Source organism: Camellia sinensis, chromosome 5, assembly GCF_055761805.1.
Source record: "Camellia sinensis isolate YWXY chromosome 5, ASM5576180v1, whole genome shotgun sequence".
Taxonomy (NCBI): Eukaryota; Viridiplantae; Streptophyta; class Magnoliopsida; order Ericales; family Theaceae; genus Camellia; species Camellia sinensis.
Genome location: NC_138965.1, coordinates 191,980,213 through 192,115,111, shown reverse-complemented (window position 1 = coordinate 192,115,111; position 134,899 = coordinate 191,980,213). Strand labels below are relative to the sequence as shown.

Genomic DNA, 134,899 nt, shown 5'->3' with positions numbered 1-134,899 from the left:
GAAGGTGGATGGTCACAACCAAATCCATGGCTTCCCACCACAATGTTGCCGACCACCAAGCCGACCCTCCCAATCCAAACAACCAACCACAGTATTTCACCGAGCTCACCAACAGCATTAACCGCCTGGCCGAGCAAAACCAAGCCCTGATTAACGCTCTACTCCAAAGAAACCTCCCTATGCCTCCTCCACTACCTCCAGATATCCCACCCAACCAAGAACGAGCCCCAAGCCATACTATCCAATAGCCCAATCCACCTAACTTGGAAGGCTTGCGACCCCCTCCCCCAGATATAAACCTGCTACCTCGAGCCCCGCATCCATCGGTCCTTGTACCAACCCCTGAAGGAGAGGCCAGTAGCATCCAGCCTCCGCTGCCTTCCGGTGGTGACAACATACCTCTCTGGGATGCGGAACTCCGAGCCATGAAGCTCCAGCTCCAAGGAGTCATGCAGAACATACAGCATAAACCATCTACCATAGCCAACTCCCCTTTTGTTGCCTCTATCAGGGACAAACCTCTACCTCCTAAGTTTAAAATGCCTTCGATTAATTCTTTCGACGGTACAACGGACCCAGTCGATCACTTGGAGACCTACAGGACCCTCATGATCCTCCATGTATTCCCTGATGAAATCATGTGTCGGGCTTTCCCTGTAACACTTAAGGGGTCAGCCCGACTGTGGTTTAGTCAACTCCCGACGGACTCTATCTCTACCTTTCAGCACCTGAGTGACTCCTTCTTCAGCCATTTCATTGGTGCCCAGCGCCAACGGCGTCTGGCAACTCAACTCCTCAACATCCGTCAGACGGAGGGAGAGTCACTGCGCAGCTTCGTCACCCGCTTTAACACTGAGGCCTTACAGGTGGTAAAAAAATGATGACAAGGTCATCCTCACGACTTTTATGGCCAGTCTACGATCATCTGATTTCCTTTTTTCTCTCTCCAAAAACCCTCCGACCTCCATGGCAACCCTACTTTCTAAAACCTAGAAATATATAAACACCGAAGATTTCCTAGCCGCCGGACAAGATCCTATAGCCAAAAACCCGACCCCTAGAGAGAAGATGAAGGACTCAGAAACCAGAAACACCCAGCACACTCACCAAACACCTCAGTATACAGACCGACCCCCCCGAGCCGACCGGTCGGCGTCAATCTGATTGCCCGGCCGTGTAGACGTGCCCGGAGAGCTCCCGAGAAAATCTCGTTTTGTTCTCTAGCTACTACAGTTTGGACTCAATGTCACGATTCTGAATCTAATCTCGCAAAATGCAATGCAAAACCGATAAATTACCAAAGAGTCCAAATCCGGCAAATCGTTTTGGAAAACTGATTTTTAAGAAAGAAGTGCCAAACATGGACTGCTTTGCCAGATACAGAGTCACCACCTAAATATTTTATTTTGGAAAATTTAGGAAACCCTGACTCGTGCCTAAGGCCACGTGTCCGTCATCACCAAAGTTGCCTCGACTCGGGAACTTGGGTACGATTAGGGAAGGTCATGCAATGAGTACTCCTGCTCGCCCGATCGAAGATCGGCCTGTACTAAGCATGATATCTTGCTTTTGAAAACACATGTGTTCTTATTCCGGTTAATTAGCTAGAATTACTATGTGATGCGCACAATACACACGCACACACGCATCACATACACATGCACGCTTATTACACCAATTGGTTCTCTCGAGGGAGAGACCGAAAAAATAATACAAATCAACTAATTAACTAACTTACAAGCTAATTAATTATTACACAACTCTTAACTAATTAAACAAATTAATTAAGCTATGAAAACAGTAAAGTAGCATCGGGAAGAGGAACAAATGCATGCTTGGTCGGCTTCGCTCGGAAATCCGTTGCCATGCCTCATGTTGCCTCTGTTTGCACTGTTTTGCACTTCTGAAAACTGCACAAGTCTCTGTGATGCTCCAGAACCACTTCATGGTCATGCTGAGAGGCCATTGTCCAAATGGAAAGGCCATCGGCCAAGAGATGAAGGTCATCGGCCAAAAATAAGGCTCTCGGCCAGACATTGTTAGCTGATCGGCACTAAATATGGTCGATCGGCCATTTCTTCCTGTAAAATACTCCTTTTGCTGCAGCAGAGGACAAACAGAGTATGGCAATACATTTACAAGACAATGTTTGCAGCTACACCCCTTATCATGTTTGAGACTCAAAAGAGTAGTTCTCGACCTTCGGGCCACCAATCACGCATTTCGATGCATGGTGGCCAAATGAGCCAAGTGTGCAACCATCAATATAGAATGAATGCACAAAACAAATAAATGTCTCACACTCTATCATGTTGGATCAAGAATGCCGGCGACTAAGGATTAAGACACGTTTCGTCACTTCAAGTACGAAACGTCCCTCATTCCTCATGTTTGGTTTGACACCCCAAACCAAACATAATGCAAAGTATGCAACAATGGAAAAGCTATGTAATGCATCATAAGCATGCCAAATGCAATATGACTCAAACATGTACACAAGGCTAAGATAACAAGCATGCCAAATGTATTGCGACCTAAACGAGCATGTGATAAAATGCAAGCTAACAAGCATGCAAAATGCAACCATAATCCTACGAGCATGCATGGCATGCAAAGATGGACAAGCATACAAGCATGATGTAAAGTAGCAACTTTGAACAACATGGAAAATGGACTTAAACTAAAGACGGACAGACCTCAGCCATGCCCAAAATCAGTGGCCAAAATGCCAAGAAATGATGGAAATGAAGCATGAAAAAGGCATGGCAAACATGCATGCCAATTGGCCCAAGGACTAAAGCATAAAGATGTAACTCTTAAGCACACTTAGAGAGTGACAAGCATGGATATGTAATAGAACCAAAGCTCTGAAATCATAAGAGGAGTGATGCCAAATCAACCAAACAATGCAAGTATGGCATGCAAGGGAGCTCAAAGCTTGAGGCTAGCACAAGGAGTTTGTACCATGGCCATAACAAGCAAGCCTCAGAGGGCCAAGGTGACTTAAAATGGTCCCAAGGCAAACCAAAACAAGGTTAGAACGTGCATGGAATGAGGCCAAAACATGTTAGAAAGGTGAGCACAAAACATGGCGCATACAAGGCCAATAAGGATGATTGTACTACACCGATCGAAACCAAACATGGCATGACTTGACCAATGAAAAACAGAGATATGGCATGTCAAAATAGGCCCAAAAACCCACTTAGATGGCATCCCAAAGACCTAGTCATGAAGGCATGCACAATGACCCAACCTTAAGGCACAAAACATCAACCTCCCAATGCATGAAAAAGATGACAAATGCAAGTGTATTGCTACACTACATGGACTGAAATCACATATGGAATAATGCTAAATCATGAAAATGGTCCAAGTAATGCATGCTAATGACTTGGACACTTAAAGCTAACAAGCTAGAATGCATGGTAGCTATACAAAGCATTGCATATATGATCAAAACAACACCAAACAGAGCTTAAACATGGCAAAATGTGACTAAAAGTTCCTTCGAGTTGAGCCAACATATGCAAGCATGATGGTCCAAATGCATGGTGCATGTTAAGGCAAATGAGAGGATTACAAGACAAGTATATGATGCATGCAAGAGGCTATCAAACCAACTTAAAACAGTGGTGTATCATGGCCAAATAACACCAAATACTTGCTGAAATGAAGCCAAAACATGCTAAGCAAACACGCTACCATTATGAGCCAAATATACAAGCAAATGAGACACAAGGAGAGAGGGGTGTCCCTCTCCTATTCAAGACCTCAAAACTACCTTTCCACCACTGAAAATCCTCTGGATTTCAATGATAGAAAGGTCAGGCAAAGACAGGAACAAAAGCCAAAAGGGATGGCTCCAAACAAGGCCTAAGAGGGGGTAGACAGCCCCCAACCAAAAAGTGACCTTAAACAATCATCTAAAGTATACAAAATTAGAACTTTTTTCAGTTTATAGTTAATCTTAAAACAATATGCAACAAGGTCTAAAAGCTTAAGCAAGAATGGGGAATTAAAAGCAAGTTTGTTCACCCATGAAGAACACCTTCAAGAACAAAGATCCAGCAGGTTTTCTAGGCTTAAACCACCTCAAGAACTCTAACACCAACTCCCTAGCACCTTAGCAACCAAGGATGGTGTTCTACTAGGTGCTCTAGTGCAAAAGTATGAACAAAATACCCTTTAGAACACAAGCACACACACAAATATCAAGAGAGAGGGGGATATAGAGAGGGAGATATATATTTCTATCTCAATTTTTATAAACCCCTGAGAAGGGAGGAAGAGCTCCATTCTTATAGGAATTCAATTCCAAAGCTTCTCAAGCAAGCTAAAACAAGGTTCAAATCCCTCCATACACGTATGGAGGATGTGAATTGTGCATGCCAGCTGTGACAGCTGGCATAAAATATCTGCATAAAGCAGATGAATAGGGCTCGGCTCAAAAATAATGGCCGATTGACCAAACCAAGTGTCGATCGACCAAAGAGAGTCCCGATCGACCAACACTTTTGGTTGATGGCAAGCAAACAAGGCCGATGGCATCATGCCTTAGCTGATGGATTGAGGGGATGGCCAACAAGCCACCCTCTTCCCTCAGAAACAAAACCACAAGTCCTTGGTCCACAACCAAGCACAAAACAGACAAGTTGAGAGATCCTAAGGCAAGGGGTGCAGCCGAGACTTCCAGGAACTCAAAACGAACATGAACATGGATGATCATCGAGTGTTGAAATGATGACGTCCAAGTCTTGAGGACAGTCAAAAATGGGGTGTCTATAGGCCGGTTCGAACGATACACCCCCCTCAACTCCCCTATGGAGCAGGTCTTGAACCAGATTCAATGAGATTATCCCCTAAAATGGCCCCAACCGTCACGGTCTCCTTCTAATCGGAGAGACTAGTCCAAATACTACCGTTTTCACCAGGACCACGGCCATAATACCGAGGAGTGTGTCAACCTCAAAGACCAGGTTGAGGGCTTGATACGTTAGGGACGTCTCAGTCGCTTAACGGAAGCCCGCCCTCAGCAGAGGCAAATGACTGAACCCATCAGAAACAACCGCCGGCGCACCCCTCCCCGACAACCAGCACTACCTAACCAAGGTCATGATCACCCTCCACAACAACCCCGAGCACAAGGTAACCCCGCCCCCCTGTTAGAGAGATCAGAGTTATTACTGGCAGGCTTGCTTGTGGAGGACCATCCCGCTCGGCTCAGCGAGCAGAACTCAGAAAAATAAAAACAGGGCTCAGACAAAGAAGTTGCCACATTGGACCGACCCTCCAAACAGTCCACGCAGTGGACAGAGTCTATCATCTTTATGGACGCCGACTGCATAGGCATCCGTTACCCTCATGACGACCCTCTCGTCGTTTCTGCCCTTCTCTCCAATTACAAGGTCAGACGGGTTCTCATCGACAACGGCAGTTCTTCAGACATCATCTTCCTAAATGCCTTCCTCCAGCTCAAGATCGGGGAATAAAGTCTGTCCCCTCTCCAAACCCCATTGGTCAATTTTAATGGAGATCGAGTGACCTCCATCGGCTCCATCGATCTTCCCATCACAATCGGAGAATACCCACGGCAGACCACAAAGTTACTCGCATCCCTCATCGTCGACTGTCCCTTTGCTTACAACATCATCCTCGGTCGCACCGCCCTAAATGCTTTCCAAGCTGTCATATCCACTTTCCATCTTGCCGTCAAGTTTCCCACCGACCTAGGGGTCAGCACAGTAAGGGGAGAGTAGACCGTGGCCAGGGAATGTTATGTCGCTTCACTTAAAGAAGTCAAGCTAAAGGAGGCTATGATCATTGAAGGGCTCGATGTCAGGGACGAGGATGAGCTGGTCAGGGGGGAACCAGTAGAAGAGCTTATCGAGGTCCTCACCGATCCCATCAACCCGACAAAAACTGTCAAGATCGGCAGCAAACTGTCCCTTTAGGCAAAGGCCAACCTTACTGCCCTCCTGATTGAGCACAACGACGTATTTGCCTGGACCCACTCCGACATGCCGGGTATTGACCCCTCTTTCAAAACCCATCGTCTCAGCATTGAGCCCCACTTCCGACCCTTCTGCTAGAAGCAGCGCATCTTTCACCCGGAACGTAACACTCTTATCGCTTCCGAAGTAGATAAGCTCCTTGAAGCACAGTTTATCAAAAATGTGGACTACCCCAGATGGCTGTCAAATATGGTCCTAGTCCGTAAAAACAACGGTAAATGGCGACTTTGTGTCGACTACTCCGACCTTAACTGAGCTTGCCCCAGAGACAGTTATCCCATTCCTCGCATAGATCTGCTCGTTAACGCCATGGCCGGTCATCAAATGCTCAGCTTCATGGACGTCTTCTTTGGGTACAACCAAATTCTGATGCACCCGTCTGACCGGGAACACACCTCCATCATCACCGACCGGGGAACCTACCATTATTGTGTCATGCCATTTGGGTTGAAAAATGCCGGGGCCACTTACCAACGGTTGGTCAACGCCGTCTTTCATCACCAGATAAGCCAGAACATGGAAGCATACGTCAACGACATGCTAGTCAAGAGCAAGCTCTCCACTGATCATCTGGCCAATCTGTGAGAGACCTTCGGCACCCTATGAAAGTATCAAATGAAACTCAATCCGGAGAAATGTGCCTTCGGCGTAGGATTTGGGAAATTCTTAGGTTTTATGGTCAGTCAGCGAGGCATCGAAGCTAATCCCGAAAAGATCAAGGCCTTGATAGAAATGCAGTCGCCCAGAACGGTTAAGAAGGTTCAGAGGCTTACTGGTAGAGTCGCCGCCCTCAACCACTTCATTTCCCACGCAACGGACATGTGCCTCCCTTCTTCAAAGTTCTTCAGCAAACTTTTGAGTGGACGACAGAATCCGAAGAAGCCTTCCAGCAATTGAAGCAGTGCATGGCCAACCATCCGTACTTTCTCAGGCAGTCACGGGTGAACCCCTTTTTCTCTACTTAGCCGTGTCAAATACCGCCGTCAATTCAGCACTGATCAGGGAAGACAGCTCTGTCCAACGACCAGTCTACTATATCAGTTAGGCTCTCAGGGGAGCAGAACAGAACTATCCATTGCTTGAAAAAATGGCCTTAGCCTTGGTCATAGCCTTAAGACGACTCCGACTTTACTTCCAAGCCCACTCCATTGTCGTCCTCATTGACCAACCGTTGAAGAAGATAATGTAATAACCAGAGTTGTCCAGCCGACTTATACAATGGTCAGTCGAGCTCAGCCAATTTGACATCTCCTACCGACCTCGAACGGCGATCAAGGAGCAGGCTGTCTCCGACTTCATCCTGGAATTCACTAACCCCACTCCAATCACAGTTCCCCCGCCCCCGCAATCCCATACTGAGGCAGAAGACCCCCATTCTTGGACCCTCAACGTCAACGGAACATCCCGCAAAGAAGGCAGCGGGGCTGGTCTCATCCTTACCGCTCCCGAGGGCGGTTATTTCAAGTGTGCTCTCCGTTTCTTATTCAACGCAAGCAATAATGAGGCTGAATATAAGGCGCTCATCACAGGTCTTCGCCTCGCCAGAGACATTGGTGTCAACCATATCCAAGTGTTCAGCGATTCCTAGCTCATTGCTCGCCTCTTCAATAATTTTCACATCAAGCACATTCCTCGGACGAAAAATTTCAAGACAGATAAAATGGCTCAGTTAGCTTCTGCCGACCAGTCAGACCTCAGCTATGGTATCCATTTTGAATATCTGGCTCACCCTGCCATTTCCCCGAACCAGCAGCAAGTCCACTTCCTCTAAAACGAACCTATTCCATGGGCGGCCGACATTTTTCTATTTTTGACAAAGGGGGAACTGTCAGACGACAAGCACCAAGCAACCAAAGTCAGGACCCGGTCGTCTAACTACATCCTTATCAGCAGTCTTTTGTACAAACATGGCTTTTCACGCCCATACCTGAGATACCTCAATCCTGCTCAAGCGACCTACATAATGAAAGAAGTACATGAGGGGGTCTGTGGCAATCATTCGGGTGCCAGGCCACTAGCCTACAAGCACTGGTTACTTCTGGCCTACTCTCAACCAAGATGCCACTGAATTCATGCTTAAACGTGATAAGTGCCAATGCTTTGCCAACATCCCGCATGCTCTTCCTACAAAATTGATCACACTTTGCAGCCTTTACCCATTCGCCAAATGGGGGATCGACCTAGTTGGCTTATTGCCCACTGGCCAAGGCCAAACCAAATTCGCAATTGTCGCCATTGATTACTTCACTAAGTGGGTGGAGGCGGAACCCCTTGCCACAATTACCGAGCGGAACACCACCAGATTCATCTGGCAGTCGATCGTGTGCCGATTTGGTATCCCTCAAGCCATCGTCTCTGACAATGGCAAACAATTTGACAATGCCAAGTTCAGGAAATTCTGTGCCGAACTTCAAATCTAGACATGTTTCTCTTCCCCAGGTCATCCTCAAGCCAATAGCCAAGTTAAGGTTACCAACCGTTCTCCTCTGAAGATCATCAAAACTAAGTTGGAAGCTGCTAAGGGACTTTGGGCAGAGGAATCACCAAACATACTTTAGGCCTACCGCACTACCGCCCGAACCCTCACTGGGAAGACCCTCTTCCGCTTAACATACGGCGCTGAGGCGGTCATCTCAATGGAAATCGGTCTGCCCACCCCAAGGGTTCTGCACCCGAATCCGGAATTAACTGATAAGTTGCGTCGGGCAGACCTGGACCTGATTGAAGAACTCCGAGAGACCACTGCTATCAGACGGGCCTCATATCAACAAAAAATGAGAACACACTACAACCGCAAAGTCCGACCGAGGGAGTTCTCCGTTGGGGACCTTGTTTTGCGGGAAGCAACTCTTGCCACCAAAAATCTAGCTGAGGGCAAGTTAGCAGCCAAGTGGGAGGGACCTTACGTTGTTAAGGCCAGACCTCGTCTAGGTAATTACCGACTTGAGGACATGGAAGGCCGAGACCTCCCCCATCCATGGAATGTCGAGCACTTGAAACTTTATTTTTAATAAAAGCTGTATCTTTTGTATTGATCAATTGTTATATCTTCTTTTTGACAATCTACACACTTGAATGTTCTTGTTCTTCTGTTACATGATGTAAGTTTCTGATCAAATGGGCTACACTTTAAATGACAACAATTTTATATCTCAGTTATCTGTGTGGTATTTCAATAACGTCCTAATTGCAGCACTCAGCCAGACTGAGTTACTTAAAGCCTCAGCCAGACTGAGCATGAAGAGCTCAGCCAGACTGAGTTACTTAAAGCCCCAGCCTGACTAAGCATGAAAAGCCTCAGCCAAACTGAGCATGAAAAGCCTCAGCCAGACTGAGCATGAAGAGCTCAGCTAGACTGAGCTACTTAAAGCCTCAGCCAGACTGAGTATGAAGAGCTCAGCCAGACTGAGTTACTTAAAGCCCCAGCCAAACTGAGCATGAAAAGCCTCAGCCCGACTAAGCATGAAAGGCCTCAGCCAGACTGAGCATGAAGAGTTCCGCCAGACTGAGTTACTTAAAGCCTCAGCTAGACTGAGCATGAGGAGCTCCACCAGTCTGCGTTACTTGAAGACTCAGCCAGACCGAGTTAATCATGGCTCAACCCAAACGGCAACTTCATGGTTATGGCATAGTTACCATACTTAGTCAAATTCCAGGTCTATGTTTTTACGTCTCTTAACACTCTTTACATTTTTTAACTTTCATTTCCCAACCCAACCTTTCATTTATCAACACTCTTACAACATGATTTAAAACTTCACATTTTAGGACCTTTGCAGTTCAATGTTTTCCAAGTCAGACTGGCTCCCTACTAGGTCGTGATTCGAAACTTCACGTTTTTAACATTCTCACATTTTAAACTTCACTTTGCGTTGTGGTTTTCTTACATTTTAAACTTCACTATGATTTATACACAAGACTTGTTTGAGTGATCATTCTCATTATTTTCCGATCTACAAGAAATAACGGCAACAGTATGAAAGAATACAACACATAATTTTATTCATTCACAAACTTACATATAAGTCCACTACAGTAATTACAAAAAAAAAAACAACAACAACAACAACAACAACAACAACAAAATTTTTTACACATCTTATTTGCTTCCATCACTCATCTTCACTCGATGCAAGGTCTTCTTCATCAACACCTTCGTCTAGGGGGGTCTGGGCCACGTCGTCTTCATCTATTCTCACATTGTTGAAGTCCAAGTCTGGGAACAGCTCTTCTGCTTTACACTTGAAGGTCTTCCAGCCGCTGTCCCAAAACTCAGCCATCTCATACTTATAGAAGTCTGACCGCTAGAAGCTCTGGATTATTTCTCCTTCACTCCTGCTTCCAGCGGTCACTCCCAACGGGCCAGCCCCCCCAGACCCCTCTCTTGCCAAGTTGCTGGCGATCGCGACATCGATAGCCATCTGGAAGTCAGTGGACCCCTTGAACTGCTCTACTGTTGCGACACATAAGTCGAGGTACGCTGCCCTCTTGAAGGCTAACTTAGTCCTTTCTTCCTCCAAAGCCTTCTCCAACCCCGCTTTCTCCTCTATTGACTTGGCCCGCTCGTCTACCAACGTCCTTTCCAGCTCAGTGATCTTCAGATCCGCTTCTTCTTTTTCTTTGATCGACTGAACATGAAGATCTTCGTTGCAGGTCATGGCCTCATCCCCCCGTTCATTGGCAACGGTGCAAGCTTTTTGGGCCTCTTCCAGCTTCTTCTGCTCGCCAACTAGCTGGAACTCGAGCGACACCACCTTGCGGCGTTCCGTCTCCAAACCCAACTTGGTCACGAGCAGCTCAGTATGGGCATGGTCGGCAACATTGCTCTGCACCATCGCCAACACCTCCATTTTCTTCGCCTTCTGGGCCTCTTCCAGCCCCCTAACACACGCACTCCGCGCAGTCTTCCTCCACCCTACAGTCTCCCTCCTCAAACTTTCAAGTTGGGACTCCACCTCCTCCAACTTTGCCTTCAGTGGCCTCACTTTGCCTCTTGCAGCCGCCGCCTTGTTCAATAAGGCTTCTGCTAAGGCAGTTGCCTCCATCTGGGCAGAGCACAACCCCCTTAGCAGTTCGACCTCAGTAAAACTGGCCATCGAACGCACTATCGCATCCTCCACCACGCCCAAAAGCCGGTCGGTAGCAGTCCTGGCTAGGCCTCCTTCTCCCTCCAGTTGCCCAGAAACTGCTGGCGCGTGGTAGATAACAGTCTTCAACTTCACCCCCTCTTCCTCTCCTTGGGGAGCAGGCCCCCCCTTTAGCTATTGTTCTGCCCCCTCCTGAGGGTCGGTCGCCCCATCATCAACTTGTTTTTCAGGGACAGTCGCCCCACTCTCCATCTCCTTCGCCGCCTCCTCCGATCCCACTTTGGGGGTGTCATCGCCACCAACAGTCATCTTCTTCAAACCGAGCGCATCCTTAGCCTCCTCAGTGGCAACTCTCCTCTTCTTCAACTTCTTCAGTCCTGCCTCAACCTCTCGTCTGCCCCTCTCCTTCAGTGGGTCTATGGGTTGTGGCAATGGGGCGAACTCAGTCAGGTTTTTGTCCCCCGAAGGCTTAGGACGAGGTCGAATCCTCTCATTCGGCACCAACTTCGGAGCAGGCCCCAGTTGTGTCTCCTTATATTTGTTCGCTCGGGCAAACAATCTCCTTTCCTCCTCCTCCTCTACCTTCCGTTGCCTCTCTAACTCTTCCCTTGCCAGATCCTCCCCCAACGGTTGCGGTCCCAAGTTCAGGGCAAACAACGTTTTGGAAGGACCAGCTCGTCCCACCTTACTCCCTTCTCCTCCCTCCATTCCCTCACCTTCTTCACTCGATCTTCGGCCGCCCCGTCCAACTTGGGCTCGACCGATTTGGTGGGGACCTTCCACGTTGTGCGAACTCCTGCCCCACCGTTCGCCGTCACAAAGAACCATCTCGGCCTCCACCCCTTTACCGAAGATGGAAGACCCACCACCAGCCCTCACCCTGCTACTGCTTGCAGAGTCACCCAAGTCTCCTGTTGACCGGGGGCCTTGTAGCAGGAGAAAAACTCCTCTACTGTCATTGTCGTCCCTCCGGTCGCCTGCAGCCAGGCACTCGCTCAGGCCACTACTATCTTCCAAGCGTTCGGAATCAGCTACCCTGGTGTAGACACCCCATTTTTGACCGACCTTAAGACTAAGACGTCACCAATTGAGCGCTTGGTGATGTTGCATATCGTGCTCGTTCAGAGGTTTCAAAGTCTCGACTGCGAGCCTTGCCTCCGGACTTCCGGACTCTTTCATGCTTTGCCTCGGTTTACGAACCAAGCTCTGTTTTCTCTGTTTTCTCTTCCCGAAGGGAGGGAGAGGTCTCGTAGATCATCTCTCAGTGGTTGTAGGCTACGTTTCGTGGTCATAGGCCATTTTGCCCGTTTGGAGTCCGGTTTTCGGTTTTTCGATTTTTCGGAGCCGTTGGCCGTGTGTCTCGGTTCGGGACCGCTTAACCACCTCCGTTTGCTCCGGTTTTTGGTATGCATCTTATTTGATCCCTTTTGAGGGACACTGTGGCTCGAGAGACCAACTTCGTGGTCGAACACCACTTCCGGTGCCTAACAGCCAGTTTTCGAGGCCTCGGGCTGCGCGTTTCGGCCCCCGAACCTTCATTTTGCATCGGTTTGGGTTCATTTTTGGCAGGGACCTCTGTTTCACTGCTAAGGAGGTTGTAGAAGGGTGGGAGGCCAGTAATTGTTCTTTCAAAGGATCAGAGAATTCAGTTGCGGCTAAATCCTCAGAAGTGTACGTTCGGTGTTACAGCGGGAAAAATGCTGGGATTTCTGATTACACAAAGGGGTATCGAAGTCGACCCGTCCAAAATCAAGGCCATCCTAGAAATGCCACCACCAAGGACTGAAAAGGAGGTGCGAGGCTTTCTGGGTAAAGTGCAATCCATAAGACGGTTTATCTCAAAATTAACCTTGACTTGTGAACCACTTTTTGGTCTCCTGAAGAAAGGAAAGAAATTCTAATGGGATGGCCGATGCCAAGCTTCTTTTGAACAGATCAAGAAATATTTACAGAACCCGCCCGTGTTGTCGCCACCAGAGCCGGGAAAACCGTTGATATTGTACCTTTCAGGGACTGAGACTACAATGGGCTGTATGCTCGCGCAAGAATCCGAGGACAAGGTGGAGAGGGCCATCTACTATCTGAGCAAGAAGATGTTGGATTACGAGACCCGCTACACTCCGCTGGAGAAGGCTTGCTTAGCTTTGGTATGGGCTACCAGGAAGCTGCGGCACTACTTGTTAGCTCACTCTATAATGCTGGTTTCACGACTGGATCCCATCAAATACCTTTTCGAGAAACCGGCACTTACGGGTAGGCTAGCTCGTTGGTTGCTGTTGCTCTCCGAATTCGATTTGAAATATGTAACACGCAAGTCAGTCAAGGGGAGAGCAGTGGCAGAGTTCTTAGCCGATCATCCAGTGGAAGGAGGTGAAGCAATTGAATACTTATTCCCAGATGAAGCCATTTTGCACATCGACGATGAGTATGGGACGATGTACTTTGACGGAGCGTCAAATCAGTACGGGTATGGGATAAGAGTGTTGCTGATAGCACCCGACAATTCCCGTATCCCTCTAGCCTTCAAACTCCGGTTCAAAGTCTCGAACAACGAAGCAGAATATGAGGCATGCATTGCCGGTCTAGAAGCGGCCCTGGAACTAGGAGCAAGACGATTGGACGTCATCGGGGATTCAAACCTTGTTGTGTCTCAGGCAAAAGGAGACTGGAAGGTCAAAGAAGAAAAAATGATGATGTATCGCTAGACCTTGGACTTGTTAATTCCTCGGTTTGAAAAGCTAAACTTTGCTTATCTTCCAAGAGAGAACAACAGGTTCGCAAATTCTCTAGCAACTCTATCTTCCATGATAGACATCCCATTTGGAATCCGAATGCGTCCAGTCGTCATTGACCAGAAATTTGCGCCAGCCTACGAGTCGATCGCTGCTATAAATGAGGTTCAGGATGAAAACCCCTGGTATTATGACATTTGGAATTTCTTGGAAAAGGAAGCATACCCGCCAGGGGTAAATGCCAAGGATAAAAGGGCAATCAGAAGAATAGCCGTTCAGTTCGTCATCTGTGGGGGTAAGCTATATAAGAGAGGTCATTTGGGAATGCATAAGCTGTGTGTTGAAGCCGAGGAATCGAAGCGCCTGATGGAGGCCATCCGTGGAGGAGAATGCGGTGCGCATATGAACGGAGTAATGCTAGCACGGAAGATCCTCAGACAGGGTTACTATTGGTCCACCATGGAAGAGGATTATATCGGTTTTGTTCGGCGATGCCACTAGTGTCAGATCCATGCAAACCGCATGAATATCCCGCCGTCGAAGCTGTACAACATGACTTCGCCATGGCCATTTTCAGTTTGGGGAATCGATGTGATCGGGGCTGTCACTCCGAAGGGATCGAATGTGCATGAGTTCATCCTGGTTGCGATAGATTATTTCACGAAGTGGGTTGAGGCCCAATCGTATGCGGTGTTGAAGGCGTCGCACGTTGCAAAGTTTATTAGAAACAACATCATCAGTCGCTATGGGGTCCCAAACGAGGTCATTTCAGATAATGGTTCCCACTTTAAGAAGGAAGTGATTGACTTGTTGGAGAAATACAACGTGGCTTTCCATAAGTCATCCACATACCGGCCACAAACCAACGGAGCGGTCGAGGCCGCCAACAAGAATATCAAACACATACTGCAGAAGATGGTGGAAACCTACCGGGATTGGCCAGATAAGCTGCCATTTGTTTTGTGGGGCTACAGGACTTCAATTAGAACTTCTACCGGAGCAACTCCGTATTCATTGGTTTATGGGATGGAGGCCGTTCTACCTATCGAGATTGAAGTTCCGTCATTACGAGTATTGGCTGAGTGTCAAATAGCCAAAGCAGATTGGCAGCAGAGCAGGTTTGAGGAACTCATGCTCTTTGATGAGAGAAGACTGAAAGCACTGTACCATGTTCAAGGTTATTAGCGCAGAATTGCCCGGGCTTTCAACAAGAAAGTTAAGTCCAGGAATCTAAAGGAAGGAGATTTGGTGCTCAAGGACAACCGAGCTCCCATCCACGACCCAAGGGGCAAGTTCAGACCTGATTGGACTGGTCCCTATATCATCAAAGCTATCTGGTCAGGTGGAGCTGTGGTTCTGATGGACCTAGATGGCCTGGAATTTTTCCAACCGATCAACATGGACAAGTTGAAGAAATATTACCCCTGAGAGGCTCGCTAGGCCGAAAACCCGAAAGGGCGACCTAGGCAAAAGTTAGAGCATAAAAAAATTGGAAAATATAAAAACTGAGCTCGCAAGGTTGAAAACCCGCAAAGGGCGACCTTGGCAAAAGTTAGAGCGTAAAAGGAGAGTGAAAATACCCGAGTGAACCTAAGCCTGAACTACGTAAGGCTTGATTCCCATCTTTGGGATACGTAGGCAACTTCATCCTGAAGTTCAGCCATAAACTTTTCCCCGATCAACTTTGTCCATTTTGACCATCTCAGTCATCTTTATCCATCAACATTTATCGGAATCTCCGGTGCAGTGCTATTCAGACTAGGGGCAACTTTCCGTTGCCATGCAGTGCCGCAGTACTCTTCAGACTAGGGGCAACTTTCCAGTTGCAGGGATCCGGGGTTGTGCATCTCAGTGACAGATCTTAGGCATGTCCAGTTCTGATCCATATCAAAAATGGTTTTGAAAAGTTTTAATAAAAGTTGACTTTGTTCAAATTAATCTCTTTACAACTAAGACCATTTTTGGACCAAAGCGGAAAATTTTCAGTACCACAACCTTCAATTTCATTGATTTCAAAACAAAGTTCTCCTACTCTTGCATACAATCGAAGTTGCTTTTTATTACATTCATAAAGAAAACTTGAAAGTACTAATAAAGCAATAAATCCGGGGCATAGTCAAGTCAAGTATCCCTGCGCCCCCTCCCAGAGCTGGTCGAAACCTCTGATGCCAAGCTAGGCCCGACCTGTGCCTCCTCATTAAGCCAGTCCCAACACTCGTCAAACAAAGTGCAACTGAAAGTGGGAGCAGGGGCCAGGAGCTCTCTAGTCCTCCATGCTGTGGCATATCGGGCAAGCTGTGCACCTCGGGCCGGGAAAGCAGCCGGGTACTCAATCCCCTCTGGCGGGCAAATCTGATCATGACCGAACTGGCGTAGGAACCGAAACGGAAAGTAGAACACACAGTGGGTCAGGCCAATCAACTGGATCCCGATCAGCCGGGACATGCTATAGCTCATTGCCGAGAGATTGAGCCAAGGACAACGCCAAGCAATGCGACCTGCAGACAAATTGCACATCCAGTCAAACCACCACCTTTCATCAGGGGCATCGACTAGGCGCTGTCGAAAGAAATAGCCTCGAGCTGAGTAGACTGGGCAAGAGTCCACAACCTGCAATTTGTCCATCAACCATACCTAGGGAGGGATGAAAAATGAGAGAATAAAGAATAGAGAGATGTACGGTGAGGGAAAAGTGAGAAAATGATTTTTATGAGAAAAACCGAGCCTGAGGGCCGAGTGATGTGAGCAAATACATATGTAAGATTGGGTGGGAAACATTACCTGCAGCAGCAATGGACTCCCAGCAAATCTAGTCGTCTCCCGGCAATAGATAGCATCCAAGCCCATCAGTGTCTCGGCCAATGTCATGGCGATGCAGCTCTTTCCTTCTTTCAAGCCTTGAGCAACTTCAATCAGACGAATGCTAAATCCGCCAAAGCCCGGGGAAAGCAGAAAGTGAGACAGCAGGCACAAGCAAAGGGCGTGTTGCCGGAAACCTTGCCAATAATGGTTGCTACGATCACCAGCGTCAGAAAAGCGATGAATCAAACCGAGGATATCCAGTTCTCCATTACAGATCAGAGACCGAGCGTCATGCGTGGTGAGTCCACACATTCGCCCTAAAGCTTGGGCGTGGCCAAAGCGAAATTGGGGCAAGATCTCTTCATGACATTCAGATTCCATCAAAACTTAAAAATCTTCAAAAGTTGGACATACCTCTTGCCCGCCAAAGCTAAAGACATGCGTCACCGGGTTCCAAAACCTCGCCGCGGCATGGAGGAAAGGAAGGTGCAACGGAGTGCGACTCAGCGCGAACAGTGCATTCAAGTCGAAACCCCGGAAGTTCAACTTTTCCAAACCATCTAGAGAAGCGATCCAAGCTGTGAAATTTTCAACGAGAAATGCCTCCATTTTTGTGCAAAACTAAGATGAATTGAATGAACCACGGAGCTAAGGCTTTTAAAGAGGAAAAGACACTATTCGGGGGACAAGTGTCAAAAATTTGACGGTTGCTGAGCTGAGTGGCCGGTCGGCCACCTTTTCTGGCAGGCCAGCCATTTCTTTTTTCAAAACCTGGCCGGTGGCCTCCCCTTTGCAATAAATCTGGCCGGTCGGCCCCTAAAAATAGCCGGCCAGGCTCCAATGTGTGTCTTTAGCCCTGTTTTACCCTCCAAGAGAAAGTTTCAAGCATTTCCATGCAACGGGTGTGTCGAAGGCCTCTATTTCCCTTTGTTTTGGATGCGTTCCGTTGCCCAGATTGTCCGAAGTACACTTTGTTTTGTTAAGTTTTGTTTATCGAGTTGTTGTTTTGTTTATCGAGTTGTTGTTTTGTTTATCGAGTTGTCGTTTTTCTTATCGAGTTGTTTGTCGAGCTGTCGTGTTTCGTGTTTTTGAGTTGTTACTCTTTGTTTAAGCAATTTTTGTTTGAGTCTTGTTTATTGAGTTGTCAACACTATTGTGTTTTGCTTATCGAGTTGTAAACTTGCTAAGGTTTTGTTATATCTTAGAAAGTTAAGTTGTTGCGTCGGTTCACTACCTGACTGGGCAAAATGCACAATGCACATTTCCATTCAATCTCATTATGGTGCAAAATGATGCGATATGATGCTAAGAGTTTAAAATACAACACTTTTTTTCAAAGGCTGTTTCATTCCATCATGCCTCACTTGTTATAACATTTTACAGACTAAGGCACAAGTTTTACAAAGAATAAAACTGCCCAATAATGTACAAATGTGCTACAACTACTAGCAAAAAGATAAATAAAACAGGAAATAGCCGCATCTGTGCTCTCAAGAGCAGGAATAAGAGGCCCTCTTCGCCCTCTTCTGCGGAATAGACTCTCCGCCACCATCGTCATCATCATCATCTGAATCGGAGTCGTCATCCTCGGGATCCTCCTCAGCCTCGCCTCCACTCCCGGAACCAAGACCGGAGCCGTCCTCTCTGTCAGCAGATGTCTCCGACTGACGATCTGTAGCCTCCTCCTCCTCATCCTCACCAGGCTCCTCCTCTACAATGTGTGCTCTACGTCTACGAGACGACCCCCCTCCAGCTCCTCGAAAGGCTTGGATGGCCCAGCTCCTCGAAAAGGCCTGGATAGCCAAGCTCCTCGAAAAGGCCCAGATGGCCCAGCTCCTCGAAAAGGCCCGAATGGTCCACCTCCCCGAGAAGGCCCAGGTGGCCCGGCCTGCGGCTGAGCATATACCGGGGGTATCTGAGAATAAAGAGTTCAATTTAAATACATCAGTCCAAATATGTACATCAGATGCAGATACAAGAAAACTACATGAAGTGGGTACATGTAAACACAGTGTATAAGTGAGGTGTGTGTCAGATGTGCTCTACACAAGTAGCCTATCAATGCAGTAGAAATCAGCATATCATCAGAAGTATGATAAACGCCAGAAAACTAAAGGGTACCTGGAAGCCCATGGTGGACAACTGCGCCTCCCTCCACAGGACCATCCCCTCAAGTGAGGCTACCATCTCGAGCACCTGATCCATGTACTCAACAGGGGGCTGCAGATGCAAAGGCAAGGGTATCAGTGAAGGAATGAACGTCCAAGTATCTGAGTAATGAATCAAAGCCGTAAAACATACCGGTGGTGAGTCAGGGTCTCTGACATATCGATGGCCGGGCATCGGAGGCTCTATCGGGATCGAAATCGGAGAGGTAGTCCCATATTGCCACCCCATCAACTCGGTCGGCATGTCCGGCCATCCAGGATGAGGATAAGTCGGAGGAATCGGGGAAACCAATCCACCTCCACCTCTAGATGTACCAGCCCTGCTGGTGGAAGGGGCGTTTGCAGCCCGAGCCCGGGCCTGGCTCGAAGATGGCATGCCAGCAGGCCTCATCGTCGGAGTACGAACTCCCGTCAATGGAGGCATCAGGTATATGTGACGGTAAGTAGCGTAATCCCCCTCCTCAAGATGTAGCAAAGCATCAGTACCCAGCATAGCACTAACGACATCTCGGGAAGAGAGCCTATCAGCAATCCGCATATCGACTGGGGGTGCTGAGGGAGGGTCCTGAGAAGTGTACCCCCCAGACCTGACGCAAGAAGCGGTCCCCCAAAAACCAGGCCCTACCAACTGGCCCTTCGAACAGGATCCTGTACCGGGAGGCACCCCACCCTCCTGCAAACTGGAATCGGAGACCTTCACCTAAAGGCGCCCATGGCTGCAATGTAATCTACGGATAACAAACGCATAAACCAAGCGGAAATCGAAAATGTACAGGACAAATCAAAGATGAAAACAGAAAGAACTGAGAGTTTTGAAATACCTCCGTCGACCGCACCGTGTTGAAATACTACCGCAAATAAAGGAGAGACTCCCGAGGTCTTGGCCAGTGTTGGCCTTCAAATACAAGTGAGTACGGGGTCACGAGAGGTCCCTCTACCACCAACTCCGGGCCAATATCGGGAAATACACATAGACCCACAACTGTGGAAAACAAAGCAGAATACGAAGTGCTGAGGGCAAAGTGCACGATACAGAGTATAAAGTGCACCGTGTGTGCAATGTGCAAGTAATGAGGAGCAGAAATGTAAATTAAGAGGGCATAAAGTACCTCCCAGGCTCTCCAATAGCCGCCAAGTAAGTCCCCCAGTCCGCGGGAGGTCACGCTCATGTAGCAATAAAGGGTAGCCAAGCCGGCGCCACCCCAGTCATACCGTCTGACCTGTGACAGGTCCACCAAAGCACTCAATAGATAAAGCCCAACAGTGTTCCCCTTGTCGGCAAACAAAGTGGTCCCGAAGAGGAACATCAGAAAGCCGCGGGCATACTGTGCTGCCTCCTCAAGAGTCCCGGGCTCCATCTCCACCCGCCGGAAATGGGAAGAGAACCAGGTGTATCGGACTCTCCCCGAAGGTCTATCAACAGGCGGGCGAACCCCCAGCAAATATATCCAAGTAGCCTCCCACTGGCCCATGTCCTCGTCGTAAGGGATAGGCCAACCTCCCACGTCAAGGCCAGTCAGTACAACAAAGTCAAACGGGGTCATAGTCAAGTCCCCCGTGGCAGAAAAATGGAAGGAGTTGGTGGTGTCCCACCATCTCTCCACCAAGGCGGCCATCAACGTCCTCCTAGCAGGATAATGAGATAGCCCAGTACAGAAGGGCCCAAACCTCGCCAAGTCAACCAAGTCCCGAACAGCCTCCGGGAGCTCGGCGTACCAATCTCTCGCCGTGGTAGAGCCATATCCCCGCACAGTGCGAGAAGTCACCTGCATTCAGAGTGAATACATGTTTCAGCATAAAATAAATAAGCTGCGTGCAAATAAAATGAATAGGCTGCGTGCAAAGTAAAGTAAGTGAGCCGCGTGTTCAACTCTCAATCAATGTGTGCTGCGTGTTCACCTTCAATTTGGGCTGTGTGTTCAGAAAATCAGTGTTTGGGCTGCATGTTCAACTCTCAATCAGTGTGTGCTGCGTGTTCACCTTCAATTTAGGCTGTGTGTTCAGAAAATCAATATTTGGGCTGCGTGTTCAACTCTCAATCAGTGTGTGCTGCGTGTTCACCTTCAATTTGGGCTGTGTGTTCAAAAAATCAGTGTTTGGGCTGTGTGTTCAACTCTCAATCAGTGTGTGCTGCGTGTTCACCTTCAATTTGGGCTGTGTGTTCAGAAAATCAGTGTTTGGGCTGCGTGTTCAACTCTCAATCAGTGTGTGCTGCGTGTTCATCTTCAATTTGGGCTGTGTGTTCAGAAAATCAGTGTTTGGGCTGCGTGTTCAACTCTCAATCAGTGTGTGCTGCGTGTTCACCTTCAATTTGGGCTGTGTGTTCAGAAAATCAGTGTTTTGGGCTGCGTGTTCAACTCTCAATCAGTGTATGCTGCGTGTTCACCTTCAATTTGGGCAGTGTGTTTAGAAAATTAGTGTTTGGGCTGCGTGTTCAACTCTCAATCAGTGTGTGCTGCGTGTTGGGCTGTGTGTTCAGAAAATTAGTGTTTTGGGCTGCGTGTTCAACTCTCAATCAGTGTGTGCTGCGTGTTCACCTTCAATTTGGGCTGTGTGTTCAGAAAATCAGTGTTTTGGGCTGCGTGTTCAACTCTCAATCAGTGTGTGCTGCGTGTTCACTTTCAATTTGGGCTGTGTGTTCAGAAAATCAGTGTTTGGGCTGCGTGTTCAACTCTCAATCAGTGTGTGCTGCGTGTTCACCTTCAATTTGGGCTGTGTGTTCAGAAAATCAATGTTTTGGACTGCGTGTTCAACTCTCAATCAGTGTGTGCTGCGTTTTCACCTTCAATTCAGACTATGTATTCAGAAAATCAGTGTGTGGGCTGCTTGTTCAACCCTCAACCGATGTGTGCCGTGTGTTCACAATCAATTTATGGGCTGAGTGTTCAGGAATTCAAGTGATTGAACCGTGTGTTCAGAGTGCAAACAGAATGCATGAAAAATTCATAATATGTTGCAGAAAAGGTAAAAACGAAGTAAATACCTCTCGTGCCTCATACGAGAGGTGATACTCTGGCTCCCACAGAAGGAGATCCCCGGGTGCTCGCTCGTCGAAATCGGTGAAGTGATAGAAAACAGCCCACGGAAGAATATATGCCGGTGGGTCGTACCTCTCGGGTATGAAAGGTCGAACCCCCGGAGGCAGAGCCATGATATCGGGATCACCTCCGGCGTCTGGAGGACCTCCACCGTGGGGGAAATGACCAGCCATTTCAGAAAATCTACAAAAGGGGCAAAAATGAGCAAAGATGGGCCAAAATTGGAAAAAGTCAACAAAAGTCAACTCTCGGGAAATAAAAAAGTCAACAAAAGTCAACTCCCGAGAAAATCTTCCAAATATTGAGACAAACTCACCTCGAGTGGCGAAAATGAGAAAAGAAGCCCCGAAATCAAAATTTAATCGGTTCAAAGTGCTTAAAACTGAAAGATTTCGCGAAAACAACTTGCGTGGGACGTTGGAAAATGAGTATGGAGCACAGATCTGAGGGAGAAAATGGTTTGGGAAGCTAGGGGAGATGATTTCGGAGCTGCAATTGTGAGCACGAAGTGTTTGGATGAGTGTAGTTAAAGAAAGGAGGCTGAAAAGACAAAATTGCCCCGAATCTGGGCTAGGTGGCCGACCGGCCACCTTTTCTGGCAGGCCGGCCATTCCCTTTTCAAAAACTGGCCGGTGGCCTCCCTCTCCCAATAAAGATGGCCGGTGGTGTTCCCCACATGCCCCCCAAGGTCCCTGCAAATTTTTGGGAAGATTGGAGTCCCCGGGACCTAAAAAAGTACGAGAGAAGTGCACTTTTTGTCGCGAAATCGCTCCGCCGGAACCTCAGCTTCAACTTCCGATGTGTGTCTCATCATTACTCATCGAAAGTGAGATATATCCTTTTGAACATGTTGTACCCTCTCCGGGAGGTGAACCGGAGGCCGCGATCGAGTCTCCCTCGCCGAAACGTGCATTTCCTTGCTCGTTGTTTTGTGACAAACATACATCCTGGTTTACGCTTGTTCTGCATTATCATGCACATAACTTGCATTCTCATGCACATACTTGCATTGTTATGCACGTCTCTTTGATATCACCTAGCCTCCATGCTTAAACTCGCGTTGTCACGCGCGTTTCTTCCCGCATTGCGATGCACTTTTCCATCAACACCGCGATTGTCTGCGTTCGATATCACATTGAACATATGTTGTTAGATCTGTTGTGGTCGTTGAGTTTCTTTCTTTTGCAGGCACGATATTGTATGAACGGTTCATTTGAGGCTGGTGCGACCAGACGAATAGCGTAGGTATCGTATCTTCTCCGTGTGAGACGCGACGAGAATTGAATAAATTCTCTGCATTCCTAACTACATGAAATGTAGTTGTTGCTTTGCATTCTTGCTTAAAACTGTTGCATCTATTTGCGAATGCTTGCCTCATTACAGCTTGCTGCATTTGCATGATCATGAGCTACATTCGGCTTTGTGCATATCATTTTGCATTTTGCCCCTGCCTGCGGGCATGCCTGTGGGCACATCTTTGTTATTGTGTACGTTTGTCTAAGCCTTCGGCCTTGTCAAAAATGGGTCGTCTTTGGGCTTTGACATTCACTCCCGTCACTTATGACTTCCGAGTTCTGTTAAAGAGGGGCAACTGTAGACACCCCATTTTTTACCGACCTTCAGACTCAGACGTCACTGATTGAGCGCTTGGTGATGTTGCATATCATGCTCGTTCAGAGGTTTCAGAGTCTCGGCTGCGAGCCTTGCCTCCGGACTTCCGGACTCTTTCATGCTTTGCCTCGGTTTGCGAACCAAGCTCTGTTTTCTCTGTTTTCTCTTTTCGAAGGAAGGGAGAGGTCTCGTAGATCATCTCTCAGTGGCCGTAGGCTACGTTTCGTGGTCATAGGCCATTTTGCCCGTTTGGAGTCCGGTTTCTGGTTTTTCGGAGCCGTTGGCCGTGTGCCTCGGTTCGAGACCGCTTAACCACCTCCGTTTTCTCTGGTTTTTGGCATGCATCTTATTTGCTCCCTTTTGAGGGACACTGTGGCTCGAGAGACCAACTTCGTGGTCGAACACCACTTCCAGTGCCTAACAGTCAGTTTTTGGGGCCTCGGGCTGCGCGTTTCGACCCCCGAACCTTCATTTTGCATCGGTTTGGGTTCATTTTTGGCAGGGACCTCTGTTTCACTGCTAAGGAGGTCGTAGAAGGGTGGGAGGCCAGTAATTGTTCTGACAACCAGTTTTATTCCTCCGTCGCCCTTTTTTCTCACTTGAAAGCCAATGTTGACCACCCTAAGGCCACTTTTTCCAACCCTAAACCACATATTTGTGTTGTACACACCTTGGAGGCCACCAATATCACATGGCCAGCCAGTAATTGTGTTTGACCCTTTTGAACCCCTCCTAAAAGTGGCATTTTCTCTCTCCTGGTTCATTCTCTCCAATGTTTGACCATATGGTTGTGTTGTGCACACATGAGAGGCCCTCTTTTTGGCATGGCCGGCCATTAATCTTCATTGACCCTTTTGAACCTTAGCCGACCGGCCATGGGGAAGGCCAACCGGCCACCTAAACCCTAGGAAACCGGCCGGCCATGATCCTCTCTCCAAGTACACTACAAATATGTATTTTGTTTCCCTCCAGATTGTGTATCCGGGAGGGGCCAACTTTTGGGGGGAAACTTGAATTCCATTCCCCCCCCTTTTTTTCCCCCTCTTTTCCCCCCTCTTTTGCCTATATAACAGCACCTCCAGCTCCCCAGCAGGGTTACAAAAATTTGCTTTGAGGCTCCCACATTGTATCTCTCTCTCTCTACACTCCAACCCTCAAAATCTCTCAAACCCTACACCATTTCTACACCACCACCTAGCACCATACCACCACCATCCATTCCAGCCACTTGGAGTTGTTTTCCAGAGGCAAGGAGCACATTTTCTCAAGCCAAGAGGCTGTTGAAGTTTGGTCTACAAGGGTGAGCAATATTTTTCCTCTTTTTGAGCTTCTTTTGCATGCTTTCTAAGCCATACTTGCTTCCATTTTTGGGCTCCGACCCTAACTGAAAATAGAATTATTTTGAAGTCTTTTTCATGTTTGTTTTAGGGTCCTTCTATGTTTAAGGTCTCTAGCTACCACTTGCTTCTTTACCTCTCTTGTATGCCTCTTTCTTGCATAGTATTTTAGGCCTATTTGTAAATTTTTTTGAGTTTGGTTATAAACTGTAAAGTGGCTTATTTTGAGCCCTTCTTCGACATTGTTGAAGGGCTTTTCACTGTTTGAGGCTTGCTTTTGTCACTTGCCTCTTTATCCCTCTTTTGGCCTTATTTTTGCATGTTTTGTTAGCCCCTTGTGCTTGTATTTTTAGGCTCTTGTCCGAACTTTAAATAGCCTTATTTTGACCCCCTCTTCATGCTTGATCAAGGGACTTTTGCTGTTTGAGGCTCTCTTTTACACTTTGTGTTTAAACCTTCTTTTAAGCCTATTTCTTGCATAGTATTTTAAGCTTACTTGTGCACTGTTTTGGGTTTGGCCACTAACTGTAAAACACCGTTTTTTGGGCCCCTCTTCAACTTTGTTGAAGGGCCCTCCTCTTTTTGAGGCCAGCAACCATCACTTGCTTCTTTGTTTCCCTTTTGGCCCATTTCTTGCACAATAGTTTAGCCATACTTGTGTTTGTTTTCATGGCTTGTTGTAAACTGTAAAGTATCATGTTTTGAGCCCCTCTTCAACTCTATTGAAGGGATCTCAGCCATTTAGGGCGAGAGGCTGCTACTTGCTTCATTATCTCTCTTTTGGGACCATTTTTGCATGTTAACTTAGCCCTATTTGTGTTCACTTTTTGGCCTTGCTTAAAACTGGAAATATGCTTGTTTTGGGACTATCTTGATTCTTTCTTCACACTTCATGTTTGAATAATGCATGCTTTGCATAGCCATAGGTCATTCCATGTACCTAATTTTGTGTTTCGGGGCCATTCCATGCATCGGGTGCCATGTTTCCATGTTTCGGGGTCATTTTGCATCATATTTCGGTACTGAAACTTGCATGCTTGTATACCATATTCCATGCCTTGCCATGCTTTGATAGAGTGGCATTTGTGCCTTAGGATCGGTCCTCGATTTGCGTGCATGTGTGCACGCATTTTGAGTGTCTCATTTTTCATCTTATGGCCTCCTAATATGAGTGTGGCTGAGGTCCACTCATGTTGATGTAAGTCCATTGTGCATTGAGCATGCCATTTCATTTTTATAGCATTGCGTATGCTAGGTTGTATGTTAGAGCATTGCGTATGCCATGTTACATCGTGCATTGTGTATGCCATCTCATAGCATTGTGCATGCTAGGTTGTATATTAGTTGCATTCATGCATGTCATGCATATTGCATTGTGCTTGGGATAGGAGTTAGCCCGAGCACGGGAAACGAGGGACGTTTCGTACTTCGAGTGACGGAACGTGTCTAAATTCCCAGTCACCGACACTCCGGATTATCCATGATGGAGTTTAGGTTTTGTTGTGTTTATATGTGCATTCATTTCATATTGAGTTGTGCAATTCGACTCTTCGGCCATCATGTATCGAGATGCGTGATTGGTGGCACGAGGATCGAAGCATGCATACATTTGTGAAAATACATTGCCATGCCCCTTTTCTGCTCTCTGTTGCAGCAAATCAAGAATCAGCAGTCTTCTAGGGCTTGGCGCGCTTTCCAAAAAATTATTGCAAAACAGAGGCTAATTGGGTCATCACAGTGGATTTCCGTGCAAAGGCAACCTGGATATGCATTTTTCATCATCTGAAGAAGAGTCAAGGCAGTCCCTGGCTTGCATGCCGATTTAATGCTTTCCTAGTTAAATTTGTTATTTAATTTGGATTATGTACATATTTGGACTGTATTATTTATTTGGACTGTACTATTTATGTGGGACTGTATATTATTTTATTCGGACCCTCTACGCGAGGGCAATGTTGTAATAAGCGTGCGTGCGTGTGATGTATGTCTTCCAACCCCACGTCTTTCTCTCTTTTATTTATCCGCTTATGATGGTTAGATTAGGGCACGTTTCAATTAGCATACAGTATGATAACATATTTGCATTCATTCATCTGTTTTGCATGCACCGGGCTCGGCGCATCATATTAACTACATTGTATTTTCAATTCCAAGTTGAATACATGTTAGCTGTAGCATTTCATATGCCATGTCTAGAATAGCTGAGCCTGTTATAGTTGCATTTTTGCATGTGTTGCATTAGGCATTTCTGTATAATTAGGATCATGTATGGATTTCTAATTAGCTTCTGTTTTGGCTTGGAGTACTCGGTAAGTTTTATGCTTTAGCATCCTTGCATGCGTGTGAGTGACTGCCATGATAGCATACTTACCATGAGGTTAATTGCTTATGTGATATAACTGCTTGAATGCCTGTGGGTGAAGGTTGGGTTATTTGGATTGGAACAATTCATCAAATGTGTGTTTTAAAGCCCATTAGATAGTGGCAAAATCATGTTTTTTAAGCCCACCTGAGGGTGGCAAATCCACGTCTTAGCCTACTTGCGAGTAGCACCATCAAACCATTTTCAAACAAACAAACATGAAATGTTTTGTTCCAATTCAGGCGATCTAGTCTATACTTGTATGCTGTGCGCATCACATAGTAAATCTAGGCTAATAACCGGAATAAGAACGCATAATGTTTTCAAAAATAGATATCATGGTTAGTAGAGGCTGATCTTTGATCGGGCGAGCGGGGGTGCTCACGAAGTGACCTTCCCCAATCGTACCCAAGTTCCCGAGCCGAGGCAACTTTGGTGATGACAGACACGTGGCCTTAGGCAAACGAGTCAGAGTTTCCTAAATTTCTCCAAAATAAAATATTTAGGTGGCGACTCTGCATCTGGCAAAGCAGTCCATGTTTGGCACTTCTTTCAAAATCTGTTTTCTCAAAACAATTTGCCGGATTTGGACTCTTTGGTTCAGATTTAGAACCTTGACAATTTGAGAATCCGAACTGTAGTGAATCCCAAATGAACAGAACGGGACTAGTTCCTCCCGGGGCGTTCGGGGACGTCTACACCTGGCGCCGCCTCTAACTTGTTTAACACATCCACCACTACTTGGGGGAGAGGCAGCTGCAAACCCCCTCGCAACGCTTCCTAGTACAAGCTGAACTCACTCGGCCGCACATTCGACGCCCTTTCCTTGGATGTAGACAATCTTAACCCTATCTCCGAGGGAATTTGGTACTTCCTCCTTATTCCCTCCAACTCCTCCGCCGTAAATATGGATCTGTCCGGTTTAGTGTACCAGTGGTCCGGCTCCATTTGACTAATAGGTTTCGCAGTTGCAATCATCGTCCTTGGACGAGCCCGCACCGCCTCACCAACTACCCCTCCTTTCCTACGCTCCATACGATATTGTTCTGCCAAATCCACTGCATCTTCGTCGCCTAACGGATCAACCCTTGCAGTTGTTTCTTCCTCTTGGGCTATCTCTCTTGTGTGTCTGCGAATGGCTTCGGATGCGAGCACAAGAAAATTCACGAAGTGTTGCAAGGGCGTATCACTGGCAACAAACGAGTTTACTTCTGGAATGTGTTGGTTTTTTGCAAAGAGATAGGTAAAACGGATAATACCAAAAGCCCAAGGCTTGTTTATATTCCAAGGGTCACAATTAAATTTCGTCAGTTTGAAAATTTTCAAAAATCCACCAAAACTGTCTTTTCAACACCCTATATTAAATTATTGCTTTATTTCTTGCTCAACGCCTAACCTTCCCCATTACGGGATTCCGCCACGTGTACGACCACGATCCACTGCCCTCTTTCCCTACCCTGTTTTTTCCACTTCAAATCATCACGTGCCCTGCCACTCCTCGAGCCTCGCGTACCGCCACTTGCCCCTCAACTCGGCCACCCTTTGCGCTCGCCCTCCTCATGGTCGGACCCTCCACTCGGTCACCCTTCGCGGTCGGCCCTCCTCATGGTCGGACCCCTCACTTAGTCACCCTTCGCGGTCGCCCCTCCTTAGGGTCGGCCCCTCCGTTCGACCACCCATCGTCGTCGGCCCACCTATCGGTTGGCCTTCACACCCCCGGTCTTTCACAACTATCGTCTTCTTCATTATTCCCTTCGTTGGACTAAAACTGCACTTGAGAATGGGGGACTACTGACATGGGCAAGCCCATAAAGGGCATAGCCCACTACTTAGGGCCCAATGCATAATTCAAACACTAAAGCCCAGCGTTGTTGGAGCTCAACATGGCATCAAGAACCAATGAAACTTAGACAGGTTGCAAGTGAAGGACAAGCAACATAAGCAAACAAAAGATCCTGCAAAGTTATTGCACTGCACATCAGCCATTAATGAAGCCCTTTACAGCATTTATTGCGATAACCCCTCCCCGTCGAGACAGAACGGCCTCACCATGAACAAGGCAAGCTAGAGTATAGACTTTCGGCCAAGATGTCAGGTCGGAAGGGACAATGAAATGATTACCAGAGTATATAAGCAAATGTCGAAGACAAGAAGAAGGTTAAGCTTTCTATCTCTAATCTATCTCTATACTCCAACTCTCTTTCTAACTTGCTCGTCGGAGGGTTCGCTGGAGGACTCCCCGTTCCCCGTTGAACTCTTGTGCAGGTTCCTCTGTGGGCTTGGTCATTCGGATACTGGTTTGAGAAGCGTGGATTAGTCCGACCCGTTCTTTCTGGAACACGCTTATCATCAAACATAAAAAAAATTATTTGAAAAATTCAACAAATATCACTATTATCAAAATATTTGACTTTAAAATGATATAAATTTTGATGTAGATGTCGGTTTTTAATAAAATAAATATTTTTAGAATTTTTTCATCAAAATCTATCAAATAAGATCAATGTTGACTACGAAATTCTTTATTAAAAAAAATATATTACCTTTGAAATTAATGTAAACAGTAATATGTTATTCTATCTCACAATAACATGTTACTCTGACAATATTGTCAAAGAAAAAATAAAGAAGATATTTTAGGGCTGGGCATAAGGTTATTCGAACCACCGAACTGATCTGCATACAAATAGGCGGTTTTGTAAACACAATGCAGGCGGATGCGGTTTGAAATATGACATTATTGAAGGTTGCAGACGGGTTGCGGATTTTACCCGCACCCTCAAGAACTCGCCCACACTTAGACTTTTATTTTTATTTTTTTATGATGGAGTTTACAAGTTTCAAATTTTTTATTTTATTTAATAGGTTTGAATTGGATGAAGTTTGACAACAATTTATTATTATTTTATAATTGCATTTTGGATTAATGTAAAAGTTAATAAAGAATTACGTTTAGATAAGTTTAGGATTTTTAATGATTTTGCTTTAATTGTATTGTTGGATAGTGAATGATTTTGATGATTTAGTTTAGGATTTTGAATGATTTGCTTGTGTTAGGAATTGATTTTGTTATATTTTTAATTCTATAAGTTTTAATTAATTAATTATTAATGTTGAGCATTTTAAAAAATGAGAGAAAATAATTTAAAATAAATATTTATAAAACGGGGAAAAAATGCCCAAAAATAAATTTTTAAAGAAAAAAGTTCAATCCGCAATCCATCCGTACATCTGCAAACCCTATCCGTACAAACTGTAACTGGCACTACGGGTGGTTGCGGGTTCAATTTTTTCCAAACCGCACGTATGCGGGCGGGTCCAAACTGTAAAGCGAACCATCCAAAACCAAACCGCGAGCACCCCTGAGATATTTTACTTTGTTTTTACTTAATTATGTGTTTTCTTCTTAGGAGGGTTTATAAAAAAATTAAATTAAGCTATTATTTTCACAAAATAAGAGTCCAATGTAGGAATTTTGACTAAATTTTTCAAGAAATGTGATCTTAGATTTTTCATACTGATTTGCCTTTGGGGGCTTACAATTATCCTTTTTTCCCAGCAAGAAGGCATTGTAAAAATGAAAGCAGAAGCCAGTTTTCAAAGATTTTAGACAAAAAATTGCTACGAAGGTGATCACTTTCTTGTGCAATGAGAAGATAAAAATACTAATCTACTTTACTAACGCTATATTTGGATTACGAAATTTAATATAAACTTAAAAAGTAAAATGAAAAAAGTGAGTAAAATGTAGACAAAATGTAATTATATTATATTTATATTTCATCCACTTTTTCTTACCCAAATCTATCATCCAAATACAACCTACCGTAATTTCTCGCATATTTTTCCAAACAAACAGAACATTGAAGAAAAATGATGCTTTGCTTTACTGATTTACTCCTGCCAAAATTCTGCCTGTGCATGAAATATTAAGGTTTTGTTTGAATCTAAAATTTTGGAAGGAGAGAGAAGAAGCTTATACTTCATTTCTCATTTTTACTTTCTTTTACATTTCTTTTTACCAATCTCTCTATAAATAAAAAATTTAAGCTAAAAGAAATTTTTTTTTTCCCACCCCCTTCACAAAGATCAGAGAAGAACACAAAGATTCCATTTTCAAATAGCAATCCACTTGAATTGAATGAAAGACTATAAGACAATTGTACCTGATGAATATATGGGTTCAATCAATAGTTCATTTAACTATACCTCTTCATCAAGATTCAAACAGACAAGGTACACGACTAAGCCAACTACCGGGACAAATCTAAGATAATTCGCAATATTAACCTTGCTTTTCTGAACATTTTGTATGTTATCACCAATCAACCAAGGCTGGAAGATTGTGTAGAGACATATATCCCAAATGAAGGCATAAGCCAGCCTCTCGGATCCTATATAACTTACCAAGAAGTCCCATCTGTCCGCAATGCCCCCAAAATTACCATCTGGTCGGCCAAACAGTGCCCACAATGTAGATATCAAGCATATGGCACCACCAATCAATCCGACAACAGGTGCACCATTAGTCATCACAGAAGCTAGTTGAGAGGACTTTGTTGGAGTATTCTGGGCATCAGCCGAATCTAGCCGGATCGCCATGTAAGGTATCAAGAATGCTGGCATCATATAGAAATTGCACACAATGTGGTGAATTGAAAATTTTGACTAGGCATACAAAACATTATGTCAATGGGAAGAAAAAGAAAAGGGGAAGAGGATGCAATGATCAGATTACACTGATTCCTAGGGCATTAATATGATCACAAATTGAACAAAGGAAAACCCCCAACAAAGTAAAACATATGTATGTTTCACAGTAAAAACAGTATGCACCAAATTTCTACAAAAAAATTGTTAGGAGCATAGAAGATCAATTTAATGACTTGACCAAAAATGAAAAAAGTGGACAGAGAAGCTGCAAAATTTCTAGTACAATCTCAGTCATTTAGCAACCGAGTATTAACAGATCAAATGGTAAAAAAAAAGTTTTGCCAAATATTACTTGCCAGCTGGGTACTAAAAGAAGGGTAAATGCATTGAAAGATATTTGAAATTGTTGTATAGTAGCATCCCATACTTTTCAAGTATCTTTACATTGAAGAAATCCCACAAACACATTCGTCTGAGCGAAAATTTCTGATCCCTTGTACTAATCTAAACGGGCAAAAGTTTAGTCACGGAATCCAATTAAACTAATTCTTATCCTAAAAAACTCGTTCAGATCTACTGAAGAATGCAAGTTTCTCGTAAAGGGAACGATTGATTATAGCAATGATCACATTACCAATCAAGGACGAGAGTTTAGTGAACATACTGTTTGTAAGGAACATTTGGAAGCCCCATAAAATGTCTAGTGAACCCTTGTATCTGTCTCGTTTATAATCCGTGAATAGCAAGGGAGCAAACATGAAAGTCCACCCAATAACAAAGTTGAATAGTCCCTCAGCCATCTGTATAGAAGAAAAACTGTGTTATTTCAAAATTGTGATGTAGATCAATAGATAGGATGAATATGATGGATTATTTGCAAAGTTAGTTTGCATAGAGAATTACTGATCCTTACTGGGTGAAGTACTGGTGCATCAATGAGACGAATGCCAACTACTCTGCCAAAAAGTTGATTTGCATAAATGATCAATGGTATAATGTAATAAGATACACTAAAATTGATACACAGTTTGTTGTTTTCATCTGTGTGTGTTACAGTTACGACTGCTCTGTCTTCAGAATAATTGATTTTGGAAGCATTTTATCGCATACTAGTTAAAAAAAGTAAATAAATGAAAAAATAAAACATCAGACTGAATAAAAGCATTTTTCCAGTGAAGTGATTATTGAGGTACCAAATATCTATATTTCACAATGCAAAATGGATTCCAATGCTACAGGAAAGAAATGAGTCCAAAAACTGAATTCATATCATATTTTTCATTAGAACACAGCAGAAACTGCGGTAACCACATGCCTCATTACTTACTACCTTGGGCTTGCACATAAAGTTGCAGGTACAACCAAACTAGACGAGTATTTAATCATATTGGATTCATATCAAATCACTTAGTTTCATAATTGTATTTCTTTTAAGTGAACCCATTTGTCATAAAACATAGTCCCTGCAATGAATCAACAAAGGAAAAGCATATCATATTTGGAAAGAATTGAACTCACAAGCCCAGAAAAACAAAAATATGGTCAATGGTGAAGGCGATTTCCACAACCTTATTGATAATTGGAACTTTAGAATTTGTGTACGAATATCAATATGCATTGAATTGACTAATAACAAGTAATGCAATATGATATAGGAAAAGAGAGAGAGGAGATTTTTCAATCAACCATGAGATTGGAATTAGCATCAATAGTTGAAGAAGACGAAGAGTTGCTGCTGAAGGTGTCAAGCTTGACATGAAAAATGTAAACATATTCAAAAGAAGAGAGAACCATGAATATCAAGTCAATGATGCAACCGACAATAACTAAACATACCAGAGTTCATTAAAGGCAGAATAAAGAAGAAATTTAGAGAAAGGCCCACAAGAGAATTAATCGTGTCTGAACTGATCGCCCATACAGGATCCCCCTGAACCATGTACAAGAAAATTTTGTGATAAATTTACAAAAAAGTGCAACACTTTTTACCTCAAGTGCAACAATGCAGAACTGATAAGTGGCTCTATTATGTTAAGTAATGAAAACTAAAACAAAGTCATTTCATTTTCTTTTCCTCAGCATTCAGAGGGCACATAACAATGCCTTGGTCCTGAAATGTTAGGCCAGATATGATCTTCAAAATACTAAGTGCCATGAGAAGAGAAAAACGAATTCTTGCACTTAAATATTAGTATGTTAAGGATCTTTGTTCTCATGAGAATGTAAAGCACCCCCAAAGCAAATCAACCATATGGATCTTCAGACATTGACACAATTATTAATCTAATCAAATGAGTTCGAACTCAATTTGTGTTACTCTTGTCCGGCCAATATTAGTATGAGTTACAACTCATTTTGAGTACTAAAATTTTAGGTACATGATAGTATAGTACAAGTTGGGAGAGTAGATAATGTGTTAATTTTCATCCACAGGCGTCACCAGAAATTCCGGTTAAAAGGCACTAGAATGCAATCAAAAAAGCTATTGTGTAAATTCTATTAGTATATAAAACACAGAACTCGGAACATCTTGAAGCTTTGTCACTTTTTTCTTTTTTTCTTTTACTTATTGTTTATTTATTTATTTTCAAGAATACCCATAAAATTGTTAACTGCTCACATTTTTTCTTTTTCAAAATCACAATTCGATTAAATTAAAACTTCACATCCAGTAAGTAACTGCTAAAAGGTTTTCAAGATTTTCAAATTGAACTATCTTTCTCATTCATCACCCCATTAAAAAATTAAATATAAAATTACAAATGCATTGCATTTAGGACCTAGTAATAATAATAAAAAAATGATATAATAATTACCTAATGTTGTGTTTGGTTGATGGATTTGAGGAGGGATTTGGAAAAGGAAATGGAAAAGGTAGGTGAAATATGAATAAAACATGCCTAAATTTCACATAATTTCACACACTTTTTTCCTTTCCCTTTCTAAATCCCTCCCCAAATCCTCCAACCAAACACACCATAAGTGACATGATTAGTTAATAATTAGTAAAGATATAATAAAATATTTTATCTTTAATATCCTAATTAATCACTTCCATCATTAAATTAAAAATTGAGTCTAATTATTTGCGTTTAATAACAATGCTCTAATAAAAATAAACAACAATATAAACATCTGACATCCCATTTTCAAAACTGCACATTCTCATCTGGAAGTTGTTTTTTTTTTAAAACCAAACACAGAGCGCACATGTACAGATAATATATACATAAGAGTGTAAATATGAATTGTAAAGAAGAGAAATGGTTACATACTGGGGCATAAGGAAGCAAGAAGAGCCACAATATATAGATTCCCTCAGCAACCCACAGACTGAACTGCAGGACTCGCCGCAAATTGCCATCGCCATCCCCTTCCGGAAGAGGCTGAGCGGAGGCGATGGTGGGGGAGTTCCGCCGAGCTCCGCCGCAAACCAAACCAGTCCTCAAAACGATTCTCTCGAAAGGCCATGTTCTAGGGCTGAACGCGACAACTCGTCTTCTTCTTGGAGGTTTCGAATTGAAGTGTAGAGTTGCGAGGGGTGGGCGATTGTGAACTAGAAACGACGCCGTCGCCGTCGACATCAGTGATTTCGCCGCCGTGGACTGGTTTTTGCCTGTTTATTGAACTTTGAAGTTCGTGCCCATTTAGTGGTAGTGGTAATGCGCCACGTGGCGTGCGCGCATTCAGTCAGTTATTTGCTTGGGACGGGTGCTGTTTGGAAACTTAAAAAGTCAAAAATTTTAAAAATTATTTTAAAAAGTTAAAAAAATTATCAGTGTTTACTAAAAGTTAAAAAGTAAAATTGTATAATTTTCAATTCTAATTTTTCTTTACACGCTAATTTATATAATTTTTTAATACATATTTTTCTATAAAAATTCAAAAAGTTAACCTAAACAATCATATTTTTTTTCTCAACTTTTAATCCAAAAATTCAAAAAGTACACTTATTTAAAGCATTCCAAACAATCCCTAAATAATAGAGGTGAGCAGCGGATATACCGATTCGTCAAAACCGACCGAACCGAACCGGTCCGCCAAATTTTGGACGGATGCGTGATGATGAGCGGACGGTTGCAGACTGATTTTCTCCAATCCGCCAATCTGGCGGACGAATGGCGGATTTGAGATTTTTTTGGCCGCAACCGAACCGCCAAACCGCGATCACGCCTAGTAATTTATAAGACTTTGTGTTTTCAGTTTGTTTAAAAATTTTGTTTGCGTTTTTAATTAAAAAATAGTTTAAATATTCTGTTGAAAAAAAGTTTTCAACTTGAATATCTTTTTTGAATTGAAAAAAATAAACATATTATTTATCTATATTTTTTTGTTTTTAAATCTATCTCTAAAAATAATAAATAGAAACTATGATATATGTTAGTTGGTTTTTGTTTTAAAAAACAGATATAGATGTAACAATACAGAGACATACAATCTCTACTACTGCGCTGTTCATGGTTTTGGTGGTTTGAATTGTTTTTATATTTTAAAAATCATAGATTATAATACTTGGATAAGGCATGAAGTGATTGTGATATTCTAAAGTTTCAAACTTTCTTACTTTGGACGAGACATACAATGATTGTAATATTTTTTTAAGTCATTAACTGTAATACATTCTTCTTTTTTTCTTTTTTTTTTTTAGGAATTGCACAAGTTGAATTATGTTGAAAATTTTAAACCGCCAAGCCGATTTTCATCCATCCGTCAAACCGCCAATCTGCGCAATCCACATCCGCCGGGATTGGTGGATGGATGCGGATTGATTTTCTCCAATCCGTTAATCTAACGGACGAATGGCGAATTTGAGGTTCCGTGGCTGCAATCGACCCGCGGCCACCCCTATTAAATAACATCAGTGTAAGGTGACAAAATTGATATCCCTACTTATCCGTCCTGTTTTCGTAATTTTTTTGACTCAACCATGGTCAATTTGGCTTATAAACGACGTTTGATTGATGAAGTTTGATGAACTTCAATAATTTTGCTAATAAACGACATCGTACACGACGTCCACCACCACTACGGCATGACGAAAACCTTAGAGCATCTTTAATGAAGTTATTATTCAATCTGTCAAAGCTAAAATTTGATAAGAATGACGAAAATAGAGTTTTCAATGGCCTGTTATTCTACTTGTCAATGATAGCAGATACCACTTTTGTTCTCAAATTTGGAAGGTTGAATAGCATTTGCCAAACTTGTCAGATCAGTAAATATCAATAGATTTTTGACACCAAATGCAGTTAAAGAAACAGATTTGCAACAGTAGAAAACCCCAAAAATTCATAATCAAACCCAAATATTATAATCAAACCTAATTTACAATTTTTTTTGCCAAATTCACAAATTTCAAAATAAATGTGACAAACTCAAATTCGATTTCTCTTTATTTTAAAAAAAAAAATCATTTATCACCAAATCAATTGATCCAAATGGAGTGTAAAAATTAGATGGATATTATCACAATAAACCAAACCAAAATAGGCTTGAGTTATTTAAAGATCAAAATAAATATTAAAATAAAATCAATGGATGAACAAAAATTAGTTGGATGAACAAAAATTAAACCAAAAATCAAAATAAATAATTACAATAAATCGGAGAGTACAAACCTAAGTTTTTTGAAGATCTGGAGATGCTTGAGTTCTTTGAAGATCCGGTTTGAAGCCATCGCAAGACATGAGTTTGAAAAATCACGATCACCTCCACATTAATAACCAGAAAAAATAAACAAAAAATCAAAGCATATATATATATATATAGAGATCGTACCAGAGACAGAGAGGGAGATAGAAAATGGGCTGCGATTGTGTGGAGGTGAACACTTGGAACCAAGGACAGAGCGAGGGTGAGAAAGACAGGTCGGAGAGTACATAGATCCATGAAGAGATGGAAAAAGTGCGAAAGTGGGAGAAAGAGAGAAAGATCGGTTTGAGAAGCGGAAATATAGAGTAAAAGGGAGAGGGAAGACAGTGCGAGAGTGAGAGAGAAAGATCCGTTTGAGAGGCAAGACAGAGTGAAAGGGAGAGGGAAGATAGTGAGAGAGTGTGACGCCCCAAAATTTTTCTTTTGAAACGTCATAAGATTTAAATAACGATAACTTGCTAGATAAAGTTTTAACTACTAATTAGGAACTTTTAAGTTCTTACATAGTCAAAGTCCAACAACAAAATAAAACTACAAATTCACACCCAACGTCACAACATAGTTAAATCCTAATACAAGGGATAACAGGATTTTATTTCGATAAAATCTTGACTCTAAGTCAACCAAGGTTCGATATTGGCAGCAGCTCCAATTTCAGCCTCAGTCCCTTCTTCAACATAATCTGGCATGAAACGCCAGGGCAACAAAATATATGCCATGAGTTTTGCAACACAGTAAGAAAACGTAACCAACCTCCCATTCTTTTTAAGAGAAAAATAATAATATTCTAAACATGAGATAACAATATAATTATACACAGAATTTACAACCATTAGAATAATTTCAGTAATTTTTATAAATTAGGTGACACTCGAAATCTCACTAAAGAGATTTAACTTACCAACCACTAAGCATGGCAACGGTTAATTTGAAACCCTCCCTTGGTCAAATATTTAAGTGTTACCAACCGTAACTACCAGGGATGCCCATGTCCGGAGTTATATACCCAAGTAGTGGCATCCATGGTCTGCCTCAAGGAAACGGTCTGCCAGGGGTAAGTAACCTCCCTGTGTGCCACCTGTACATCCACCCTTATTCCAAAACCGAATACCGAAAAGGGTTCAAATAAGTCCCGTGCCATCTTAGAGTTTCGCAACACAATCTACGTGAGAATTCTCAAAACCAGGGCTCACCCTGAACAACCGGTGTTAACCGTCAATCCTTAATTCCGTACAGTCTTTAAACCAAGACTCACCCCGAACAACTGATATTAACCGTCAATTGTTAACTTTGTATATGTCGTTAATCATTTCAGTTAATTTTGATATTAATCACAAATAATTCCAAATTTTTAATCACAAGTAATGTTATACCAACTCATTAAAATTCTTAATTATAAAATATTGCATGTGTCACACAATACTAAATAAAAGTACAGAATTTAAATAAACAATTTATTTAAACCATGGTATGAAATAATAACTTAGATACAAGAATTAAACCCTAAATACACACATGCACAAATTTTTGATTTACAAAATTAGACTAGCAAAATATTAAAGTGGTGATTTTATTCTGTCCAGAAAAATTTTCAGAGTATATATCTTGCAAATAAAATTATAAATATATTACTTATACAACTCTAAAATTCATATCAATCTACAGGATACTCAATAAATATGTTATGGTTATTTTTCAGAAAGCATTTTCCAAAAATAACTTATAAATAATTCTAAACAATTTCCAAGGGTGTTTATGACACAGATTTGTCACATTTCCTTACATTAATTCCATGCTTAAATTTATAGATCAAACCCATAATCTAAAAATTTATCATGAAACTAGACTTCTCAAATTTCATCTTTTAGTTAGAAATTACCAGATTTGGCTTAGTATAGAATTTTAAATAAATTTTCAAATACATGGTAAAATCTGTCTCACAGTTTCAGATTTAGTTAGAAATTTGTATGAATTCGTAGAAAGCTCAAAAATTGTTTCCAAATTTTTTTGGATAAACTAGACATCATTATCAACAACTTTGTAGAAGAAATCATCTTGAAATTTTGAGCATAAAACTATCTAAAAATTCGGGTAACATGATGGCAGATTCAAAACAGATTATTCTCAACACAGTTTCAGATTCAGTTAAAAATTTGTATAAATTTTTAGAAAGCTCGAAAATTATTTCCAAAAATTTTTAGATAAATTAGACATCATTATAAACAATTTTGTAGAATAAATTATCTCGAAATTCTGAGTATAAAATTGTCTAAAAATTCGGGTAAACATATTGGCAGATTCAAAACAGATTATTCTTAACACAGTTTCAGATTTAGTTAAAAATTTGTATAAATTCGTAGAAAGCTCAAAAATTGTTTCCAAAAATTTTTGGATAAACTAGACGTCATTATCAATAATTTTGTAGAAGAAATCATCTCAAAATTTTGAGTGTAAAATTATCTAAAAATTCGGGTAAACATGCTGACAGATTCAAAATAGATTATTCTCAACACAGTTTTCCTACACATACGTATAAAATTTCTATTTATGAGTAGTCATTTTAATCACAAGGAAGTAATCTGAAAGTTTCACTAATAAAAAGAAATGAGAGGGTTGAGAAGGTTTTCTTACTTAGTTGTAGGGTGACAAAATGGTTGAGAATTTTGGCTTCCTTATTCTCCTACTCTTCTTCCTCTCATATCACTAAGCTTGGTTGCTTCAGGGATTTCTCTCTTCTTTTTTTTTTTCTTCTACCGAATGCTTGCATGCACAAAGAAGGCTTGCATGCATATATATATATAAAATGCTAGTTGAAGACATCTCTCTCTCCCTCTCATTCTCTCACTCTTTCTCTTCATTCTAAGTTTTCTTTCTCTCAATTCCAAGAGCATCATTAGCTCTTCTTCCCTAAATAAGCATGCAAATCAACATGTGGAAAGCCTCCACCAAAATTCTGCAAAGGTTTGATTCCTTTTTTTTTTTTTTTGTGGGTTTCTGAAAATTGACACACTAAGATTTTTAATTAAGGTATTTAGTAAGAATAATTATTATATTGAATCCTAATTAAAATAATTTATAAACAACAAATATTGAACACCCACAAAATTATTATTCTTAATAATGTCTTGTTAGTGATTGAATTGAGTCAATTTAAAACTAACTTTTACACTAATATATAATTCAGATAGACTGTAGACAAAATTAATTAATTAATTAATTTTCTTTAAAGAATAATTAAAAGATGGGGTTTCACAGAAAGCGAGAGTGAGAGATCGGTTTGAGGAGAGGGAAGATAGAGTGAGAGAGAGAGAGGGTTGGATGATTCTAGAGAATCATTTAAACCATTAAACATATAGACGGGGACGGTTGTGATCTCCCGCTCTGCCCTTTAAACAGCCGTTGTGCTCTGTTTATTTTTTTTTGTATTTTTTTTAATAATAATATTTTTTTTTGTGACAACAGCTATCTTCAAACGGCTATTTTTTTCAAACGGTAATATTTTGAATTTCTATAAATACAAACTCTCCATGTCAATTTTATTTCATAGCAAACATTTAGATTTCATTTTTCTTTTCTCCCTCTCTTTCTCTGAATTTGATTTCATAGCAAACCTCCAAAATTATTTTCTTTTTCGTTTTTTTATATAATCACTATAGAAAGTTCATCAAAAACAAAGAGAGGAAAGTCATTCACCATTAAAGAATATATGGCAATTTACAAAATCACATTTCGGAAGACCCAATTGTTGGCAATTCGTAATCATATGCTCACTTTTGGGAGATAATTTATGAAAATTATTGCTTGCTTCAGAATGATCAGTCAAGAACACAAGTGTCTATCCAATCTTGATGGGGTATAATCATGAAATGTTCCAACTAATTTCGGAGATGTTTAGCGCAGGTCGAAAATCTTCACCCAAGTGGGATATCTCAAGTTGATATAGTAAGTTTTCATCTTCAGTTATTATGTTTAGTTTCTTATAAAAATTAACTAATTAATTAATTTTCAATTTTATTGATACAAATACTTCAAGCAAAACTGTTATACCATCAAGATGAAAACAAAATTTTGCTTTTGAACATTATTGGCCAATATTGTAAAATAATATCAGGTGGCAAGATGTAACTCCTACGAACACGGTGAAGTTGAGGATACATACACCATTTTCCCCTGGTTCAGCCCCTGATTCCTCTATGGATAACTGCATTTCTCTTGAAGATGACACCAGTCCAAGTATTGGTAACAATCTAATTGTTGGCGAGGGTAGTGTCTCTGTAAGAGGTAAAAAGCTTATGGGTAGGGAAGCTGTAAAAGAATTATTTCAGAAAAATCAAGTCGCTAAAGTTGAAGTCCAAAAAATGAGCATACAATTGGAGACATTTAACCAACATCTTGTTGAAAAGAAAAAGAAAAAAGATGAAAGATAAGAAAAAAGAATTAAAGCACTATTGGAGATGAAAGAACTTTAGATGAAAAAATATGACTTTGAGATCAAAAGACAAAACACATGAGATGAAAAAGGAATGACATATAATAATGACTACGGACATTTTTCATTTGGACCCTCAGATGAAAGCGTATTACACAATGCGAAAAAATGAGATTTTTGCCAAGTGGTCCCCAAATGTCAGAAACACAAATTACTATCTCTCTACCTCCTGATGAATAATTACGGGATAATATATTTTAAATTTTGCAATGTCATTTATTTTTTAATGTAATTGTTGGTATTTATTTGCAATGTCATATTTTTATTTTGTAATGAAATTTCATATTTGTTTTTTTATTTTTGAGTATTTTCTACAAAAGAATGTAATATTATTTTTGCAATATATAATGCTAGGTGAATGATGGATGATTGTTGGTGGGTAATTGGTGTTTGTTTATTTTTTATGTGTAGTTAAAATTTTTTATTAAATATGTAGTAATATGTTTTTTGGTGGGGTGAATTACATTTAATTTTTTTTCCCAATTTTTTCATTTTTTTTTTCATTTTTTATATTTGTTTAGTCGGGAATAATATAAATATATAATTTTTTTACAAACAATTAAAAAAAAGGCCACAAAAGACAAAAAATAAACAAAAATAAAATCACAAAAAAAACCTAAATCTAAACAACTAGGAATGGCAACGGGTCGGGATCACACTCCCCATCCCTGATCCCTAATGGTGAAAATTTTCCCGTCTCCGGCCCTGATCCCCGACAAGGGACCTATTATCGTCCCCGCCCTCAACGGGGATTGGGTTTCTTCGACCCCAAAAATTCCCTACCCAAATCTATTTCAATAACGTCATGAACAACTTCTTTCAACATCAACATCATCATCATCAACAACAACAACATCATCAACAACATGTATACATACACACAGAGACACACACACACACACACATACACACACAGAGAGAGGACGATGGAGAAGATTGGCAGAGAAGGGCGAGGACGACGGAGGAGATCAATAGAGATGGAGATCGGCGAAGATCAGCAACACGACGGAGGAGATCAACACAGATTTGAGATCTTTGTGAGACTGCGACAGATGACTGAGGAGGACGACGAAGATGAGAGTAGGGGACGGAGGAGGTGGCGGTGCGAGTTGAACGGCGATTTCGACAGTAGCGCTGAGAAAGAGGATAGGAAAGGTGCAAGAGTGCGAGAAGGAGAGGAGCGAGAGTGAGAGAATAGAGGGAATAGAGAGAGTGAGAGAGACATAACAGAGGGGTATATTATATAGAGGGGTATATTATATGTAGTTAGTTTACTCGAATATATTATATATAGTTAGTTTACTTAGGGGGGGGTAACGGGGACGCGGTTGGGGTTGGGGATGGGCAAAGCAGGGGTTGGAAAATATATCACCATCCCTCGACTTGAAAATTATTGGAGATTTATTTTTAAATATCATCTCCGGCTCATGGAGAATATTTTTCGGAGAAAAACCACTCTAATCGGGGTCGGGGAGGCGAATCTCCGTCGGGCCGAGTTTAAATTGCCATCCTTATGAATAACACCTACAAACTTAAAGAAAAAGTTGATTAAGATTTATCAAAATAACAAATGATCACTAAAATACTATTGTTATAATTTGATAAAATGACCTTATCTATTGCTAAATTATAGATGTTAAAGATGGTCTTACAAAAGCAAGATGTAAATGAGATTTTGAAGCACATAACACAAACGAAAGTTTCAGAGATTTCCCGCGCGAGCTTCGTCTTCTCCATTTCTCAGATCCAAAATGGCGCCCAAATCTGACAGCGCTGAAGGTGAAATCAACCTCTCTCTCTCTCTCTCGGATTTGACTATGTTTGTGAAAATTCATAGATCGGTGAATCGAATTCATCTATTGAAACCGATTTTTATTATTATTTTATTTTTTTTCATAATTGCAGGGATTGTGCTCAACTTTGTGAATGAGGTAAAGCATTTTTTGAGTACTGATTAAGAGTGCGTGTGTGTAACCCAAGTTGATTGGTTTAATTTAAGTTTTGATGGATGAGATTATCTGGTTTTCGTGGGTTCACTACCTGTTTCTCTGCTTTGAAATGGTTATTCAATTATTCATTTAGGTTAGCAGGACTGAAATTGTTTTATTGTGGATATATTTATGGTCCCAGTTATGCTAACACAGTCCCATAGACTAGAATCGCAAGGCAATTATTGTACATATCAATATGCTTTTATGTGTACATTTTTTTTTTTGGGGGGGTACATTTTGATACACTTTTCTCATGCCTAACAAGATGAATGACAGCTAGTTGATTGCTGAATGATAAAGTTCGAAGCAAAATAGAATTTGAAATCTCAAGGCAGGTTTTGGGTTAATTCTATTCTATGGTGTTTGAAATCCAAGTTTTATTGTATAAATTAACTAGAAACAAAGAAAGAAAGAAATAGGTGGTTCACACCGTCATACTGTATAAAAATGCCAAACTAATTACTACCAATACACATCCTCAATAACTAATTTGCCCTTTTACTCTGATGGATGTAGAATCTCTTGACCTAAAGTTTAAACTCTTTCAAGAAATATTTCCCTGAAATTATTTTCTGCCACATCAAATAGAATGTGCTTCCGAATAATTTTGTCTGCACTTGTGCGTACCTGTGACTACTATGTGGCCACCTATCTTAATTGTTGTTTTGAGTTCCTTCCCTTGATATTTATATGTTTTTCCTTCATCCAGCAAAATAGACCATTAAATTCTCAAAATGTAGCTGATTTTCTTCAAAAGTTCAACCTCAAAAAGGCTTCAATACAAAAGGCGCTGGATAGTCTTGCTGATAGTGGGCGGATATCATTCAAGGAATATGGTAAGCAGAAAATATACCTCGCTCGACAAGATCAATTTGTCATTCCAAACAGTGAAGAGCTTACTAAGATGAAAGAAGAAAACACCAAGTTACAAGAGCAGCTCAATGAACAAAGAAGAGCAATTAGCGAGGTTGAGGGAGGTATTTTCTTTAAACCTCTTTTATATGTTTTGTAGAGCAATAATTTCGTTATTGATTGTTTAATTATTTTTTCGTTTGGGTGATGATCTTTATTCTTCTGCACATATACTTGCTTTTATGGACTTCATTGTGATGAAAAGTAAGACATGGGTCTTTTATTTGTGTGACAAAATATACTCTTCTTGCAGAAATGAAAGCTCTGCAGTCAAATTTAACTTTGGAACAGATACTTGCCAAAGAAGCCAATCTGAGAAAGGAGGTACATGAAATCAACATTACTGACATTTTCCCTTCAAAATGATATCAAAGATTTCTCTGTTGGGGAACTTGGTCCAACATTTTAGGACTTCTTATTCTCTATCAGGTTGAGGAAATGGAGGACAGATTAACTAAATTACGTGGAGGAGTCACTCTCGTAAGCCCAGAAGAGCGTAAGGCTGTGGAGGGAATGTATATGGATACAATAAGTCAGTGGAGAAGACGTAAAAGGATGTTCAGAGATGTTTGGGATGCTATAACTGAGAACTCTCCTAAGGATCTCAAAGAATTTAAGGTTCTCCGATGTCCATGTCTTATGCATATAGGCATATTTATACATGCCCTTGCAAAAGTTATTGCTTAATGGGTGTTTGCTGTTACAGGAGGAACTTGGTATCGAATACGATGAAGATGTTGGTGTGAGTTTGCAGTCATTTTGTGATCTGATGCAACATGGAAAGAAGCGAGCTAGAGGCCAGTGACTTTTCAGTTCTCTGCAAAGCATTGCATGGTAAATCACATAGAGGCAAATCTAATACATATATTTGTAGGTTCTGTATATTTTCAAGATTTGATCTGCATTCCCAAATACCATTAAATTTACTTTTTAGAGATGTTTCCTACCTTACATTTGTTTGTAGACAGTGCATTACAGATGTTTATGTAGTTGAAACTGGGTGTAGACATGGTTCAGAACAATCAAGCATACGGACCCATGAAAAGGGGTAAAAAGAAGAAAAAAAAACAGAAAAAGGAAGAAAATTAAATTGGGGATTTAGTTTGATTTCATATTGGGGTAAATCAAAGGGATTATTTACCTGGTGTAGTTCAGTATCCGAGGAGTGCAAGTGACTCCCTTGGTTCAGAATTATTTGATTCTTTTGTTCCTTTTTTAATAGGTCGGATTTGTTTTTTCCATATGCATTACATAAGATAATATTATCCTTTCAAATATGAAAAGGCTATAAATACTTTGAACCCTTGAACAAATACAAAAAAATTTATTGGAAAAACAAAAAAAAGAAAAGAAGCTCTCACAATTCAAAACCATTACACTAGTTTACATTCTCGCGAACAAACGTCAAAATATGAACAACAAAAAACAAAGTAAATGTGTGGAAAACCCTGTGCTATTACTGAAATCCTGACTACTTTATTACATAATAGTATGCTTCTCAGCGCCCTTGAGCTCGTCTGGTCCTCACAGAGATTGGCCTCTTCTCTGCTTTCGGATATCCAGGACCTGACTCTGCTTTTAGCCCAGCTTGAGATCTTAAAGGGAACTTCTTTTGAGATCGAGAGATCACTGCACTATCCTTGGATAGGTCTTCTTCATCTTCAACTGTGCAAGACTTTCCAGAATCAAAACTTTCATTCATAAGCAAACTAGGCTTCATATGAAAAGCCGAGTCTTGGGTCCTTGACAACTGTACTCCGCCTTGTTCATTCCTTGTCTCGTCACCACTCTCATCAGAAATTGTGTCCTCTGTTGGCCTTGATCCCTTAAAATCTGCTACATTTTTACTCTCTTCAGATTCTTCAGCCTTTTTTTCACAGTGAATTTCATCTTCAGATTCAGAATGGTAGTTTTGGATAGGATGCACCTTCTCAAATCCAAGTCCAACATTCTGATCCTCAGTTCTTCTCAAGTTGTTTTCATCAGTAGTTTGAAGTGTACATTTTATCGCATCATGCTTATCACTTATCTTTCTCTGTTCAGGATGAGGACTGTTCTGATCATCAGGGTCATGGGATTCAGGTCTAGAGAGTTCCACTGCTGCCCTTGCTGCTGCTGCAGCATAAGCTGCTGATTTAAAAGCTGCTTCCGCTGCATCAGCTACATCCTTGTATTTTCTTGTTGTTTTCATTGAATCGGACAAACCCTCCATGTTTTCTATCTCATCAGGAATATTATGCTGGTTCTGCTTCTCTTCAATTTCCAATTTCTCCTGCAATTATCACATAATGATCAACATGTCACGATTGATGTCTATATCTATATTTTAAACAAACAAATGGAACTGGATTGTTGCAATTCTTGATGTTAATATATATGTATATATTCTTGATGTTATATATATATAAACTCGGATTATACATATTACCCATTGCTACCCCAAAAAATCGGTTAATAAATGACCAACTCCACTATACAGATGATAGGACGGGCTAAGGCAGTAATGTCGACGGAGATTAGGATGAGCTTTGATTAATAAAATAAGAATTAGTAGAGATTCACGTAGGTGAGCAAAACAAACATATTTGCACTTGTTTTTGGGTCTATTTTGACCTGGTTTGGAACTGTTTGGATCCTTATATACATACATATATATATATTGAGTTATGCAGGATTTTAGGGTTTATAGTTTTGAGAGCTTTTGTGACGTAGGATTGTGTTGAGGGAGCCAGCTCTTTACATTCGTAGTGAAACTCTTCTTTGGCTGTGAATGGAGGCTTATTCCGAATCATGTAAATTATTGTTGTTTGTTGTTTTGTTTATTATTTTTTTTCAATTTTTTGTTCTGCCATAACATATAAATTGAATACCTCTGTGGCCTCCGAAGAAGTTTCCTCAATCTGCAAAATGATGTTGTTCTCAGAAGCAATTTCCTTGAGCACCTTCATTCTGTTCTCCAAGCTTGGCTGTCTAGTTGACAGCTTTTGTACCATCTATACACGCAAATTACAAAGACATGAAATTTGACATTACTTTCAAATTTTCATAATCAAAATGAATCCAGTAATTGAAATGGCGGATTGTTGAAATACCTTTAGATTCACTCCACAGTTGTTGCGCAACTCAATGGCACAACCTGCAAACTCCTTCCCAAATTGGGATGTGAGGACTGCGCGCATCTCCTGAAGCTCTGGAACTCCCCACATCTCGTAGATGCAAAGAGCAAGCTCGACACTGCCTCTTTCAGCTCTTCGGGACATACTCTGCATAATAAAAAGCCTGTTTTTCATCCCTGAAAACTATAGAAAAACAAATGGAAGTAACTGAAGCTATTTTAACAAATCAAAGACAGTAGGAACTCACTTCTCTCGTTCAATAAGGTTGATCCTCTCCACCAACAAATGAAAATAGCCTTCAATCATAACAAAAACATCCAACATGTTTTGCTCCTTGATAACTTGCTCAACCTGTCAATAAACCACCAATTCAAATGCAGTCTGAGTACCCAAAAAAAGAATAAAAAACATAAGTCGATGGATCATAGCTTTTCATTGACAATCCACCACTCTATCATCACCACCTCCAGATCTACCACCAACACCATTAATAATACTAGTAGTAGCACAAAACTAAGGTAAAGTAAATATAATAAAATGTAAAATGGAGAGTAAGATTGGATGTTACCCGGAGAAGAGCACGGTCATGGTGGGCGAGGTTGAGGAGCTCAACAACGTCGGAACGGGCAAGGGAGCAGCGAGAGCGGCGCTGGTTTTTGAGGACAGAGAGGCGAGAAACAGCGACGTTGACAAGGGCCTTGAACTTGGAGGATTTGAAGTGTCTTCCGAATAGAGCATCAAGCTTCTTTCCCATGATGACGATGATGATGCCTGTGGTTTCTTGGTTTTGTAAAATATTGGATAGACAAAGGCTGATGAAGAAGATGTATAAGAGAGAGAGAGAGAGAGAGAGAGAACAAACGAGCCTTTGCTCGTTTGCCCTTTATGTGATGACGATGATGATGAGTGTGTGCGCGCGCGCGCTTATATATGATGAGTAATAAATAAATAATAATTAGTATGTGAATACGTAATACGTGTGAAGGGAGAGGAGGTTTTTCTTATGAACGAAGTGTGAAGAAGAAGCAAAGAGGAGAGAGGAGAGAAGAGAGAAGAGAGAAGAGAGAGGGACGTTGAATGGGACCGGCGGTTCAAAACGCGGTTCGTGTATGTATAGATATCAATTTGGCGGAGGTGAAGAAGAAGGAGGAGGCGGCCCCAGCGGCCTGTTTTGGTATTACCCAAAACTCACTCGCTTTAAGCCCCGCGTGTCTGATATACGCCCACACCCACCTGTTAGCCCTTGTTAATTAATTGGAAATAGATTTTTGTTTTTATTTTCTTAAAACAAAAAATAATAATAATAACTTGTATGTCGTGCCGTACACTTTATCAAATATGTTTTGCAGCGAGAACTGTTGTGCGTTTTATTGGACTCATTTTAAGGCTTAATCGATAATTTAAATCGTTTATATTTTAAAAATTATTAAGTAGAATATATTTGTAAAAAATTACGTCAATTAAATATCGTTATTTCTTTTATCAAATCACATTTGCATTAGATTTTATACTTCAAATTATATTTATTTTATTTTTTTTAAAAATACAAATATGATTTGATGAAAGGATTAACGATATTCGATTGACGTGATTTTTTACTGGTATATTCTACTCGATAACTTCTAAAATATAAACGATTTAGGGGTGATTTGAGATGTTCTAAATAAATGTACTTTTTGACTTTTCATAAAAAGATGTATAAAAAAGTAGAGAGGAGATGTTGATTGATGTGATTCAAAAAAGATAAAAAGATGGACTAAAATAAGTTATACCAAACAAAACTTTAGATTATCGAATTAAATCCTAAAATGAGTCCAATAAAATATGCAACAATTACTATTGCGCACCCTGCACAACAGCAATTCCAAACCCAATTTTATGTGTTGTTGGATGTGGTAGCTAGTGCTGGACGGAATAGCGCTACATATAAGAGGGTGGTGTGTCAGTCTCATCAATTTTTTAAAGTTAATTTATATTTAATATTAAATTTTATTAAAAATAAGGAAGTAGAAAATTTGCACCCATAGTTTCAACAATGAGGCCAATGGTTCAATGAAAAAAAAATCGAACACACTAGTTTAAAAAAAGAAAGGCAATGGAGTCTCTCACTCTTCTGAATCGTCATTGTAATTACATAACGCAAGTAATTTTATATTGCGAATTTGTGATATATTTTATCTATGCACATTACACTGATTTGGTTACAATTTTTTGGATTTTCACTGTATTTGAATTTGCGCACAACATTGCTTCAATTAAATTTTTTGTGATTGCAACACATGTCCATTAGATTTTTGTTTGCTTAATTGAAAGAGTAATTTGTGTAATTAAATTGGGCCAAGCTAGATGGAAGTAGCTTTGAGGTATGAGCCGAGTGTCGGGTGTTGGAAAAATGGTTTAATATAAACATATTTTTGAGCCCAAATTAGAGTGGGCCCCCAAACGTTGTTTGGGGTGGGTCTGAAGAGGTGAAGACAGAACGTCAAAACCATTTATGAGTGAATGGGAAGTTGACGTTGTTTTTCCGAGTCTAACAGTAATTTTTTAGATAAAATTCATTTGAATTTTTTCAATAAAAATTATTGTGAGAATTTAATTTAATTCTAAACTCAAATTTTGGATTCCTAAGTGGTTTCTTAAAGTTTGTAATTATGAAAATTTAATTTAATTCTAAATTCAAATTTTAATTATCTAAAATTTGTACCTTCTCCTTTATTAATTAAACTATTCAAATAGTTTAAAACAGTTAGTAAACACTGTTCTCTAATTGGGTTGGTTAATAAAACTATTTAAATAGTCTATAATTATATATTTCCAATTGTTTGAAATCTGTTCCATCCAACGGAACTTTGTTCAAATTTTTTGAAATCAAGCAACGGACAGGATTGTTTGAATTTTTGGTCTTGCAACAGTCAAACAATGCTTTTTCAGATTGTACCTGTTTGGGGCTAATGTCTTTGCCTATATATATTGCCTGATTCCAGCAGTCTTAGATCGGTAATTTTAGAGTCTGAAATTTCTCTCTTTGCTGTCTAGATTTCTTTAGTGCATTAATCTTCATTTATAATTTAGGAATAAATTTCAGAGAGTTAGAACATAGGTTTGGTTCACCGAACAAATTGTTTGGAGTACTACTACAATTTGTGAAGATCATTGTATCCTGGGAGATAGACGCCACTCAACCGTAAGTACCGTAGCGGGGCGAATCTGTCTTAAGGACAGAGTGTCACACACTCGACTTGGTCTTAATTTTATTTCGGTTCGATAAATAAATCTGGTATGTTATTTATCTGTTTTGTTTGAATTTATTTCAAGTTATTTTATTTACACAGAAGATTGTTCCAACAGAACTGTGCCTTAGGAAAAGCTTGGGTCGAACAGTGGATGGAACCGATTAAAAAAGTTTGACCGGACTACCATAAGGCCCAAATTCTTAGACCTAGCTACCTCCTAATAGCGGTCAACGCCTTGACCGAGCTGTAAGGAAGGCAGTCAAATGGACTGTGTAGAGGCTTGACCGAGTTAGGGAAAAGTTGAGCAATGTTAGCATGGTAGCGCGCCGTGCAAGCTATGCACGACACAACTGCATGTTGCACGGCTAATCCAGTGGAGGATAGAGCAAAAGTAGTCCGATTGCACGGCAAAAGTCAAGTAAAGAGTTGTGTTATCTCACTTGGTTTGCAGTGAAAAGGGTGTTAAATGATAACTATTATCTTAGAAGGATTCTAGAAAGGAGAATTTGAGTCCTACTTGGATTGTGTCATGCAGAATATACAAAAGATCAAACCAAACCCTAATCTTAGGTTTGACAATTCTTACTCCCGAATTCACAAAGCTTTGGCATCCATAGTCTATTTGCTGACTTAGACATCAAAAGGGTTTTCGGCACGCATTCGCTGGCCTGCTCACGCTTGTGATTTTAGGTGTTACGATGACGTTTAGAGGAGCGTAAGCTTTATCAACAAAACTATATGAGTGAAGATTATTTCGTACTCATGTACAAATAAATTTCACTATTTTGTTTTGTAAGTATTCATATATTATTTTACTTATTAGTTCAATTAAGAACATATTTGATGGTATCAATAATGAGATATCCGATTTGGATCGGAATCCAGATCTTGCTTCTCCTGTTATGAACATTCTTAGTTATTAATTATTAAGTAACAATTCTAAAGTATGGAGCCTTGTTAATATATATATATATATATATATTCATGTTTTTCCTTTAAAATCGTATTAATATATTAAGATTTTTTCATTTATGATTTGAAAATAAGTTTTTAAGATTTTGCATGACCCAATCAACAATGTTTTGGAGCCGTGGCTGGAGGGTGGATGATTGTTGTGGTCTACAATGCGGTGGCTGTCGGAGTTGGTGGCCAGATTGTCTCTAAAAGTAACATGCAGTGATTGTTTGATCGTCGAAGCATGTTGAAAAGATGATTAAAATTTGTAAGAGAGTTGTTGACAGTAACTGGTAATGGTGGTGGATGGTGGTCGAAGGGTGAGAGAAAAAGGAGACAAAAGGCTTCTTTCAAGTTTTTTGAAAATTTCAGTCATTTCTATTTCTTTGAAATCAAAAACTGTATATTAAACAAAATTTGATTCTAATTTTCAAAAAGAAAAATTTAAAATAAGAAGACAAAAATTACCAAATGAGCTTTAATCTTTTGTTCAATTTTTTTTTTTTTTTTCCTTCTTGATATCGGCAATTTCTCAATATACTCCCGGACTGCAAATTATTCAGTATAAATCACCCTCTGAATATGAATTTGGCACTAATCAAATCGCTTTGATTAGTGACAGTTGGTTCAGTTGTTTAATTAGGGTAAGGACCTGCCACCAGTCTCACCCAACTTTAGGTTAGTTTGAAGAAATTTGTGTAAATTAATGCACACTTCATCCACTTTGATCAATGATGATTAAAACCATAATGTTGTAAAGCATAAGATGATAAAACAAAGAGAACAATAATTTACCCCCATCATTTATCTCAAGTTTGTAGAGAAATTAGATTGGTCTAGTTTAGTTTTGTGAGCTCATCACGAGATTTATTTTGATGATTTGACTCGTTTATTTTTTAAGTCGATATGTAAAAATTATACATTAAAAAATCATATTAATTTGATAATTGTAATAATATGATTTTATAAAAAAGAAAAAGATTGAGACATTTAAAAGAGTTCTCCTAATTTATCTACGAAGACATGATAGGTTTGGGTCAATTTTTAATTGTCACAAATTCAACCACGTAAAGTTTAATTCTCTTTTGTTTGTGAGTGAATTATAAGTTGTGGTTGTGGCTCTCTAATGTTTCTCGACATGGTCATCAAATCAGTCACCGGGAAAAATTAAAGACAATTTTGAACATTAATTCCACCAAGAAAGTTTAACATTCTTTTTCATTAAAAGGTCCTTTTCATAGCTGTAAACTTGGAAGATTCTTTTCATGTTGGGTATACCTACCTATTCATCTTTTCCTTACCCAGTGAATTACTTGGATTATAGAATTAAAGTTGAAAAAAGGCAATTTAGCTGTAGAACTTGAGAAATACTTGTTGGTTTAGATCAACAAGACAACAAGCATAAAATAAAATTAACATTAAAATAATATATATTAATGGAGTTTTCAAAATTTAATCACTACAAGAATTAACACTTTTAGCAACAAAAAAATTGGTCGCTAAAAGTCAATTTTTGGTCGGTAAAAGTTATTCGCGACCAATTTTTTTGGTCACTACTTTGGTCGCCAATTGAGGGTCGGCAAAAGTAATTCGCGACCAAAATTGTGGTTGGTCGGCAAAAGTTGAATTTCGCGACTAAATTTTTGGTCGCTTAATATTTAATTACCGCGACTAATTTATTTCGTCGCCAAAACACTTTGGTCGCGAAAAGTGATATTTTCCCGACCAAAAAGTTTGGTCCCCAATTATCACATTCAACGACCAAAAAGTTTGGTCGCCAATGGTGACATTCCGCGACCAAAAATTTTGGTCGCCAATCGTGACATTCCGCGACCAAAAAAGGTTTTGGTCGCCATTTGTTAATTTTCGCGACCAAAACTTTTGGTCGACAAAAGTGAGTTTCCACGACCAAGAGCTGTTTTGGTCGGCAATAGATGTATTTTTTGCGACCAAAACTCTTGGTCGGCAATTGTTATTTTTTGCAAAAAAAAAATAATTTATTTGGCGCGACTACTAAATTGGTCGCCAAAGCAAGAAAACAATACACCTGTAATTCCTAATAATTCATTCAATCCATAATAAACCTATAATTTTAAAGCATCATTCAAATTAACTGAATCATTAACATTCGACACAATACATAATTCATTAACATTCGCCACAATACAACTATTCTAAATTTTCATTCACAAGTCACATCCATCTAGCATAACAAATTGAAACAATACATAATTCAAATTTACAGCATCATGAAAATTGCTTAATCCACTAAGTTGCCTTGATAGCCAATCAAAAAGATCCTTGCGCCCTTCCGTGCCAAGCTTCGCATCCATCAAAGCAGTAGTGATGTAAGGCACCTGATAAAGAAACAGAATTGGAAAATTTATCAGAGACGCATGATAAATATATAAAATTAATTAATGCATAAACGAAATAGAGAAATTGGAACCCAACCATTTTGTCATAGAGAAATTGAATATCATATTTATATATTAAGATGGATCAGCCATTAAGAGAGAAAACAACAGCAAATTTTTGGATTGGCCGTACCAACTGAATTATTCAAGTTGCGCTACCCAACAATAGAAGGGATCAGCATAAACTGAGGACATATTTGATTAACTGGCATACTGCAAATAATAAATAAATAAATAAATTCAATGCCCAAAAATAAAAAGCAACTCCAATGAAACTACTAGGTTCATTTGCTTCAATTTGAATTTGATCAATATAATGTCCACAAATTACTTTCTAAAAAAAAAGACACAACGACAACAACAACAACAACAATAGCAAGAGATCAAACAGGGTTGAGCAATTAGAGAATTAACAATTGAATAAGCCAAGAGGGGTTTTCAATAACAATCGAACAATAATAGGCTCCATTTGTTTCCAATTAAATAAAATAAAATAAAAATATTGAAAAAGCATCTAAAATCCAGCTTAAAAAAAAAAATAGAGACTATTTGAGTTTTTAAACCTGAAAACCCAAAAAGAACCAAACCCCCTGTTTTAGAAGTGCATTGTTTAAGCACATTATTTTAAGCTAAATAAGCCGCAATTTTTTTTTTTTTTTTTAACAAACAGAGCGTATCTAAGTCTAACCCAAATGAATAACAAATTGTCCTGAAAAACCAAACTAAATCGAGCTATTGTGATTAATAGTAATCATTGACATAAAACACTATCTAACCCAGATGGGACAATGAAGGATCAATTCAAACATCAAAGGCGAAGAAAGTGCAGGACCAAAACCTCTTGCACTGTAAAACTAAGATAATGACTCTTAATATAAAGTTATCCTAGGAGAGCAATCTAAGAGGTAGTGAAAAGCTTTAGTTGAAGCCTTACCAGGAGACCAGACAACATGAATCAGACTTCATTGGCAACTTCAATTAAATTCCAAGTGCTAAAGACCTGTAGGGAAAAGCTGGTTAGAAGGATCACTGCCATTTGAGTACGAACAAGTCACCCAATTGCATGCGCTAAGAAAATGGTAAATCAGTGATGATCATCCTTGTGCCAACTGTCTCTGCATGTGGGTCAGCAAGTTGGGACAGAAACATACAATTGTGTAAAATCTATTTTTCAACATGTCATTTGGGAATATTCACACCCCTCAACAAAATCATAAAAGCTCTCGAGTATGACTTGGTATGATATTTCATCTAGCCCCACCATTTCCCAGATCAACCCTACTCAAATCAATGGAAATTCAAGGCCAAAAATATGAGAAACATAAGAAAGCAAAAATAAATTGGATAAGAATAGTTCCTTTGTTAACTATTGCTTCTAATTTACAAAGGCAAAAGAAAAAAAATAATAACAAAAAGAAAAGAACTAATCCATGCTGCTATAACCAGCGTCCACAAAATAAAGTTCAAGCTAATGCGGAAGCCTAGAGTCATGGACATGTGTAGAAGCTACATTATGAAACTGTGTTGATGCCACATTATGAAACATGGTTGGCACTACATTATGCAAATGTGCTGGCACAAGATCATGTAACATACTATGAACGTATTCCTTACTATATGCATTGGATGAGTTTCAGTCTCGGCTCCAAGAACTGCAAAAGGAAAAGATAATTTATTTCATATTGTTCGATTAACATCAATTTGACTAACTTTCATACCCACTGAGTCAATGAATTTTGGTTGATTATTTGATCTGGTGGCAGAGTAAGAGGTTGCACAAGGTCCTTGAATTTGTATCAAATACCTGCTGTTTAAATATTGACTTGTTTTTTGTTGTCAAGGCTGAGGTGGCAGTTGAAAGGCTTGATCAACCAAAAGCTAGCAGGATGAAGGAAATTGCTTTAAAGAGGCAAACTGAGGTTGAGGAGATTTTTGGATAAGGTTGAGAAATGGATAAGGTTGAGGAGACTCTCAGCAGGAAAGAAATATTGGATAAGGTTGAGAAATGGATGTTTTGAGGACATAAGATAGTCCATGGAAATCATATAAAAAAAGAAAGTAAAGCATAGTACTCGAATTGAAAACAATAACTACATGAATACATTGCAATTGAAACAAAAGCTTGTTGACTGGTGAAGGGCAAAAAAGAAGCTAGCACAACACATGTTGAATGGAAGAGAAAAGACTTCCTAGGAGAATCTTCATTTTAATATACATTCACAATGGATAGTGGAAAAGTATTCAAATGGGCCATACATCTATATATACCAATTTGATAGTGTAAAGAAGTTCCATTTCTTTTATGAGATGCCATAGATATTGAGCCAACTTTGAATAGCATGTAAAATGTGTGACAGGATGACAACATGCACACTATCTAATGCCTTTGATTCTCAATGGCATACATGCAAAATATGTGTGGTAGCAATGTAGGAGAGATGTGTTATCTAGTGTACATTTTGTTTTTTAAGTAATAAAAGCTTTCAAATAAATATAAATAAATGAAAGGTGCAGTCTAATTAAACCCCAAAAATTGCTTGAAGCATATGTGATTCATTTAAAAGGTGCTCTCTCTCAACAAAAACAGAAAGAAAAAAAAAATAGGAAAAAAAAAATAAAATTCAAAGAAGACAATGTGCAGTGTAGTTAACCTTGGATCCCAGATTTGAATGCCCTCAGGTAAGGGGTCCAATATTTAATATAATAGCTAGTGATAGTACTTCTCCTACAACATCAGGCCTACCTTGAGCGTCCTTCCCATCCAATCGAATAGTCTAAATGACCTTCCAAATGTTTTCTCTTTTTTTTTGAAGTCTTTAGTCAAGTTGCACACGCACATCACATAAATGAAAAGTTGTGGCCATTGTGATTTCACAGGCATCATCAAACACACGCCTCTCTCTCTCTCTCTCTCTCTCTCTCTCTCTCTCTATCTATATATATATATATATATATATCTTTGTGTGAGAGTGGAAATTTTTGGGTAAAGTAGACCAACAAGGTTCCACTTGATGTTTGCAAAGTCAAGTCAATTAACTGTTTTAATAAATCCTAGGCCATTCAAGAGTAGGCCTAATTTCCCATTGAAGTGCAATACATCCATAAGGATTATTTAAGCCACTGGAATAACGAAACATTTTCGGCTCATTTTTCAATGTTCATTACTAAAATGCAACATATTGCTAAATAGAATTTGAGTATCATCTAAACTTTCACAGACACTTTTAAATTAGATTCATAGACTCGACTCGACTCGACTCAATGAGGCATCAGACTTGACATAAGATTTAAGCAAATAAGAATGAAGAAGGCATACCAAGTTGTTTCAGAATGTCAGTGAACGTAGCCTGCAAAACATAGGAAAAAAAGAAGAAAACGCTGGTTATCCCTGGTGCAATCTGGAATGAAAAAAAAAAAAAATCTAACTAACTAATTTTCTAACCATAACAACAAACAGGAACAAGAAATAAACATGAAAATAGTTGCTATTCTTCATAAAGAAAATGCTCGTTTCAATTTGCTCTTTTATGCCTTCATGCTAAAAACAAGAAGTATAGCAAAAAGCTCAGCATGAGTTTAATTACAAGCAAATTCTAGTAGTGCAACTTGTCCCTCAGTAATTGCATAAGAACATTGGTATGGTATTGACACATTTATAGATTTCTTTAGAAAAGACTCCATGTCATAATTTTGCTATTATGCCATTTTTTATGGCAAAGAGGCTGCTGTATATGAGCTCACCATTAGGTGCAAGGGGGTATATCTAGAAGATATATGGTAGTTCAGCCATAAAAACAAACAACAAATGTGGAGGTAGCTTATTTGGTTGCTTTTAAGAAATTCTTTCACTACAATTAGAAAAAGATGAAATTCTTGCCGTGTTGAAGTCAACAATTATAAAGAGATCAAAGTATACTAATCCTTCATTTTCTCTCTTTTTATTCTCCACTCTCTTATTCAGCAATGGAATATTGTTAATATTATTTAAGGTTATCCCTTACTTCACTAGGAACACAGCTTCATGTACAGCTTTGCCTTTTGGCAGCGTTTTAGGGAAAAAATGCTGCTAAAACTTTTATTTTTAGTTGCAGTCAATAACCGCTACAATAGCCTATCTATAGCAGCCTTTTTCAGGCCGATACAATAAAAAACGCTGCTAAATCTTGATTTTCTTGTAGTGTGTGGAATGCACTTACCTCTTGTAACTCTGAGACCACAAAGAAGACAGAGCCAGTGTTAACCGTGTCATAAAGTCGAATTCGAACCAATTCTCGGCTACATGGTTCAGGCGAGTTCACAGATGGAGGGCCATGATCAACTCCCCTAGGAATAGAAAGTGTATTCTCCCAGTACCCTACATTCAAGATATTGATCAAATACCACAATTTCACCTTCTACTTCTGACAATGGTGGAGAAAGGTAAGCAGCACTAAAGTGGAGAGGGGTAGGAAAACATTATAACTGGGAGTGGGAACTGGGGGTGCAGGAGGAGATATCTAGTAGCTCTGCCCCAGCTTCTGACCCCAACTAGAGATACTTAAAGTAGATCCAGCTCTTCTTGGTACTAGATTGACTTTAATAACTAACCTTTTCCAAAAAGATTGCATCAGAACCATTGCAAAAGCTTTTAGAATTCCTTCACTAAATCTTGAACACATGAATAAACCTTTATTCCTTCACTAAATCCAATTTTATAATGTAACAAGGCTATAGACTTCAACTTTACGGCTTCTCAGTGAAACATATCATTAGGTAGTTTGTCTAATTTCTTTCTATAGACTTCAACTCATTTTATTCCAATCCTTTCTATGAAACAAACACAACCTAAGTGTTGTCTAATTTCTTAGGTTTGAATCGCATGATAAATCATGATGCATTAACTTATACAGACCTTGATAACCAAGATTGTGAGATACTCAAAAGTTTAGGTAGTTTTATAAGATTAAGCATTTAAAATTTTAAAAATAGGTTAGAGAGATGGGGTTTTGCATCCACACTAAGTCATTGATTATGCAAAGAAGGTAACCGTTATAAATTTAATCTCTCTCTCTCTCTCTTTTTTATTTTTCTTTATTTTTCTTTTGGTTTTGATCAGCAACAAATAGTAGTTAAAAGTAAACATGGTCACTTCTGTGTAAAAGTAGAAAGCATTTTCTGTTTAAAAACCAATGCTTCACTCTCTGAACCTCATCAGACATTGTTTTATCTTCAAGATTCTTCATTGAAACTTCAACATCATAAGCCAACCTCAAGCATGCCAAAAGATTAAGTCAAAATAAAATCATAAAATCACATGTACCACAACTTACAAATAATCTTAAAATTCTATATACTCCCAAGTCCTATATATAAAATTAATTATCTAAATCTAGGATAACAAAATCCTTTCCATCTAATTCCATATGACTTTTCTAAGAGAATGATCCCATCAAATATTCTAATCCTAATGAGTACGCCTTGTACACAAATGATTCATGGCACATGCTTTGATTTTAGCAGAAAAGAATATAAACTATCATGAAAGAATAAAACATATTTAGCACAAAAATCTTTAAAAACCAAATTATGAGAAAGCACCCCAAAAATCTTTGGAATTAAGCACGTTTGTAAGAGCATGGGAACTATAATGATATCCCTCTCCATGCAATTAATAAACTACACCCATTTGTCAGAATAGTAAGCCCATCTTCATGTAGGCCACATAACCTAATTGATCCATGGTCACCTGTTTCAATTAATTACATGTTACCATTGTCCCATTAAGAATCATTGTTAAGTTCATCAACATATATCATAGAATAGAACTGATAGCCAAAGGTGAAAAGATAGTACCATCAATCTTCTATAAGGGCAAATCAAATTTAGTTGTCACATCTAGTTGCTAGGTCTCTATACACACAAAACTCTAGCTTCGATGATAGACAGAACAGAAGCATGTTAAAATATAAGCTTTCTGTATTGGTGTTGGTTCTTTAAACCCAAGACTATATATTGCTTTCATAAGCAGGGGAAGTAGCCTCAGTTCATTCCAAGCGTAATATTCAGCTTCATCAACTGAATCTCCTTCAATATCCTCCTTGGGATCACTGACTTCTGTCACAATTTAATTTTGTAAAAAAAAAAAAACACTCGTTCAAACAGAATCCAAAATACAAACTATCTAACAAATTTAATCACTTTATGAAGCAGTCTGCACTATCTCATAAACTTAACTTTAAGATTGACCCAGAAATTGATAAGTGGCAGACTCATAACAAGTACATTTATAGTGAATCAGAACCAAAATATTACCAAATCATTTATATATGAAAAAAGAGATCAAAACTTGTCAACCTTAAATGCATTCCCAACCCAAAGATCAATAAATTACCATTAATATGTAGAGAGACAAAAATATACCAAATTATGATTTATCTAGCACAGAAATGGATAAATACTAAAGCATTGACATGTTCAGAACAAAATCTATAAGAAACCTTAACCTCAATCTAATCAAACAAAATTTTATACTAATCCACAAATTTACTAAAAAATAAATAAGCAGAATTACAATTCTGACTCAAATTATTAAAAATTGAAGAGAATTCAAAACACTAACCAGCAGTTGGTTCTTCATTTTCCTCAGAATTCTTTGCATCCTTGTTCTTCTTTTTCTTCTTCTTCTTTTTCTTCTTTCTCTTCACTTTATTATCCTTCTCTTCACTTACAGCTTCAACCTCACCACCAAGCTCATCCTCCACTTCACTATGCTTCCTTTTTTTCTCATTTTTATTTTCTTTAGTCCTTTGTTTCTTGTTTTCTCTCTCAGGTTTAGGAATTTCCAAACCATACTCAGATTCATCAATCTCTTCAAGCGATAGAAAACCTACATTCACAACCAAAAAATATGTATATCTCATCATCTCTTAAAATTTCCAACATCAACCCCTGTTTGGTTGCCAAGAAAATGCAGGAAACTAAAAGAACTCAACTGTTTAAAATTCTGAAGCATGTGCACAAAAACTAACAGAAACCCATAACGAAAAACAGCATGAAAACCCAAAATTTTCGTTTAATTGAAATTGAAAACTAATCGAACCTCCCTCAAGTTCGCTAGAGCCAACAGAGATAGAGAAAGGGTCGTCGTTTTCGGAGAGAGAAGAGGTCCATGGAAGCGAATCGAAGCGGTCGAGCTGTTCAAAGCCTTGTTTGGGTCGCTTTGCCTTGTTTGGTTTCTTCTTTGAAGCCATGACCAGAGCTCAGAGCTTACAAACACGGTCGAACGGCGACCCTTTTAGGGCTGTACGAGTGTTTTGGTGCGTAGTGTTTTGGATACTCGTGAAAATTAATAACATTACCAAATTTTTTGTTAAACTAGAGTTCCTTAAGGTTCACTAATTTTACAGAATTTTCGAATTGCTCAATCAAAACCTTGATTTTTAGTGAAAATTCCCAAATCAAAACCCTAGTTTGAATCTACAAACCTGGTTGAAGGGTGAAAGTGTTCTTTGCGTGCGTAAGTCTCTTCCGTCTCCTTTCGGCCATCTTCTCTCTCTGTCGTTACTTCTCTTTCTTTGTTCTTTTCTTCTGGTTCAGAGCTCTGTCTGTGTGTATTTTCTTTGTTCATCTTCTCCTTCTCACTCATTATTATGCCGGTTGGGGTTTGGGATTGGGATTTGGGGTCTAAAGAAGAGAGAGAGTGAGGGTTTTGAAGAGTTTTTGCAAAAGAAAGAGAGGAGGGTTTGGGATTTGGTGTCCGATGCAAAGAGAGGGTAGGGGTTTGAAGAGCTTTAGCAGAGACCTGAGAGAGAGAGAGGAGATGGTACGATGGAGAGAAAATTTTTTTACTCGCAAAAAATTTTCATTTCCCCCTCCATGTTTCAAATTTCCCTCCCAAATTTTTGGCAACCAAAAGACAATATTAGTCGCAAAAAAGCTACCTTCGCCGACAAATTTTTTTAGTCGCAAAATCTCAATCAACGGCGACTAAAATATTAGTCGCTAAAAATATAATTTGGCGACTAATTTTTTTTGGTTGCTGAAAATAAGTTTTTGGCGACCAAATTTTTGGTCGCCAAAAAATATGTGACCTTTCGCGACCAAATGTGTAGTTGGTCGGCAAAAATATACCACTTTCTGCGACCAACTCATTTTTTGGTCGCTAAAATATAACCTTCTACAACCAATAATATTTGGTCGCCAAAATTAATGATCATTCGCGACTACTTAATATTTGGTAGCCAAATATCATTTTTTTGAGGCCAAAATTTTTTTGGTCGCCAAAAATAGTCGCCAAATGTGTAAATTCTTATAGTGAATCCAACATTTTTTACTTTTTAAAGGTGACATTTGGAGTAATGTGGGTCAACCTAGATTTTTTAGAGATTAAATAATATATTTTTCAACTCGGTGTGACTTTAGATAACAATTTAAAATTTTGAATTGAATTTAAACTGGTCCTGGACAGATATATCAATGCATCTTGAGCAACTCAAAACTTGAATTGCACATATATTAAGTATGCATATAAAATATTTGTTAGATTATCCGAAAGTTATCGTTAGATTAATGTAAATATATATCTCATATCTTACGCGTACAAGTCCTAATTTTTTTCGTCAGCCTTCTCAACTAACTCTCTCTCTCTCTCTCTCTCTCTCTCTCTCTCTCTCTCTCTCTCTCTCTCTCTCTCTCTATGTATTTTATTATTTTGTTGTAAAGTTTGTTATGCTGTTAGTTATTTTAATAAAAAAATTATTTGTTGCAGGTTTTTATGCTACTTATGATTTTACAAAACAAAAAATGTTAATAGAGCCTTAATGTAAAATATTACACCCCCTCCCCCTCCTCCTCCATCCCCATCCAAAAAAAAAAACACATACACACACACAAAATTCGAATTTGTGGACAATTCGGATCTAAATTGATCTCAATTTATTGAACTCAAGTTGGAAGTAAGATTGGACAAATTCTCATCACAACTCAAATTAAGATCTCGTTTAAGAATATCACTTTTTAACTTAAAAATCAAAATCATTAAAAAAGTCAAAAATTTAACAGATTATACAAAAAAGTCAAAAAAAAAAATTCTCTATTTTTTACATATCTATTCGTAAAAAATTAAAAAATCATTGCGAACATACTAATTTTTTTAATCTCATATTTTAACTAAACAATCAAAAAATTATTAAAATAATATATTTCAAAATGAAACCTAAATCTGGACAACTCATCAATCCGACCAAATTTGTTTGAGCTACACCACTAATTCACTTGCCCATCTTTTTTTATTAATGGTGATTGTCCATTGCGATTACTTGTAACTCACGATTTTAAAAACGAGATCACTCGTATAAATACATAAAATTACTTGCAACCTTATCGCTAGTGAGAGTATGGCTTAAAATATTTATGTTTTATTTCATCGCTTGCTCAAATCACAACAAAGAGGGGGGGGGGGGCGGGGTTGTTTAGCTATGTGGAAAGCGTGTAATTCACGCACACTACTCGGCAAGTCACAAGACTTTTGTTTGTTGCATTGGTTTCATATTGGGGGGGGGGGGGGGGGCGGGGTTGTTTAGCTATGTGGAAAGCGTGTAATTCACGCACACTACTCGGCAAGTCACAAGACTTTTGTTTGTTGCATTGGTTTCATATTCATTGCATTTTTTTTTTTTTATTTTTTACATTTTTTTTAAAAAATCAAAATTATTTATTTATTAGATCAGTTTAATCACCTCTATGTATAACAAAAAGGCTAGGGTCCGAATTAGGATCCCAAAATAGTTATGTATGGTGAATGTAAAAGTGTCGTTTGGTAATACTTATGTTTTTAATTTTTTATTTATATTTATAAAAATTTTAAAAATTTAAATAAAAATTTGTTTGATAAAATTTTTGATTTATAAATCAGTGGTCTCAGTTTATAAAATTGGCCAAAAAATAAAAACACAAAAAATGTGTTTCCATTTTGAGTTTTAAGTTTTTTTTTTTAACACCCAACAGTAGCCACTACCCGCCACCATTTTCTACCATCGTCTTCCGCCACCATCACCACCCACCACCACCTGCCATCACCACTCACCACCCACCTGCCACCACCACCCACCAGCTACCACCCACCTGCTACCCACTCGCCACCACCACCCACCCCTTGCCACCGCCACCACCACCACCACCACCTATCACCCACCTGCCATCCACCCGTCACTACCATCCACCACCCGCCACCTACTTGCCACCGCCACTCACTACCCACATGCCACCACCATCCACCACCTGCCACCACCAGCCACCCCCCACCACCAGCCACCTACCACCCATCCACCACCACCACCCACCACCCGCCGCCACCACCACCACCACCACCACTACCACCACCACCCACCCGCCACCACCACCACCACCCACCGGTCATCCACTTGCCACCACCACCCACCACCACCACCACCACCACCACCACCACCACCACCAACTCGCTACCACCTACCACCCGCCATCGTCACCCACCACCACTACCACCACCACCCCCTACCACCCACCACCACTGGCTATCCGCCACCTACCTGCCACCCACCCCTCGCCACCACCACCACCCACCCCTCGCCACCACCACTACCCACCACCCACCTGCCATCCACGCGCCACTATCATCCACCGTCCGCTACCACCACCCGCCACTTACTTGCCACCACCACTCACCATCTACCTGCCACCACCATCTGCCACCACCACCGGCCACCACCACCACCCACCACCCGCCACCCACTACCCACCCGCCACCACCACCCACCAGTCACCCACCTGCCACCACCACCCACCACCTACCACCACCACCACATCACCCACTCGCTACCACCTACCACCCGCCACCGTCACCCACCCACCTACCACCACCACCACCACCCGCCACCACCCACTACCACCGGCCATCTGCCACCCACCTACCACCACCCACCACCACCGGCCATCCGCCACCCACCTGCCACCCACCCACCATCACTACCCACCCACCCACCATCACCACCCACCCGTCACCACCCGCCACCACTCGCCATCCGCGACCCACCTGCCACTGTCACCCACCCGCCACCACCGGCCATCCGCCATCCACTCGCTACCACCCACCACCTGCCACCGTCACCCACCCACCCACCCGCCACTACCACCACCATTCACTCGCTACCACCCACCACCCGGCCACCATCACCTGTCATCCGCCACCCACCTGCCACTATCACCCACCCATCCACCCGCCACCACTCACCACCCGCCAGTGTCACCCACCACAACCTACCCGCCACCACCACCCGCCACCCACTTGCCACCACCACCCACCACCCGCCGCCACCACCACCACCACCACCACCACCACCACCTACTCGCTACCACCTATCACTCGCCACCGTCACCCACCCACCCACCACCACCATCACCACCATCCACCCACCACCACCAACTACTCACCACCCACCGTCACCACTTTTCACCACCGTCTTCCGCCGACACTTGCTATTTCCCACTCTTTTTTATATTTTTAATTTTTTTTAAACATTTTGTCAATTACCAAACGCGTTTATAGTTTATGTTTTTTTAAAAATAAACAAAAAATAAACAAAATCAGTTTATAAAATTTTTATAAATATAAACTGAAAACATAAACGTTACCAAACACACCCAAAGTAATGAATAAAATGAATTTGAATTATTAATTTTTTTTTCAGATAAATTTTTTTAAAAAAATTATGAATTTATAATGTTGCTGTATATATAATTTTTTCCCCCCCCCCCTCTTTTTTTGCATTGGTTTCTTCCCGGAGGTTTCCTAATCCAAGTGTTACAAGTAACCAAGAAACTCTCTCTCTCTCTCTCTCTCTCCACATGAGCAGCCTATTAGTCAGCTGTGGGGCCAGCATGAAGAATGTAATCATGGGTGTCGAAAACTGGGGCATGAGCTTGTCTAATGTGCACAATACATACCGATAAATTATTCAATATTTTTGTAATGAGTTTATGTAACAATTTAAGTAATAATTATTAGTTTAAATTATAAAATTTAATATTTTTATATTAAAATTTTAAGAAATAAAATATTAAAAGTATGTTTGGTAACGTTTACGTTTTCAGTTTATATTTACAAAAAATTTATAAATTGATTTTTGTTTATTTTTTGTTTATTTAAAAATATAAAAAGAGTGAGAAATAGCAATTGGCGGAGGAAGCCGGTGGTGGAAAGTGATGACGGTGGGTGGTGGGTAGCTGGTGGTGGCGGGTGGGTGGTAGTGGTGGATGGGTGGGTAGGTCGGTGATGGTGGCTGGTGGTGGGTGGCAGCGAGTGGTGGTGGTGGTGGTGGTGGTTGTGGCGGGTGGCAGGTGGGTGGCGGGTGGTGGTAGCGGGTGGTGGTGGTGGTGGGTGGGTGGGTGGTGGTGGTGGGTGATAGCGAGTGGGTGGTTGTGGCGGGTGGTGGGTGGTGGCGAGTGGTGGTGGTGGGTGGGTGGGTGACGGTGGCGGGTGGTAGGTGGTAGCGAGTGGGTGGTGGTGGTAGTAGTGGTGGGTGGTGGGTGGTGGCAGGAGGATGGCGGGTGGGTGGCAGGTGGGTGGTGAGTGATGGTGGCAAGTAGGTGGTGGGTGGTGGTGGGGGGCGGTGGATGGTAGTGGCGGGTGGTGGGTGGTAGCGGGTGGATGACAGGTGGGTGATGAGTGGTGGTGGTGGTGGTGGTGGTGGTGGCGAGTGGGTGGCAAGTGGGTGGTGGTGGGTGGTGGGTGGTGAGTGGTGGTGGCAGGTGGTGGTGGGGGTTGGGTGGTGGGTGGTGGCGGCTGAGGACGGTGGTGGAAAATTGTGGCAAGTGGTGGCTAGTGCTGGGTGGCAAAAAAAAAAAAAAAAACTGAAAACTCAAAATGGAAACACATTTTTTGTGTTTTCATTTTTTGGCCAAATTTATAAATTAAGACCACTGATTTATAAATCAAAAATTTTACCAAACAAATTTTTATTTGAGTTTAAAATTTTTATAAATATAAACAGAAAATAAAAAACGTAAGTGTTACCAAACGGCATGTAAGCGTTAATTTGTAAATAAAACAGTGCATTGTTTCAAGGGAATTGAAAATTTTCTAGTACATGCCCCATCTGACCTCATGCCATGCGAACACATTAGATCAAAATTAGGAGTGAAAATTTACCATACGATGTGATAACACGACTTGAATCATATACGAAATTAGTGAGTTAAGATTAATCATTTTTTGACACAAACACGTATATGACACAGTATCATGATATTTTTTAATCTCTTACGTAATTACATCTAATTTATTAGAAAGGAAGTATAATATGATTTTAAGTTTAATATAGGTTTCGTTTTTGTTTTTAGTTGAACTTAATGTATTTTTTTTGTCTATTATAATCTAGCAAAAAATATAATAATAAAATATATTTTTATAAATTAAGAAAATCAAATTAAGTTGAAATCAAATATTTTTACAAATAATTTCATTTAATAAAGATTAATTTTATTAAATTTAACTTGTAAAGAAATTTTTTAATTTTTTTTTCTTCATAAATTTGATATTTTTGGTTAATAGTGAATTTTTTTGATATACTACGTTAACATGACACGAGTCAGATATAGACTAAAAATGACACGACACGATAATATGAAATAATAAACGAGTCGAGTTAGTATTGAAATAATTCTGACATGAACTCAAAATGACATGACACGAGACCTACTCTACTCCTAATCCAAACCCAATATTCGGAGGGCAATTGAAGTGTTGTAGACTCACTTATGATACATCTTGATAATTTAAATCTTGCATTTTTTAGTATCTTTTAAATATATTATTTATATAAAAAAATAAAGGAATATTTATCAATAAATTTCATCTCACAAATAAATATTCTAATTAGTCCTAAATTTTTTTAATTGACCTGTTAAGTCCTATTAGTGGAGAGTTTATTTTCGCATAGTCCTATTTTTTATTTTGGTAGTATTTTGGTGGACAACTATACTTTTTTATTAATGTGACAGGTATGATGTGATACTCTAATGTGACAAGTATTAATGTGACATTCCAACGATGTGACACTCCAAAAAAATTAAAAACTCCTTAGTATACTTTTCCTAAATGTGATAATGTGGCGGGTATGATGTGACATTTCAAAACTTTTACTCTAAAAAAAATAAAAATTATTTAGTATATTTTTCTCAAATGTGACAATGTGGCGAGTATGATGACACTTCAAAAACGTAAAAACTCCTTAGTGTACTTTTTTCAAATGTGACAACGTGGTGGGTATGAAGTGACACTCTAAAAAATTAAAAACTTCTTAGTATATTTTTCCCAAACGTGACATGTGACACTCCAACGTGATGGGTATAATGTGATACTCTAAAAAAATTAAAAACTCTTTAGTGTACTTTTTTTAAATGTGACACTCTAACATAATGGGTATGATGTAACACTAAAAAACTCTTTAGTATACTTTTTCCAAATGTAACACTCTAATGTGGCGGACAAATAAGTCTGTAACGGCCCCAAAATACGCGTCACAATTATCTTTATTTAATTATGCATTAATATGAATTAATTTGAGAATATTTGTCTGAATTTGAACAATATCTGTTGGGGCTACGACTTCGGAACTGAAATTGACAACCTTAATGGGTTCATAAATCGAAATTAAGTATAAGGATATGCTAATGGAAATTTTTAGAGCCATTTGGGAAATTTAATTAAAAATTGATTTCATCTGATTCGCTAAATCATATTTGGCTCTCACTACTTGATTAAGTTTAGAAATAGATATTTATGTATATATGAGATATGAGCTCATTTGAGTCAACAAAAAAAAGAAGAAAAATCTGGAGAAAGAGTGAAAGAGAGAAAGTTCTAGAGAAAGAGGGAAACGAAGAGGAATGTGTAGAATTTGAAAGAGAGACTCAAGATCAAGCTTGTATTTAACAAGATTATGCAAGATTAAGTAACTATAAAGGCTCTAGGTAAGAATCTAACCCCCAATTCTTGAAGATTAAGTGTTATGGAGTTGAATTTATGAATTATGTGTGAGTTTTGTATGTATTTTGCTATGCATGGCATAGATTCATGGAAATCATGTTCATAAATTTGTTTTCTTGCATGATTCTTGAGATTTGAAGAATAAATTCCATGGATTTGAAGGATGGGAGCTCAATTTGCACATTTTGTATTTCAACTCAAGGGTTTGGATGTTTTGTATGAAATTTAAGCTCCATTTTGAAGTTATGATTTTGTTTAAACTAGATATGTTGCATTCAACATGTTTTTATAAGTTTTTGGCCTTGAAATACATGGAAATGAAGTTTGATTTTACAAAGAATGAGATTCCATTCAAAAGCCGAATTTTGAACTGAAATTGTACCCAGACCACTCGAGCAGCCTGGGCCATCGCTCTAGCGGCCAAATTTTTTTGGCCAAAATTGTATTATGAAGTTCGCTTGCTCGTATGGCCAGGCCGCCGCACATGCGGCCAAACAGGGCAGATTTCCTAAATTTGTTTTCTTTCTGTTTTCTGACTTCCGGGCCTTCCTCTAAATGGTTTTCAAGTGTAATTTACATCCATAAGCATCTCATAAGCATGAAAGAGATTAAAAGAAGAATAGAAGTAACTGAACGAACGAATAACGGATAACCGAATAAAGTTAATAATCAACGGAATGACTCGAATGTGTATCGAGCAATTGTATTATGATGTTTGTGTGTGTAGGTCAAGACTCGAAGACCGAACAACCAGTTTTGGAAGCCCACTGTGAGTAACATTTCTGTAAAGATATGTTGATATGAAATATGTTTCAACTGTTACGCGATAAGTTATACTTGCTGAATGCTATTTTGATTATGTGAACGAATGTCCTATTTGCAAATTTGTTATGGCATCCACAGATAGTCCCAAGTCATGGGCGGCGGTATGTAAATGCGGGTCCATGACACAGATGTGATATGAGATCTTGTTAGCCATTTCATTGTGGTGATATGTGTTTAATCGGTATCCGAAACCGATTACCCTAGTCGGAAGACGATATGTGACATGTTATGTGGGATGTACCATTATGTTTTGTTTTGATATGAGACTGATATGAATGATTGTGTCATGATTTGTTTTAAGGATATGATACATTTGGAATTTGTTCACTAAGCTCTTTACTTTAATGTTATTCACTAGGCTTTATCTCACTGTTTTTATATATCTATGTATAGGTGAGGGTTCCCGAAGACAAGTCTAGAAGGGGTCTTTAGTTGAGCCATTGTTTTGAAGTCTACCGAGTTGTTTTGAGTGCCTTCGAGTTGGGGCTAGGCCTGGAAGGCCGTTGTCAAGCTTTTGACCATGATGTACACTTTCGATGTATGTATATGTTTTGTACTTGATGTTATACGATATGTATTGCTATGTGGGTAAATTAACGATTATGTATGTACGTGTTTGTTCATATAGATGCACATCTCATTGGACTATTGGTATTTTTTGTATATTGCTTCCGCTAGTCCCGTTTATTTTTGATTTGTACAGGAAGGCCTTTAGTAATCTCGGATTACTGATCGGTTACGACGCCAACCTTTCAGGGACGGGTTCGAGTCGTGACAAAATGGTATCAGAGCACGAGTTAATTTACCCACACACGTGTCTATATGAGCTGTAGGGTGTCCTAGAAAGAAATAAGGCATTGCATAGACGTGTGTGTATGTGCTTTCGATGAAATGAAATGAACTTGAATACTATGCACATATTGGAAATGACATGAAGTGAACACATGTGAACTGAAAGGAATATGTTCGAACTGACCTAACATGAAAGGAACACTGTGAAAATTGTACGAGATTATTTTCCTATGCTTGTAGTGCTCTACCTAGAAAATAGAAAGAACAAGAACTGTAGGGAACCTGAAATGAATCTGAATTCTTTGATGCCGAACTGATGTTATATTCCATATCATTGTACATAGAATGTGTAACTTGGTTGCCTATGATTATATATGCTATGGGTTATATAGACCAATGGAAAATGCAAACACAAGAAATGTAGATGAGTCAGAATCTTCTAATGCCAGAATAGATCGGTTAGAAAGAATGGTGGAAGTTTTAACTGAATTAGTGAGACAACAACAAGAGCAGAGGCAACAACCCGTACTTCCTCCGCCACCTCTAGTTCAAGTGGAGCCAAATACGGATGATATCATTGCTCTTACACAGAAATACAAAAAAATGAAGCCATCGAAATTTTTGGGGGGTATTTGAACAGCTAAAAGCTGAGGTTTGGGTACTTGAAACTAAAAAGATATTCGAAGTGTTTCCGTATACTGACTTATGTAAAGTTTTGTTGACAACATTTACTCTGAAGGAAGAAGCTAGGAGATGGTGGATGCTCGTCCAAGGCGAGAATGGAGACTTGACATTGGATTGATTCAAAGAAATTTTCTATGAAAAATATTTCCCACAATGCATCTGAGATAGAAAGGTATCCGAATTCGAACAATTAAAACAAGTTGACATGATTGTGGCCGAATATGAGGCAAAATTTACCGAATTAGCCCGATATGCACTTCATATGGTTGACACTGACTACAAAAAGGCAAGGAAATTTGAGGGCGGATTGGATGTCAAAGTGATTGACCGGGTAAATGTTTTGAAATTGGTAAAGTATGTGGACATACTTGATAAAGCCTTGATGTCCGAAACAAATATTGCTGCCTTGAAAATGTCCAAGTCAACAGCAACAACCGAAGGAGAAAGTAAAAAATTAAAGAAACATAAAATAAAAATAGTTAGTGAATCAATGGCCTCTGTGAATGAGAAATTGAATTCTAGAACTGGTGACAACACAAGACGAGAAAGTAGTGGAAACAATACCCACCTGTAGAGAATGTGGGAAGCAACATTGGGGCATTTGTTGCCACCTTTCTGGAGCTTGTTTTAGATGTGGACAAAAAGGACACTTAGCCAATTCTTGTCCACAAGCCCACCTAAGCAATGAAAGACCGGTTACTAGCAGGTTTGGATCAACAATGACACCAAGAACAAATGCAACTGCTACTGCGGAGGGGAGTAACCTTAGGCGGGGAAGAGTTTACACCCTAGTTTCAGAAAATACGCAAAATAATGAGACAACTGATGCAGGTACTATCTTAATCATGTGCAAACTGTTTATGTGAATATTAGTGTGAAATTATTTGATTGGATATACAATTGGGAACTCACTGTATAATTAGAACTTTGACCTTACATGATATACCTTGAATTATTCAACGTATAGAACTTTCGGAATTAGGAACCTATGTTGATAATTGGAGAATGAATTTTTGTTATTGAACACTACTACTTACGAATTTCTAACCAAATTCTTATGTGATAATTGAATCTGGACTTGTATGTGTATGTGTCTTTCCTCGGAATGCTTTGTTGTGATATGTGACCCTCTGAATTAGAGTCTCAGGACCATGCTTTTGTGACGACAAAACCTGTTTGAATACCTCGGACAACAAATGTGACACCCGAATTTCTTTTAATTTAATTCAATACCGCAATTAGATCAATGAATAGAATACATATAAATAAAAAAAAAACTAATAAATAATAATAATAATAATAATAATAATAATAATAATAATAATAATAATAATAATAATAATACATACTAAATATGTAATTAATACCATAACCAATCAAGATCATAATAACAATAATAATAATAAAATAAAATAATTAATGTTATGGTTGTAGGTGATAGAACGTAATCTAATTAGATTATTACAAACTTGGGCCAAATGCGAATTAAATCAAATGTTAAGAGAAAAAAAAAAGGAAAAAAAAAGGTGGTTTATCACTGTCCTAATATATAGGATGGTGACTAAGTAATATAGCCAAGGTGAATCATCCTAGTAGAAGGGGGAAATGACACCTGTTAGACAAGTGGCCAATTTTGAGCAGTCCCCTTAATTAGAAATCAGGCAATCACCACCTATAAATAGGGGAGCAACTGAGGGAGCTTCAAAAACATAGGAATGATACAAATAACTTAGGAGTAGTATGCTAGTAGCAGAGAATAACAAGACAATCATAAAAGAGTGAAGGCTAAGGGTCAATAGTAAGGTGAGTTATATTATATCTTGAGTTATCATAATATATTTTACGAATGTTTTGAGTTACCACAATTTATTTTAAATAATTTATGCTTTATGGTTATATTAATGTTTCAATTACGTGGATTATTTTCTGAACTTTATTTGCTTAAATTGAAATCCATGGATATATTTGTTTAAATTTTAGAAATTATTTGACAATGATTTTATAAACAATTATATTCTGTAAGTACCACCACAGGAGTCTCACGCCTTGAGGGACTTGGACTTAAATAAACCATTGGCTTCTGTTTGGCCACTTTGTGGTCCTCTGTTTGTCATGGATCCATTGACCTTTGTTCTGATTGTCATTCCAATGACCCCTCTTCTGTTCTGTTTTGTACCGTGGTTATGATTATTTGCTTATATGATTTCCGCATTATACTTCTGTTAATTAAAATTAGTTATGTATTTCAGTTACCAAACTAATTTCTGTTTAGCCTAATAACTATCCATGGATTTTGTTTGGACCCTTGTGCTCACTGTATAATATTTCTCTATGTCATGTACTTATAGCTGTTATCCCCTTTCAGGTGATGAGATTTAGCGGGATCAAGATTGGAAATGAACCGCAATTTTTTTTTAATTTTTTACTATATGTAATTATGATTGGACTCTTATAATAAAATGAAGCTCAGATGACTATTTTCTTTTTAACTAAATTTTTTGGTACCCATTTTATTTTAATTTATTCAATTTATCCGTTGCGCTACTACTATAGAAATTTAAGAATTATTTTATTTTTATCTTGTTGCGACGCAGAATCTTTGGGTACCGGGTTTGGGTAGTGACAAAAGTGGTATCAGAGCAATGGTTTTTTTAAAATAAAAATAGTATATGCTTTTGAATTTTTCTGTACAATTATTCACATTATTTGCAATTCACATTATTGGAATTGAAAATTATTTCAAAAAAAAAAAAAATGTAGCAACTAAAACTTTGTCTAATGCAAGTAAACCATGTTATACATATGTTTAGGCTAAGTTTTCCTGTGTTGTAGAAAATGGCGAATCTAATGGAGTTATTTTGGTTCGAGCTCTTAGGAGCTCATCTTATCCCGAACCTATTAGAAGGCTGGGGTGATTCAGAGAGTCTTGTCAGGCAAGCCCACCAGACACTTGACCGGCTCATGGGGAGACCCGTGTATTTGCAGGCCAACCCCGATGAGGGTTTCTTATTTTGGAGACTTAGCCAAGGCAGTACTTGTGAGAGGTACATAGGATCGACCCACGTTGTTGGTCTTGCTCCGGATCTAGGACAGCCACTTTTTTTGGTCGCACCTCTACCCTTGGGCTTTGCAGAGAGAAAGGGACATGTATACCCTAGTAGCCACATTCACACTACGACACCTCCTCCACAACACATTATCTATACCCCAACTGTGGACTTCACTGACAGTGCATCATACTTGGAGATACCGGTACGGATTACTAGACGGGTGTTTTGGGGTTATGATCACGGTGTTCCTGCCTACATAGTCCAGGTGATATGGAGTTGCTTTGGAATAGAGCACAGTGGGTGGGAGTTTGCGGGATTATTTCATGGCCTAGTTTTCTGAAGTCATTTCTCATGGTGGCCTGACAGTCCCTTCTAGACGTCTGACCAGGAGATCTTTTTTGTGACCTGACCATGATTAATCTAATCCTTCTATTTTTGAATTAGTAGGATTAGAAACTAACTCTTGACTGTATTCTAAGTACGTTGTATTAATATCTTTTCTTTTGCATAAGTAAAAATTATATATGTACTGTTATAGTATTTTGTGAATCATAGATATGATATTGTGATAATGAAATGTATACTAATTGGTTCAAAAAAAAAAAAAAAAAGGGAGTCCACTAACCGTTTTCACCTTGTAGTAATGGCTAATGATGGAAATAGAATCGGATCATCGGTCAGCGGTACCAACCCAATAGAACAAATTATGGAAAGAGCAGTTACTAGTTTTTTGCAAGCCCTACAAACAAACCAACATAAGTAACTGAATACCTGAACGACGAGAAGAACCAACTATAATAAAACAGTTCCAAGACTTGAAACCTACCATATTTATCGGCAGTAAAAACCCATTAGTGGCAGAAGCTTGGATCAGAGATATAGAGAAAAATTTTCGTGTGCTACGTTGCACAGATAGACAGAAGGTGACTTTCACCACATTCACCTTCAAAGATGATGCAGAAGAATGGTGGCTTCTTACCTTGGAGAAAGAAGATATTGTGACTTAGGCAAGATTCTTGGAGGTATTCTATGAAAAATACTTTTTAGATTCGCTGCGGGAACAAAAGGCAACAGAATTCATACATTTAAGGCAAGGAACCATAACGGTAGCCGAATATGAGAGCAAGTTCACACAACTGGCTCGATTTGCGACAAACGTCATCCCCACTGAAGCTCAAAAGTCCAGGAAATTCGAAGCAGGATTGGATGCTGAAATCAAGGACAGGCTGAAGGTTTTGAAACTACCAACCTATGCGGAGGTTGTGGATCGAGCATACATTGTGGAAAAAATGATTAAAGCCTTGCTCTCCGGAGAACCAAGACAAAGGAAGCGATTTGGGGAAAGAGATAACAGAAGACCCAGTGTCACGCCTCCCAAGAGGGTAAATACGGGCACAACTATTTCAACCAATTCAAGCAATCAAGGTCCTACCAATCTTAGAGGTGGCACCACTCCAACTTGCTCTACTTGTGAAAGGACTCATTGGGGACAATGTCATTGAGACACGATAGCATGATTTAGATGTGACCAAGTTGGCCACTTCTTGAGAAATTGTCTAAAGCTTGTCAATCCTACAGTCGGCCCCTCTGAACCAATCCAAAAACCCGTGGTACCTGGAGGAGTGAGGAAGGACCAAAAACGCCAAGGAAAAGCTTTTGCCTTGGTGCCTGGAAACCCAGAAGTTACCGAGAATGTTGTGTCAGGTACACTTTCTGTTTGTAGTCACTTAGCTCATGTTCTCTTTGACTCTGGTTCAATTCATTCTTTTGTTACATCGCATTTTGCTACCAAGTTGGCATCAACACCCGAATCCTTAGGATATGTATTATCTGTGTCTTTTCTTTCTGGTAATTCTGTCCTTAGTGCTGATGTGTACAAATCTTGTACGGTATCCTTAAAAGGTAAAACCTTGCATGTAGACTTGATTCACCTCCGCATTAGTACCTTTGATATGATCTTAGGAATGGATTGGTTAACTGCCAACCATGCCTCTATTGATTGTGAAGCCAAAAAGGTCTTCCTCCGGTCACCAAACCAACTCGAGCTTGTCTTTGATGGAACTGAAGTCTCTCCCTCTCCATGTGCTATATCCTTCATGACGACCCAACGGCTTCTAGGAAAGGTTTGTTGTAGTTGTATCTATTATGTGATCGATACTTAACAAGAAGCCCCCATACTTGATGCAACCCCAGTGGTTCGAGAATTCCTAGATGTATTTCCTGAAGACCTACCTGGTACCCCGGTGGACCGAGAAATTGAATTCACTATTGAAACCCAACCTGGTGCCCAACCAATCTCAAAAGCCCCTTACCGCATGTCCATGATAGAATTAAAAGAACTAAAGACTCAATCCCAAGAACTACTGGACAAAGGTTTCATTCGACCTAGTACCTTACCCTGGGGAGCTTCAGTGCTATTCGTAAAGCAAAAGGATGGCACGATGAGGTTATGCATCGATTACCGAGAGCTAAACAAAGTCACCATAAAAAATCGGTACCCTCTGCCATGAATTGACGACTTGTTCGATCACCTGCAAGGCGCCCAAGTATTCTCAAAAATTGACTTGCGTTCTAGTTACCATCAACTAAAAGTCAAAACAGAAAGCGTTGAAAAGACTATCTTTAGAACCCGTTATGGGCATTACGAGTTTCTCATCATACCCTTTGGCGTCACAAATACTCCAGCAGCCTTCATGGACCTCATGAATCGAGTGTTCAAACCCTATCTTGATGAGTTCGTCATCGTCTTCATTGACGACATTCTCATATACTCTAAGTCACCGGTGGACCATGAACAACACTTGCAAACGATTCTACAAACACTACGTAATCACAAACTTTATGCCAAGTTGAAGAAATGCGAATTCTGGATCACTAGTGTACATTTCCTTGGTCACGTCATTAATAAAGACAACATCTTAGTTGACCCTCAAAAGGTTGTAACAATCGTGGATTGGCCACGACCTACTAACGTGTCCAAGATTTGAAGCTTCTTGGGTCTAGCCGGCTATTATTGGCACTTTGTGCAAGATTTCTCAAAGATAGCATCACCCTTGACCTAGCTAACTCAGAAAAACACACCATTTGAATAGACGGACAAGTAGGAACATTGCTTCCAGGAATGAAAGAACAAACTCGTGACGGCTCCTATACTAGCACTTCCCGCGGAAACAGAAGGGTTTGTAATTTATAGCGATGCCTCATACAATGGTTTGGGTTACATTCTTATGCAAAATGGGAAGGTCATTGCTTATGCCTCCCGCCAACTAAAGACCCATGAGAAGAACTACCAATCCACGATCTGGAATTAGCCGCAGTAATCTTTGCCCTCAAAATCTGGCGTTATTATCTCTATGAAGTAACCTGCGAAATTTACACAGATCACAAGAGTCTTAAATATCTGTTTACACAGAAGGAATTGAATATGAAGCAATGACGGTGGCTAGAATATATGAAAGACTATGATATAGAGATTTATCACTATCCAGGCAAAGCTAACGTAGTAGTAGATGCATTGAGTCGAAAAATGACCAAAAGTTTGGCATGTTCCTTCATTCCCCACAAGTTCAATGGACTACTCGCCAACATAATCGTTTGAACCCGAGTTGATTGAAGAAATTAGAGTCCGCCAATGTGAAGATAAACTTTTGAAGAAAATGTACGAGGAGCAAGGAGGCACGCCTAATTCTGACTTCACGATAAGCAATGGGATGCTAAAATTTCATAATCGAATCTGCGTATCCGACCTTCCAAAACTCAAGAAAAAGATATTGGTAGAAGCTCATAACTCGAGGTTTGCGATCCACCCTGGCAATACGAAGATGTATCACGATCTAAAAGAACGCTTCTGCTGGATAGGAATGAAGAAAGACATAGCAAGCCACGTCTCCAAATGCCTGTATTATCAACGGGTTAAAGCAAAACATCAAAGACCTGTAGGAATGTTGCAATCACTCTTCATTCCTGAATGGAAATGGGAGCACATTACCATGGACTTTGTGGTCAGGCTACCGCAATCAGTCTCGAAGAATGACGCAATATGGGTTATAGTAAATCGATTGACGAAGTCAGCACATTTTCTACCAATCAGAATCATGTGCTCCCTTACTAAGTTCGATACTCTGTACATTAAGGAAATCATTCATTTGTACGGCACCCTAGTTTCAATCGTATCTGATAGAGACCCCCGCTTCGTGTCTCACTTCTGGAACAAATTGCAAGAAGCTTTGGAAACCACTCTAAAGTTTAGCATGGCTTATCACCCGCAAACTGATGGGCAATCCGAAAAAACAATCCAGACTTTGGAAGATATGTTACGTGTGTGTGCTAGACCTCAAAGGTAATTGGGACGATCACCTACCTTTGGTGGAGTTTGCCTATAATAATAGTTATCATGCAAGCATCGGAATGGCACCATACGAGGCACTATATGGAAAACGATATCGATCACCTCTGTGTTGGACAGAAGTCGGAGACATGATACACGAAAACAGGACTTGGAATTTCAAATAAGAGATCATGTGTTTCTAAAGATCTCACCCACAAGAGGGGTTATCTAATTTGGAAAACGAGGAAAGTTAAACCCATGTTACATCGAGCCATTCAAGATACTAGAAAGGATTGGTTCTGTGGCATATCGCCTTGCGCTTCCACCCGAACTGTCCAATGTCCACAACGTGTTTCATGTTTCGATACTTCATCGATATCTTCGAGATCTAGAACATGTTGTCGATTATGAGAACCTAGGGGTTCAAGAATGATCTTTTATGAAGAACAACCTGTGTAGATTCTCGATTGTTGTGATCAGATCCTTCGAAACAAGACTATACCCCTTGTAAAAGTTTTGTGGAGGAATCATCGAGTCAAAGAAGCGACATGGGAAACTGAAAGTTAAATGCGGGCCAAGTACCCACACCTCTTTGAAAGCAAGATATGGCAAGTTTGAGGACAAACTTCTTTTAAAGATGGGAGAAATGTGACACCTGAATTTCTTTTAATTTAATTCAATACCGTGATTAGATCAATTACTCATGAATAGAATATATACAAATAAAAAAAAACTAATAAATAAATAAATAATAATATATAGGATGGTGACTAAGTAATATAGCCAAGGTAAATCATCCTAGTAGAAGGGGACAATGGCACCTGTTCGACAAGTGACCAATTTTGAGCAGTCCACTTAATTAGAAATCAGGCAATCACCACCTATAAATAGAGGAGCAACTGAGGGAGCTTCGAAAACATAGGAAGGATACAAATAACTTAGGAGCAGCGTACTAGTAGCAGAGAATAACGAGACAATCATAGAAGAGTGAAGGCTAATGGTCAATAGTAAGATGAGTTATATTATACCTTGAGTTGTCATAATATATTTTACGAATGTTTTAAGTTACCACAATTTATATTAAATAATTTATGTTTTATGGTTATGTTAAAGTTTCAATTACGTGGATTATTTTCTGAACTTTATTTGCTTAAATTGAAATCCATGGACATGTTTGTTTAAATTTTAGAAATTATTTGACAATGATTTTATAAACAATTATGTTCTGTAAATACCACCACAGGAGTCCCACGCCTTGGGGGACTTAAATAAACCATTGGCTTTTGTTTGGCCACTTTGTGGTCCTCTGTTTGTCATGGATCTATTGACCTCTGTTCTAATTGTTACTCCAGTGACCCATGTTCTGTTCTGTATTGTGGTTATGATTATTTGCTTATATGATTTTCGCATTCTATTTCTGTTAATTAAAATTAGTTATGTATTTCAGTTACCAAACTAATTTCTATTTAGCCTAATAATTATCCATGGATTTTGTTTGAACCCTCGTGCTCACTGTATAATATTTCTCTTTGCTATGTGCTTATAGCTATTATCCCCTTTCAGGTGATGAGATTTAGCGGGATCAAGATTAGAAATGAACTGCAGTTTTTTTTTTTTAATTTTAAATTTTTTTTTAATTTTTTACTATCTGTAATTATGATCGGACTCTTATAATAAAATGAAGCCCAGATGATTATTTTCTTTTTTACTAAACTTTTTGGTACCCATTTTATTTTACTCCCTCCGTCCCAAAATAATGGTCCCTTTTGGGGAATCCAGTTTTTTTTGGTAGTACAATTATTGCATTTGAAAAAAGTTAATTTTCCAAAATTATCCTTTTGATAGTACATGTTTTGGGAATATCAATGTCATTATTGTACCTTTTATATTGTTTATTAATTTAAAAGAAGGGCAAAATAGAAAATTTATATTATTTTTGTACTTGATTTTTGAAGAGGGACTAATATTTTGGGACAATGAAAAATGGAATAAGAGACTAATATTTTGGGACGGAGGGAGTAATTTATTCAATTTATCCATTGCGCTACTACTACAGAAATCTTAGAATTATTTTATTTTTATCTTGTTACAACGCCAAACCTTTGGGTACCGGGTTTTGGTCGTGATAATAAACTTGATATTATGCATAACTGTGAGTTTGTATATTTATATATGGGATGTATTTCAGAATTGTTGAATGTCTATCTAATGAATTGATTGTGATCTTTGGAACGACGCTGTGGTTGAAATGGAGCCTTTATTTGGTTTGCTTTTGTTTATGAGGACTATGAATTGTTATTGGACAAATGACCGGGTTATCTTTGCTAATGGGGTGGTGTAGACACCCCATTTTTGACCGACCTTAAGACTTAGACGCCATCGATAGAGCGCTCGGTGATTACGGATGTTGTGCTCGTTTCGAGGTTTCGGAGTTTCGACTGAGAGCCTTGTCTCCGGGCCTCGGGACTCTTTGTGCTTCGACTCGGTCTGCGGACTAGGTCTTGTTTTCTCTTCCCAAAAGGAGGGAGAGGTCCTGTAGACCATCTCTCAGTGGTCGTAGACTACTTTTCGTGGTCGTAGGCCACTATTCCCGTTCGGAGACTAGTTTCCGATTTTTCGGAGCCGTCGGCCATGTGCCTCGGTTCGGGACCACTTAACATTCTCCGTTTGGCACGATTTTTGGGACACACCTTGTTTCCTCCATCTAGAGGGACACTGTGGTCCGGGAGACCACTTTTGTGGCCGTACGCCACTTTTGGTGCTTAACAGCCAGTTTTCGGGGCACCCGGCTGTGCGCTTTGCCCCCCCAAACTCTCGTTTTGCATCGGTGTTGGTTCATTTTTGGCATGAACCTTGTTTTCATTGTTTAGAAGGTGGTACAAGGGTGGGAGACCACCTTTTCTCCTTGGAGACCACTTTTCCCCGCCAGCCGATTTTCTTGTCGGGAAGCTGGTTTTCTTGGTCTTTGGGCCACATTTGCCAGTCTCCCACTACACCACTAGCTTGCTTTCAAAGTAGAGACCACTAAATAGATCCACTGACCAATTTTTGTGTGGGAGACCACTTGCTCTGGTCGGCCGACCAGGGGAAGTGGTCGGCCGACCACCTTAACTGGTTGGCCTACTCCTTCCAGTTTTGTCTCTGTGAGTTGTTGCCAGCTGGAAGGCACAGACTGCATCCTCCATACACGTGTATGGAGTTTCTTTGGCCTTGGTTTTTAGCTTATTTGGGAAGCTTTCGCCTCATTTGTCTCTAAAGGAAGGCCTCCCCCTCCTTTGTGAGGGTTCCAATTTTGGTTAAGGCACATACATATATATCTCTCTCTATATCTCTATACTTTGAGCCAAAAGGGGTGTTATTCTTGACCTATTGCACACAACCTAATAGCCTAACACCCTCACCTTGTTACCAAGCTGCTGGAGGGTCTTGAGAGAGCTCAAGGTTTGGGTTTTTGGTCTAGAAACTTGCTTGTTTTTGCTGAGCTTCAAGGGTAATTACTTTTCCCTCTTTTAAGCATTATTTTGATCCCTCTCTTAGCCAAACTTGCATGCTTATTTGAGTTTTGTTGTCAACTAAAAAAAGTCTTTTTTTGAGGTCGTTTTGATGTTTGTTTCAGACCATTTTGGTGTTGAAGGTCATCTCTCCATTTGCATGCTTTAAATAGCCTTGTTTTGTGCCATGCCATAAAGCCTTTGATTTAATCTTTGCTTGGCCTTCCTACCACTGAAATCTAGTGGATTTTCAGTGGTGAGAATGTGGTTTTGAGGGCCAAAATCAGAGAGGGGTGATCCTCTCTCTTGTTGTCTCGTTTACTAGCATTTTTGGCCTACCAAAGGAGCCTATTTTTATACCATTTGGAGGCCTAGTTTAGGCACTTTTTAGTGACTTTTAGGACCTACCTAGACTCTGTCTAGGGCTGGTTTGGTCACCTCATGTTTGCCTTTTGCATGCGTAGAATAATCCTCTTCATAGCTTATCAAAGGAGCATGTCATTCTTGCATGTATTGGTCATGTTTCAATGGATTTTTGGTCATTCTTTGGCATATCATAGCTCTGTCTTTGACCGGTTTAGTGGCCTCTTGAATGTTTCACATGCTTGTAGTGTAAACCATGCTCACTAGCTTACATTGCATGTTGTTTTGGCCATTGATTCTAGCATATTTTGGCCATACTTCAAACTGATTTTGTTCATATTTTGGGCTGCCTTAGCTCTATTTTGAGACCTCTTGGTCGAATGATGCTTGCCATGCATACTTGTAGTGTAATATCCTTGCCTAGCCTTGAGTTTTGGAGCCCCTTGTATGCTTAACTTGAGGTGTTTCCATGTCTTGGCATCATTGAGCATGATATTTTAGAGCCTATACTTGTGCCATGTTGCCATGTTTTCCACTCTTTAAATGCGTTTGAGAGTTGTGCTTGTATACCTCATTTATGGGCCATCGCATGAGCTTCATTTTTGTGCATTTCAAGCTATTATCTTAGTCCATTTTGCCACTATTTTGGGCCTGCATAGGGATTGTTTGGGGTTGGTTTGTTCATTTGGGCATTGCTTTGCATACCTCTAGTGTCATGCACTTCACTAGTTTCGGTATGTGAGCCATTCAACATGCATAACATGAGTTGTTTGCATGATTCGGGACCATTTTGTATGTCATTTCAGAGCTGAAACATGTGCTGTTGTATGTCATATTTCATCCTTTCCATGCTTTCATACAGTTGTATCGTGTGCCCTAGGCTTTGGGCCCTTGCATCTTGCATGTTTGCAAATGTTTTGTTGCCTCATTTTCATTATGTATGGCCACTGATTTGGGTGTGGCTGAGGCCCATTCATTTTGGTTTAAGTCTATTTTGCATCGAGTATGCCATTGTAGTTCATAGCATTGAGTATGCCGCGTTGTCGCATGTTTGATCATTGCATTGCGCATGCCATGTTCACTTCATTGTGTATGATAGTCTTCACATGTGCATTGTGTATCACATATAGTATCATGTGCATTGAGTATGCCATTGTTAGTTCGTAGCATTGCGTATGCTAGTTTGCATGTTTGCACGTCATCCTTTGCATGTTTGCATGACTTGGTTGCATCGCCCTAGGATCGTATGCTTGAGTTCGCATTGTGCACGCCATTCTACTTGTTGCATTGTGTTTGGAATAGGGGTTAGTCCAAACACGGGAAACAAGGGACGTTTCATACTCCAAGTGATGAAACGTGCCTCGATTCTCAGTCGCCGACACCCTTGACTAACACATGATGGAGTTTAGGCATTTATGTGTTTATATGTGCATTCATTTCACATTGAGTCGTGCAATCCGCCTCCTCGGCCATCATGAATCGAGATGCATGATTGGTGGCCCGAGGATCGAGGACTACGCTCCCTAGAACTTATGCAATGATGGGGGGTGGTCATGCACACATATGTTGAAAATACCTTGCCTTCTCTCTCTCTTGCCTTTGTTGCAGAAAAACCAGAAACCAGAGGCAGAAACTGGTGGGCCGACCAGCTTTGCTGGCAGGCCGACCACCCTTTTGGGTTTCTCCCACAAAAGGTGGTCGGTAGGTGGTCTCCAAGGCCATGAGCTGGTCGGCAGCCTTCCAACAGATTCCCGGGGTGGAGTTTCATCTCTTTGGAGCTTTGTGCCAGTTTCTGAGATCAATTGCAAACAAAGGCAAGTCGGGGCGTCGCGAGGGATTTTCGAGCAAGGCAATTCGAGCATGCATACATCCTTTATCATCCGAGGCAGAGCTGAGGCAGCCCATTTCACATAGTTTGCATGCTTATTTAATTGCTAATTTAGTTGATTTGTTAATTAGTTAAGTGTTGTGTAATAATTAGATGTGATTTGTTATTCATTTCGTCTTGTAATAATTAGTTTAATTAGATTAGCTTAGATTAGCTAGTTGGTTCTGTATTATTTATTCGGGCCTTCCGTCGAGAGGGCGAATTTTGTAATAAGTGTGCGTGTGTATGATGTATGTCTTCCAACCCCACGTCTTTCTCCCTTTTATTTACCAGCTTATGATGGTTAGTTTTAGGGCATGTTTTAATTAGCATCATTATGCTTCGCATGTTTGCATTCATTCATCTGTCTCGCATGCACCGGGTTCGGCGTATCATACTAACTGCATTGTATTTCAATTCCGAGTTGAATACATGTTATCTGTAGCATCTCATATGCCATCTTAGAATAACCGAGCCTATCTTAGTTGCATTTTGCATGTGTTGCATTAGCCATCTTAACATGAACTAGGATCATGCATTGATTACTAACTAGTTTCTGTTTTGGCTTGGAGTACTCGGTGAGTATTTATGCTTTAGCATCCTTGCATGTGTGTGAGTGACTGCCATGATAGCATGCTTGCCATGAGGCTAACTGCTTATATGATATACCTGCCTGAATGCCTGTGGGTGAATGTTAGATTATTTGAAGTGGAACAATTCATCGATTGCGAGTTTTAAGCCCACTTGAGAGAGGCAAATCACCATGTTTTCTAAGCTCACTTGAGGGTGGCAAAATCCGTATTTTAGCCTACTTGCGAGTGGCAAACCGTTTTCAAAGCGAATATGCAATGCTTTGTTCCAACTCAGGTGATCTAGTCTATATTTGTATGTTGTGTGCATCACATAGTAATCCTAGGCTAATAAACCGGAATAAGAATGCATGTGTTTTCAAAAACCAGATATCATGTTTAGTAGTGGTCGATCTTTGATCGGGCGAGCGGGGGTGCTCATTGCATAACCTTCCCCAATCGTACCCAAGTTCCCGAGCCGAGGCAACTTTGGTGATGACGGACACGTGGCCTTAGGCACGAGTCAGGGTTTCCTAAATTCCCCCAAAATAAAATATTTAGGTGGCGACTCTGTATCTGGCAAAGCAGTCCATGTTTGGCACTTCTTTCTAAAAATCAATTTTTCAAAACGATTTGTCGGATTTGGACTCTTTGGTGATTTATCAATCTCGTATTGCACTTTGCGAGATCATATTAAGAACCGTGACATTGAGTCCGAACTGTAGTGGGCCCAAATAAACAAAACAAGATTTTCCCGGGACGTTCGGGGACGTCTACAGGTGGTAAACCGAAAACTCACTTACGTTATATCTTCAACTAGGAATGGTTGCATTTATGTTACTAAATTTGAATTCAATGTTATGAGACTTGTTAACAGCAGACTTAGGGTTGACACCTCAGCTACGGGGCAATATATTACTTGTATATATTCTCCGATTGCCTACTTCAGTCTTCCCTTATCTTCCAATTGATTTTATGGGAAATGTGAAAGATATGTTCATTATGTGCTTGACTGCTACTGCATTTACTGTTATGGGATGGAGATAGGGAGTTGATATGTAGAATTTTAAATGACTAAAATGGATCTTTGAATTACATTGACCATGTGTGACGGAATTGAATAATGATATGAGATCGAGGTTTCTAATCTTATTACAGGGTAAGATAAGTTTAGGGGATCAAACTTTTTAAGATAGGGAGACTGCAACAGTCCCAAAATACGCGTCACAATTATCTTTGTTTAATTATGCGTTAATATGAATTAATTTGAGAAAATTTGTCTGAATTGGAACAATATCTATTGGGGCTATGACTTCAGAACTGAAATTAACGACCTTAATGGGTTCATTAACCGAAATTGAGTACATGGATATGCTGATGAGAATTTTTAGAGCCATTTGAGAAATTTAATTAAAAATTGATTTCGTCTAATTCGTTAAGTTATGTTTGCCTCTCACTACTTGATTAAGTTTAGAAATAGATATTTATGTATATATGAGATATGAGCTCATTTGAGTCAACAAAAAGAAGAAGAAAAATCTGGAGAAAGAGTGAAAAAGAGAGAATTCTAGAGAAAGAGGGAAACCAAGAGGAATATGTAGAATTTGAAGGAGAGGCTCAAGATCAATCTTGTATTCAACAAGATTATGCAAGATTAAGTAACTATAAAGGCTCTACGTAAGAATCTAACCCCTAATTCTTGAAGATTAAGTGTGTAGACGCCTCATTTTTGACGGCCCTTAAGACTTAGGCACTGTTGATGGTTTACTTGGTGGAGAAAAGTATGCAGGGCAAAGGTTCAGTTTCTTCGGTAAGGAGAGAGTCAAATCTCAACTTCATATCTTTTTTGGACCAAAACAATCTTGATCAAAAGATTTTAGACCTTGTGTGACAACCCTCACCACTGTTTACTGATAATACCACTAATTACTGCTAAACTGTGACTGAACATGATTAAGTAATTGATTTGACTGACATTCTGAACTGATTGATTGAGTGTATTAGTTTAAACGTATTTCTATATGTTTGACTGTTAATTGATCTGTTCATGTTTTAAGTGTCGAACTGTGAATTGAAGGCCTTATCGGCGGCCGAATCTGAAATTGATTAGTGTTTCATGTTAATTAGAATTTATGTGATTTTATGGTATGTTTAATTGAAATTTGATTTGGTACGATTAAATTGGATTAAATAATGTTAAATTGCATTAGTTGGCTTATTTTCTCTTTTGCTATTTAGTGGGCCACTTCCACAAAACATCCTGAGGCTTAATTCATATATGTTTGGCACCTTCTTCAACCATTTTGAGACCAAAATCGTGAGGGAGAGAGAGTGAGATAGGAGAATTGGTTTCAACAAGAGATTAACTTAGAGAATTAGAAGGAATTGAAAGGATTTTGCAAAATTGAGCTTGTAGACTTTGAATTCAAGACCTAGGTAAGGAATCCATCTTCTTGATTGTGAATTTAAGTCATTTCTTGCATGATTCATGGAGGAATAGGAGCTTAAAGTCAAGAATTAAATTAAAGTGTTGAATTGAGTAGAAATTCATGCATGCATGTGCACATTCTTGAGTTTTGAGGTTTTTCCTATGAAATTTGCTACATGCATGTTCATATTTTGATTATAGTTCATGAATTCATCATGTTTTTGGAAGGATTGAGTTATTTGGCCATGTATTTGAAGCTTTGAATTTAATTGAATACATGCATGTTATGTTCGAGCTTTGTTCTTGAAGTTTATTTGAAATGGTGTTCAATTGACTCACCCTTGGGATTTGATTTTACAAATTGATCTTCAAATATTGTTATATTATGGGTTTAAAGTGTTTTCCTAGAAAATGGGCCCAAGAGGTTTAGTTTTGAAGTGTTAAATGCTTGGTTTGAGCTTTGAAGGCAAATCTGGATATTCTAGAATTTGGCTTCCATGCTCGAGTGAAGGATTCCATGCTCGAGCGACCATCGTTTGTTCAGAGCTCCGCTCAAGCGAAAGAATGATGGCTCGAGTATAAATTGCAAGCTCTCAGGTTTTTGGTGCACGCAGACGTACGCTCGAGCGAGAGAACCTATGCTCGAGCGAGGACTGTGTCTCACGCTCGAGCGAGCGTCGAGCGAAAATTTTCAACATCCAGTACTTTTGCATTTTTATAGACCGCTCGAGCGACCCCACTGTTTTGACAAGCTCGCTCGAGCGTATAAAGCCACGCTCGAGCGAGACCCCTGTATTTCTGAAAATTCTGAAAAGTGTTTTTAAGTACATCTTTGCATCCTCATTTCATCCTAGGCATTCCTAGGCCTAGTTTAAGGCATCTTAATGAGGATATTGATGTAGAACCACACCGAATCAAGATAGGGACTAAGTCATTGATTCCCAAGTGAGTAACTTAGTGTGTGTTCATTCTGTAACTGTAGGGTTGGCATCCGAGGACGCTCTAGCCTATCTGTAGCCCAGTGCTCTGTGAGTAACAATGTTGTAAAGATATATTCAATCATGAATATTTTCTGAATGATTAACTGCACTGCTTTCTAAAATGATATTTCTTACTGAATGAATGCTTGTCCTATTTGCGAACTATATTCGTGGCATCCATAGCAATTTACTGTTACTGTACTGTACTGTTACTGTCGCAGAGATCTCTGTCGGTTCTCATATTTGGAACCACTACTGTTTACTGATATGATAGCCATCAACTGACTGTTCGGTCTGTTAAGACCTACTGTACTGTTTGCTATTGGATGTACCACTTATGATTGCCATGATTGAATATTTGATATACTGTTCAAATGACTGTTTTAAATACTGAAAGGACATTCATTCCTAACCTCTTTACGCATATGTTATTCGCTGGGCTTTAGCTCACTGTTTATATATATATGTAGGTGTCCAGGCACCGGATCAGAGCTAGGAGCGTTGGGTTAAGCTCCTTTTTTGTCAAGCCAACCCACGTGCCTCACTGCGAGGTTCCAAGTGTGTTCAAGCTTAGGCTTTTTGGGCTGTCTCAGTTCACCCTTCTGTCTCTATTTTGTAATACTGCATAGACTTGTACTGTACTGTTATGGCAGGGATTTGGTCCCTAACCTGAATGCCTGTATATGATGTATGTACATACTGCTTTTGTCCCGAATGTGAAAATGTTATGAAAAGTCTTTTTGCATACAGACTATCACAGCTCATTGGACATCTTTTATTACTGTTTTGGCTTCCGCCAACCCCTGTACTCTGTATTACTGTCTTTACTGTTAAGTAGGCCTTCGGTAATCACGGATTACTGGTCGGTTATGGTGCTAAACCCATAGAGACGGGTTTGGGTCGTGACAGAGTGGTATCAGAGCAATATTAAACCACGAGTTATACCGCACACACGTGTCCAAAAGAGCTATAGGATGTCCTAGAAAAGTGAATAGGGCATTGTATGAGAATTGAAAAAGTGTGTGTCGCCAGGACGTGAATATATGGGCTAATGTGCTAATGTGTTTAAGTATGCAACTGCCTATGTTTATTTTCGTTGTATTGTATATGTGAAATGGACAATGCAAGGAATGCCGATGAAATTGAATCATCCGACGCCAGAATGGTGAGATTAGAAAGAACAGTTGAATTGCTGACTGAGGCCTTGAGACTACAACAGAACCAACAGCCCCCACCTCCTCCAGTTCAACCCGAGCAGAATGTTAATGATGATATAATTGCTTTGACACAAAAGTTTAGTAAAATGAAACCGCCATCATTCCAAGGAGGCCTTGAACCGCTAAAGGCCGAAGCCTGGGTTCTTGAAATAGAGAAATTATTTGAAGTGTTTCCGTGTTCTAAAGCACACAAGGTCCTATTGGCCACTTTTACTTTGCAAGAGGAGGCCAGAAGGTGTTGGATGCTTGTTCGTGACACCGACACTGTTATGACTTGGGCTTAGTTTAAGGGAGCCTTCTTTGAGAAATATTTTCCTCAGTGTGTCAGGGACCGCAAAGTGACTGGGTTTGAACAACTGAAACAAGGCACCATGTCGCTAGCAGAGTATGAATCTAAATTCACTAAACTCGCCAGATATGCACCACACATGGTTGATACTGATTACAAAAAGACCAGGAAGTTTGAAGGCGGCCTTAATGTTAAAATACTTGACAGGATAAATGTTTTGAAGTTACTGAAATACGTAGATGTTCTTGACCGAGCAATAATGGCTGAGTCAAACATCGAGGCATTGAAACAAACTGAAACGCCGGGAACTGAATGGCGCGGTAAGAGACGAGGCTTTAAGTTCAAGAAAGGCCGAAATAATTCATTGAACAAGAAGCAAAACACTGGGTCTTCGAACAGTTCTAGCCATAATAACAATTCCATACTGCCCTGTTCAGAGTGTAGCAAGAGACACAAAGGGGTATGCTATAAAATTTCTGGAGCTTGTTGCAGGTGTGACAAGGTGGGCCACATGGTCAAAGATTGCCCTTCCACTTCTCAAGGCAATAGTAAAGCTACAGCTAGCACCGTAGCATTAACTACTCCCCCGAAACCCAACCCCAAAGCTACCAGAAAAGAGCCTATGAGGCAAGGTCGAGTGTTTGCACTCGTACCAGGAGATGTACAGAATACCGAGACCGTTGTGTCAGGTATACTCTCAATTTGTGCTCAAAATGCTTATGTTCTGATTGATTCAGGGTCTACACATTCATATGTATCGCATGCTTTTTCGCGAAAATTAAATAGACCACTGGAACCTATGAACTATCTGTTAGTTGTATCTTCACATGTTGGAGGATCTATGACTTGTGCTTATATGTACCCTGCATGTGAAATTATTGTTGGGGATGTTCATTTGTATATTGATTTACAACCTCAGAATATTGATCACTTTGATGTGATATTTCGAATGGACTAGTTAACGAAATATCATGCTACCATAGACTGCGTAACAAAACAAGTTGTTTTCCATCCACCTGGACTGCCTGAATTTGTGTTTAACGGAGTTGGAGTAGTACCTCCCCCGTATTTGATTTCATCCATGAAAGCTTTTAAACTGATTTAAAAGGGGTGTAAAGGGTATCCATGTTGTGTATTGACTGTACCTACTGATGCTAAAACTGATATGAACAATATTCCTATAGTCAGAGAATTCTCAGATGTTTTTCCAGATGATTTGCCAGGGGATTTGATTGTTAGGGAGATTGAATTCACCATTGATGTGATTCTAGGTACACAGCTAGTATCTAAAGCTCCTTACAGAATGGCGCCGACTGAATTGAAAGAGTTGAAATTTTAGCTACAAGAACTGTTAGATAAGAAGTTCATCAGGCCCAGTATTTCACCATGGGGCACACTGGTCTTATTTGTGAAAAAGAAAGACGGTTCATTGAGACTCTGCATTGACTACCGTGAACTGAACAAGGTAACAATGAAAAATAAATATCCATTGCCTCGTATTGATGATTTATTTGACCAGTTACAGGGTGCCCAGGTTTTCTCTAAAATTGACCTTAGACCTGGATATCACCAGTTGAAAGTCAAACCAGCGGACATTGAAAAGACTGCTTTTCGAACGAGGTATGGACATTACGAATTCCTTGTTATGCATTTCGGAGTTACTAATGCACCTGCTGCATTTATGGACCTTATGAACAGAATTTTCAAACCATTCCTAGATGAATTTGTAGTTGTTTTCATAGATGACATTTTGATTTATTCTAAAAGCATAGAAGAACATGAACATCATTTGAGAATTGCTTTGCAGACCTTAAGAGAACAGAAACTCTATGCAAAACTGACTAAATGTGAATTTTGGCTTGATAACGTGATGTTTTTGGGACATGTGATTAGTAAAGATGGCATTTCAGTTGATCCGCAGAAAATTGAAGCAATAGTGAATTGGCCCAGACCGTCTAATGTTACAGAAATTCGAAATTTCTTAGGCTTAGCCAGGTATTACAGGAGATTTGTGAAAGACTTCTCCAAGATTGCCTTACCATTGACTCAGTTGACTCAAAAGGGGATATCATTTGATTGGACTAATCAGAGAGAATCAGCTTTCCAAGAGTTAAAGACTTGACTTGTGACTGCACCGATTCTTACCGTACCCTTAGGTACGGATGATTTTACCATATTTAGTGATGCTTCTTATAAGGGTTTGGGATGTGTTTTAATGCAGAATGGTAAAGTGATTGCGTATGATTCCCGACAACTGAGACCGCATGAAAAGAACTACCCGACTCATGACTTGGAACTTGCTGCAGTAGTGTTTGCACTGAAAATCTGGCGTCACTACCTTTATGGGGCGACATATGAGGTGTATACAGACCACAAGGGTTTGAAATACTTCTTCACACAGAAAGAACTAAACATGAGACAACGGAGATGGTTAGAACTGATAAAAGACTATGACTTGCAAATTTTGTACTATCCAGGAAAAGCTAACACCGTTGCCGATGCACTGAGTCAGAAGTCAATTGAAAATTTAGCCTGTTTACTCACCGGACAGAAAGAATTGCTAGGTGACCTTGAAAAATTTGAAGTGGAGATTGTTTTGCGTGAACAAGGTGAAACCTTAGCCGCTATTTCTGCTCAATCGGCACTGATTGAGGAGATTAAAGAGAAACAGCAACAGGATGACTTTTTGGAAAAGGTCATTGATGAACGGGAGTCCAAACCGAGGTCGGACTTCAAATTTGAAAACAATGTATTGAAATTTCAGGGAAGGTTGTGTGTACCGAGTGATTCTGAACTAAAAAGAAGAATTCTGCAAGAGGGCCACAATTCAAAACTGTCTATCCATCCAGGAAATACGAAAATGTACCAAGACTTGAAACTGAATTTCTAGTGGCCGGGAATGAAGAAAGAAATTGCTGATTTTGGGTCGAAATGTCTTCATTGCCAACAAGTCAAAGCCAAACATCAACGACCCGCAGGCTTACTACAACCCTTACTACTACCGGAATGGAAATGGGAACATATCACTATGGATTTCATTGTTGGTTTACCTCGCTTCAGTAAAGGTATGGACTCAATTTGGGTTATTGTTGATAGATTGACTAAATCTGCTCACTTCTTACCTGTCAAAACAATTTATAATGCGGACAAATTGGCTATAAACTATATTGATAAGACTGTTAGATTGCATGGAGTGCCTGTGTCCATTGTTTCCGATAGGGACTCGAAGTTCACATCGAGATTTTGGCAAAGTCTGCAAACTGCATTGGGTACTGAATTGAGACTGAGTAGTGCATACCATCCTCACACGGATGGCCAGTCAAAAAGAACCATCCAGACTCTGGAAGATTTACTGTGGACGTGTGTTCTTGATTTCCAGGGAAATTGGGAAAGTCATCTACCTTTGGCTGAATTTGCCTACAATAACAGCTTTCATTCGAGTATTGGTATGACGCCTTTTGAGGCTTTATATGGCAGGAAATGTCGATCTCCTATCTGTTAGGCAGAAGTTGGAGATGGGCCTTTGCTTGGGGCCGAAATTGTACATGAGACTACCGAAAAAGTGAAACTGATTCAACAGAGATTAAAAACTGCGCAAAGTCGACAAAAAAGTTATGCGGATGTCCGAAGGCGAGACAGGGTATATGAAATAGGTGATCATGTTTTTGTTAAAGTGACACCGATGAAAGGCTAGACTTATTTTGGAGTCAAGGGTAAGCTAGCACCGAGATATGTCGGATCGTATGAAATCATTGAAAAGATCAATCCGGTGGCGTATCAAGTAGCGCTTCCTCCTGAAATGGAGCATATGCATAATGTCTTCCATATATCGATGTTGAGGGATTAACTCCGGGATCCCTTCCATGTGATTGAACCTACCCGTGTAGTGCTAAATGATGACTACACTTATGAAAAACGGCCTATTCAAATTGTAAACCGACGGATCAAGAAGTTAAGGAACAAAGAAATTCCGTTAGTGAAAGTTGATTGGCAAAACCATGGTGGCGTATATGCCACTTGGTAAAGGGAAGGCGATATGATCAAGAGATATCCTGAACTGTTCCCTCTGGATCCGGTATTCTTCCAAAATGAAGGTAATTCGAGTTTGGAGAACCAAACTCTTTGTAAGGAGGGGAGACTGTGACAACCCTCACCACTGTTTACTGATAATACCACTGATTACTGCTAAGCTGTGACTGAATATGATTAAGTAACTGATTTGACTAACATTTTAAATTGATTGATTGAGTGTATTAGTTTAAACGCATTTCTATCTGTTTGACTGTTAATTGATCTGTTCATGTTTTAAGTGTCGAACTGTGAATTGAAGGCCTTATCGGCAGCCGAATCTGAAATTGATTAGTGTTTCATGTTAATTAGAATTTATGTGATTTTATGGTATGTTTAATTGAAATTTGATTTGGTACGATTAAATTGGATTAAATAATGTTAAATTGCATTAGTTGGCTTATTTTCTCTTTTGCTATTTAGTGGACCACTTTCATAAAACATCCTGAGGCTTAATTCATATATGTTTGGCACATTCTTCAACCATTTTGAGACCAAAATCGTGAGGGAGAGAGAGTGAGATAGGAGAATTGGTTTCAATAAGAGATTAACTTGGAGAATTAGAAGGAATTGAAAGGATTTTGCAAAATTGAGCTTGTAGACTTTGAATTCAAGACCTAGGTAAGGAATCCATCTTCTTGATTGTGAATTTAAGTCATTTCTTGCATGATTCATGGAGGAATAGGAGCTTAAAGTCAAGAATTAAATTAAAGTGTGAATTGAGTAGAAATTCATGCATGCATGTGCACATTCTTGAGTTTTGAGGTTTTTCCCATGAAATTTGCTACATGCATGTTCATATTTTGATTATAATTCATGAATTCATCATGTTTTTGGAAGGATTGAGTTATTTGGCCATGTATTTGAAGCTTTGAATTTAATTAAATACATGCATGTTATGTTCGAGCTTTGATCTTGAAGTTTATTTGAAATGGTGTTCAATTGACTCACCCTTGGGCTTTGATTTTACAAATTGATCTTCAAATATTGTTATATTTTGGGTTTAAAGTGTTTTCCCAGAAAATGGGCCCAAGAGGTTTAGTTTTGAAGTGTTGAATGCTTGGTTTGAGCTTTGAAGGCAAATCTGGAAATTCCAGAATTTGGCTTCCACGCTCGAGCGAAGGATTCCACGCTCGAGCGACCATCGTTTGTTCAGAGCTCCGCTCGAGCGAAGGAATGATGGCTCTAGTGTGAATTACAAGCTCTCAGGTTTTTGGTGCACGCAGACGCACGCTCGAGCGAGAGAACCTACGCTTGAGTGAGGACTGTGTCTCACGCTCGAGCGAGCGTCGAGCGGAAATTTTCAACATCCAGTACTTTTGCATTTTTACAGACCGCTCGAGCGAGGGAGTCCACGCTCGAGCGACCCCACTGTTTTGACAAGCTCGCTCGAGCGTATAAAGCCACACTCGAGCGAGACCCCTGTATTTCTGAAAATTCTGAAAAGTGTTTTTAAGTACATCTTTGCATCCTCATTTCATCCTAGGCATTCCTAGGCCTAGTTTAAGGCATCTTAATGAGAATAGTGATATAGAACCACACCGAGTCAAGATAGGGACTAAGTCATTGATTCTCAAGTGAGTAACTTAGTGTGTGTTCATTCTGTAACTGTAGGGTTGGCATCCGAGGACGCTCTAGCCTATCTGTAGCCCAGTGCTCTGTGAGTAACAATGTTGTAAAGATATATTCAATCATGAATATTTTTTGAATGATTAACTGCACTGCTTTCTAAAATGATATTTCTTACTGAATGAATGCTTGTCCTATTTACGAACTATATTCGTGGCATCCATAGCAATTTACTGTTACTGTACTGTACTGTTACTGTCGCAGAGATCTCTGTCGGTTCCCATATTTGGAACCATTACTGTTTATTGATATGATGGCCATCAACTGACTGTTCGGTCCGTTAAGACCTACTATACTGTTTGCTATTGGATGTACCACTTATGACTGCCATGATCGAATATCTGATATACTGTTCAAATGACTGTTTTAAATACTGAAAGGGCATTCATTCCTAACCTCTTTACGCATATGTTATTCCTTGGACTTTAGCTCACTGTTTATATATATATATGTAGGTGTCCAGGCACCGGATCGGAGCTAGGAGCGTTGGGTTAAACTCCCTTTTTGTCAAGCCAACCAACGTGCCTCACTGCAAGGTTCCAAGTGTATTCAAGCTTAGGCTTTTTGGGGTGTCTCAGTTCACCCTTCTATCTTTGTTTTGTAATACTGTATAGACTTGTACTGTACTGTTATGGTAGGGATTTGGTCCCTAACCTGAATGCCTGTATATGATATATGTACATACTGCTTTTGTCCCGAATATGAAAATGTTATGAAAAGTCTTTTTGCATACAGACTGTCACAGCTCATTGGATATCTTTTATTACTGTTTTGGCTTCCGCCAGCCCCTGTACTCTGTATTACTGTCTTTACTGTTAAGCAAGCCTTCGGTAATCATGGATTACTGGCCGGTTACGGTGTTAAACCCATTGGCTGACCATTTTTCTTTCCGGGAGACCACTTTTTGTCCTGAAAAACCAGAAAAAGTAGCTGACCGACCAGAAAAAGTGGCTGGCCGACCACTTTCTCGTGAAAAGTGGTTGGTTGACCAGTAAAAGTAGTCGGCCGACCACTTTAACTAGTCGGCGGCCTTCCTGCATATTCTACAGGTGTTGTGGATGCCAGTTATGCCAGCTGGAGGGCACAGACTGTATCCTCCATACACGTGTATGGAGGGATTTATCCAAGCTCTAAGCTTCTCCAAGAAGCTTTAGCTTATGTTTTTTTATAAGAGAGAGGCTTCCCCTCCCTTCTCCAGGCTGGATTTTGGCTGAGAGCATAGGCTTACACTCAATCTATATCCCTCTCTTTCTCTCTCTATATTGGTGCTTTGCTTCACACTTGTACACACAACCTCATAGCCAAACACTCTTACCTTGTTGCTGAGTTGCTGGAGGGTCTTGAGGGAGCTCAAGAGTTGGTTTTGGCTCATAAAATTTGCTGGTATTGCAGTGCTTCAAGGGTAATCTTCTTTTCTCCCCTTTTAGCTCTATTTTGACCACTCTCTTAGCCATATTTTTATGCTTCTCTTGGCTTAACTTTAAACTACAAAAAGCTTTATTTTTGAGTACTTAACATGTTTGTTTAAGGCTCCTTGGGTGTTGGAGGTGTTCTACCCCCTTTTGTGCCTTGTTTGGCCTTGTTTTGTGCCATGCCTTGAGGCCTTTGAATTAGTCTTTGCTTGGACTTTTAACCACTGAAATCCAGTGGATTTTTAGTGGTAGGCATGTGCTTTTGAGGCCTCAAATCAGAGGGGGGTGATCCCTTCTCTTCTTGTTTTGTTTGCTTGCATTATTGGCCTATCAAAGGAGCATGTGTTTCTACCATTTTGAGGCTTAGGCCCCGTTTGGAGACTTACTTTTTTAGCCAATTAGCCAAAAAGTTACTAAATTAGCTAAAAAGCCAACAACTCATACCAAAAAGTCAAAGATTCTCTTTTCTCTCTACTTTTTGCACATATTTTTGTAATTAGCCAAAAAGTCATTCCAAATATACAAGTTTTTTTTACCTACCTTTTTAGCCAAATAGCCAAAAAGTTACTAAATTAGCCTGTTCCCAAACGAGGCCTTAGTTCAGGTACTTTTTTGTGACTTCTAGGGCCTGCCTTGACTCTGTCCATGGTTGGTTTGGTCACCTTTTGCATGCTTCTTGTATGTGTAGTGTAATCCCATTTGTGGCTCATCAAAGTAGCATGTCTTTCTAGCATGTATTGGCTCCATTTCAGTAGGTTTTTGGCCATCATTTGACATGTCATAACTCTGTTTTGGGTTGGTTCGATGGCCCCATGCATGCTCCATGCACTTGTAGTGCATTTCCATGAAATAGCCTAACATGCATCATGCTTCGACATGTTATTTTAGCATGCTTTTGGCTTAGCTCTGAGAAGACTTTGTTCATGTTTTAGCATACTTAAGGTCTGATTTATGTTGTTTTGGTCATGCATGCCATGCTTTGTATAGTCATAGTGCATTTTAGCTCACTAACCTTGAGTTTCCAAGCCGCTAGCATGCACTGCTTGGGCTATTTGCATGATTTAGCATCATTTGGAATGATATTTTAGAGCTTATATCTTTGCCATATTCTCATGTTTATCACTCCTTCAATGTGTTTGAAAGTTGCACCTTTATGCTTTGTTTGTGAGCCATTGCATGAGCCTCATTTTCTTGTCTTTCAAGCCATCATCTCAGTCCATTTTGGCTACTGTTTTGGCCTGCATAAGGTCTGTTTGGGGCTGGTTTGGCCATTTGAGCATTGTCTTGCATGCCTCTAGTGTAATACACTTCACTAGCTTCGATGCTTGAGCCTTTCAACATGCATTACATGGGTTGTTTGCATGATTTTAAGTCATTTTGCATGTCATTTCAGTGTTGGAACATATGCCATTGTATTCCATGTTTCATCCTTTCAATGCCTTTGGAGAGTTGTATTTTATGCCTTGAGCTTGGGCCAATATGCATGCATGTTTGTATAGCACTTTGAGTTTCTATCTTAGCATGTATGGCCACTGATTTGGGCATGACTGAGGTTAGTCCATTTCGGTTTAAGTCCATCGAGCATTGTGTATGCCATGTGGTTCACTGCGTTGTGTATGCCACGTCCATTTGCATTGTGTATGCTAGTTGTTGTTCATATTGATTGCATGCCTGTGTTGCGTTGCATTGAGCATGTATGCATGAGCATTGAGCATGCCATTAGCCTTGTTAGTTTGTTCATGTTGCATTGCATGTTTTCATGCTTGTCCCTTGCATCTTGTTCACATGCTTGTTTCATTGCATTGTATGTTCGCATGCTTGAGCCGCATTGTGTATGCCATGACATGTTATTTGTTGCATTGTGTTTGGAATAGGAGTTAGTCCAAACATGGGAAACGAGGGACGTTTCATACTCGAAGTGATGAAATGTGCCTCAATTCTCGGTCGCCGACACTCTTGACTATACATGATGGAGTTTTAGGCTTTGTGTATTCGTGTGTGCATTCATTTCATATTGAGTTGTGCAATTTGGCTCATCGGCCATCATGCATCGAAATACGTGATTGGTGGGCCGAGGGTCGAGAACCACACCCCCTTGAGCTTATGTAATGAGAGAGAGGGTGGTTGTGCATACATGTGTTACAAATATTTTGCCATGCCCCTTTCTTACTCTCTGTTGCAGTAAACTGAAGTCTGGCAGCAAAAACTGGTCGGCTGACCAGATAAAGTGGTTGGCCGACCACTTTTTCTGGTTTTCAGTACAGAAAGTGGTCGGCAGGTGGTCTCTAATGCCAACAACTGGTTAGCAGCCTTCCTACAGATTCCCATCATGGAGTTTCAGCCTTCTAGAGCTTTTTGCAGTGTTCTGAGACTAGTTGCAAACAGAGGCAAATCGGGGCATCGCGACGGATTTTTGCACAAGGCGACCGGGCACGCATCCTTCGTCATCCAAGGCAGAGTTGAGGCAGCCTATTGCATATAGTTTACATGCTTATTCAATTGCCAATTTAGTTAATTTGTTAATTAGTTAGAGTTGTGTAATAATTAGCTGTAACTTGTTATTCATTCTGTTGTGTAATAACTAGTTTAATTAGATTAGCTTAGATTGGCTAGTTGGTTCTGTATTATTCATTCGGACCCTCCGTCGAGAGGGCACAACTGTTGTAAATATGTGTGTGTGTGTGTGTGTGATGCATGTCTTCCAACCCCCATTTCTTTCTCCCTTTTATTTACCAGCTTACGATGGTTAGTTTTAGGACATGTTTCAATTAGCATCCTTATGCTCGCATGTTTGCATCCATTCATCTGTCTTGCATGCACCAGGCTCGACGCATCATACTAACTTCATTGTATTTCAATTCCTGTTTGAATACATGTATCAAATTGCATTTCACATGACATTTTAGAATAGCCGAGCCTATCTTAGCTGCATTTTGTATGTGTCGCATTAGGCATTCTTGACATAGCTAGGATCATGCATTGATTTCTAACATAGCTTTTGTTTTGGCTCGGAGTACTCGGTAAGTGTTTATGCTTTAACATCCTTGCATGTGTGTGAGTGACTGCCATGATAGCATGCTTACCATGAGGCTAACTACTTATGTGATATAACTGCCTGAATGCCTGTGGGTGAAGGTTGGATTACTTGAATTGGAGAAATTCATTGATTGCGAGTTTTAAACCCACTTGAGAGTGGTAAATCACCATGTTTTCTAAGCCTACTTGAAGGTGGCAAAATCCGCATTTTAGCCTACTTGCGAGTAGCAAACCGCCTTCAAAAACAAACATGAGATGTTTTGTTCTAACTTAGGCGATTCAGTCTATACTTGTATGCTATGTGCATCACATAGTAATTCTAAGTTAATAACCAAAATAAGAGCACATGTGTTTTCAAAAACAAGATATCATGTTAGTAAAGGCCGATCTTTGATCGGGTGAGCGGGGGTGCTCATTGCATGACTTTCCCCTCTTGTACCCAAGTTCCCGAGCTGAGGCAACTTTGGTGATGACGGACACGTGGCCTTAGGCACGAGTCAAGGTTTCCTAAATTTCTCAAAAATAAAATATTTAGGTGGCGACTCTCTATCTGGCAAAGCAGTCCAAGTTTGGCACTTCTTTCTAAAAATCAGTTTTTCAAAACGATTTGCCGGAGTTGGACTCTTTGGTGATTTATCAATCTCGCATTACACTTTGCAAGATCAGATTAAAAACCGTGACATTGAGTCCGAACTGTAATGAGCCTACTGAACAAAACGGGATTTTCCTGGGACGTTCGGGCACGTCTACAAAGTGTTATGGAGTTGAATTTATGAATTATGTGTGAGTTTTGCATGTATTTTGCTATATAATGTTAGGAACATGTTGTATCCTCATGCATGGCATAGATTCATGGAAATCATGTTCATAAACTTGTTTTCTTGCATGATTCTTAAGATTTGAAGAATAAACTCCATGGATTTCAAGGATAGGAGCTTAATTTGCATATTTTGTATTTCAACTCAAGGGTTTGAATGTTTTGTATGAAATTTAAGCTCCATTTTGAAGTTGTGATTTTGTTTAAACTAGATATGTTGCATTCAACATGTTTTTACAAGTTTTTGGCCTTGAAATACATGGAAATGAAGTTCCATTCAAGAGCAGAATTTCGGACTGAAATTGTACCCATACTGCTCGAGCGGCCTGGGCCACCGCTCAAGCGGCCAAACCCTTTTTTGCCAAAATTATATTCTGAAGTTCACTCGCTCGTGCGGCCAGGCCACCGCTGTAGACACCCCATTTTTGACTACCCTTAAGACTTGGGGACCTTAGGTTGATTGTTCGAGGACGAAGGCAGGACGAAGGCAGGACGAAGGCCATGCTATGCAAAGGTTCAATTTTTTCGGCATTGAGAGCTTCAAATCCCAACCTTACACCTTATTTTTGACCAAAGCCATTTTGACCAAAATAATTTTTAGACCTTAAAACCCTCTATTTCAAAATATTTTTGAAAAAGTTTTCTACAATGTTTTAAGGCTCACATTTCGTTAAATGTTGCGTTTTTCGATAAACCGAGCAAGGACAAAGTGGAAATAAATGAAAGAGAGGTGAACTCTTTGAAAAATCTTTCAAAACACCTTATTTAGAGGTTTGGAGTTGAAGAAAATAACAGGAGAGGAAAGAAACTAGTTGGGGAGAGGGAACTGGCCAGCTTCACTAAATCAGGTCTATCTTTTTGTATACTTGGACTTAAGTTATGAGGCCACAACCATTGGAAAGAGGACTTCTGGGGCTTCATTTTACACTCAAGAATCTCCTAAAGCCGAGTCCGGACGAGGGAGATGTGGCTGGTTGAAGTTAGGCATCCATCCGTTTAAGCCAAAATTGAGCAGTCTTCACTAAAATGAGCATGTCTTATTGCACACTTGAAATTTTGATGCGAGGCTAACACCATTGGAAATAAGACTTCCAGGGCTTCAATTTAGGCACAAGAATGACCTGCAAAGAAGTCCGGATGAAGGAGATATGCCCATTTGAAGTCAGGTCCAAAAAGCAGATTTTTTGTCCAGCCATTGAATGAGGCTTGCCGGCCATGAATAGCCTTTGTTGGCCATGTGCCGGCCATTGATGGTTTTTCTGTCCACAAATGAACCTTGCTGGCCACCAATGATGCCTTGCCGGCCATTGGTGTCAAAAACCAGTTTTTGTGCAAATATTTCCCCTCCAGCCATTCCACACTGCTCCAGCTGTTTCTGAATTGATATTTTCGACCTGAGCTCATATATTTCTATATATAGAGGCCCTTCTCTATTTTTTTCAAGGTTGGAAATATTTTGGGAGCCTCTTTATCTACAATTCTCTCTCTTTAGATTTCTCTCTCTCTTGAACCTTTGTACATACAAGTAGAGATATAGTTCTAGTTTGCCTATCAACCCTAAATCAAACTTGACCACCTTTGGGCTGAGATCTCTTGGAGTCTTGTTTGAGCTCTAGAAGGAGGTTTGAGCTTGGATTGGTGCCTAAGTTGTACTTTGCTTTAAAGGTATAACACTTACCTTCTTTAAACTTGTTTTGCATACTTGTTTTGCCATCTTTTCAAACTGTTTTTAGCCTAGTATTCAACTGCAAAAACCTCTATTTTTATGACCTAAAAATGGTGGTTTGAGGTTACTTTGTGTTAAGGGGTAGTCCACCCTTCTTGTCTCTTTGTTTGTTAAGTTTTTGTGCCATTTCTTATCACTTTTAAACCAAATTTTTTGGGCCTTTTAATCACTAATTTTTAGAGGTATTTCAGTGGTAAAAACCTTGTTTTGAAGTCCAAAATTGGAGGGGTTAGCCTCCCCTCCTTGTGTCTTGTTTGCATGCCTAGTTAGCTTTGTGAGTTAGCATGTTTTTCTAACTTAACTTAACTCTAGTCCAGCATGTTTTTGTCACTGTTTTGACCTGTCTCAGTTATGTTTTTAGCTGTTTAGGTCATTTGAGCCTTGTATGGCATAGTTGTAGTGTTAATTCCTTCACTAACTTGGTGTTTTAATGCTTTGATCATCATTATTTTGAGTTGAAAGCATGTTTTAGTGTTGTTTTGCACTTCATTTCAGCACTAAAATCTTTGCAATCTCCTTCCATTCTTCACTCTTGTGTCTGCTTTGAAAGTGGTTTCAAACCACTTGTTTGCCTAAGTGTGGAATTGAGGTGTTGCACCTAATAGTTTAATCCCTTAGGGGGTTCATTACCAACAGTGTAATGCCTTTTTCATGCCCAAAGCACCTTGTGGTTTGAGCTGTCTTTCCATTAGAGGGCACTCACTTTAATCAATTAAATAATGGATCAGTAATGTAAAATGAGTAAACAAATTGGACAGGTAAAAGAAACTAGATAAGCATTCTTTATGTTGCATTGTATGTGTTCAAACCAGATGTTCGTTTGAACACAAGGCAAATGGGACATTTCATACTCAATAGTGATGAAATGTGTCATTTTCCTAGGTCTCCATTGCCCTTGATCATGTATGATAGGGTGGTGGTCATTCGAGTCATATTTGTGCATTTATTGAAATTGTACAACTTGGATCTTTGGCCATCATGCAATGAAATTGCTTGATTGGTGGTTTTGGATCCAAGTGTGCCACTCCTTTAAGGTTTTGAGATGATAAGGGGGGGGACAGTACAAACATACCTTCGGAAAGACCTTCATTTTGCTCTGTTTGTGTTCTGCTGCAATATGGGGACCCAAAGCATCAGTGGCCGGCAAGGCCCTATCCATGGCCGACAGTGCCTCATTTCTGGCCGGCAAGGCACTCTTTTGGCCGGCAAGTGGCCGGCAACAACCTCTCATGGCTGGCAAGTGGCCAGCAACAACCACCCATGGACGGTAGGTCACTGGTGCAACCCCCAGCAAAGATTTGGTAAGTTGGAGCAGAAAGTTTCTGGAGTATACCCAACCCTGCAAACAGAGCCTCTCGGGAGCAAAACGGAGGACTTTTCTGGGCGAAAACCGAACGCATGCATCTTCCACTTCTTGAAGCAAAGCAGTGGTAGCATAGTTTAATGTTTTACATGATTAGTTAGTGCGCATTTTTAATTAATTAATTTGCTAATTAGTTAGGTGTTTGTAATAATTAGTAATGAGTTTGCTAGTTATTCATTGGTTTGTAATAATTAGTCTAATTAGATTAATTAGCTTACCTTAGAGTAGCTTAGCTCTTATTCATTCGGACCCTCCTTCACGAGGGTATAATGCTGTAATAAGTGTGCGTGCGTGTATGTATGTCTTCCAACCCCACATTTTTCTTCTTTTTATTTACTCGCTTTCGATGGTTAGATTAGGGATTATATTTCGATTAGCATACCTTATGCTCGTATGCTTGCATACACTCATTTGTCTTGCATGCTCCGAGACTCGGCGCATCATTCAAACTGCATTGCAATTTCAATATCTTTTTTGAATACGTGTTTTATCGCATAATGTTCAAATTGTTTCGTATGTCATATTAGTAGCCGAGCCTATTAATTGCATATTGCATGTATTGCATTATACATCTTAACATAGTTAGGATCATGCATCTTTCTAACTAGTTTTTGTTTTGGCTTAGAGTACTCGGTAAGTTTTATACTTTAGCATACTTGCATGAGTGTGATTGCCATATTGCCATGTTTCGTATGTTTGCTATGAGGCTATGTACTTACTTGATAAACTGCAAGAATGCTTGTGGATGAAAGATTGTTTTTTGAATTAGAACAATTCAACAAATGTGAGTTTTAAGCCCACTTTGTTGTGGTAAATCATGTTTTAAGCCCACTATGTTTGGTGACAAATCTGCATCTTTAAGCCCATTTAAGGGTGGCAAATTCAAACCATTTCGCAAACAAACATGAGTTGAATTGTTCCAAATTGAGTAAACTAGTCTATACTTGCTTGTGCGCGTCATATAGTATAACTAGCTTAATAATCAAAGAGCACATAATGTTTAGTAGATGCCGATCTTTTGATTTGGCGAGTGGGGGTGCTCATTTCAAGACCTTTCCCTCTTGTACCTAAGTTCCCGAGCTAAGGCAACTTTGGTGATAACGGACACGTGGCCTTTAGCACGAGTCAGGGTTTCCTAAATTTTCCCAAAACAAAATATTTAGGTGACGACTCTGTATCTGGCAAAGCAGTCCAATTTTGGCATTATTTGATTCAAAATCAATTTTCCCAAAAAGGTTTTCCGAATTGGACTCTTTGGTGTTTATCAGTTTCACATTGCACTTGTGAGACTAGATTCAGAATCGCGGGAGTCCGAACTGTGAGGCCTTCTTTTAAAACCCTTTCCGAAAGGCAGGGTGCAGAAAAAGGCGAGTCCATAACCGCATGTGCGACCAAACAGGGCAGATTTTCCAATTTTTTTATTTTATTTTATTTTTTCGTTTTCTGACTTCCGGGCCTTCCTCTAAATGGTTTTCAAGTGTAATTTACATCCATAAGCATCTCATAAGCATGAAAGAAATTAAAAGAAGAATAGAAGTAACTGAACGAACGAATAACGGATAACCGAATAAAGTTACTAATCAACTGAATGACTCGAATGTGCATCGAGCAATTATACTATGATGTTTGTGTGTGTAGGTCAAGACTCGAAGACCGAACAACTGGTTTTGGAAGCCCGCTGTGAGTAACATTTCTGTAAAGATATGTTGATATGAAATATGTTTCAACTGTTATACGATAAGTTATACTTGCTGAATGCTATTTTGATTATGTGAACAAATGCCCTATTTGTGAATCTATTATCGCATCCACAAATAGTCCCAAGTCATAAGAGACGGCATGTAAATGCGAGTCCATGACACAGATGTGATACGAGATCTCGTTAGCCACTTCATTGTGGGGATATGTGTTTAATCGGTATCCAAAACCGATTACTCTAGTTGGAAGACAATATGTGATATATTATGTGGGATGTACCATTATGTTATGTTTTGATATAAGACTGATATGAATGATTGTGTCATGATTTGTTTTCCGGATATGATATATTTGGAATTTGTTCACTAACCTCTTTGCTTTGATGTTATTCACTGGGTTTTAACTCACTGTTTTTATATATCTATGTATAAGTAAGCGTTCCGGAGGACAAGTCTAGAAGGGGTCTTTAGCCGAGCTATTGTTTTGAAGCCCACCGAGTTGTTTTGAGTGCCTCCAAGTTGGGGCTAAGGCTGGAAGGTCGTTGTCAAGCTTTTGACCATGATGTACACTTTCGATGTGTGTATATGTTTTGTACTTGATATGTATATGTTTTGTACTTGATGTTATACGATTTGTATTGCTATCTAGGTAAATTAACGATTATGTATGTACATGTTTGTTCATATAGATGCATAGCTCATTGGACTATTAGTATTTTTGTTATATTGTTTCTGCTAGCCCCGTTTATTTTTGATTTGTACAAGAAAGCCTTTGGTAATCTCGAATTACTAGCCGGTTACGACGCCAACCTTTTAGGGGTGAGTTTGAGTCGTGACAGGGTCATTACACATCCAAAAGAACTAAGGGTGTGTTTGATTGGACGGACTGGATAAGGGGGAATTAAAATCCATCGGACTTGAATCCTGAGACTGTGAATCCCCCGGACTATTTGGTTGGATTGGATATATATCCCGTGTTTGTTTTCTCATGAGATTAGATGTCTGGAAATGATTATCTTTAGTAAATCCATTATTCGGTTAGACGGACTTGATAGGATAAATGAGCAACAGACTATTTTACGCATTTTCAATTGTTTACTAAGTAATAGCAATATTAAACATATCTTTAATATTTTAATTATTTTTAGCTAGATTAAATAAAAAATTATTTTATTTTATTTTTTACACAATTAAATAAATTTATTTTTTAAAAATTTAATAAATAAAATATCAATAAAAATATATGTTTTTTAATTAAAATTTTAAATAAATTTATTTTTAAAAATAATAATAATGAAGTAATGAAATTAAATAAAAACATCTATTAAAATTTAAATAATGAAATTAATTAAAATATAAAATAAAATTTAAAATAAAATATCTATAAAAAATTAAATAAATAAAATATCAATAAAAAGTTGAATAAAATTATTTTATTTTTAAATTGAGACATTTAAATTTTATTGAATTTTACTAAAAATAATACATAATTAAATAGTAGAGGGTTAAAATGGTTATTTCACCACCTAATCTCAATAGTGAATAGTCCCATGAAAATTTTTTCACACCTCCCTCCGGAATTGTATAATCCCACATATGGAGGATAAGTCCAGTTAGACTCCATGTCCGGCTGACTAAAAAAAAAAAAAACACCGGATAAAAAGTTTTTCCCGAATTACAATCCCAACAGTAGATAGTCTCCCCCCTCATTCGCCGAATCAAACGCACCCTAAATGGATCACAAGAAAAAATATGGAACTATATGGATTTCAAATCCAAAATATGAAACTTATTGGTCAATCTCCCAAAAATAAAATTTATTTAATATTAATAATCACATAATTAAATCACATTTGTCAAAAAAAAAAAAAAAAAAACATAGGTACTTAATGATTGTACCAAAACTTTAGTAATTTGACCGTTGAGATTTTTAATTATAATAATTATAAAATTATAATATTTTTTCCTTAAAAATAAATAAATATGTCATAGTTATTGAAAATTGAAAAGTTCGATTGTAATGGTCCACATACGATAGTAATCCTAACATGAGAAACAAAACCAATAGAGAACGCAACTTCTACTTTCTTGATAATTTACTTGCAAACGGATGGGTGGGTAATCAAATACACAAATTATTAATTTTTAAAATAGTAATAATTAATAATGATATTGATATTGATATTTAGATAATAAATATATATACTTTTTCAGGTAACTATAACCATAAAAAAGAATTATTTAATATTTTTTATTTTTAAGTCTAAAATATTTTAAAAAGTATAATCGACCTCATCATATAATATTCAACTATATTCAATTTAATAAAATAACAACAGATAATTCGTGATGTAAATTACATTATTCTTAAATATCTTTAGAACATATATTATGATTTTTTAAAAGAAAAAAATTGTATAAAAATGTTAAGTCTGACTAAATTTAATTAAATCATATTAAAAACTCAATGATCACTAAAATAACAATAAATTATGTATATATATTAGTTATTTTGGTATTAAACAATATTAAAAATTATATTATGTCATTTTCACAAAAAAAAAAATTTAAAAAAAAGTCAATATGTCAGGGAATAATTTTAAAATTTTTATAAATCATAAAAAAAATAAATCGCATCGTGAATCAATTCATTAAAAATTTACTTTTAAAATAGAATTGCCCATAAATTCATATAAATTTTATAAAAATTAAAATTCGAATCACAAATCGTAAGATTTTGATATTTGAAGCCACAAAAGCACCCAATCTATCTGTACTTGAAAGATCATCTAAATATAAGTTAACTAGCCCGCAAAAATCCACCACTTTGTCGCACTCGAGCAATGAAGTAAAACCATAAAGCAGTAAAAATTGCAACTGAACTTGAAAGGATGACGCCAAATTGACATTAGTTTTTCTGTTTTCCCCACAAAGATACGTGACACAACGGAGGCAAATAGGTTTCCCAGCAATAAACACATCAACAAATGCCTTTAAAGATTAACATAAATGCCACAGAAAATCAATAACATGAAACCTAACATAATTCAAGCTCTCTCCAGAAAAATATTTAAGGGATGGGCTAAATAAGTCCTTTCAATAAAAACACACGTTACCAAAACTCTTCTGTCATCATCACATTCCAGTGGGCAAATTGTTCCATTGATAATCAACCAAAAGTAGAGTCTTATTACAATCTCAATATTCCATGACAGTAGGGAAAATTTCTAAACCAGAGGAATAAGCTAATATCCTTTTCCAACAATCCAATAAATTATCTAAATACCAAATATGCGGTTCAAAAATCTGGCCACTACACTGGATCACCAACCACAATGGATCTAAATACCATGTCAGGACTCAAGTGGTCTCTCTTAGACTTCCTCAGAGATCCAGATGGGAGTTTCCAAGTCCACAACCCAAGCCTAAGGTACTTTTAACAGATCTGGAATAGCAGAAATTGTCAGCAATTAAATGAAGTCTAAAAACCTAGGAGCAAAAACGAAGAGAGAGAAAAGTACCTTAGTCCACAAATGCTTGGTTGAGATACATACACAAATAAATAGAACAAATCCAAACTCAAACCAACAGAAGAATTCCATCATTGCAAAACCCAAGAAAAATTATTCATTGAAATCCATTATCAATTTACACCAACGAACCCTATACATAGTAGAAAAAGCCTAACATGAATCTTCTAAACTTCACCCACTTAATTTTGTTTAAGAAAATAGAAATCACAAAGTAGGTACATGTGTTCATCTCCATTACATGGCATAAAAGTCATCTGTATATTAATTAGTTGGCACCACATGACAGCCTCATAATGCAACACGTGCCCCACTGGTGAATCTCCACGCACCTTTCTTGGGTCAGCTTCAAATGGACGAAGGCACGAGCAGATTTCCATCAACCAACCTCTCATCACCAATCTCCTTCACAATTTCCCAGAGGGAATTTGCTGAAGTACTTAACAAACCAGGCTGAGAGCAGGACCTGGACCATGAGGAATATAGCTTGAAGGCTAGAACAAGTGATCCCGAGGTCATGTGGCTCACATAGCTTACCTTGATCAGCCTTAAGAGGCAGAGAGACAAACACAACTTTTGACATGTGAATCTCAGAACTTATCATACCTACCTGTGGCACTTGCAAAATGATATGATCCCCAATGGTTCAAAATTCCTACCACTGCAAGCAAGCCGTGATATGGCTCCCAAACTGACTTTAAACACGATGTGTAGTCCATACATCTGGATTGCCAAACCAAGGGAATTATACTAATTGTCCTCATTGAATTGGCCTCTATGGTTCGGCTCTCCTACATGAGGGGATCATCTCTCTCCATGCATAACCATCAACCCTTTTCAAACCCTCCTCAGCAAGGTCAAAGTATCTCCATTGCCACTCTCTCTCTCTCTCTCTCTCTCTCTCTCTCTATATATATATATATATATATACACTAGGATTGCCTTCACTCTCTCCTACAACGCCTCAAGTGGTCCCTTGCCAACTTTGGCAACACTATCCCTATTCCACTCAGTCCACACACAATACATCAAAATTAAAATTGTGTTTGGATCATTGACTTGTGAAGGGAGAAAGAAAAGTTAAGGGAAAAGTGTATTACACCCAACCCACCCAACCCTCCCCAAAAAACACTTTTCCCGCCCCCTTATTTTTCTTCTCAACAAATCCACAATCCAAAAGCAGCATAAATGTTTCTAAGCTTCTGATCGCTTGATTGGAACACAAAAAAGGAATAGTGATCCCAGTCAGCATAAAACTCTTGAGTTTCAAAACTGTGCTCGAGGATAGAAACTTGAGCATATTGGAAAATAAAATTCTAGAAAATAAAACTTTCTTTTAATAAATAAAGACAACGTGTATTAAAGAAGCACCATCTCCTCTATAAAAGAAAACTATTCAAGATTATCTACAAAATCTTAAAATTGGTTCAAGGAAAGATTGACCATACCCAAAAAACCAACTATACAAAAAAAGACAAAAGGCCACTATTTAACTTCAAAATCAATTCTTCCCCTGCCTTGAAAAGTTCATCTATTCCGTTCACACCACTAACAAAAAAACCTTTCTTTAGCTCCTACATAGACTTGACTAGATAAACACCTATAGTATGTTTCAAGTACCTAGATGCTGAAAAATAAAGACCAGTATAATAGTTACAGAATTTTTCCCATCTGGCTGCTCCTGCATCACTAACACACCTTCAGATCAAAACCAACAAAGAAGCCACACCCACACATTTTTCCTCAGAGCTTCAGAAATCTTAAAGAGTAATGATGTACACACAAAAAATTCCTACATAATTTCTATACATAATGATGTGGCTCAATGTATACCATTTACTATAAAACAAAACACCCACAAAGATGACATTTATTTACCAAAATGGCATTGCCACATCGTTCTTGTGATGTTCTCTGTATGAATAACATTTTCCATCTTAAAAGGGACTAAATGTTGGAAAGTTATGTGTTCTCATTCCCATATTCATGAGATCTCCACCTCCTAATCCCCAACATTTTATATGAAAATGCCACTGGGCCCAGACCAATAACTTTGGTTTCAGAAAAGTTAGACCTGCCAACCCAGTTAAAACAGCACTTAAAATTTTATTAATGTTTTATAGTACCACAAAACTGCTAATTTGACTAATTAACTAGACATAAACTTGCCATCCAATTCAGTATTTTAAACACCCTTCATCCAATGCAGTATTGATCTAGGAACTTCCAACCTCTTCATCCACCCTTCAAAATCTTATCCAATAAGTTCTCCAATCTCCATAACCTTTGCCCACGTTAAATTTAATGTGGACATTGAACAATGTTATCCTGAACTTTTTGGTGCTCATTTAAACACAATGGTTTGGCAGTACTATGACAAACACTTAAATTGAAAGTAAAAAAAAATCAAATATACGCTTGTTTTCAAGGAAAAATTGTAAGACATATTCAGACTATATCAATGAATAGCATTCTCTGAGGTTGCAGCATTAGTCAACATAGCATTCATTTGCAACCAGCCTTAAACTATGCTCATTTTAATGTAATACATTACAACCCAACCCCTTTCCAAAGTCAACTGAGGTCATTTATACTTTACCTGGTATCACATTTTTGCATCCCACCATTGTCCAAAAAGTGGAAGGGAGGGGCAGGATCCCAACATACCTGCACCACTGCCATTCTCATGCAAATCCTTTCAGTGCACAAATAACATCAATATGAAAATCTCCAAAAACATCACATGCTTTAAAATTTTCTTCTTGCATTACATATGATAAGTGTGAATTTTGCACTTCTGTTCACGCTCCACTTTACATTTTTTCACTTTCATATTTCCCGTCAAGTATAAAGAAAAAAATCCAACAGCAGTGAATTGCTGATATGAAAATCTATAGCATTCTTTTTGGATCAATAGAAAAAATTAAAAAGGTTGAGCAAAGTAGCATTGCACCAAATTTTCTCCAGTTAGAAATCTGTATATATATTACACACAACATTTATCGGCATCAAACTTAAATTCAATAAAATCTAATTTGGGAAGGAACATATTGATCCATGCAGCGCAAGTATGTATTTTGAAGTTAAACCAATTGCCAGTTCAGTGTTCAGTAGGTGAGCAAAATAACTCACAGCCAAAATCATCACAATATCCTTTCAGTTGGGAAAAAATATATAACAAATATATAAGTATAAGAACTTCAAAACCCAAGTGAAAGAACATCTAGAATTCTAGATGGAACTATAATAGCAAATCACAAAAGGATACTTCTAAACCACATAAAACTTATGACCAAGAATCTAAAATGATAATGAAATGGACTGTGAGAACATTATGTTAATTATGGAAATGTATTTTAGATTGATTGTATTTCCTATTTCAAATTAAGGTTAGGATTGCTATATATAGGTTGTAATCTTTGTATTAGAACAATTGAATAAACTGAAATCATTCAGAAATCTTACATGGTATCAGAACTAAGTGTGAAGCCCTAGCAGAAATCGCAATTGGTTCTCTGGTTTTGAGCTGCAGTTTGATCGAGCCCTCTAATTCTATTCTATGGCTTTGATTGACTCCATCCTCTATCTCATCAAGTTTGTGCAACTCATTTGAGTTCAAAGTGTCTAATTCCTGGTCATCGGCTATAGTTGATGGTGATTTCTGGTTCGAAGTCTTTGGGTGATCTTTGGAGTCACGTTTCTCATCGGAATCTCCACTTCGGTTGTCGCTGGAGTTCCTACATCAGTTCAATTGCCTCTCTGGTTCGAGTTCATCAGTTCAGTTGTCGTTGGAGTTTCTTAGTTGTTCGCAACTTGGTTCCCTATCGCGACATCTCTCTGAGTCGTCACCTCATTCTGGTTCTCTCATTTGTTCTCAGTCGTGATCTGGGTGTTCCTCTTTGACTGTAACATGGATGGACTACAAGTCTCTCTTATTCTTGTTTGGAGCAAACAAGCTTTTGGATTATTACACTTTGACCACAACCGTACAAACCTTGTGTTTCTCTGGTTCTGGCATTTTTAGGTTTATAATGTTTTGACCCATTAGTTTGTGGTTTATTACACTTCAGTCTATCAATTCTCTTTTCGGTCTCTGGTTCATACCAATGTTAAATGCTAAGATTATTAGGTCACTGGCTTCAGATGAGTGTGCTTTCTGCCATTAGAGAGGTCATTGGAAGTATCATTGTCCCAAGAAGGGATGTTTGTCTGTCTCGTCTTCTCAATAGTTTCCGATCCAATTCTGCACCCCTACTCCGAATATTTTTCAGTCTCCTGCCAGTTCTACTGTATCTGCTCTAGCTCCCGATCCTGTCTTAGCTTCCTTGAGTGCTCAGATCACTCAGCTTCAACATATATTGTCTACCTCCCAGCCATCCCTATCTGCCTCCATTATTTCCTCTATTTATTCAAGTTTACTTGGGTCTTCTTTAGGTATTTCTTCGTCTATCTGGATTTTCGACTCTGGTGCCTCTCATCATAAGACTCCCCATCTCTCCTTACTTCAAAATTGTACTTCTCCCTTTCCTATTACTATCAATGCTGCTAATAGGTCTGGTATATCTGTTGTATCTGTTGGGTCTGTCCTACCGTCTGCTATGTCTGTTGTCTCTATTCCATCTGTCTTTTATGTTCCTCAGTTATCTGTCAATTTATTATCTATTAGTCAGCTTGATGTCTCTGATTTTGATGTTATCTTTTCTTCTTCTATCTGTTCTGTGCAGGATCGGATGTATAAGCAACAGATTGGGAGCGGCCGTAAAGTTAGAGTCCTCTATGTGGTGGAGAGCTTGCATATGCCTATGGCAACCTCTCCGACTGCCTTTTCTCTTTTTACTTAGATTCTCTGTCTAATCCTTTCTACTTGTGGCATTCTAGATTAGAGCATTTGTTTGCTGATCGCTTACGGTCTGTAGCTCAGTCGGGTATATTAGGTAAAGTTTCTCCTAGTGAACTTACTGAATATCGAGAGTGTAAACTTGCCAAAATGACAACCTTATCTTTTCATAAAGTACTTCTATATTTGATACACCATTTTCATTAGTTCATATTGATGTTTGGGGCCCTTCTCCTGTTCGCACCAAAAGGGTTCTGCATACTATGTGTCATTTGTTGATGACTACACCCGTTACACTTGGGTTTATCTTATAACTCATAAGTCTGACTTCTACCAGATATACTGTACTTTCCCGTCTCTAGTTACTACACAGTTTAGGTCTAGTATTAAATTGTTGCGGTCTGACTTGGGCGGGGATTACTTTAAAACTAAATTCTATGAATACTTGGCCAAATTGGGTACCATTCACCAAACTTCTTGTCCTGATACACCTGCCCAAAATGGTCGCGCTGAACGTAAACACCGTCATCTTCTTGAGACAGCTAGGTCTCTCCTTCTCTCTGCCTCCATTCCGACTCCGTTTTGGGGTGAGGCAGTTCTTACTGTTGCTTTTCTTATCAACCGTATGCCTACCCTCCTTTCTGGTCGGTCTCCTTATGAGGCTCTGTTTTTCCAACTTCATAATTACTCTCTCCTTCACGTGTTTAGGTCTGCTTCTTTTGTCCTTTTACCCCGTAAAGATCGAACCAAACTTAGTGCCCGGTCTGTTCTATGTGTCTTTTTGAGTTACAGTCTCACTCAAAAAGGTCATTACTGTTATGACCCTGTTTCCCGTCGCCTTTATGTCTCCCGTCATGTTGCCTTTCTCGAATGTCTACCTTACTTTCAGCTTCCTCTCCTCACCGTCCCAGTTTCCAAAGAGGATTTGATTCATATTGATCCATTTCCTTTTGAGGTCCCGTCTGATGAATACATCTCTACTATTCCTCTTGAGCTTGTTCCATTTTCTCCTCCTACTTCACCTCTGGCTGCTTCTCCTCTTTCAGTTTCTTCTCCTCCTCCGTTGTTAGTTTATTCTCGTCGCAAGGCTCTTCCTCCACCGGTTGTCTCTACCCCTACTGCTGATCCCCCTACTTCTGACGACTCTGATCCTACTGCACACCGATCTCCTACTCGAGTGTGTCATCCTCCAAACAAGTTGGATTGGTCTAATACATGTTTTTCTACTTCCTATCGTACTTTTTTGTCTGTTACTTTTTTTCAAAACCTCAGTCTTACAAGGAGGCCTGTCAAGATCCTCACTAGGTTCAAGCTATGGAAGATGAGTTGTCTACTTTACAGAAAACTAATACTTGGCAGTTGGTTCCTTTGCCTGCTGGTAAAAATCTGGTTGGTTGCAAATAGGTCTACAAAGTCCAGACTTATTTTGATGGTTCTCTTGAGCACTACAAAACTCGTCTGGTTGCCAAAGGTTTCTCACAGGAGTATGGTATTGATTATGAGGAAACCTTTGCTCCTGTTGCCAAGATAACTATTGTTCATGCTTTGATCTCTGTTGATGCTGTTCGTTCTTGGCCTCTTTATCAGATGGATGTTAAGAATGCTTTTCTTAATGGCCATCTCACTGAGGAGGTTTACATGTGTCCTCCAAATGGCCTTCACCATTCCTCTAGACAGGTTTGTCGCCTTCGACGTGCTCTGTATGGTCTGAAGCAGTCTCCTCGTGCTTGGTATGATCGCTTTCAGACTGTTGTTACTGAGCTTGGAGTTTAATCCTTGTGCCCAGGATTCTGCTTTATTTCTTCTCAACATCTCTGTTGGATTTGTTGCATTATTACTATATGTGGATGATATGATCATCACTGGTTCGAACTCTTCTGCTATATATACGATCAAGCAGCATATTTTCCGCACCTTTGAAATGAAGGATCTGAGCCAATTGCAGTATTTGCTTGATATTGAGATAGCTTTTTCTCCCAAGAGCTACTTTCTATCTTAGGTCAAATATGCCAATGAGGTTATTCATCGTGCCGATCTTATTGACACTAAGATTTCTGATAGCCCCATTGAGCTTAATGTAAAGCTCAACACTACTAATGGTGTTCTTCTGGATGATCCTACTTTATATCAAGAGCTCGTGAGTTGCTTAGTCTATCTGACGGTTACTCGTCCTAATCTTGCATATGTTGTTCATGTGGTTAGCCAGTTTGTCTCTGCTGCTCGCTCTACCCATTGAGCTACTTTGGTTAGCATTCTTCGCTATCTCCGGGGCACTATATTTCAAGATTTACTGTTGTCTTCTACTTCCTCTTTGGACTAGGTGGCTTATGTTGATTCTGATTGGGCTAGTGATGTCACTGATTGCAAGTTCACTTATGGCTTCTGCATGTTTCTTGATGATTCCTTAATCTCTTGAAAGGCAAAGAAACAGACTGTTGTTGCGCGTTCCACTACCGAAGCTGAATATCGTGCTATGGCTCATGCCATTGCTGAGATTGTTTGGCTTCATTGTCTCTTGACTGAGTTGGGTGTCCCTTAGTCTTCTCCAACCTTCCTTTACTGTGACAACCGCAGTGCTATTCAAATTGCACATATCACTGTCTTTCATGAGCAAATGAAGCACATTGAGATTGATTGTCATTTCGTACGACAGCATCTGCAGTCTGGCTCCATCTCGCTTCCTTTCGTTTCTTTGACATTCCAACTTGCTGATTTCTTTATGAAGTCTCACATCACTGCTCACTTTCAGTTTTTTCTTGGAAAACTTACAGTAATTATGGAAATGTATTTTAGATTGATTGTGAATATTAGATTGATTGTATTTCCTATTTCAGATTAGCATTAGGATTGCTATATATAATGGTTGTAATCTTTGTATTAGAACAATTGAATATACTGATATCATTCAGAAATCTTACAAGACAAACTTAAAACAATCAGAAAAAATTAAGGATACTTACATAAGGTGCAGAAGCATGGAGAGTTGTACCCTAAAAAGATAAAAGGTCATATCAAACACATTTTCCATCGACTGATGTACACTAGATATCATCTTATTGACAAGAGGAAAAGCAGGAAATCAAAGAGGGTGACTCACTGAACAGTACTTTCACTTCAAGGCTGCAGCAATACACCTCCAAGTGCAAATTCCTCCAGAATGGCCAAACCATGAATCAGACGTAATACAACTTGATTAGAATGCAAATTTATTTAAAGACACAAATAATAGAAGCAAACATAGAAAGCACTGAAGACAGATCTCTCACTGTAATAGCCACCTCACCACAAAGTAAGTAAATGTACACAATAAAACTTAATACAAATGTATCATGCAACTAAGAACATGTGAATACATGTTCAACCTGCAAATAAATTAACCTTTGTGAGAAAGTTTCAGTAGATGCATGCTCACACTCCTAAAACAATACAAAGTACAAAATTTGGACAGCACTAATATCTATCACACATGCTCACATAAATCAAAGTGCAACCGAGAGAAATGTAGTAGTGAATTATCATTGTATGAATTTCCAGTCACTAGAGTCTACAAGAAAGAAAAGTATTGACTTAAAAACAGATAACAAGCCATGTAGTTTCAAGGATGTCACAAAAAGCTCCTATTAAACAAACCAAGGTACCTTCTCCAGAGTGCCTTTATGCATCTAAAGCACTGAGTGGTTGCCTCATAGCACTGGTAGATCTCCTGAATGAAAAATAGAATTAGACTCTCTAGGATCCAACCAATTCAAAAAAATAAAAAAAAACTAAATTGACAACATAGACAAATTAAACTACAAAAAATAAAAGGTAGTCCATAGGCTACAATGCTCAAGAAGGATATAGATTCAATACCCCATAACGTGGGTAACAATTTGTACAAGCACGATTAACCATCAGGGACAAACAGTTGGTGAAAGAGAGAGAGAGAGAGAGAGAGAGAGAGAGAGAGAGAGAGAGAGAGACCCCAGCTACCATAGTAAGAAGTCCCAAAAACAAGATAACCAAAAACATCAACATAACGAAAATCTGTCCTCATAAATGTTTTGGTGCATATGACACCCACAGATGAAGTTCCAGGAACTTATCCAAAGTACAAATTTAATTATGATAGGTGAGAATGCACATGTTTATAAGGAAGTAAATTGTAATGGCCACCATCAAGAATGATTACAAGAAGAAGAAAAAAACGCCTTTGGCAAGTTGTCTTACAATAGAACAGAAAATATTCCACTGAAAGGACCGCCAAGTGGCCTCCAGACTAAACATCATCTCTTTTGACTTCCACCACGCCAAGAACTGTCCCCAAAGCTCTTAAGCCAGCATACAGAAGATAAAGACAGATAAATTCCCAGTGAGTAGAGATTTCAATAAAAATTTAGCCAAAATGTACAAATATCTAGCGCAACAGCCTTTCTGGAGTCAGAAAGTCAGCACCATTGTTCACTTGCCCGTGATAAAAGGATGACTCAATGCCTGTGATACTGTTATCCTCTTATCTGGATCTAACACAAATATTTTTTCTAGAAGATCTCTGAAATTGGCTGACATCTTCGGATCCTCACCAGGAGAGCTCATAACTATTGCACCTATATCTTTCGGCTTGATACTAGGGATCAGTCTCTTCATAGTCTGCATGACCAAATTAGAAGATCAATCATGTAACACCAAAACATCTCATCCATAACAAGTACAGGTTCGCTTAACAACAAAAAACAGGATCAATATTACTTCAAGGTTTATGCCTACCTTCTTTGTGACAGGATCCTCTTCTGTGGCAAGAAAATTCAAATCCTGGTCAAAATGTTGCTCCGTGAAAGCTCCCTATCAAAAATGAAGATAAGGGGGGCAAAAAATAGAAGCAAGCAAAGTCAGGTTTATTTCACCAAACAAGAACAAAACCATTGATTAATACGAATTATATCAAAATAGTTAGCTTCCTGCCAAGATATCCAAAGTAAAAAAGCATAAATGAACATCTAGAGAAGTTTGAGCCTAACAAAAGAGGAACTCTAATAGTTCTGCATAAGTGAAGCAGATACTTGCCTTCCGAAGCATCTTCTTCGGGAATGGACCTTTTAATTCCATATGAAGGCGAAGCATGTCATTGTTTGTAGCACCTGGAAAAAGAACTTTCCCAGTATAGAGCTCAAACAAACAGCAACCAACTGACCAAATATCCATTGGATGATCATAAGGCAAGCCCAGAACTGAAGTACAAAAAGAAGAGTGTCTAAATGTTTTCCTCCAGCAAAATACAGCATTATCTAAACAAATCAACAATATGGCTTAAGCTTAATACTTACTTATCTCAGGGGCACGATAAAAGCGGCTCACAAGGTAAGGAGTAATTTCATTTTTACCAGCAAACATGGCATTGCCAAAATCACAAAGTTTCAGCACATTTTTCGCTTCATTTACCTGAAAAGCAATGAACAAAAGTTAAGACGTCTATGCAAATACATAATTAATAAAATAAGCAAGCCAACCATAATAGAATACTCAATACCTACCAGCATATTATCCGGCTTTATGTCACTGTGAAGAACACCACAGTTTCTGAGATGCTTTAGTGCAATGAGAAGTTGCTTCGCATATGTTCTCACAGCAGTTAGTTTAAGCCCAATGTTACGGCCAAACTTCTTCAAGACCTCACGTAGATTCATATGAAGGGATTCAAAAACTAAACAAAGATGATTCCGGTACTTAAAGGATGAAAGGAAACGAACACAATGGCGCTTGTTGTCTGGGTCAGCACCAACTAATTTCTTTAATATGATCAATTCCTCCTTACCAGCCTTATGCCTATATACATTCCAGTACGAGCAGATAATTCCAAGAAAATCAGGGGTTACTGAAAGTGTTGCCTCAATAGAACCCAACCACAATAGCACCCAAAAAAAAAACTGATAGGGAAGGGGGATTGTGTTAGTTACTCACATGTGCTCATTATTACGTATAATTTTTATTGCCACTTCTTCTGGATCACCGGGTCCAACCTTAAGATCCTTTGCACGAACTACTGTTGAAAAGACACCTTTTCCATGAGCAGCAGTAACTTCATATCGACCATCAAGTACTTCACCAAACCGGTAGCCTGCATACAGAGAGCTGACAACATGAGGACAAATAGCTATTTATTTATTATATTAAGGCACAAATTTATGAACAAAAAACTATAGCCCAAGAATCAGTTGTGGAATTTGTAAATGATTTTTGTTACCGGAAATATATTATGAGAAACTGTTCACTGCATACTCTTTCAAACCATTATCAAGGAGGTCAAACTACAGATGGCCATTTCTTTATTACTGCCATGAAATAATGTTCAAATTTGTGAAAAAATCTACATTTTTATAACACAGGAGACTCCTAATGGACATGTTCATTTCAATTAAATAAAAACTTCATTTGGCATTGACTAATATCGCCAACTTTTTTGTATTGGGACTTTTTAGCCTGGCTTTTTTAGCCTCATTTGGTTTGGATTTTTTGGCTTTTTTGACTTTTGTGAAAAAAAAATATAATGATTATGTGTTGGACGTGATATTTTGTCTTCTTAGCTTATTTAACCTATTTTGTCATTTTGTGCCTTTTTAGCCCCAACATGTTAGCCAAACCAGGGCAAAATATGAGCACAGTGCCAACATCAAACAAAATTGGAATCGGTGAATTAGGTAAGCACTCCTAGGGATCTACCGTGTCATCCTCAACTCCAAAAAGGCAGATAGATCCCGCTTTGTCAGTATACAATGGTAAAAGCACCTTAAGCAAGTTCTTGCTCAATCACATCAGATTCCTTATATGTAGCACAACTCAGCCATCACAATAGGCTACCACAAAAGAAAGATATTTGTGGAGGGTATCTATCTTACCTCACAAATACCTCAATACTGCGAAAACTTGCATGCTTCTTTCAAATTGGAACCCCAAAAAGGTTGCTTAAAAATTAGACTCGATGAATAAAACATAAGTTTTGCAATAAAATCGCATACAAGGATTTTAAAGACTTTCAGACTAGCCATTCCTTTTATTTTAACTTTATACCTGTTTACTGTCACTTGATATACTTGTCTATTGCCCCTACTGCTTTCCCTAATCTGTTTCTCATCCTTCCAATCAGGCATCTTATTTTATAATTGTTTGTTTACATGTAATGATATCTGCAACAAGCCTCAAGTTAAGACCTTTCAAATTCATGGTTTACTAAGGCACTGAATTAGAGAAGAGGTGAACATAATCACATCAAATCCTCACAAGCCAACAAAATATGACATCAAGTTGTAAGACCGGCCTTTAAACAAAAGCAAGGAAATGATTCATGAGTGACAAGTACTTACTGTAATAACCTTCTGCATCATCCCAATTGTCATGAAGACCACTCCTTTCAATTGCTACACTATCCCCTTTCCCCTGTAAGACCAAAATAAACACAGAAACTTGCCATAATTATACATGACAACATTTGTCAACTATGATAACTGTATCATCTAAAGTCAAAAGACAACTATTTAATGTAGTGTAAGAAAAAAGGAATAATTGTAGGAAATATAGTTGAATTTTGTAATAAGGCAATAAGGTTGAATATGAAGAGATAATAGATACATGAAAGAGAAAAGAAAGAACACAGAGGTTTAACGTGGTTCGGCCAATATTGGCCTACATCCACACACACAAAGCCCCATGGGCCACATTGGTATCTTTGACAATATAATCTTATCTCCAACAAATATATCACGAGGTGAACCAATCGTCAAGTGTCAAGAAAGTGCAATAAATTATTCACATCATCTCATGAATTTATTAGCAAAATATTAAGAAAACAAAAACAATCCCCAATATAAAGGACTGCCAAAACACAACCATTCGACAAAAGGATGTATCATACCTACTCTTTGTCCACCCCATGCCCATGACACAAAGGCAGGAAGGCCACACCTAATATGGCTTCATTTGGGGAGAGGGGCTGGGTTGGGTTGGGTTGGGTTGGGTTGGATTGGGTTTGGGGCTATTTTAGCTCAAAAAAAACCAAAATAGGCTTTTTAGCCCAATAAGACAAAACATCACATCTAACTCATAATCATTATATTCTTTCTCTAACAAAAAGCCAAAAAGCCATTCCCAAACGAGGTTTTTTAGCCCCAGGCTAAAATAGCCAAAAAGCCAAAAAAACTAACCCACTTCCCAAACAGTTACTATATTACAATACTATCAAAATTATACGTGTTTAAATATTACTTGAACATGTTAGACATTATCAAATAAAAACTTCAAATAAAATTTAACTCCAAGATTTTTTCAATGCTCTGACTTGCTCTTGACAAGATAAATGCACGACCTAAACTTAACTAGTCTCAATCACTTGCCATTGCAGAGATATCATACATAATAATTCTCATGTATCACCAATCTATTATTAAGCAATGACAGGTTGTAGGCTCCATTCCAACGACTGAAAATTGTCATAGAGGCCGGAAAAATGTACAAAAAGGGGGATGACCACAATCTCAAGATCAGCAGCTCAAACCTCAAACCCATGCTTATCAGACAAACCAAACCGAACCAAACGAAACCTCCAATTCACGTCGTTCTCAGAAATTCCATTTACAGACCAAAGCCGCAATTACTTAAATTAAGTAACAAAGAATCAGCTCCATAGAAAAAGTTTAGTTCATGCATGCACAAAATTGTTTTTCTCAAAACATTGAGGGAAACAAAATTCACAAACTATAATCCATTATCTAATTATGAAACATTCATGCATGCCCGAAATTGTTTCCCTCAAGTTTTGCCTAGCTGCTGGAGCTGATTAATAAGTCATAATGAACCAAGAAAGAAAACCTAAAGACAAGCCAGTACATGTTAAACGTAAAGGTATAAATTAATACAGAGTTATATGATACATTGAAAAGAAAGACTTGTACATTTTCTGGAATAGTGACAACATGTCTCATTTATGATTTCTTATTAAAGGCCAGCTGACAATAGGATACTGCAACCAAGGTAAAAGAATATACCAGCATATAATGGATTAAAAAAAAAAAAATTAAGCACAAGACTTACTGTTTTACGAACTCCAGCAGGTGACTCTCCAAAAATGTCATCACAAAACATATCATTTGACCTCTCACTCTGCAAAATCAAACAGAAACAGAAATCATGTACCTATATAGAACAAGCACTTAAAAGTAAAAAATATTCAATATCAAGACTACAAAATATGGGAATCAAGTATTTTGTCAAAAATAACTTCAAAGGACACTGGGACACGTAAGAGAAGAGGCAACGCAAGCAATATAGGGATATAATACTAGAACAAAAATACAAAGTTTTTTGGCAACAAAGCACACCTTAGGAGTACCCTCTCCCAGTCCTCCAGCACCAGAATTCCTCTCAAAAGCAGAAATCCCATTTTGTGGAGGGGATTTGCCCACAGTAAAAGCTGAGCCAGCAACACAGGTATCCACACTTTCATTCCTTCCATCAAGAGTTTTCAGAGCAACATTAACAGTGGATGCCAGCTCAGAAATTTGCTCAAAATGCTCCTTATCTGTCAATTGTCCAATAAGTGTTATCACCAATAGAGATCACAACATGATAAAATAGCATTGATATATTAGAGAAAGAGAATCTAGGTTAGATAGGCAAAGTGGGTCAGATTTTCCAGCTTCAATTTTCTATGGTCCCCAGAACCAACTTATCGGGAGGATGGGAGGAGCCACTGGAAACATATCATTCCAATTTACCAATTGGGCATATCCAAATATTGAAGAAATTTAAAGCATATAACACAAAATCCAACTAATTAGTATTTAGTAAATAAATTATTGTTACCAATTGACACTCATGATGCAAAGCATGCAGTAAAATACCAATAACATTAACAGGTTACATATAGAATACAAGGGGGAAAAATCATATCAGGAACCCAAGGATCTTAAACATAAGGCAACAAATATGACATACAAGATTTATCTAAAATTGCAAACTTGAAAATTAGCTCAGGAAACCGAGGTTGTAAGGAAGCAAGGCCAGTTCATTAGCTAAAATCCTTAAGTTGTCCAAGATTTAAAGCAATAAAGTGACAAGTAATTAGACTAAATAGCAAACTGTGTATATCAAGCAATTTACCCTTATCCCCCAAATGAGGCTCATGTTGTTGATGTAATTGCTGAGTTTTATATTTTTCAAGGATAGCCTGTCTTCGCCTTTTACTCTCCTCCTTAATTCTGTTAAGATCTTCTTCTTCCTGATCCACAAGTTGCAATGCAATCCTTTCTTGATACTCCTGTTGTTGATCTTCATCTCTGCAGCCAAAATACAAAATACATACACCAGTCAGAAGAAAGAAAGAAAGAGGAAAAAAAAAAGATTCCCCACCAAATACATGAATGTTTAGGAAAAGATACCTTTTAGATTTCTGTTCATCCCCACTCACTGGATCAATTTTAGCAACATGATCTCTTTCTTGATCATGTTTCCTGCCCCTGTCCCTGTGTTCTCTTTCATCTTGTCTACGACGCTTGGAATTATAATACCTATCTCGATCATTATAACCATCAACATTTTTTTCATAATTACGAAACCTGCTAACCCTATCACTCTCATTGTCCCTTTCTCTATCTCTAATTCTATCCCTTCCACTCTCCTTCCTCTCCCTCTCCCTCTCTCTTTCCCTGTACTTCTCCCTCTCCCTGTCTCTCTCCCTGGCCTTTTCTTTTTCCTTTTCCCTTTCCCTTTCCCTCTCCCTCTGTCTGTCCTCTCTTTCCCTGTCCTCTCTCTCCCTCTCCCTCTCCCTCTCCCTCTCCCCATCTCTATCTCTCTCTGTGGCCTTTTCCCTGTCATGGTCCTGTTCCCTCTCTCTTTTTCTATCCCTGTCCATCTCCCTCCCTTCTCTATCTCTGTCCCAAATCCCCCGACTCCCCTCCCTCTCCTTGTCCTGAGTCTCTCGGCTGTGGGGCCTGTCCACTCTAAATCTGCTATAACTAGAACTGTGTTCCCTTTGTTTATCCCTAAACAAATCCCTAGAGTCATGCTGGAAGTTCCCATTTCGTCCAACCATTTTGTCGTCATCGGAATCAAAAACAGTTCTCCTGTCATCTGTATAATGTAGCGCATCCTTTTGCTGAGTTGTTTTCATGAGGGAAGCCTCTTCTAAGATGCTTTGCGACCGAGATCTTTTCCTTGCCTGATCATGCGACTTTGATCCATTCCTCAACTCATGGTATCTGTCATTTGACGGTGAGTGTGCCACATTTTTGTGCTTGTCCACGTTGTTTCCAGATGACAACGATTTTCTCCAATCCCTTGAATCTACGTCATCATCACGGTAGCTCTTTCGCTTGCGCCTTTCTTTAACAGGGGACTTGGATCCTGTGAGTGGCATATAGTTTTCTTTAAGGGATTCCTGTCCAATATGCCCATCAAGGTAAAACTCAGAACTTGAATACCCTAGCAAACCAACCTCCTTATGGAATTTACAACCATCATTGATATTTACATTCTCATCCAGTATCGCATTACTCACCAACTTGTCATCACTCTGCCCCAATGACTTTGGATTTTGAACACTTGTATCCAAATTGTCTTCCTCTGGAAGACTAGAATTAAGGCCATACTCATTTTGAGCTCCATGAACTCCCTGCACAACAAAGCATACATAAATTGATCAAATTCACAAATTCCAAGGCACGTAAGTAAACCCGGGGGGGGGGGGGGGGGAGCAAAAACCATCTTGCTAAAAAAGTGCAAAAATTAACGCTTGTAACCAGTTCTTACAAATCAATTGAAAGCCATCAGTCTTCAGAAAACGCCTAGAATAACTCTGCCTGGAAAAAAAATGTAATCGTGGAGTGCAAATCTGTTTGGAATACATGTCCCGTGTCTGGGTGGTGCTAGCAGGTACTAAAATATTTATGAGAAAACCCACGTACTCCAAATTTGTAATGAACACAGTTCACAATAAAATCACTCCAAGAATCACAAAATCAGCAGATAGCTCCGTTTTGCTGCTGAGAAACAGCTGGGTTGGTTTCAAAACTTCTACACACTAAAAAACGAATTAACCGGCTTGATTAAGTCCGCTGGAGTTTTTTGACAAGTTCAAATCATTTTTTTTTTTTTCTCCGAATCACCAACCAAGCAATAGAAATAATAAAATTCGACGATACATTCCCTCAATTTCTCAGCAACCAAACAGATAATAAAAGAAAAAATATCAAATTTATTAAAGATGAGATAAGGGGAATCTGAACACACCGTTTTGTAATGATCAGATCCATCGCGAACTTCAGCCGCCTTAACTTCCATGTGAGAATCCATTCTCTTCTTCACAAAATCAGTATCAACGCCGCCGAAGCCGTCGTCGTCTTCGACAATCTCTCCTTCCTCCATATCATCATAATCGGGTCGAGAATTCGATCCCGAGGGCGGTGGAAAAGCAACCCCCACTTCTTCCTGGTGCTTGCTTTGGGCTTCGATATGAGCTGCTTCTTCATTGCGCTTGGATTCATCGTACTTGCGGGTGCTGCTGCGGCGTTGGTGGCGGTGGTGACGGTGGTGGCGATGCTTGCGACGCTTCGAAGGCTCTTCCAATTCATCGGCGGAGGAGGGGGACCGGCGGTGATTACGATGGGTGGGTTCTTCAGAGTCGATGGCCATGGTGGTGGAAATCTAGGGTTAGGTTTTGTTAAAAGAGGAACAATGTTTGAGTTGAGTTGTTAGATCCGATAGAAATTTATCACGACGACACGGGAAGTAATAAAATCATGTGATTTTAAATAGGGCAAATTACATATACACCCCTCGAGGTTTGGCTAAATTACAAATACCCCCCTGAGGTTTGAGAAATTACGAATTCCCCCCTGAATGCTATATTTGCATAAGAAATTAGGGGGTAATTTGTTATGAAATATAAACCTCAGGGGGTAAATTGTTATGAAAATACAAACCTCAGGGGGCGGGATGTAATTTCCGAAACCTCAGGGGTATCTGTAATTTAACCAAACCTCGAGGGGTGTATATGTAATTTGCCCTTTTAAATAATATATTAAAAATTAAAATGACATAAATAATATATTTTGAAGGCCCCTGATAATATGAAAATATTTATAATTTTAATTATTATTTATTTATAAAATTTATCATTTATTTATAATTATTTTTAAAATTTTATAGTGATATGTATCTTCTTTTCTGAAAGACTTAGTACACTCAGAGGTTTTTTGAGAGGAGTTGAAATTTTTACAAAGTGGAGTGAAGGGGAATTTTTCATTCTGCTTCTTCCGTGGCATGAATGCCAATTTATACACATGGTTGATAGATACATACAAGACAAAAAATCTATACATCAAAAGCTCGGACGCAAAAGTCTTAAAGACTACCTAAGTGTGGGCCATAGATATTATAAATTTTTCTATGTCATAAATGCATAGATTTTGACTCAAATTACTATTCTAGATATGGATAGAATTTTATCAATAAAAAGATTAGGATAATGACATCGTGTACTACTTTGGACCCCATCGTATATCATTCAATCCTCCTTTTTTGATAAAATTTTGACATTATAATTTATTACAAGACACGTGTAATGATTTTCATAGCTTTTCTTTAATGAAGCAAGATGGGGGTCATTTGCTCTATTAAAGTAGCGAGTGAAGGAAAAGCCTTATCACTAACAGATGCAAATAATTACAGACACAAATATTTACAACATCTTTTGTCGTTTCTTGGCGTGCATTTCTCTAATAATTGAAGAGAGCCCTTATCTTTTACGGATTTTGTCTTCTTCTACTAAAGTACCAATTATTAATATAGACCCGTGGAGTGAATCCTCAAGGTGGATTTGCAAAGGGTCAAGGAAAATTTCTGAGTCTAGAAAACAAGGGCTTGTTAGGATACTTCCAACTATTACAATAGTATATTTATGGTTTTTTTTTTTTACCCATACATTCTGTTCGAGAGATCGTCCAGGTCTGCCGCTAAAAGTTGGTCGTAAAAATCATCATCTATGGCTGGTTCATCTTCCCATTGATTATCTTTGTCATCTTCTCCCATTAGTGGTGACTCATGAGAGATGCTATGTTGATAGTTAGAATACTGACTTTCATCAACGAATGTTTCTTTGCTGAAGGGATATCCTAAGATAGCTAGGTTACAGTATATCTTCTGATTTTTATCTTCGCAAACTAGATGTCCATAATTTCCATTATATGCTAATAGAGGATTATTAGCGAATTTCCTCCATTTATTGAGCTGATCTCTGAGTGAAAATTTTCTGCATGGCCAGGGTCTCCGATTGAGAAGTCCTAGGTATCCTAGAAATGTTGAGGTTCCTCTGAGGTATATGTTATGCTTGGCTGGGATGAACCTTATTTCTTTCCACTCTGGTAGCCTGCTATCAATTAATGCTTCTACATATGGATGATGCTCTTTCATTACACAAAGTACTGAATGAGCAAGTTTATTTCCAAAACTATCTGTCTGATCTGGATCTGAAAAAATTATTCTAGAGACAAAGCCGTAATCTAACAATTGTGAGGCCGTTAGATAACGCGTTTTGCCCCTAATCTCTATCTCTAATGGTTCGAATGTTGCTAGATTTATCTAGCAAAGGCAGATGCTGAAATCTAAATTACACTGGCATCGACCAAAATGTTCTGACCTGTCCATACATCTTTTTTCTTCTAAGCAAGGTTGCTCTTCATTTTCATAGAGACAAGTCCATTGATAAGCTATACCAGGGCATTGAACTCCTGCTATGGAGAGGTCTTGAAGAAACTGCTGAATAGTGACTAACTTGCTATTTCTGCTATATTCGGCTAAGGTGTATATATAGGGTTTAAGATCCTCTATTTCTTAGTTTTTCTCACAAAAAGATCGAATGATAGAATGCCTGAAGAAATACATTCTAGCACTCAATTGTTCAAAGTCCTCACTGGTAAGTCGTCTGATTTCTAGGTTAGGAAAGGAGGCGGTTGCTTTTTTTGGAGCTAATTTTTTAAGCTGGTTAGTTAGGGTTCGAATGGTTGCTCTCAATTGTTTTTCTTCGTCTCGAAGCTGGTCTAGCCCTTCACTGACTTTTTTGCCTTTTTCCATAATTTTCTTGAAATTTCTGGTAAAGCCTTCACAATGTTTGCACATTTGGAGAGGATTTTGAGAATCTATCTAAGGATCATTACTACTACTTCCAGTGCTACTTCCAGTACTATTACTTCTAATTATCTGGCTAACTGGAACTCCACTAGTAGCAAGAATGGTTGACTGCATCTTGCCCAATGTGTCCAGGTAATCTTTAGCTATCTAGATGATAAAGTAACTGGTTCCTATTTGTTTTCGGGCATATGTACTGGCTGACTCGAAATCATAAAATCTTTTAAACTGAGGTATGGGAAAATTTTTAACTAAGGGTTCAACTTCTAACTAATCATGGTAAATACCAGGCTTGGTTCCTTTAACTACTACATAAAAAGAAAAGCTTTTGGACAAGGGTTTATTTTGGATTTTTGAAAAATATATACTGAGAGAGTTTAAGGCTGACAGACGTTTAGCTAGGTGGTTATGACTGTTCCAAAGGTTATCTAGAAAACACTGTTGAACTGGGTCTACCTCAATTCATGTTAATGGTCTGAATTTGTTTCTGCCTTCATGAATGAGAAGGGCAGATCCCCCAAAATTCATGGTTTTGCCGTTCTCCATTATCTGCACAAAAATTAAACTGGTTATTTTCTTTCTCTAAATAAATCTTCCTACTTAGCCAATCTGTTAATTTGTTATCACTCCCTTTAATGTGTTCAAATTCTACTTTATATCATTGTCCTACTATACAATCTAAAATTTTTGCCCATCTTCTAGTACTTAATTTGCACTCATTAAGTTTATTATGAAATCTAACTATAGCTTCACAATCTATTCTAATTGTAAAGGGTTTATGCAAAAATAATCTAAATTTGTTTATTGCATATACTATTCCTAATATCTCAAAATCTAGGCTGGTCATGGTTGTATCTTTTTTTTTAAATTTTCCAGAACTATATTTACAAATGCGCACTTTATTTTTACTATCATACTTGCTCGGTTTAGCTAATAATACTGTTCCCCATCCTAACTGACTTGCATCTGTTTCTATTACTATATATTCTGTTTTTAAGGGAAGTTATAGGTCGGGTAAGTTTTTACAAATGTCTTTTATTTTTCTAACTAAAGTTATATTTTGTTGATTGAAATATTTTTGCCCTGTAGGTGTAGTCTTACTGTATAGGGGTCCTATTATTTTACTAAGGTTAGGAATGTATATTCGGGCATAATTTAAAATTCCTAAAAATGATTGGAGTTGTTTTGTATCTTCTAATTTATCTGGATAATCTAAAATTTTCTTAACTATGTGAGGTTGTAGCATAATTTTTCCATTTCCTAACTCCATTCATAAAAATTCTATATGAGATTTATTTAATACCATTTTCTTTTTACTAATTATTATCCCATTATTTATAAATTCTTCTAATACTATATATAAATGATCTATGTGACTATTTTTATCTGGGCTGAATACTAATACGTCATCTATGTATACCAGTATAAAACTATATTTATTAAATATACTATCCATCTTACGCTGAAATATTGAATGTGCATTTTTTAGTCCAAAAGGCATGACTAGCCACTCATAATGTCCTTGTGGGCAACAAAAGCCTGTCCACGGTATGCTTTCCTTTTCCATTTTTATCTGCCAAAATCCTGACTTGCAATCAAATTTGCTAAATATTTTCGCTATCTGTATTCTATTTATGAGCTGATCTTTATCTGGTATATTATATTTATCGTCTTCTGTATTATCATTTAATATTTTATAATTTATAATCATTCTAGCTTTTTCTCTTTTTATCTCTGCATGATTTCTAACCATGAATGCAGCGCTCCTATGCGGACTATTACTAGGTCTAATTACTCCTAAATCTAGTAACTCCTTAATTTGTGTTCTAAATTTTTCTATATCTGCTGGCGTATGATCTATTTGTGCTAATGTAATCCTATAATTTTTATTTTTTATATCTAAACTGGCTAAAATTTTATTTCTTTCCCAATATTTCATGGGCTGTTCCCCTAAAATCTCTGTTGTTTCAGCTAATCTTATTATTTCATCTAAATCAATTTCTGTTCTTTTGTACACTGGTATTTTCTTTAATTTTCCTATTTTTGAGAAGATTAATTCTAGATTAACAATTTGTTGAAAATCTTCTAGGTTCCAATAGTCTCCTTTTTCAAAATCAAACTCTTCTAAATCTTCTAATTCATAATTTTCTTTGTCTAAATTTTCTAAATAAGTATTTGCTATCTCATCAGGTATATACTTTTGGGCTAGCTCGGGAAAAATATTTCTACTAGGAAATAAAAAACTAGCGGGAACTGAATCTACTCCTATGGTCCCACCACGCTTCGCACGCAACTCTGATGAATGGGCAATGGTGCTAAGGGCATATGCTGTGGGTGTATGTACAGTTCGTTTGAAGAAACTAATCTTGTTTTTGCTGATAAGCATGCCGCCCTGTAAATTAAGGATGAAGTTAAGTCATAAGATGAAATGATGATTTTGTCAAGTATTTCCAATCCAAACTTGAGGTAAAGGGAACCATTCTATATGTTGAGTTCGAGATCCTATGTAATGAAAACTAATCTATGCTCCATTGATGCAATGTGTATATGTCTGTTTAGTGCCATCGGCTATACTGACTAAAGTTGGGGTTATCAAAGCTGTGCTCCATCCTGGTGGAACTATGTATTGTTCAATATATGATTTACTGGCTTCTGTATCTATCATGACATCTATACTAAGAGTTTTTTCTACAAATTTAATTACACAAGAGATTTCAACTAAATTTGGCTTGAGTATAACAGGGTAATTAAATGGTAAGTATGCATTATCTGACCGTGCTTGGGAGTACTGACTAAAGGGTTGAGAATCAACTAGGTTGACTAATTCTAAAGAATTCATATGTTCTTCAACAAGTTTATTTTTTAAAGGGTACTTATTGTGAAATTGTTCTAGCTGCTGTTTAAGCTGTCTATTTTCTAGTTGTAAACACTCTATGTCAAAATTAGCTTTAGTTTCTATCTCACGTATTTGAAGTTTAAGTTCTCTTACTTATACTTCTAATTATCTAATTGTTAGATGTAATTCTCTGCTTTCTATACTCTAATCTTCTAACAGCTCGTTGTTATTTCCTGATGTTATCTTATTTGTCATGTTTAATTTTTCTAGACAGACTATACAATATGTTATACTGCATAATAAACATTGAGCTCTCTTATCTTTACCTGGAAACCAATTACAATAACTGCATCTGGTGGTATCAAATCCTAGTCCTATTTGAAAATTATGTTGACATTCAGTATCTGCATTACATTCCATCATAAAGAAAGTATCACGAGAATGAGTCATTTTTATTTCTTGGTTAAGTTGTCCTAAAAGATTATCTACATCTATATCACTTTCTGAATCACTATCTGAACTTATGGCTTCTATTTGATATTCATAACCACTGACTATGCTATACACTTTTGAATCATCACTGTTTATGCTAACTATATCTTCTTCTAAATCTTCTATTATATGTAGTCTTTCTATCTGTTTGTTAGTATTAGGCCTTTGTCTTTTTGGGCAGGCTTTTGCAAAATGATTGGGTTCTCCACATATAAAACAGTTGCATTTTTTACTGTTGGGTTTTCTAACATATCTCTGCTTTCTTTTATCTTTTCCTTTCTTATAGTTTATCCTATTAAAAGTTTTACTCTTTCTAATGAATTTCTGTTTTTTCCATGGTTTTTTATATTTTTTTTTCCAATATTTTTCTTTTCTATATTTTCCATATTTTTTGTATTTTTTCCTATTATATTTATATTCATATTGCTGAGAAGTATATATTACACTGCTACAAAAACTATAACTTTGTTTTTTCAAATTTTTATGTATTTTAACTTCTATACATTTTTCTCTGAGCTTATGAAATGTATAAACTATTCTAGGTCCTATTCCTAAGGTTCCTCTTATTTTTACTTCTCCTGAGGCTATTTTTGCTGGTAAATTTGCATAATAAATTGACCATTTATTTTCTATCTCTCTTCCTAGCTCTTCAGGTAGTTTTCTAAAATATTTATTTCCTATTTCTTCATTAAAACTTTTTCCAGTTCTAGCTGCTATGGCTAAGTATTCTTTATTAAAGGGTACAATATATTTCCAACTTCCTAATGTTATCTAATCTAACTCAGTTAATGCTATGCTTTGAGTATAATCATTTCTTCTAGAAGGGTCATATTGTAGACACCCCATTTTTGACCGTCCTCAAGACTTGGTTGTGCTTGTAGGTACATCCAGCCACAAGTTCGATCGCTCGTCGAGTGCTCGACTTTCGCGGCGGAACATCACAGGTTTGAGCTTTCCAAACCTTGTAGCCTTTCTGCCCCTTTTTTGGACCATGTGTTGGTCATTTTTACTTGATTCTCATGGGGCACTGCTAGCCATTGTTTGGCACTGCCGACCACAACTGATGGGCGGCAGAACCCTTTGTCTCAGCAGATTTCACGCCAGATCTTTTGAGCCAGCTGGTTTTCACTCATCTCTCCTCCATACACATGTATGGAGGGATGAGCCTCTTTTCAAGCTTGTTTAACAAGCTTTGCATTGCCTTTCTTCTATATAAGGAGAGGCTCCTCCTTTATTTCAGAGGTTCAGAAATTTGAGGTTTAAGATATAGATATAGTTTTGTATCTATACCTCTCTTTTGTTCTTGTTTTGCGCTTCAAACACCTTGCTTGTGTTGCTGAGGCTTCTTGAAGTTGTTTTTGGTGTTCTTGGGTTGATTTGAGCTTGAAAAGCTTGCTGGAGCTGCAGCTTTAAAGAAGGTCTTCAAGGGTGAGTTTCTATCTCTTAAAACCCCCATTCTTGCTTAAGCTTTTAGCCCTTCTTGCATGTTGTTTTAAGCTTAGCTTTTTACTGGAAAAAGTTCTGTTTTTGCATGCTTAAAAAGTTTGTTTAAGTCTTTTTTTCGTTTAGGGTTGTTTACCCCCTCTTAGGCCTTGTTTGGACTTGCTTTTGTGCCTTCTTTATGACCCTTTGGGACCACCTTGTTTTGGCCTTCTCACCACTGAAACTCAGAGGAATTTCAATGGTGGGAAGGGAGTTTTGAGGTCCCAAAAAGGAGAGGGTCATCCCCTCTCCTTGTGTTGTGTCTACTTGCTTTGAATGCCTCATGTGTGAGCATGTTTGTTAAGCTTATGTTGGCCATATCTTAGCTTGTATTTGTGGTTTATTTTGCTGTGGCATGCCACTGTTTTTGGTT

The 134,899-nt window shown here is 39.0% G+C and overlaps 4 protein-coding genes across 19 annotated transcripts; 1 reads left to right on the top strand and 3 right to left on the bottom strand.

Moving 5' to 3' along the window:
- Window positions 1-31,259: 31,259 nt before the first annotated feature.
- LOC114311204 (uncharacterized) lies at window positions 31,260-35,499 on the bottom strand. 3 transcript variants are annotated; one of them, XM_028257284.2, is made up of 5 exons: window positions 35,080-35,499; window positions 33,641-33,734; window positions 32,700-32,755; window positions 32,469-32,604; window positions 31,260-31,770 (listed from the first exon to the last, which is right to left on the bottom strand). In XM_028257284.2, the coding sequence occupies exons 1-5, from the start codon at window positions 35,386-35,388 to the stop codon at window positions 31,355-31,357; spliced, it is 1,011 nt and encodes a 336-aa protein (XP_028113085.2). In that variant the 5' UTR covers window positions 35,389-35,499; the 3' UTR covers window positions 31,260-31,354. The 3 variants fall into 3 exon arrangements, with proteins under 3 accessions (XP_028113085.2, XP_028113086.2, XP_028113087.2); XM_028257285.2 differs by having other exon boundaries at window positions 32,718-32,755; XM_028257286.2 differs by lacking the exons at window positions 32,700-32,755; window positions 33,641-33,734 and having other exon boundaries at window positions 35,080-35,474.
- Window positions 35,500-43,567: 8,068 nt separating this feature from the next.
- On the top strand, window positions 43,568-47,137 carry AHP2 (Tat-binding protein 1(Tbp-1)-interacting protein (TBPIP)). The gene is made up of 7 exons (XM_028257282.2): window positions 43,568-43,724; window positions 43,851-43,876; window positions 44,646-44,913; window positions 45,102-45,172; window positions 45,278-45,466; window positions 45,555-45,682; window positions 46,892-47,137. The coding sequence occupies exons 1-6, from the start codon at window positions 43,697-43,699 to the stop codon at window positions 45,651-45,653; spliced, it is 681 nt and encodes a 226-aa protein (XP_028113083.1). The 5' UTR covers window positions 43,568-43,696; the 3' UTR covers window positions 45,654-45,682; window positions 46,892-47,137.
- Window positions 46,153-49,049, bottom strand: LOC114311202 (uncharacterized). Its single transcript, XM_028257281.2, is given in 6 exon segments — window positions 46,153-47,120; window positions 47,719-47,841; window positions 47,941-48,044; window positions 48,047-48,111; window positions 48,212-48,315; window positions 48,533-49,049. Coding segments are annotated over 6 exon segments (1,356 nt in total). The 5' UTR covers window positions 48,719-49,049; the 3' UTR covers window positions 46,153-46,346.
- Window positions 49,050-54,238: 5,189 nt separating this feature from the next.
- Window positions 54,239-127,345, bottom strand: LOC114298473 (uncharacterized). 14 transcript variants are annotated; one of them, XM_082870937.1, is made up of 22 exons: window positions 126,822-127,345; window positions 126,091-126,204; window positions 124,973-125,970; window positions 124,695-124,870; window positions 123,914-124,113; window positions 123,627-123,695; window positions 121,904-121,976; window positions 120,504-120,660; window positions 120,077-120,368; window positions 119,870-119,984; window positions 119,606-119,773; window positions 119,313-119,383; window positions 119,015-119,195; window positions 118,776-118,876; window positions 118,205-118,269; window positions 117,664-117,716; window positions 117,527-117,556; window positions 61,167-61,433; window positions 58,765-58,922; window positions 57,885-57,915; window positions 55,503-55,568; window positions 54,239-54,508 (listed from the first exon to the last, which is right to left on the bottom strand). In XM_082870937.1, the coding sequence occupies exons 1-21, from the start codon at window positions 127,221-127,223 to the stop codon at window positions 55,561-55,563; spliced, it is 3,729 nt and encodes a 1,242-aa protein (XP_082727063.1). In that variant the 5' UTR covers window positions 127,224-127,345; the 3' UTR covers window positions 54,239-54,508; window positions 55,503-55,560. The 14 variants fall into 14 exon arrangements, with proteins under 14 accessions (XP_082727063.1, XP_082727060.1, XP_082727073.1 ...); XM_082870934.1 differs by adding an exon at window positions 54,702-54,781 and having other exon boundaries at window positions 124,973-126,204; window positions 126,822-127,339; XM_082870947.1 differs by lacking the exon at window positions 126,822-127,345 and adding an exon at window positions 126,342-126,467.
- Window positions 127,346-134,899: the final 7,554 nt, after the last annotated feature.

Coding starts and splice junctions, on each gene's coding strand:
- LOC114311204 (XM_028257284.2), bottom strand. CDS start 35,388: ATGTCGACGGCGACGGCGTCGTTTCTAGTTCACAATCGCCCACCCCTC. Junction 33,735..35,079: donor TCTTGCTTCCTTATGCCCCA/GTATGTAACCAT, acceptor TACATGGTTCAG/GGGGATCCTGTATGGGCGAT. Junction 31,771..32,468: donor CCAAATGTTCCTTACAAACA/GTATGTTCACTA, acceptor ATATGATGCCAG/CATTCTTGATACCTTACATG.
- AHP2 (XM_028257282.2), top strand. CDS start 43,697: ATGGCGCCCAAATCTGACAGCGCTGAAG. Junction 43,877..44,645: donor TGCTCAACTTTGTGAATGAG/GTAAAGCATTTT, acceptor TCCTTCATCCAG/CAAAATAGACCATTAAATTC. Junction 45,173..45,277: donor AAGCCAATCTGAGAAAGGAG/GTACATGAAATC, acceptor ATTCTCTATCAG/GTTGAGGAAATGGAGGACAG.
- LOC114298473 (XM_082870934.1), bottom strand. CDS start 127,223: ATGGCCATCGACTCTGAAGAACCCACCCATCGTAATCACCGCCGGTCC. Junction 118,877..119,014: donor GAGTCATCCTTTTATCACGG/GCAAGTGAACAA, acceptor TGCTGGCTTAAG/AGCTTTGGGGACAGTTCTTG. Junction 117,557..117,663: donor TGAAGTGAAAGTACTGTTCA/GTGAGTCACCCT, acceptor TTATCTTTTTAG/GGTACAACTCTCCATGCTTC.